This window comes from Magnolia sinica, chromosome 8 (assembly GCF_029962835.1).
Source record: "Magnolia sinica isolate HGM2019 chromosome 8, MsV1, whole genome shotgun sequence".
NCBI lineage: Eukaryota > Viridiplantae > Streptophyta > Magnoliopsida > Magnoliales > Magnoliaceae > Magnolia > Magnolia sinica.
Genome location: NC_080580.1, coordinates 55,291,101 through 55,435,279, shown reverse-complemented (window position 1 = coordinate 55,435,279; position 144,179 = coordinate 55,291,101). Strand labels below are relative to the sequence as shown.

General features: G+C 40.0%; 2 protein-coding genes across 7 annotated transcripts; both read right to left on the bottom strand.

The window, feature by feature from the left end:
* Window positions 1–39,206: 39,206 nt before the first annotated feature.
* On the bottom strand, window positions 39,207–85,476 carry LOC131253332 (protein SCO1 homolog 1, mitochondrial). 6 transcript variants are annotated; one of them, XR_009175091.1, is made up of 8 exons: window positions 85,033–85,164; window positions 83,631–83,803; window positions 67,046–67,225; window positions 64,022–64,112; window positions 51,512–51,724; window positions 45,677–45,766; window positions 45,235–45,437; window positions 39,207–39,557 (listed from the first exon to the last, which is right to left on the bottom strand). XR_009175091.1 is itself a non-coding variant. In XM_058254297.1 (8 exons), the coding sequence occupies exons 2-8, from the start codon at window positions 83,796–83,798 to the stop codon at window positions 39,449–39,451; spliced, it is 984 nt and encodes a 327-aa protein (XP_058110280.1). In that variant the 5' UTR covers window positions 83,799–83,803; window positions 85,327–85,476; the 3' UTR covers window positions 39,207–39,448. The 6 variants fall into 6 exon arrangements, 5 of the variants coding, with proteins under 5 accessions (XP_058110280.1, XP_058110281.1, XP_058110279.1 ...); XM_058254297.1 differs by lacking the exon at window positions 85,033–85,164 and adding an exon at window positions 85,327–85,476 and having other exon boundaries at window positions 45,235–45,367; XM_058254298.1 differs by lacking the exon at window positions 85,033–85,164 and adding an exon at window positions 85,192–85,331 and having other exon boundaries at window positions 45,235–45,367.
* On the bottom strand, window positions 53,851–56,913 carry LOC131253334 (uncharacterized). Its single transcript, XM_058254302.1, has 2 exons — window positions 55,887–56,913; window positions 53,851–55,803 (listed from the first exon to the last, which is right to left on the bottom strand). Exon 2 carries the CDS (start codon window positions 55,634–55,636, stop codon window positions 54,995–54,997), a length of 642 nt encoding a protein of 213 aa, XP_058110285.1. The 5' UTR covers window positions 55,637–55,803; window positions 55,887–56,913; the 3' UTR covers window positions 53,851–54,994.
* Window positions 85,477–144,179: the final 58,703 nt, after the last annotated feature.

The window sequence follows — 144,179 nt, the reverse complement described above, 5'->3', positions numbered from 1 at the left end:
TCACGTCCAAGCTCTCCAAGGTGCCTCCACGGCTACCCAAGATTATTGTACCCTTCTTCACACTCTTTCTTCTCCTTTTATAGCTAATAAGGAGGTCGGTTGGGTGTATCCTACACAGAAGCTATGCATAAAGCCATTTACGCAGCCAGAAAACCATCAGTAACGACACCACTTTCCTTGCTTTATTTTTAAAAACTTAAAGTCTCTTGTATAAGACCCATATCCTAGCCTGTACTATTCCGTAGGCTTTCGTGGTCATCCTGATCAAATTTCGGTGACCCACAAATAATTATCGACTTTTGCATGCGAACCTGAGATGTGTCCCGTATATCTAAGTCAGCTCGACCCGAGACTTGTACCAGTGCGACTGCGCCGTCGCCACGGTTCCGATGTCGCGTCTTACACGCCGATGCGGTACCCTGGCCAGGAGATGTGGGCCCGCATTTAGTTCGAGGATGAATGCCGCGCGTTGCAATCCCTAGAAAATATCACATCAATCACATCAATCAAGTACCCATCACTCACACCCATCCCCAAGGACAACCACCCCCCTTAAAGTCAACTCTCTCCCTTACACAAGTACACCCATCACCTCACTCACATCTCATCCTCTCTCTCTCTTATTTTCTTCATTTTTTTCAAGCAACCATGAGACTCCAACATCCAAGCCTCCATATGAGAAGCCATGTGTGGCCCACCTTCCTACTTTCCATCTCCACCATCCAAATTCCATCTCAACCGTCGGAATCATTTCCTTCCAGCTTTAGATCGTGTTGGCGGAAGAAGTCTAAGAGGATCTTGATGTGGGTGCATCTTTAGGGTAAATTTCTCCATTTTTATGATGTGGATGCCTCTATTCTTCTCTCTCTTTCACTTTTGTTGTGTGTGACGATGTGGCGGTGTGGCCCACCCGAATGTACCCCACTTGATGTATGTCTTATTCAACCGTCCAAACCATTTGGGCCCTACCTTAGGGAGATGGGAAAACACAAATATCAAGTTGGTCCAAATCAAGTAGGCCACGTCCATGTGGGACCCACCAGTCATGCTCCTCACACGTGGGACCCACCTTATACATGTGTTATATGCAAATCATCCAGCATCCAGGGACGCTGGACGTGGCTGAGAAGTGATGAGTGAACTGGCAGTGTTGTGTACTGACAAGTAAATTAGAATGTCAGTTTGATTTTTTTTTAAACTTTGGGTGGACCACTTAGATAAGCTCCACCTTGATGTATGGACTTAATCCAAGCCGTCCATCCTTTTCCTCAAATCATTTTAGGCATTGAGCCAAAAAATGAACCCAATCTGACTATCTGGCGGGCCATATCGTAAGAAATAGTGTTTCCTACCGTTAAAACCCACCTGATGATTCTATACACTGAAATATTCCCAATATTGGGCTTGTTTTGGTTAGTCTTGAGCCACGTGATGCAATGGTTGGGTCAGATTCTTCGGATGTGGGCCCCACCTAGTAAAATCCATAGAAAAACTAAAAAAAAAAATATATGTGAGGCAGGCATGCAGCACCTGCTGCTGCACCGCTGACCAGAGACGCAACAGCGTCTACGTGGGCGCTGGGGGGCAGAGACGCACGGCCCCAGCGGTGGGCCCCACCGTGATGCATGTGGAGCATCCACACCGTGCATTTTATGGACCCCCATTTAATCAGTGGGTCATCCTAAAATCAACCATTGGAGGAACTCAGGTGGCCCACATCGCCTGAAACAGTGGGGACTAGATGTCTACCATTAAAACCCGTTGGGTTCCACAGAAGTTTTAGATCAATTTGAAACTTGTTTTTTTCTCTCTGTCAGGGTCTGTGTGACCTTATGAACAGATTGGACGGCAGATAACGTTATGGTGGGCCCCACGTGGGACCCACTTGCGTGGAAACGGATTGGGTAGTGTACTGCACACAGCTATATATAGCTGCTGTATTGACGTCAGCACCCCTATGGGTCCGTATGATGTATGTATATTATGTCCACGCCGTCCATTCGTGGATCAGACCGATCATCTGGTGGGACCCACCACACCGTCCGTCCAGACATGGGTCTGGGCAGTGAACCATCTCATTCAAATAATAATAATAACAATAATAATAATAATAATAAAATAAATATAAAATGATATTATTATATATTGTTATATATATATAATATATATAGACAAATATCTGATGGGCCCCCTACGTGGGGCCCACCTATTGAATGGAAGTAAATTCACACCAACACGCAGCTGGTGTGATTGACGATAGCAAGTTCTGGTGGGCCACACCTTGATGTACGTAATGTAATTGCACCGTCCAGCAGGTCTGGACGGTGGGACCACCTTAATATATGTTTTGATCCATGCCGTCAGTACATGGGATGTGTGGACCCACCTTGATTAGATGTATTTTATCTTCACACCGTCCAGCACAGCAGATGGACGCACCTTGATGTATGAGGTCTGCCTTGATGAATGTGTTGTATTCACACCATCTGTCCATTTTGATGAACGTATGGCCCACCTTGATGCATGCATTCTATATTCACACCGTCCAGTAGCTACTGGATGGTGGGGCCTTCCCTATTATACGTTTATTATATGTGTTGTACAAGCATACCGTCCATATGCAGTATGAGCCAGCATGATGTATTTATTTATCCACACCACCCAATCTCTGGATGAGGGATGTGGAACCCGTGTGACATATGTATTTCATTCCATGCAGTCCATCTGTGTAAGGCCCACCTTGATGCATCCATTGTACATATGGATCCCTCATGATATATAAGTTTTATATCCATGCTGTCCAACTATTTGGATGGATGCACCAAGATGTATTTTTATCCACGTCATCCAGGGCAGGCAGCCCATTATTATATATTAGGGCCCATGGGTTGAGGCCCATTGAGATGTATTCAGGGCCCATGGGTTAAGGCCCATCGAAATGTATTTGGAGCCCGTGAGCAGAGCCCACCTCATATGTTCCATCCTAACCGTCCAGATCGTATAGGGCCAGCCTCGATGTATGTTTTATCCACACCGTCCGTGGGACGTGTGACCCACTAGATGTATGCATGCTATATCCACACTAACCATTTAGTGGGGCCCATCTGCTGCATGTATAGGGCCTACCTATTGTGCATTTGTGTGGCCAATTGGTGCAACCCACTTGATGTGTACAAGGCCCATTAGTGCGGCCCATTGATGCAAGGCCTATTGTGACATGTATTGGGCCCATGACGCGTGGCCCATTTGATGCGTATAAGACCCATGGGTAGGGCCCACATGTTATGTATTTGAAGCCCATGAGCAGGGCCCACCTGAGGTGTATATATGGGGCCCATTGATGTGGCCCACTTGTATTTGAGGCCCATGGGTCGTGGCCCATTATGATGTATTACTCGGCCCATACGTCGTGGCCCATTGTGATGTATTACTCGGCCTATACGTCGTGGCCCATTGTGATGTATACTTGGCCCATACGTCGTGGCCCATTGTGATGTATACTCGGCCCATACGTCGTGGCCCATTGAGATGTGTTTTCGACCCATTTAGTGAGGCCATTGTGATATATTCCTGCTCATATGATGAGGCCCATCGAGATGTATTTCTGGCCCATAGTGATGTGCATTAGGCCCATGTGATGCGACCCACTTGATTTATGAGACCATTGTGTGAGGTCATGGGCCTACTATATGTTTGGCCCTATGTGGGCCACTCATTGGGAGAAATATTGATTAGATGTTCACATTGATGGGCAATGACAGTTAGATGTCCACATTGTGACCTTCCCTTAGGCCTTGATCAGCCGATTGCCGATTATCGATCGAGGTCATTTACCAATTCTAATTCGTCGTGGCTGATTGCCGAATATCGATCGAGGCCGATTATCGATTTTGATTTGTCGTGGCCGATTACCGAATATCGATCGAGGCCGATTATCGATTCTGATTTGTCATGGCCGATTGCTGATTCCGATTGTCGGGGCCCAATGTGATGTATATGCGATCCATATTTAAGGCCCGACATGATGACTATTTAGCCCGTGTCTAAGGCCAATGTGATGTATATTGAGGCCTACATGATGAGGCCATTATGATGCATTTTGAGGGTCAGGCGATGGAGCCCATTGTGATGTATGTTAGGCCCATGTGAAAGGTCCAGTGTGATGTGTATTAAGCTCTTGAGCGAGGCCCATGGTGTTGTATATTTGGCCTTTGTGTGATGTCATGGGTCCACTATATGTTAGGATCTATGAGGGTCATTCCTCGGGGGCAATGTTGGTTAAATGTCCACATTACCGAGGTCGATTGTCGATGCCAGTTATTGATACTGATTATGAGTTTGTGACAGCATAGCATCATGATACATGCACATACGCATCATCTGCATATTTTATTTGTTATGAGATGTGGTTGATCATTGCATATGTCATTGAGCATGTTGTTATGAGACCCCCTGATAGGCGAAGGTTATCTCACATGAGCGCACGATATGCGCAGGTGAATGGATTGTATGACTCATGCATATTGCATTGTGTGCCCTAGCGACATCAGGGCCGTAGCCTCCACAGGTATATCGTGGATGGCCAGATGGGACACCGAAAATATTGGTTCTAGCATATGGGCGCTATAGATGTCCCTGGGTGAAAATTCCTAAACCCTCTTGGTATCAGAGGACGCCCCAACGTCGAGACCGAGTGGATAACTGAGCACCCGAGTGCGGAATACCAGGAGGCCACATCTCCCATTGTGTCATAGTCGGTTGGGAGGGGGTGTGGCCTTACCCGCTCGAGGGTAGGGGCAATACTAGGCTGAGTTTGACCAGCTCGTGAATGGGTCCACTATCGACGTGTCGGATAGGTATTGGCAGACTATTGGTCAGGCAGATAGTGAGGTTTCTTATGCTCACTTGGACTGTGCGGCTAGGAGAGCGGCAGTGCCATTTGGAGTGTACTAAACCCCGATGATCATCCCAGAGATGAACTGTATTGATATGTGGATTTAGTGAGCAGGAGTTGAATACTCATTCATGCATTCATTCATTCACTATCCACTCGGGTTGGTGGTGTGCAACTATTTGTTACGTGTGCCTTCACAATGGTCAGGATTTCGGTTGGGGCGCGCGACTAACCTGAGATCAAGAGTTTACCACATTGAGTCTGACTATCCAAATTAGGTATGGGACTAGTTTGGATAGAAGTTCCTTGTGATGGACCCCATAGCCTGTGATACTACGTACTATCATCCCGACTTCACACTCCAGCATGGTCATTCCATTCGCACCGCATATTGCATTACATTCGCGGCATATGGCATTTTGGGTTACTTGTGTTTCTGCATTTATATGGTTTAGATACGACATCTGATATTCAACTCTTTATGACTCCTCATTTATATAGTTGATATGTATCGTGTATTCTGATATTGTTCCTCATTTGTATAGTTGATCTGTATCACGTATTCTGATATTGTTCCCCATTTGTATAGTTGATCTGTACTACGTATTCTGATATTGTTTGACTCATGGACCTGTCAGTATTTTTGCTTACTCTGATAACATATGATTCATGACCTTACGCCTAATTGGACATTGTATGATTATGACATTGTGTTGAATACTTGGCACTTACCTTGTGCACACACTTACACCACCCTCTAAGCTTTCTATAAGCTTATGCACGATAGATGCGTGCAGGTGATGTTAGGTTACAACAGTGTTGAGCTTGGAGCGTGCAGCGGTCTTTTGGAGCTTGATTTTCGATTGATGTATTTTCCTTTCAGCGTTGTACTCAAATGATTATATTAGTGGATATGTGATGATGATGTTGCCTTTGTGAATTGGCTAATCTTGTGGTTATGCTTATTACAAGTTAAACATACATTGTACAAAAAAAATCCTCCTTGTAGGATCCCAGGATCGGAATCTAGCGTATGAACGCTAGGAGCCGAGAATGGGGTACTACAGAGGTTGTCGGCACCAGATTCGGCGATCGGGATTCCTGTGAATCCGATTTTCGGGTTTGGAGCGTGACATCTTGGGGCATTTTTGGACGGCCTACACAATGAACGGTTCAGATTGGCCATCCGATCACCGGTGATGGGCGACAACTGCCCAGAAAATCCAGTTTTCCCGGTATGTGCGTAAGCCTTACGCAGACTTGGTGACGTGTTCGATGGGCCTCATAGTGATGTTTTTGGATGAATCTACTCCATTCATTGGATTCCTAAAGAAATTTCAATCAGAAAGGAATAGTTTTGGTCGAGTTTTTGTGCGGTCTATGTATAAAATCAATTCGCTATCCATCTTGTGTTTTCTGGCGATCCACGTGTGTATGTTTGCATGGGGCCAAAAAAGACACCTTGGCGAGGGTACAGAGACACAATGGACGGCTCTGATCATCATAATGTATGATGAGTGTGGCCCACGAGTGAAACCCAATCAGAAGCATGTCCATCACCGGAGGGTTTTGAATTTTTTTTGAGAGATTTAGTCAGTCAACATGCATTGACCGACTTAAGGTGTAATGGTACACGGCCGGGCCTTGCGTACATTGTGTACATGCACCACACCATGGGTGGAAGATCCATTCCGACCAACCATTTTCTCACCCTATTTAAGGAGTTGAAACCGAATTTGAAGCATATCCAGATATCAAGCGGGCCCCAAATCAGGATTTTAGGGACCGATCTGTCTGTTAGGCTACTTCCACAAAGATCTAATGTCTGAAATTTGACATGTACAGTTAATTTATGGCCCTCAAGCCATACATAAAGTTTTGAGCCGAACGGATGGTGGGAACCCTGTGATCTTACATTCCAAATGATTTTTGGGCTCGTTTAACATGAGTGGCATGATTTTCTCGGATCTCTAGTGTGTAAATTCTTCGATCTAGGTCCTCTAGGGTTTCTCCCTTGCATTGGTGATTTATGAGCGTTAAATTCATGCTTTTAGTACCCTTTTTCAGTCCAAGCTCCAAAATTCACCTTGCAACACAAACATAATTAAAATAAGTCATTAAACAGTATCATGTTCATAAATTCAGGTAATAAATGGGGTCTAATATGAAATATTTGACCCTCAACACAATCCCCAACCAGTATTTTGCTAATCCTAAGCAAAATATGAGAAAAATAATTTAAAAATTACAGGACAAATTCTATAAACCCGAAAGATTTTTGAAGAACAATCCAGTCAATAGAATTCTAAGATTCTTGAATGGTGGGCATTACTTTCTCCTAGATTCAAATGCACGGTAAACTTCATAGTCAAGTTCAAGGTATTAATCCATTCATTATAAAAATTCTAAACATTGAGTTCCATGGGTATATAGTGTAACCTAAACTTATCACAATCAAAGGCTTAATTCTTTATTTTCATGATAACATTGATAATCGTAAGAGCATTCAGGATAACCATAACCTAAACCAAAACTTGCCTTACAGTTCAACTTTTTATTCTTCCAGCTTTTAATTTTTCCATCAGTAGCTTTCATGCTAAGTCAACCTTTTAAAGGTAAAGCCAAGGAGGGGAATTAAACTCTCACCTATAGGGAGCAAACCCATGGTGAAGACCATTCGCCCAATCCTTTCTGAAGACAACTATTTTTTAGCTAGTAATTAATTTTTTTTCTTTGAACATGATGGACAAATTCCGCAGGTTGGCTCCTTCCATGCCTAGTGACTACCAGGTTAACAATTCAATATCAAACTGAAGCTTTAATGTATAAGCTAGGTGTGATATGTGAAATCATGATTCAATCAATGTTTAAAACTTCTAATCATGGATTAATCATTCGAACTTAACTATGAAATCTAACAAATGGCTGAATCCAAGAGTCATAATTTAACAACATTATGTAACTTATAATTCTAAATCAAAGATGACCGTCAAAATCACTTCGAATTCACAAAAAAATCTTTAAAAAATTTAAAAAATTTCACAATTTTGCTCAAGACCAAGAAAACACTGATTCGGTAACCTAATCTCCCACCCCCAACCTAAAATTGACATTGTCCTCAATTGAAAAAGAAATAAGCATTCAATGCACATGAGACAACGATAGTAAAGGAGAAGTGATGGAAAGATAGTACCTGGACGAAAGAATCAAGAGGTTTTTCTACAAAGATCTCCGCATGAAAGTGGGTCAACACAAGAGTGAAATCAATGAAAGTAAACTATCCTAAAACAACGTAGAAAGCAAACTAACCTAATGGCATAAAGTTGACTATCCTAGAATGGCATAAAGCAAACCACCCTAGTCCTATGAAAGCAAGGAAAAAACTACTCAGTCATGCCGTAAGGTTCCTCTTTCGGCCAATATCTAGATAAATTTCTTAGTAGGTTTCTCAACAGGATCATCCAAAAGCCCTTTTTGCAATACGCTTGGATACCCTGCAACATGAAATTCCAGAGAAATCTATAGACCTCATCAAAAAATTATCGTCGCATCGCCAGAGGTATCCAAAGTATATATGATTCACCTGTGATAGAGAAAGTTTTAGAGTTAGTATTCCATGGTGAATCAGAGACTACAAGTAGATAAAGTTCAGAAAAATTCTCAAAAGATAATGTAGTCTCAATACATTCTGAAGTTTCAGACTTCAGTTCAATTTTTAGCTCCTCCTTTAATGGTAGACATTTAAGATCTGGGGAAGGAGGGGCTTCAGAATAAGGGTTCTGTAACGTCTCGAAAAAATTCGTACAAAGACCCGAGTACTACCTCAGGCAGAAATCACTCAGGACCAAATCCTTTAGAAATTAAATGAGAATTAGCTAGTGTTAAACTAGAGTACCTATGAAATTAGTACTAATCACTTTAAATATGATCTACAAGATCTAAAATATGCAGAATCATTGACGCTACTTTACCCTGAAATCTAGAATCAATCTCTAAACCCGGTTGCTCTCGGGAGCACCTTGAGACTCCGTATCGGACCTGGACCGCGCGTTGAAAGTCCAATTACTATGAAGCCATACGGTTATGACTGCTTTGTTGGACTTGACCACTACCTCAAAAATCAAGTCCTAATTATATCCAAAAATGCACAACTTGAGCCCGAAGTGAAATGTGTAAGAAACGCGAATATCTCTAGGAAATGAACTGGGACTTAAGTGAATTGAGTCATTTCACTTGCAGGCCAAATCTAAGGATTCAGATCGTTGGAATCTGACCCAATTACAACCTTGGATCAGGAAAAATTTACAACACATGTCAGTACACTTGTGACCCTGATCGAGTATCGGTGACCGTTGAACTGAAACTGGTTCGCCACGATCGATCTGTAAATCTGATCGGACTAAAAACTCAACTTGACCTAGATCTAATGTCAGGAAGCTTAATTTCGACCGCATGCAGAAAAGGGGCCTCCAGATGTGCTTCGTTGGACCGAAACGGCCAGTCTTTGGCTATAACCTAAGTATATCATGGTCCTGGGGCCATTCTCATCACTTCTGGGCCTATATAAGGGCCTAAGCCCCCCTCTCTCTCATTCCATATGAATTCCTAACCCTAGGAGAGAGAAGAGAGAGAAAAAAGAAGGAAAGAGAGAGAAAGTGAGAGAGAGAGAGTTGGCGTTTGCTTCTGGGATTCTTCCCTGATGCTCCATGTGCTTAACCGCCACATCTGTGTCGCTTTTCCGGTGATTCTGACTCCGTACTTGGGTAATAAATCCTAACCCTAACCTATTTTAGAGGTTCAAATAGAGCAAACGGCGGGATAGCTAACCTATTCCCTGTTATAGGTTGTTGTGATGCCGTAGTCAAAGACTTGGTGTACGAACTGAATTCATTATGAGTCTACCAGTGTAAGGTTGGATTATAAATGTTTAGGTTATGGTTTTCAAGGCTTTCAATGTTAGTAATGATTTATGACTGACTTGATTACTGTCACATGTGTGTAGATACGACGTTTTCCATATATTGCATGTATATGTAGATTATGTGAATTTTAATGCATTTCGTGTGCTTGTTGAAATGTTTGAATGTGTATGGAATTATGATTTATGCTTGCCATGCTCATTGACTAATAATACGTGCTTGGTGTACGCACGGTGAACCCCTTGTAAAAGGATTTGCTATAATACCTGTTATAACTACTGTATTACATGTATATGATATGTGTAGCCTAAGTGTTTGATGAAATGCCTGAATGTGAAAATGCTTGTTTAAACACTTGTAATGAGGGTGTTGAGATGAGATTTTCAACTCCTTTATTTATGGTTATAGAATCCTTCATATAACTTATTTTACTATTGTGCGAATTAAGGATAAAATGCTATTGTCTGATGCATGTGTAGTATGTGGTTTGTTGAATTGCTTAGAGTAAGATTTATATTTGATTTTAGCTTTCATATGTTGTCCTTGATTAATACCTACGCATACTGTTATTTTTATTGTGTTTGGGGCTACGATGTAGTCCAGGCAATCGGTAAGGATTTCTGAGTTTGTGGCTGAGATCATTTCGCCATGCCAGATAGGTTTGAGGAATCCAAGTCGTATGCTGCTAGTCGACAGTGGTTAGGCCACGCGGAGTGCTTACGCGTTCCATGTCGATCGGCTCGACGTATGCTCGTACCAGTCAAGCTTGTCAAGCAACCCGATTGGCCTAATGTATGTTCACCATGTATGGACGCTACTACTTGAATCTAAGGTACCAAACTCACCAGTGAAAATCCGTTTAACCTTAGTACCTTGATCCGCTAAGACTCATGAGCCGGGAATGGTGGTATGGGACACCGCGGTCGAGCTATCAGCGTACGTTGGGGTGACGAGCCTCCTCATAGTGACCAGTGAGCAACCTAGACTCGTGAGCCGAATACGGTGGTATGGGACACTGTATTCGTGCTGTCGGCATACAATTAGGTGACGAGCCTCTCATAGTGACCTCGAGCATACTTTAAACTGCGTTGAGGTGACGAGCCTCTCCGTAGTAAGCTAAAGTATAAACCAGATCTGCACTGAGGTGATGAGCCTCTCTATGGCGACTTGGAATCATTTATCGTATGTGAATGACTAGGAGTGACGACCCTAGATGGATCAATGTTTGGGTATATAATATAAAGGGAGGTACCTTAGGTTCCCAACCCTACTATATGAATAAACCTAACTAAGAATTTGAATAACACGAATCATGCATCACATTGCACGGTGCTTTGGCAAGGAAGTGCATGTTTACTGGGAGTGGTGCATGCCGCGATCGTTAGATGTTGCCGCAAGAGGGAGCGCAGGTGAGGGCATGCATCATATAACATATCATACTTACATTAACAAGAGTATGTAGGACATGAGTGTTGTATTACTTTATTATTACTGCTTGACTGAATTGATAACATGTTAACCTTTGCTTCATGATTTCACTGAGTTGATCACTCACTCCCACGTTTTAGGACGGTGTTGTACACACCAACTAGACTCTGTCTTAGCTGCAGGTGATGGTGATGCTTATGAAGCAGAGCCGGACTATTACGATGATGATGAGTTCTCCTATATGCAACTCTCTGGCGGGTCTATGTAGGCCTGTAGTTGTGTTGTCGGGGCTACAGGGTTTTGGATAGAGAACATTACACATTTTGACTTTTGTATATTTTGAATCAAACTTGTAATTATTTAACCTAGTGACGTTCATACTCTGAGGGCTTGTTATTACTTTTGCACAGTTTATATACACATCACAGTCTTCCGCTAATGCACTTTAATTTATCCTTGGAGTATGATATGTTTTTTTGGTATAATCTCATTCATGTTTAAGGCACTAATACGGATAACATTTAATCATCATTATCTATGTTGCATAAGTGATGCATTGGAACTCGGGAGTTGAGTCTATGCTCAACCCCCAATTTTTAGGGCGTTACAGGTTCTCTCGGTCAGTGATAATTACCGAGATGTTATCTTACAAGGCATTCACTATGCCTCATATCACGAGATCGTTTAAATCTGCAAAGTGTGCTAAACAATCATCTAAAGAGTTAGAAAATTCAGCTAAGAGTGACTCATTCTCCACATTGAAGTTTGTGATGATCTAACTAAGGAACCCATCGTCTTTCAAAGTGGATGGACGCATGCTCTCTTGCTCTGGCCCTGCACAGACAGATTGAAAATCAATAGGAGAAGCATTGATTTGAACACTTTATTCATTGAAGCTACTCAGTAGAGGCATTGAATCGTCAAAAGTGTACAGCTCAAATAGTGGCCTCAACTTGGTAATTTCAACTTCCAAAGTCATATCGAGCAACTCGTCCATCTCCCGAATCATATCATTATTTAATTCAGGAAAGTGATCCAAACATGTCTCATAAGAGTTAGAAGGGTCGGTTGTAAGGAGCTCATCCTCCACATTTAAATCAGGCATGTTAGATGAGTGAAATAGATCCTTATGACCGATCACTTCATGTACTTCTTGATCACTGACCTGGACCATACTTGAGATTGATTCCAGGGGAATTTGGACTGCACATTCATGATCGTCATCCTAATACCCATCATCATTTAATTCTGTGCAGTGCACAATTGGGATGGGATCACATTCCTCACATTCTATTCCTAGATTGGGTTAAGGTTCGAATAAACTAACCTCTTCATCATCATTGAAATCAAGTGTGTCATGTGAGTGAAGTGTGTCATTATCATTGTATTTGAAAGACACCCACGTCTCTTAATCGTTCCTTTAGACAGTCATCAAGATCGACTCATCAGGAAATTGAACCATATGCTCATTAATGGAATCCAACTCCTCATTCGTAATTTCAGTTTCTTCCACAAGCGAGTTATGATCACTTTCTTCACATTGTGCTTCTAGATTGGGTTAAGGCTGGTATAACCTAGCCTCTTCCTCCTCCATAAGGTGTGACTGAATTCTTTGAATTGAGAATTTGAGCAATTCACATGATTGTATGACAATTTGATTGAACTACTCTTGTGCATTCATGAGTTTCTGAAGTGAATCCTCTTGGATTGTTTCTGATTGGGTTTCAAAGGTAGAGGACCCAAGAGAATTATCACTATGATATATTGTTGGTTCATCTTCGCAGCATTGATGTTTCCACTGATTATAGTCATACTGATCATAGGTGGGAGAATATGATGGTTGGTAATACATATTATCACTCATAATATAAGCACGCATTATTTTCTTTTTATCAGATGAGTGATAATAATTCTCATTCCCATAGTTATGATAACCCCAACACTCACGTATTGTCCGTGGGGTTTAATTATTCTCCCATATATGATCTCGTAAGGACTTCTTAACCGATGGAGCATTGTACTCTGGTCAGTTCTCGATGATTGTTTCAAGAAAATTCTGAGACGTAAGTTGATTTCTATCATAATCATCATACATCCCTTCCCAGTGTCTCTTAGTTATCTCATCATACTGATGTTCCCATTCTTGCATATACATGGTGAAACCCTAATTCTGAATCTAATCCTAAAAGAAAATTTAAAAAAAAAATCCTACAGTAATATGGAAAGTAAGTAGAGGAGAAGATAGAAAGAAGTTACAAGATTGGAGTTCTATGTTAAGGTCCTGCACAAGAAAACAAAAGAAATTAGTTTCTAAAAATAAAAATCCTAAAGTTAGAAAGTTCTTAAAAAAAATTAATAATAAGTTAGTTTCTAAAAAGAAGACCTAGAATTAGAAAGTTTCCAAAATAGAAAACCTAAACCTAAAATTAGAAAGTAATATTAGTTTCTAAAATTAAAAGAAATCCTAGAATTAAAATTAGAAAAATAAAACCTAATCCTAAAGTTAGAAAACCCTAATCTTAACCTAATTCTAAAACTAGTTAATCTCAGAAAAATGTAACCATCATTTCCCAGCAACGATGCCAAAAACTTGTTCACCACCCCAAGTATAGGGTTGTGATGTAGCAATAATCTCGGTAAGACCAAGGCAGAATCCATAGGGATTGAACCTTGTACGTAACCTGAAAGTAATTAGAACTGGAACTAGGCAAAGATGTAATCTAAATCAGGAAGATTTAAGGGAATAATTGTGAATTTAATTAACTAAAATTTATAAAATTCAAAGGTGGGAAACTAGGTTTTCCAAGGATCCACTTGTAGAGATTAGGGAGATCTACGCTTGATTCAAGAACTCAACTGGAATCAAAGTCCCATCTTCATCCAGTTGGAATATAAATCATTAAAAATCACATCTAAACTTCCTTTGATCCAGTTTTTAAGAGATGAGAGGTATGAGAATTAGACTTGATTCCCTCACAGAACCATGCCCATGAGACAAGGCAAACAACAGAATTTAGCCAATCCACAACCAATCTAAGAAAGTTATGAACATTAGGAAGAATTCCATCATCCAATCATGCCCAGGAGACAATGGTGAACAACAGGGCTTCCTAACTTCATAATTGTAATAATGAAAAGAACATGCTCAAAGCTATTGCAACCTGTTGTAATTTGAGTCACAACAAACCCTTAAAAACTATGAATATTCCTTATAATTAAACCAAAATCAAAGGGAGTTCTATAAACATGAATCAAACTATAAAAAGTATCCCATTACGCTACAAGCTTCACCTCTTAGCCCTAGCTAAGAGGTTTAGCTAACCATGGATCTAATGATTATCTGAAATCTCTTAACAAATATCAATGGAAGGAAAAAACTAAAGAAGAAAGGGAAGAAGAATTCCTGGCCGTTTCCATGCTCTCTCTCTTTCCTCCTTGCCTTGTTCACGTCCAAGCTCTCCAAGGTGCCTCCATGGCTACCCAAGATTATTGATACCCTTATCCACGCTCTTTCTCCTCCTTTTATAGCCAGCAAGGAGGTCGGTTGGGTGTATCCTACGCAGAAGCTTTATTTCCAAAACCTCAACGTCCCTTGGGGCGTTTTTATACGGCCTACACAATGGAAGGTTCAAATTGGCCATCCGATCACTGGTGATGGGCCACAACTACCCGAAAATCCAGTTTTCCCGGTACATGTGTAAGCCCTACGCAGACTTGCAGATGTGTTCAATGGGCCTCACAGTGATGTTTTCGGATGAATCTACTCTGTTAATTGGATTCGTAGAGAAATTTCAGTGGCAAATTAGTAGTTTTAGTCGAGTTTTTGTGCGGTCCACTGTATAAAATCAATTCGCTGACCATCCTGCATTTTCTAGCAATCCACGTGTGTATGTCTGCATGGGGCCAAAAAGACACCTTAGTTAGGGTGTTCCACACCCCAGAGACACAATGGACGGTTCTGATCATAATAATGTATGATGGGTGTGGCCCACAAGTGAAACCCAATCAAAAGCACATCTGTCACTGGACATTTTTAAATTTTTTTGAGAGATTTAGTCAGTCAGCATGCACTGACCGACTTTAGGTGTAATGGTACATGGCCGGGCCTTGTGTACATTGTGTACACGCACCACACTGTGGGGTCCACTGTGATGTTTTTGGGAGATCCGTTTCGGCTATCCATTTTATAACCCTGTTTAAGGGTTGAGACTAAATTTGAAGCATATCCTGATATCAGACAGGCCCCAAATCAAGATTTTAGGGGCTGATCTATCCTTTTGGCCACTTTCACAAAGATCCAATGGTTGAAATTTGACTTGTATGGTTAATTTATGTCCCTTAGGCTATATATAAAGTTCGAGCCAAATGGATGGTGGGAACCCTGTGATCTTGCATTCTGGACAATTTTCAGGCCCGTTTAACATGAGTGGCATGATTTTCTCAGTTCTATGGTGTGTAAATTCTTTAATCTCTGTCCCCTGGGGTCCGTCCTTTGCCTTGGTGATTTATGAGCATTAAATCCATGCTTTTAGTACCCTTTTTCAGTCCAGGCTCCAAAATTCACCTTGCAACATAAACATGATTAAATTAGGCCGTTAAATTCAGGTAATAACCGGGGTCTAACATGCAATATTTGACCCTTAACACATACAATAATAATAATAGTAATTCTTTTCCTTTGTTTTTCTTACCTCTTCAAGCGTTTTGGTTGAGGAAACTCAATCATCCCTGCAACCAATAGTTGGTTCATTATATGGGGAGCGCATCTTCTTTCGCAAATGCATATCCCTCATGATCATCATATCATCTAGGCCATTTATCTATCGTTCTACTTGAATAACTATTTCTTCTCTCTCTTTTGTTATCTCTTGGTTTGTTTTAGGAATCTTCTATCTTTTTCCCTTTATCAGTGATATTTGCTGACATTTTGTTGAAGACTCAACATGTCATCTCCTTCAGAAAGGCCGGCATTTTTCTGGCCATAATTTCAAGAGCATGAGCTTTAGTTGCGAGGTCACAAAGAGTTCATATATCAACACTCATTAGACGAAATGTTGCCTCCAATTCCATAGAACCCAAACACATTTGAACTTGTTTGGACTCTCCCAGGAGTTGTCAGCATGACGCTCCTAGGGTCTTCCATCGGTCGATAAACTTCTCGACCGGTTCACCTTGTCTTTGTCGGACAGAAGCCAATTCGATCAGGCAAACGTCTTTATCAGACGAGAAAAATTTCATCATAAAAGCGTCTTGCATCTATCTGATCTTACTTACATATAAATTCTAGTGCTAGGGTTGAATATCATCTAAATGCCTTCCCTGTCAAAGATGACTCAAATAGTCATAAATAGTACTATGGAACTATAGAGAAATTTCCCATGGTTGTAATGAAATAGATCAAGTGTTCGTTCAATGAACCGTCTCCATTAAACTTTTAGAAGTTTAGATATTTAAAATTAGTAGAAAATTGTGTCCTCAATTTCGTGGGAATACAATATTTGAAACCAAAATTTTCCTTTATGTTCTCGTTTCCTCTCTAAGCAAACAGCTTCAACGATAACTTGTCAGATTTTGTCTTGAGTTACAGTACGAGTGGAGGAGGGTACTAACCTATGAGTTCCGACCCTTTGTGGTTGTGACCCTTCTGCTTGTTTTCTGTCATCATTTATGGCAACCATTATTAGGGGAACAGTGGCTTGAGTCACGTTGCAGGTTAGTGCCGCTAACGCCTCTCTAAGGCTTCTACATTCCTTCATCATTAGAGTTTACGTGTGTGGCATCTTGGTTAAGTGTCCATTCGTCGATAGCAGATGGGCCTGACTGGTGCCTTCCATGAAGACTGTCACTTTTTCACTCCTTGATCATTCTGACATAGAGGGAGAGGAGGAATAAGTCACCATCGGAGATGTTAGGGAGAATGAACTGTTGATTGACTCAAAACTGGTGTTTCACTATCTCGAGGAATTTAATAGTTTCAAACATAATGTTTTTAATGTTAAAGCTCACGCTGAAGTTGTTGCTGCCGGCATCAAGGGCAAAGGCCTTCTTGTCATGATAGCTTTCCCTTTCTCTTTTTGGACTTTCAGTTGTGACAGCTATTTGTCACGTTGTTACAGGTAAAGTGGAAAAATCTTGTGGGACAAAAAGTGTAATTCCGTTCCCTTTGGGATAAAACGAAGGCTGGACTAAGGTAGGATTGTGTTTTGTAGTGTTACGCGTGATCGGCCGCCTCACTTTTCTCAATGGAATTGGGCTCCTCACAGGAGGGGATCGGATTTTCGTTCTCCTAGATGTCACTATTGCCCATTCTTTATCATCTTTTTATACTATGGGTGAAGCAAAAATCACCCTTGCCATTATTCGCAACTGTCTGATCTGAACTTGTAAGTGCTTATATTTGTAGCACACATGAAGCTGTCAAATTTCATAAATAAAGATATCGATCAGATCACAAGTACATTACAGTAGTTTATGGCATCTCATGAAGATTGGCTCAAGATCGGCTCAACATCTCAAGACTTAAACGACGTCGCTCAATTTCAAAATTAAAGATCTCCATATATGCTAAACTCTAGGTGAAATGACCCTAGAAAGACCTTCGGTTTTGTGTTTTTGAAAAATGATTAAAATGGATAAAGTATAGTATATGTTCACTGAAGTTCAGCTAGCCTAACTATAAGTTCGGCCAGCCCAACTTACTTTAGCTAACCTAACTTCAGTTTCGGCCAAGTTTTCAGATTTGAAATTAAAATAAAAAATAAAATCTATTACAAATTTGGCCAACCTAACTTTAGGTTCAGCCAGCCTAACTTGAAGTTCGGCCAACCCAAGGGAAATTCGAGTCAATTTCCAGCAAAGAATTTTTAAATTTTTGAGGGAATTCGGCCAGTCGAATTTTAGATAAATCTCATCCCGCGCAATTCGATAGCCCTTGGAACATAATCATTGGAATCTGGCCAGCCGAACTTATTCTTAGGCTGACCAAATTTTCAAATCATTTAACTATAAATAGGGACCTTCTCTCATTCCATTTTACAACAAAATTCACTCAAAAACCTTCTAGAAGTAAGAGAGAAGCTCAGGTCATCATCAAGCTATTTGTGCGATATTTATAATTTTTGTTTAGCTTATTCAATTCACTTTCTCAAGTTGATCTTAATACAATTAGAGAGTAATTTATACTCTTTTTAAGAAACAAAGAATTAAATCTGCAGTATTAGAGTTTATATTCCTTGAAATACATTATATCCCTATATTCTTTCTAGTTGAGTGTATATTCCCTCCTCGATACTCAAGAAAGAAGATTGCTGCTTCAAGATTCGACCACATCTTCGACTCATCATTTGAAGATAAGTACAATTATTAATTATATTCTTTATTTATATTTTTCTGAGATAGCCCGAAAATCTCTATGGGTTGATTTGTGATAGCCTGTGAAAATCATAAAGGGGTTTTGTTATGATAGCCCATCAAAATCACAATAACTGTAAGAGGTTGTTAAGGTGAACCTGTGAAAACCATGGTATAGTGAAAGCCAAATTTACTAAGGTAGTAATTTTAGGAGTGAAGTAGGTGTGGATTTAAGCACCGAACCACTATAACCCCTTGTACCTATGTGATGATTATTTATTTCATTATTTATGGCAAATGTTATATTTATTTCATTCTTTGTAGTAAATGTTATATTTATTTCATTGTCTCTTACCAATTTGAAAGTTTAATTTCAAAGACATCATGATATAAGATTGTACTACCTAAAATACTAGGTGAAGGTTGTCCTACAAATTTTTAAAATCAAGGTTTCAATACTTTATGCGATTGAGATTATTTATTCCTCTTTATTTTGAAATATTTGGTATCGTCATATTCAACCCCCCCCCCCCCCCAAAGGAAATCACCCTTGTCATTGTTCACGATTGTCTTATCTGAACTGCGGCCAATTCAATCTTCTTCCATGCCTTTTTGGATAACATTCTAGCATCACCAATGTAATCTATAGCGAATCCATTGGGCATGAAGTAAACGATCATGTTAACTGAGAGAGAAGCCATTACGATTATACGAAGATGGGGTACCTAAGATTAAATTTTATCATCATTAATTATCACGTTTCATTCAAATTGTACTTTATTTTAGAGATGAATGGATGAATGTTCCTGTCTAGAGTCGCTATTTTGACATTTTCACTACACCTTTAACAATAAGCATTCTTCAATTGTTTCATTTTTATCATTACACACAAATATTCCAACCAAAGATTTTGGGTTCGATCCCCAATGTAGTCACCATTTTTTCGATCAGAAACACATTTTGGGGATTGAAGCATTTATGTTTTAATAATAACAAAGAAACTTAGATGAAAGAAAACTTGTCATCAATAATTTTATTAACCTAAGTTCTTATTTCATTCCTTATATTGCCCTTGATTCTAAAAGAAGATACAATTAATTATACAACATTAAATAACAATTAGAAATAATAAATTTGGTAGCATTTCGGCACCCGTGGAATATCCGTCGAAGTGACAAAAGAGTTGTGTGGGTTTGAAACCCCTTTATGCACGCTACAAAGTAGGCATAGAATTCTCTTGAGTTTGTAAATGAAATCAAATCAAGCTTTACTGCAAGTAGTTGCTTGACCGCGCAACTCATCAGGAGTTCTCCTACTTCTATTTTTCTGATTTCTTCCATCTCCCAGGATACACTGTTTGTGGTCAGTGTATAACTCCCGAGGAGGAGTTGTTGCATGGGACTTCATCAGTACCTTCCACTTGCTCAAACATGATCTCCTAAAAAAGCTCTAAGTCTTAAAAAAAGTACCCAAATGAAAGGGTAAAGGGGTATTTATAAACATCTACATGTGTGAAGCCCTGAATTCGCACAACGTTCTAAAGTTGCACGAGTAGACTAATCTTCTCTTGACTTGTATTGCAGTTGTGCGGTCATGTAACACATTAAAGTTGCACGAGCGTGCACCAACTTTTTCCATTCTTCATCACAAATATCTTGTCCTTCAATTGGTTTCTTAAGCTGTTCCTTTTATGCACCCATGTAACTCATACTAGTTGCGCAGTCACGCAACTCATATCTTTTATGAATTTTGTGCCTCAACAGGCTCACTCGGAGACTTACAAAGTTTTTCTGTAGGCTAACCAATAACTTATGTAGTCTTACACAAGGACTTATGTATACTCCTGCCAAAGGCAGTCCTATACAAGGACCTACACGTGCGCACCCGTGTTAGTGGCTCACTTAGAGACTTCAATGGTTTTTTATAGGTTTACCAATAACCTTCGATTAGTCCTACACAAGAACTAATCTATGTACACTCATGCTGGAGACAGTCCTACATAAGGACCTATTTGAGTTTGGTTTCAAACTCGATGGACTCTAAATAAAACCTTACACATTTTGAATAAGCCTTGTTAGTAGCGCCTTCTTGAGATGCTCAATCAACCTTGATGCATCTTCTCTTTTGCTCCTCCAATCTTTGATGCGAATCTTCTTCAGTTCCAACGATCAGCTACTTTGCAATAATGCACCTATGAAGATGTTAAGGTAATGGGATGGTGGTGAAATCTCTTACAATTAAGGGATAGGTGGTTCCAATTGAGGATTCGCCTTGATGGGCATTTTAGAGGATGATAGACTTGAGGATTTACCTATGAAAATAATCTCTAACATCTAAAGAATGTAAGTGAATAAGTACATATTTAAATGGAGCTTACAATGCTCATTGGAGTGATGAATCACAAGGAAGATGACTTGCATCTCTTTGGTTTAGAGTCTAAAAGCTTGGGGTAGGAGTTGCAAGCTTAAGGCCTTTAAAACACTAAAATATATATATATATATATATATATATATATATATATATATATATATCATAAATGCCAAGGTCTGAGTGCCTATTTTATAAGAAAAATGCCGCAATGGATCTATAATAGCTAGTTTTTTAGTCGGACCTAAATAGGTTCAGTTCGATCGAAAATAATTGGGTAGAGTCCAAAATGTTGCTCGACAAATTCGGATGATTTCGGTTAGAGTCGGTCTGAATTTCCAATTCAGTCAAACCAAATCAAGACGAAAAATTCTTCGGGTTGGACCAAAAAAAATTTATTTTCTGGATTGCTTGTTGGACTGATTCAACTATTTACAGTCGGACCAAACATGGTTCAGGTTGAACAAAAAATCCTTGGAATACCTCTAAAGCCAAGTTAATCTTGATCAAATTAAATCCTAAGGCTTGGGATGACGAAAATAAGGGTTTCCTATTTGATTGAATCATCTAGAGGTAGGTTGTTAGGTTGTTTTGGAACTAAAGGGGTATAGGGTTAGTATCACCAAGGCACATCAATTTACTTGTGTCTTCAAGCCTTGATGCTACAAGTCTTCGATCTTCCAATGTCTTCCAACATGAGGCTCAACTAACTTAAGACATATTAGCACACCTTATTGACAAACCGAGGCACTAACAACATCCAACATCACAGTCAAGTATAGTTTACAAAACAAGCAAAACAATCATAATAATCAAAAAAAGATATAATCTTAATTTAGTGCATGGATACATGAATGCACACCGGCTTGAGAATGCACATTCATCTGGAACTTGTGAGTAAACCCATGATGCAAAAGCATCCACAACATGATCCGAAAATCACAAATGGCACATATTGACTTCATATGAAAGCCATGAAATAATAACCTGGAGATCACAAGAGACATAAATCGACCCTACTAGTTGAGAATCACTAAGAACATACATCAGCCTCATGGTCCAAGAATCTCAAGTGACATGCAATTAGCGTCAAAGGTGCTATGAATGTATGATTAGGCCAATTCTTTTTTAATTCGGTTTACAAAGGTGTTATGAATGTATGATTAGGCTAATCCTTTTTTAATCTCAAGTGAAAAAGTTTTACTTTTTCCCAAGATCAATGTAATAATCATCATAACTCAAGTTCATCCAAGGATACCAAATAAAGAGCAATCCACGATGTATATGAACTACTATGCAATCATTCGAAAATCACGAGGGACATGCATCGACATCACCAGCCGAGAATCACTAAGAACATACATTGGCATCATGATTCGGAAATCATGTGTGACATACAACATCCTCATACGAGAGTGATAAATATAATAAGGAAAGTGTAAGAGACATACATTGACCCTAATAACTGAAAATTACTAAGGACGTACATCGGCCTCATGGTATGGAAATCTCATACAATTCAAATAGTAAATCATTAAGTTGGCAAGCCCATATCGAAGTAGGAAATCTACTATTCAAATGGGTGTATTTCCATCCATTTAACATGTCCATTTAAATATAGTGTTTCACACACTTATCCCACATGGGTTGTGTCTTGGTTAAGTCCTTGATGTGGGTAATCCCCATCACATTCCAAACGTTTAAGAATTCATTCAAACATTACATTACTTACACACAAATGCCATATTACTTCCTCTACATGAATTTCCATATCCCATTCTCGAAAAGAGTCAATACAAACATATAAGGTTTCCTACACAATCATTCTAACCGAGATGATTTCAAATCCAAATAAGAATGAATCTAAGTATATTAAACATGTGGTAACATGCAAATTAGCTAACAATTCTAAGTAGATATGTTAAATAACACGTGAACTAGATTCACATAATGATGGGTTTAAGCATCAGAGATATGAAAGAAAATAGAATTCAACATACCAGATCCTAACTAGGCTTGACTTAACTCGACTCGGTGCAACTCAATTGCAATTCCATGTGACTAGGCATTAAATTGCATGTACGCCCTTCCATCAGAACTCTTAGTTCTTTCTCTAGGGGTTTTCAACCACTACTAAACCAAATTTGACTCGGATTCAGCCCGACTCATTGAGTCAACTCAGTTGGATTGATTCCCTCCTCCCCCCCCCCCCCCCTTTCTCATTTTTTCTTTCTTTTCTATCCTTCTCTTTCTCTCTTTCTCTATTTCTCTCTCTTTCTAGTCCAATAATGGTTGTTGGATGCGATAAGCTCAACTCGACTATCTAACTTGTTAAGTCAACTGACACTCTCTCTCTCTCTCTCTCTCTCTCTCTCTCTCTCTCTCTCTCTCTCTGTGTGTGCGCGTGTGCGTGCGCGCGCGCATGTATGTGTGTGTGATCTTTCTCCTTAATATAACAGGGCTTTATAGAGCTCTCTCATCTCTTTTTGGAAGCCCAAATTAGACCTAAACAAGGACTCAAAGTCATGTTCTAGTTTTACGCAAGGAATGTTTCAACAATCGCAGTTTCGACGCTAAGTTTTGATTTGATTTTTAGATCTAATGGTTGGGTTTATTCTTAGTTAAAGAATCATAATCAAATGCAAACTAGATGGGCCTCAATGCAATAAAAATATATCTTAAATTAATGGTTGTAATAGATTCTTCGATGATGCGATATCAACGGGGAAGATGATGCTTGACAATGGCAAAATCTCATTGCTATTTATTCATTCTGTCATTAATGGATGATCTAGATTGACCTTAAAAATCTTAGTGATATGGAGATTGGAAGTACTACTGTAGTTAACATGTTGGGTTTTCAGTTTGAAAGGTGTCAGCTACCACAACTCTCCATTGCACACCATGAGAAAGTCAGGCTTTAGTTCTTTATTCCTTCGATAGATTTTATGATGCTTGAGAGCAACAGTGCTTCTCACAATATCCATGACCTAGAATACCTTCATTTATAGCTGTTTTGGAAACCTTCAACACTACAATTACGGATGGAGAAGAAGATGATTGCAGGATGTCGCTAGTTCAATGTTGATCTCGATGAATGGCTCTAAATAGCTAATATTAGCTATTTTGAACGATCTTGATCAATTTGGAATTATTTTTCTTGAGTTGTAGTTGAGTTGGGTTTTTGAAACAGGAGGAAGAAGTGGAAAGACAATCTTGTGGTGGTGGCTTTGCAGTTCACCTACTAGTAAATCTTTGACTGTTGGGATCAGTTCGGCAAAGGACTGGGATCTGTCAATCATAGTTTTCTTATATCGAAATTCATTTGGTTCGCCGAAGTACAACTTGTGTTCAAACAATTTCCATGTATTGATTGCAATTTTAATTGCATGAACACATGCACATGTTGTGCTTGTTGGCCCTAATTCACACGTGGTGATGGTCAGCAATTGGGCTATGGTTTGGCTATAGATCATTGCCTATAGTGGCCCGCAAAATGTGTGGTCTTTATTTGTAAACAGAACTAAATTCTACCAGTTACGCCTAATTGGATAGCTTAAAGCAATTTAAGTTGGAATCAATGGTCAGATCACTCTTAAATCACAAGTCAAGGTTTTACGGTGTATTTTAAGGTGTCCAAGGGTAGATGTATAGTTGAACTTTCATATCATGATTTGTTGGAGTCAAGGTGCATGATATGGGGTATACACGCGATTATCGAAACCTTTTGGTTTTGGAAATAGTAGAATTAGTAGGGTTCTTCCTGGATTTTCTGAGAACTCTGAAATAGGTCTAGGCATGGCCTGATGAGAATAGTAAATTGGTAGATTCGATGAGGATCATCTAGGGATCAAAGGATGGTCATTGTCTAGTTTTTAGGTGGGTCATCTAGCAGATATGATGAGAATTTAGATGCATAGTTGATCTTGTGTGTTGGGTATCGGGATGGACAATGCACAGTTCAATCAAGTTGGATAGGCATTTGTTAAATTTCCATTCAGATCGAAATTCTACAAATAGGTTTTTTGAAGATTTTGCAGGATATGTTTACACTGTAGAAAACTTTATAGGGTCAATAGTGTGTAGGTGACTGTTAAAATTGGACTTTAATGGTGTAAATCATTCAGTAATATACTATGGTCAAGATGTAAGGTTTAGAATTGGACACGGATTGTGTACCACCCCCACTAGGACCTAGTTAGAGACATGATGTATGTATTTTATCCACATTGTCCATCATTTGGACAAATCATATTAGGGCACGAGTCCAAAAATGAGGAGATTAAAGTCTTGAGTGGACCACACCACAAGATGCAGTGATGACAGTGATGCCCACTATTAAAAGCTTCCAAAGTCCCACCATGATCTTTATTTGCCATCTAATGTGTTTATAAGGATAGATAGACCTAGATGAAGGGAAAACATAAATATTGGCTTGATCCAAAACTTTTGTGGTCCTCATGAGGTTTTCAATGTTAGGCGTTCCATCCTCACTACTTCCTATGGTGTGGTCCACTCAAGACTTCGATCTGCCTCTTTTTTTAGCTCATGTGCTAAAATGATCTGTCCAAATGTATGGGTGGCGTGGATAAAATATATAAATCATAGTGGGCCCCATAGAGCCCCTGTTAGGCCCATCCATCTTTAACTACATCCTGGTGGCGATAGTACGTAATCCGTGCCCTTTAAAATCACGAATGATTGGTCATAGATGGCTTAAATGGATTCTTTGTTTAGATCATGATGATGTAAGGGTTTAGATTGAAATTGAATGGTTAGATAGTTTAATCTATCCATAGAGTCTCACTGGATTAATGATTTAATCAAGTATGTGATGATGTATAAGCTCGGGATGTATAGAAGTGAGTATATATATACATGTATACATAAGCAATGTCCTTAGATCGAGATTTCAATAGTAGCTTAAGAAAATACATAGGTTACAATGAAGATGAGTGGATCTGATTCTCAAATGAACATGTGTACGAGCAAATATGAACATCTCATAGTTGATTTAGTATGATTGGGTAGTCCAAAATCGAAGTGGATGATCAGATATCTTAATCTAATAATGATCGATCATTTCAAAGGTTGGTTTGATGAGCAATCAAGTATACAATGATATATGAGGGTCCGAAGCTTATTATGGTGTGTATGTGCGAGTAAAGGTGTGTACATGTGCGTCCATCTAAGCATCTCTTTTATAAAAAAAAATCTATTTAAAATACACACATGGGAGAGCACTAGCATAACTACTCATGCGCAAAAAAAAATCAGGTTATTACAGGCTTCATTCAACCATATGGGCCTTTATCTCCTCTTATACCATGTAAGGGATAAATCTAGACAGTTCCATAAACTTCGTCCTGTACCATCTAACAATTAAGTCTTCTTGTTCTAAATTTATATATTCAATAACCTTCCTATCCCAAATACTCTTCGGAAAATATTAATTATTAAACTTCTCGTAAAATCGATTCCAAGTTTATACGGTCCCCTCTGGAGCTTATTGGCTTAGTTTTCCACCAATAGTCAACCTCGTCTTCTATTATAAAAGAATCTAAAGTAACTTCTTCCTCTCTACATCCCATAACTTCAAAGATTTTCTTTATTTGGATTCTCCAGTTCTCCGGCTCTACTGAATCAGGTAGTCCTTTGAATGCAGGAAATTTATTCTCTTAAATTATTCTAACACATTTCCAGATCTCTATGTGCTACGAGCGTAAGTTCTGCATCAATCCAAGAACCTGCATCATTCCTTCTATAAGTTGGTCATTATTTGGTTGTCATGGTATTCCAGTGGGTGGTTTAATCTTTAAATCATTCTAAACTTCATGAATCCACAATCTAACTCCACTACTGTTGTTAAATCCTTCACGCAATTCTCTATTTTAAGTTTATTATAAGCTCTCAAATAAAAATAAATTAAAGCACTAAAATCTAATAAAAGTAGCCAACTAAGTATTTTTCATCCACTACTCATTTTTTATCATGAAAACAAGTAAGAGTTATCAAATATGGAGGAGCTAGAAGTCCAGTGAGATCATATTCGCCACAAGTTTGAAATAGATGTGATGGAGGCAAGTAAACAACAGTTCAATACATAACAAGATACAATTCTAAGATGCACGAATTGATTTATAACATATTAAATATGATGCCATGATGGATAAATCATCAAAGACATATAATCAAGGAAACCCCCGCTCAATAATCCCATTGATGCATGCAATGCAAGTCATCCTTGAGATGATCTTCAAGGGAATCCCCACCTGATAATCCTACCGATGCATGAAATGTAAGTCATCCTTGAGGTAACCCTCAATGGAACCCTTGCTTAAAAATCATATCGATACATATAATGCAAGCCATCCTTGAGATTATCCTCAAGGGAACCCCCACTCGATAATCCCGTCGATGAATGAAATGCAAGTCGTTCTTGAAATGATCCTCAAGGGAATACCCGCTAGATAATCTCATTGATGCATGTAACGCAAATCATCCTTGAGATGATCCTCAGTGGAACATCTATTCAATAATCCCACTAAAATATGAAATCATGCTTACCATGTACATCAAGGGAACTGCCGCTCAATAATCTCACCAAAATAAATCATCCTTATTGTGTAGGGAACCCTCACTCGATAATCTCACCAAAAGAAATCATCCTTGCCATGTAAACTAGGGAACCCCCACTCGATAATCCCACTAAAATAAATCATCATTGTCATATAGGTCAAGGGAACCCTTGCTCGATAATTCTACCGAAACAAATCATCATTGCCATGTAGACAAGGGAACCCCCACTTGATAATCTCACTGCAACAAATCATCCTTGATATGTAGACAAGGAAGCCCCCCTCAATAATCACACCGATACAAGTAGAATAAATTCAACGAATTCCATGATGAAGCAAGTAACTTAATCATCGAGCACTTCATAATTTCAATGCAAGTCAAGCAATCCAAGCAAACCAGTTTAAGACACTCACAATAATAATGCATGTACTCAAATATAAAATTTTACAAAATTTATACATGTTAGAATAGATTCACGAGTAAAGAACTTCACGAGGTACAGATGCACACGATAAATTCAAGAAAATACAACATCACATATCCAAATTCAAAGAAGATGACAAAAGACTATCATTAACGAAACTCAATGTAAGAAATAGATCAACGTAAGGAGAAAATTAAGCTGACGAATTCAAAAGAAAAGCCCCTAAGTCAAAAGGAAATAAACAAGCTATTCTCAGGCAAAAATGGCTAGAATCCAAAGCAAAAGAGCTAGACTGAGGTAAAATATTTAGACCCAAAATAATAGAATTTTATTACAAGTAATATCTAGAAACTCAATTCAATATTAAGGCGGATCCCTTACCAAGGATCACAAAACATGTAATGAAAGAATACGTGGAAGCATTGAAGCCAACATGAATTAAAATGAGAAAAATCAAATCAGGAGGATCCCTTACCTTGTTCAATGATGATATTTGAGTCCGACACAACATTGACTCAATGAATCAACTCATTGAGTCGACTTGGTGTAACTCGGCATCAATTTCCTCCCTCTTTCTCTTTCTCTTTCTTGTTTCTCTTTATTTTTCTAGACTTGGTGCAAATTCGAGTGTGATTCAACAAGTACACTCACTACAACTGATCTCTCTCTCTCTCTCTCTCTCTCTCTCTCTCTCACACACACACACAGAGGGAATTTGTTGTGGCCTTCCCTCTATCGAGAGAGGATTTTATAGAGCACTCTTAGCTCTTTCAAATGTTCTTAAACAGCTTATGCAGTGGTAGTTTGCTTCAAACGACTTCATGCTGGGAAGTTATTGTGTGTGGCTTTCATTTGTTAGTTCATGATGTTGTGCAGCACCATGCCAACAATGTAGTGAACTGAGATCCAATCTCCGGTTTCACCCATAAACGATAAATAGGAAGAAATATAAACTAGAAACAGATCAAAGCAATCCAAACAAACCACAAGACAAGATATACATGAAAAAACCCCAAACTACGATAAAAAAACCACAGATGTAAACTTTCACTATGAAGAAAAACGAAGATTACAAGGCAATATACTAACTTCTCCCTTGGAAATACAGAGAAAACCCTTTGCCCATACCTTAGAATAACTCCCTAATGTTCACCTTAACCCTAGAATAGCCCTAGGGACCCCAGTTTATAGTTTTGGCAACTTCCCTTTCGCACCCTTGCGAAAACCAACTCAAATTTTTACAGTCCACATCAAATCTGAAAACGAATCTGTGTAACCACGACCGCTCGAGCAAACTGCACGACCGGTCGAGCGGACCCCACGACCGGTCGACCATGGGCCATGACCGGTCGAGCACCTCGGAACTAAAAATTGATGCTCACTGGACTTCGAGTCGAGCCAGTCCACGACTGGTCGAGCAGACCCCATGAACGGTCAAGCAGGGGCCACGACCGGTTGTGCGACCCTCAAATGTGGCTCCATATCTCAACAATCTCCCACTTGGAGACACATCACCATAAACATTCGTCTTCTACATCCGGAGTGCACCACCTCCTAGTCTTCAAGCCTAAAGACCAATCAAAGCTGAATAGAGCTTCAGCTTCTCTCGTGTGGTTGCCTTGGTCAGCGTATCCACAGGATTCTCACTTATATGAATCTTCTCCAGAGCAATCGATCCATCTTCCAGTAACGAACGTATAAAGTGATACCTGATGGAAATATGCTTGGTCCTTGAATGAAAGGCTGAATTATTAGCCAAGTGTATTGCACTCTGACTGTCACTGTATAGCTTGCAATCAGCTTGCTTCTTACCCAACTCTTCCATGAAACCTTGCATCCACACCATCTCCTTACACGCTTCTGTAGCCACAACATATTCTACTTCTGTCGTACTGATAGATACTATCTTCTGTAATTGAGAGACCCAACTGACTAGAGCACTACCCAGAGAAAAAATGTAACTTGTAGTGCTTCTTCTGCTGTCGATATCTCCTGCCAAATCTGAATCCACATAGCCTTGTAACTTGATTTCTGATCCACCATAACACAGCCCTACATCCTTAGTACCTACCAGGTATCTAAGAATCCACTTCACAGCTTTCTAATGTTCCTTCCCAGGGTTGTTCATGAACCTGCTAACAACTCCCACTGCTTGAGCAATGTCTGGCCTCGTGCTCACCATAGCATACATGAGACTCTCAATAGCTAACGCGTATAGGACTTTAGCCATGTAGTCTTGTTCCTCCTGCGTCTTTGCTTCTTGCTCCTTAGATAGCTTGAAGTGGTTGGCTAATGGAGTGTTAACCGGCCTAGCACCTCCCATATTGAATCGATTAAGTACCTTGGCTATATACTCTACCTGTGACAAAATCAGTTTCTTATTTTTCCTGTCACGTTTTATCCTCATGCTTAGGATTTGTTTTGCAGCTCCTAAATTCTTCATGAAAAATTCTCTAGACAGTTATCTTTTGAGATTTGAGATGTCCTTCAAGCTTGAACCGACCACAAGTATATCATCAACGTACAGAAGAAGGATGATGTATGACGTATCAAACTTCTTCAAGTAACAACAGTGGTCTGCATGACATCTCCTAAAACCATTTCCTGACATAAAACTATCGAACTTCTTGTACCACTGCCTCGGGGCTTGCTTCAGGCCATATAGACTCTTCTTCAGTCTGCACACCTTGTTCTCCTTTCCTGGTGCCACGTATCCTATCGGTTGATGCATGTATATCTCTTCTTCAAGGACCCCATGAAGAAACGCTATCTTAACATCTAGCTGCTCTAGACGTAAGTCCTCTGTAGCCACTATACTCAAGACCATACGAATCGTAGACATTTTCACCATAGGTGAAAATATTTCAGTGAAATCGATACCTGCATTTTGTTGAAAACCTTTCACAACCAATCTAGCCTTGTACCATTTCGAACCATCGCGCTCCTCCTTTAGTCTGTAAACCCACTTGTTATGAAGAGCTTTCTTACCCTTGGGTAGAGTGACTAGCTCTCATGTATGATTAGACTCAAGAGAGTCTATCTCATCATCCATGGCCTGCTCTCACTTAACCCGTGTATCTGACTGTAATGCCTTTTCAAAAGACTCTGACTCACCATTATCTGTCAACAGTAGATAATGTAAGAAGGGTGAGTATCGGACCGTGGGTCTCCTCTCCCGAGTAGACTTCCTCACAACCGGTGTCTGTGGCTCTGCCTCATAATGCTCCTGTGCATGATCATCTTGTGGCGTTGTAACACTCGTATCCGGTAACTCTTCCAACTCTATGAATTCCTTTTCCTCAGCCTTATTTTCCTGTACACTGTCCTTATACATCACTTTTTCATTGAAGACAATGTCCTTGCTTCTAATGATTTTCCTGTTTTCTGCATTCCAAAACTTATAGCCAAAATCATGCTGCCCGTAGCCTATAAACGTGCACCTCCCAGACTTCGCATCCAGCTTGTTTCTGTGCTCTGCATCAATGTGAACATATGAAGTGTAACCGAACACTCTGAGATGTGCAAGGTTCACTTCTTTTCTAGTCCACACTTCTTCTGGTAGCCCACCATCCAATGGTGCTGAGGGACTTCTATTAATGAGTATGCGGCAGTATTTACAGCATCTACCCAAAAGGTCTTGGGCAACCCTGCATGTAATCTCATGCTCCTGGCGTACTCAATGATGGTCCTGTTAATGCGCTCAGCTATACCATTCTACTGCGGTGTCCCTAGAATCATTTTTTGATGTTTGATTCCACTTGCTGCACAATACTCCTCAAATCTCTTATCAAAATACTCTTCCCCATTATCAGATCTGAGACATTTTATTGTTTTACCTGTCTCGTTTTCTAACATAACTTTCCACTTCTTAAATATATCAGATTTGTGCTTTAAGAAATAGACCCACAGTTTTCTACTGGCATCATCAATAAAAGAAACAAAATAACGTGAGCCACCAAGAGATAATACCTATGTCGGTCCCCACACATCAATGTGTACAAGCTCCAACAAATGCGTCTTTAGAGCGCGTCCTGTTTTCTTGAAGCTTACCCTCTTCTACTTGTCATACACGCAGTCCTCGCAGAATTTCAAGTCAATAAACTTCAGGCCTAGTAGCTTCCCTTTTGACAATAGCACTTTCATCCCTTTTTCACTCGTATGTCCCAATCTCTGATGCCATAACTGCCCATTCACTCCAGTTGATGCAACTGTGAGTGAACTATATAATCCTGAAGTCACGTATAAAGTACCTTCTTTCTTGCCTCGAGATATCACCAAGGCACCTTTTGTGATCTTCCAGGAATCATTGGTGAATGTCGTCACATAACCGGTATCGGTCAACTGCCCCACTGAGATCAAATTCTTTCTCAAACTCAGTACATGTCTGACATCCTTCAATTTAAAAGCCATTTCATCTTTCTAATTTATATGAACGTCTTCCTTTCCAATAATATTGCACGGCTCATCCTCACCCAGGTAGACTCTCCTAAAGTCACCTGACACATAATCACACAAAACTTCCTTACACGAAGTAGCATGAAACGAAGCACCCGAAGTTATAATCTAAGATTCATTCCTCGCATCAAGAGACAAGATCAACGCCTCTATGTCACTCTTCTCAGTTAGATTCACTGAATCCTTCCCGCGTTGAGAGCTTCCTTCTTATATCTTAAGCGTCCTGGAATCACGTTTCATGTGACCCTTCTTGCCGCAATGCCAACACCCGTCTTTGTCTTTTGGTCCCTTGGACTTCTTCCTTGACTTAGAATGCCCGTGTTTATTGTCTCCTTTATTCAGCGATCTTCCTCTTCCTTTAACGTTTAGAGCATTCTCTGAAACTCCTGATACCTTTCTTCTAGATTCTTCGCTGAGAATTAGACCGACCACATCATCAAATTTCAGTTTTGTCGACCCTAAAGAATTGCTCACAGCAATCACCAAACCATCCCAACTGCCTGGCAAACTGGATAAGATCAATAACACCATGACCTCATCCTCAAAAATAATGCCAACGGATTCTAACTGGCTCATGACTGTATTGAACTCGTTTAGATGTTCAGCCACGCTCCCACCATCTGATATCTTCATGTTGAATAGTTGTTTCATAAGATGAACCTTGTTGGACGCTGAGGGTTTTTCATGCATGGTGGCTAGGGCTTCCATTAATTCTTTTGTAGTTTTCACCTTGGATATATTGAAGGCGATGCTCTTAGACAAAGAGAGTCGAATCGTTCCTAAAGCCTTCCTATCCAGTAAAAACCATTCATCATCTGTCATCTTTTCTGGTTTCTTCTCTTTTCCTCCTAGAGGAATATAGAGGTCCTTCTGATACAGATAATCCTTCATCTGCATTTTCTAGAAGGCAAAGTTTGAACCATTAAACTTGTCAATTCTAGTTTTCCTTTCTTCCGTTATCGCTCCCAATAGAACTAAATCAATAGCTCTAATACCAGTTGTTGCGCAGCACCACGCCAACAACGCTATGAACCGAAATCCAATCTCCGGTCTCACCCACAATTAATAAACAGGAAGAAATATAAACTAAAAACAGATCAAAGCAATCCAAACAAACCACAAGACAAGATATACATGGAAAAATCCCAAATTATGGTAAAAAAAACTATGGATGCAAACTTCCACTATGAAGAAAAATGAAGATTACAAAGCAATATACTGACATCTTCCTTGGAAATACAGAGAAAACCCTTTGCTCACACCTTAGAATAACTCCTCAATATTCACCTTAACCCTAGAATAGCCTTAGGGACCCCAATTTATAGTTTTAGCAACTTCCCTTTCGCACCCTTGCGAAAACCGACTCAAATTTCCGCAGTCCGCATCAAATCCAAAAACGAATCTATATAACCACGACCGGTCGAGCGGACCCCACGACCGGTCGAGCATGGGCCATGACCGGTCAAGCACCTCAGAACCAAAAATTGATCCTCACTGGATTTCGAGTCGAGCCAGTCCACGACTGGTCGAGTAGACCCCACGACCGGTCGAGAAGGGGCCACGACCGGTCGTGCGACCCCCAGATGTGGCTCCACATCTCAACACACGATTCATTACTCTACTCGTTGGGATTTAATCTCAGTTTTTGAAGATTGGTTCTAGTATATTTATCAAATTGGCTGCCTCACAATAATCGATTCGAATTCAAAATCATCAGGTTCTACAGTAGTGTTTAGTTTAGCTTGAAGAGGAGTTACTTTAATGAAAAGTATGAAATTGGTACATATTATTTTGATCTGAGGCTATTAGACGGTCTAGATTGAGGCTAGGGAGCTTGTGGGCCCCATCTTTTGAAGGTCCCAGGAGGTTTGGCCGGTAGTTTTAGCATTTACAAGATTTCCTCCGCTACCGCAACTGCCAAGAGAAACGGTGAGGAAGACACTCTCGAACCCAATTTTCTTAGATTGTGTATGGCTTCTAGATCCTTATGGCGTAGCTTAGACGGTCTGGATTGATTCTGGATCCTTTCACCAAGTTTTCGAATGATTCCCATGTGGACACAATGAACGGTGAAATTGTTTCGTTTGACGATTCAATCTCTTGTCTTCCTAGCATGCGCTGAAGATGAATGGTTGTGATCACTCTGACAAATGGGTTGGCCCTGTTGAAATGGCTCCGATGAATTCGTAGATGGGTCAGGGTCCAAACTAGGAAATCGAAAGAAATTTTCAAACACCGTTCTTACACGTGTTGGTGGATTTTATTGGTGTTTCTTCCATACACTCGTTGCGCATCTGGCTCTATCTCATACATGAAAATGGTTGCTAGATGATCATAAGTCATGACCTATAGTGACCCACTCAATGTGCATATTAGATTGCGACAAATGTAACCAATCATTTTTACTTTGATTAAATAGTTTGATGGGGTTAAATCAAAATTCAACAGTTGGATTGATTGTAAAGTCTTAGGTCGTGGGGTCCCAAGGGGTTTTCTTGGGTTTCTAGGTATAGATGTATGGTTAGCCTCCCAGATGAATGGTCAGATCACGATATTTTGAGCGAGGTTACATGGTGTAAGCTGTACATGCGACTACAATACACTTTTGGGTGTAGAAATTGTAGGACTCCTTTGAATGGTTTGGGATTTTCAAAAGTAGGTCCATACGTGTCCCAATGTGAATAGTAAATCGGTGGATTCATCGAAGATCGTCTATAGATTGCACTGATGGTCTCTGGTTGATTTTCAAGCGAGCCATCTAACAATATGTTGAGAAATTCGATGGATGATTAATCATGTGAATTGGGTCTCAATATTAACTGTGTACGGTCCAATTGGGTTGACTAGTCTATGGTTAAATTTGCATCGCGATCAGACTCCATTAATTAGGTTTTCTGAATAACGGTGTCTTGTAGGAACATGTAACGATTGAAAGCTTTAGACGATCCATGGCACATATGTAACTATTAGATTTGGACTTTAACGGTGTAAGACATTCCTTAACATATCGGGATTAAGATGAAAGGTTTGGAATCAATGATGATTAGATGTAAATAGCTTAAATCAGACCATTTGTCAACTTCATGATGATGTGATGGTCTAGATTAAAATCCAACAGTTTGATAGCTTATCTTGTCTATAAGAAGTATTCCCAACATTTGAATTGATAATCGATCACACGAGTTATAAGATATAAGCTTAAGATGTAAGGAAGTATATATAGATAAAAGTACACATAAGTAAGCTCCTTAAATCTTGATTTCAACAATAAGTAAAGCTTTTATATGCGTGGTTAACAAAATGAACAGATCTAATCCTAGAATGGATGTGTTTATGAGTAGATATAAGATCTCGTAGTTGGTTTATTATGATCGAGTGGTCCAAAAGCGATGTGGATGATCGGATATCCTTAAATCTCGTATATATATATCTATATACATCTATATATAGATATATATTAGCTAAAACACACATTTGAAAGAGCACTCGTGTATCTAATCGTGTGAGATAAAATTTTAAGGTATTACACTATCATATTGATCCATAGTTGACTCTGATACCTAATGTTAATTAACTAGTGGAATTAACGGATCATCTATACATCAATAATTGAGTTAATCAAACTTGAATCTTAAACGCATACGTGGGAAAACATTCTCCGATGTCGTCCAGAGGTGACTTATTTTCCGCACCTCACACCCTTTATAAAAACATTTCGATGGGACAAGAATTTTCTGTTTATATAGGTGAGGGGACCAAAACATGTATTTATACAAAAAGACAGAGAAAGAAGCTTACCCATAACACTTCTCCCCTTTGAAGTTTACACACCGTAAGTTTTCAATTTGTCTAAATAACCGCGTATAGGGACCATAGTCCAAGCATTCCGCCTCCAATCTATTTGTATTGATCACAACTGTAGTGGGGCCCACCGAATCACTCAATATGAATAATCCAATGATCAAATCATGTGTGGCCTACATAATGGATGTCTTACAGTTCAGACCATTGTCACTAAACCCTGCAATGGATACAAAACTTTGCTTCAAAAATCTCCTCCATAGCAGAATCCCATCCATCTATTTGTGTTCTACAAGTGAATTTCAAAGATACACATTCAATTAAAGAATCCCCATGATCAGTGATTAGGATCTTATAATCTGGCTTCTTCTTTTTGTGGCATGGTCCAACTGGAGCCCAACACAACAATGATATGTATGATTAAGCCATGGCCCCACCTGTATAAACTGAAAACCTGAGTACTTAATCCTTGGGTGATTTCTTGTTCTAAATGGAAGGGAGACGAAGAATGACTGCTTGTATCATTCTCAACACGTCAACGTGGAAAGTTTGAAAAATCTCAGTCATTCTACAGGTGGGTCCTATCATGTATGCAGTGACCCACTTGCATGTGTTAAGCATGCTGCAGCGTTCATTCTGAGCCAGGATCGAAATATCATTAATCAATGTTTTGGCCACACTTGCATGATTCAACATTTGATGAAGGGAACATTTCTTATAGTATCTTGGGCGAGTCATGTGGAACCCAGTCCTAAGATATTGCGGCACAAAAAGCATGCCGCCCACTCATCTAGGTGGTCACTGATTTGACACGTGTACCACATTAGCATGCGTATACTTAGTTAAAGAGAGATGCTCTCCAAGTTGCATTGGGACACTTAGATTGTCCCATTCATTGATCCCGGATTGTTTATTAGGTCCACCACACATTCCAAGGGCTACCATGCCAATATCACACTAATCTAACAAGTGTCGTCCAGTGATTGATGGCCTTTAGATGGACGGTCAAGATTGTTTACACAAAATTAGGACCAGTCAACAATTTGATCCATATGTTTGTTGGGGGCACCATAAAATTGGTTTTGATCCTAGGGGCTTGTTTGGTAGCAGCAAAAGGACCACCATATGTCCTGATCTTGTTTAGCCCAGGCCACTGCTTCCCTAGTCAGGCATGTCCAATGTTTGTTGGAACCTGTTTGATGCGAGAGCAACAACGCTTGACTGATATGTTGGTCTTATTTTCTCCTTTAAAACACTTGGAGCTATGTGAGGCCTTATCAGGCTACCACTCCATCCATCAGCCTTCTCCCTCAGAGGAACAGCAATTAAAAAAAAAAAAAACCATTGCACCATACAATAGGAAAATTTTATGTAAAACTCTAAGAGCACTAGAGCATTTCTCATAGTTAAAATCCTTAACTAATCCACTGGATCACTAGAAAGATACTAAAATTTAAAAATAATAATAATAAAAAATAAAATACCAAAAGACACTAAAATTGAAAAAGCAAAGTGTTTTAATGTGGGCAGCCATGTCAAAAATGGTCTCTAGCTTACAAATATTTGATATGCTCATTTTGATTTACATCTCAAGACTAAGTGAAATGCCTTTTCTTATTACCGACTGAAAGTGAAGAAAATTATTGAGAAAAGAACATAAAAAAGGAACCAAAAAATGGAAAAAATTCATAAATGTGGATGCTTGAAGGAGAATAACGGTAATATTGGCACCAGCAATCACAGCGAAAAATCTCATTCTTGGCAATTTCTCTGCTCGAAAATTTCTCAGGATATTTTCAAAGGTCTAGATGATGATGATGAAGCAAATTGGGCCCATTGAAAGGGTTAGGAGCGTCCGAACAGTGTGATTCTTGCACCATGGCTTGCTCGATGGATCAGAGCAACAACAGATTACCCCATATGCCATTTGAAAGGTTCGAGGATGTTGCTAACATAACCCTGAACATGGGGTCATTAGCAAAACTGATGTTGATATAACAAATTCCTTCAAGTTTTTCACTCTCTTTTGAGTTAATGTCACCACAAGAACATTATATTTTAAAATCTGCCAATATTCTGAAAATATTGCTATAATATCACCTGTATCTTCAGCAATATCATCACAGGATTTTTAAAATAAAAATCTCCGCGATATTGTCTCACTGCCTGCAAAACAGGTTTGTTTTGGGAGGTCCCCTACAATTGGCCTTGACATATTGTAGGCGTTATGTTTGAACATTCCGGGACCTTACCGTCAACGGTGCAGAAATTTATTTATTTATTTTTAACTCCAATGGCTTTGCCTTAAATTACCAAGGTGCTCTTCCAATTGTTTAAAAACCCCTTTTTCATATTCTTTTACGCTGCGTGGTTTGGTTGTTTCGAATAAATGGGGGTATTCTTTTAAGAGCTAATTCCCCTTCACCAGGCAATTTTGCTTAGGCATGGTAGACATGAGAGAGAGAGAGAGAGAAAGAGAGAGAGAGAATCCTCTCATTTCTGTACATGTGGAACCATGGTTCAGTGATGCAGACCAGTGGTCTGTCTAGGAAACAGCCGATGTACCTTGCCTCAAATTGAACAATCCCAACCTTTCAATTTTTGTCCTTCAAATACAGTCAAGAAGAGAAATGCAGCAACAGCCCACAAACAACTGAGAAGAGGTCCAAAACAGCATTCCTACTCCCTTTTGTCCCCTTCCACGAATTGCTTGGCAGCGGGAATGAGACATGGAGAGAGGGGGTCAAAGATTGGCAGGTAGGATCTTCCAATCTGCAATATCGAGGTTGAGATCAAGATAGAGAGAGAGAGAGAGAGAGAGAGAGAGAGAGGATCTTCCCAATCTACGAGATTCTGGGGGCATGGTCCATGATAGTGTGGCACAAAGGACCAAAGGTCTGGATCACTAACCATGGCTTGCACCTGTACCAAAGTACATATACGCAGGCAGGTCAACAACTATAATTCTTTCAACTAATTGAGTGCCCATTGCTTATCAATGATGACCACTTTACTGGTCTAAATCTATCAACTATTTTGCTTCAAATATTTTCACACTTCTGAATATATCTCCAAAAATTAAGGGTCCCCCCCTTTATCGTTGCTACAAATAGCATGAACGGAACTGATGAAACTAACCACTGGTGCAAAACTGATTATTAAAAAGAAGTTTGGAAAAATAAATTTGTGGGCAAGGACTAAGCACAAAATCACGCTCTCTTTTTTTTTCTTTACTTTCTGTGTTGTTTTACCTCTTTGATTATGCCCTCGGCAAGTGCATCAACATCATAGTTCTTCCCAAAAAATTTCACAAACTCCATGTTGGGGTCCATCAAGTACCTGAAAATTCATTAGCAGATAGCATCGTCAGATAGGATTAAGATTTTTAAAATAGCAATAATCACACTGAGCAGAACGACTGTTGGCACAAGCAGCCTGCTTATGCTATTTCAAGAAATTGAGCACAATTGCAATATGGAGCTGGTTTGGGGAATTTCTTCATTGTTGTATATTGTGCAGAATGGGATTTTTGCATTCCCAACAAAAACACATTGTTAAATTCAATTAGGCAACCATTTGAAGTCATAATTCCCATTTGTGCCCTAGTCCAAACGCCACCTTAATAAAGAAAGCTGTCATCCAGATGTAGCAGATTGCATGCTTCCGTATTTGATTGGGGATGTAAGGATATGTTAAACCACAGAGAGAAATATTCTTGCAATGGGTCATGGCATCAAAAGAGGAGAAGAAAGCCCAGATAGCAGACTAATTTAGAGATATGTGCAGAATACTTCATCATCGTCATGATTTTTATGTTTCTACTCAATACATTTCGATCAGGAGTCTGTGCATTGTTTGCAGATACATAAAATAACAACTTGCATACAACAGTGGGTCAGACATCAAACAGTGTATGGCATAGGAGAACATGTAAACAACATTCAGAAGATTTTAGATATTCTTTATTCATTTTTTCCCTTTAATTGTAAACAACCAAGCTCACCAGAAGCATGTAACTGGTTAACGTAGGAAACAAGATTGGTCACCAAAGCACAGCTACAAATCACACAGGTATAATAATGCACTGTAGGGCCAGTATAGAGACGGGCAGCATAGCCTAGGCATTTGCAGAGTCGAAAAATGCACTACATCCCTTCTTTTCCCATTAAAACAAAGACATTACAAATTTCACATTTTCTAAAAAAATTATGTCAAGCACATTCGTATTTCTCTATAATTCTAGCTGCCAGACTAACTGTAACAGTGTTTGTTGCCAGCACCGAGTCTCCATAATCTTGAAAGAAAATTCATCTCACACAAACATATGAGACAGGATCTAGTTCTAATGACTTGTTCGCGTCAAGTTCAAAATTGTGCATGGAACTCCCAAATCTGAGTAAGATAACAAATTCTTTTTGTTGGTAACAGATAACAGATTATTTGTCGAATTACATTTGCCATTGTGGGTGAACAGACCTTTTCATGTATAATCAGTGTTACCTGGATACTTCTACTCTTTAGGATTTTTCTGTGCCAACACTTGGGAACACTTGGACACTCCTGACCATGACACCACTGCAAAATTTGTATGGACAGTATCCTAGCAATGTCATAAAAAAATGCCGCTTGTTCGACACTTTTAAGTGAGGTGTCCAACCAATTTTCTACATAAACATTTCATTTCACCTTCTTTGACTTTTTATTTTTTTTTCCTTTTTCCTCTATTATTTAAATTTCTTGTCATATTGAAGGTCTCTCACTCTTAACCCCCGAGCATGCTTCCATTCTTTTGTTATTGAAGAAAAAATTACATATAAGGACTTGCACTCCCTATATATCTCTGTTCATTTTCCATTATCGTACCATAAACCCTATGACAAAAAAAAAAAAAAAGTAAAAAAACTATGTTGTTCATTTCGTTTGGGTTCTAATATTTTAAAATGGGTGATGTTCATAAAAACTTCTAGTTCTTGATATGATTATCCATGATTTTTTTTGTTTCGTTAATCAATTATTTGTTAGCTTAAACTACTAGAAACTTTTCTATGCGAACCATGTGAATATTCTATCTAATTTCCTTCACCTTTAATGTTTCATTGTTTTATTTAATTTTATTATTTATTAAAATTATTATTTATTTGTTTACGGATGTGTCCCGGTGCCAAGATTTTTGAAGTTTGGGGTGTGGGACACCTTAGGACACTTTGGCACTTGTCACCCGTGCCATGTGTCTAGGTAACATTGGGTCAATGTGTTCCCTAGCGGTAATGATGGGCATAACGATACCCACCATTAAGGATATGTTGAATCGGTGTAACGGGCGATACGCCCCTATATCGGTCAAATTTTTTTCTTTGCTCCAAAAAATTCAGAAAAATATGCAGAAAATACGAAAAATTATAAATATTTTTAAATATGCATTCATTTTAATTTTGAACATGTTTATGGTAGTGTAACGGTCTAGTCTTTGGTAAGAATGCTATATCGGGTTGTATGATAGATTTATGAATATACAGGACCTAGGGATTTATGTCATATTATATAATTCATATACCTAACAAATTAATATCATTTCTTCCATAAATCTTAAGAAAAAATTAAAATTAAAATCGGGTAAATAGTGTTGTTGATTTGGGGCTAATTTGGGGGACCATTTGATGCCCCAAATCAGCCTCAAATTCATGCAATCTATTGGCATTAATCCCACTAATGGATTAGTGGACATTTATTGGACAATAAAGAATGAAAAATATCAAATGGTCCTATTTCAAAAAAAAAAAAAAACGTCTACAAATTAATGATGAAAATCATTCAAACAAATTTAATTTTGGGATTCTGACTTAGCAACAATGGTCCCAAATTTTCAATTAGTTAATTTTAAGTTGATATATGCCTCGTGTACAAATTTTGAGGGCCATGTACATGGGGTCCACTTGATGTATGCATTATATATCCATGTCATCCATTTGTTTTGCCAACTCATTTTAGGGCACGGTCTAAAAATGAGGCAGCTCTAGATCTCAAGTGGACCACTAGCGGGTGAGGTGGGCCACATTGATATATTTGTATATCCATGTTGTCAATTTGTTCTGCCAACTCATTTTAAGGCATGGTCCAAAATTTCAGATAGATCTATACCTCAAGTGGACCATAAGTGAGTGGCGCCTTAAATGTGGGGCCCACCTCAATGCATTTGTTGTATATCCATGCGGTCTATCCATTTTGCCAACTTCTTTTAGGGCATGGTCCAAAAAATAAAGCAGCTGATGTTGTTGCAACAACAACCCAAGAAGGAGAAGATCTGAAGAAGAGGAAGAAGCAGAACAAAAAGGTTTGTTGGCCCCCCCCCCCCCCCCCCCCCCCTCTCTTTCTTCTTTAGGTTTGTTGTGCCTAACAAGCCGTTATGCCCCGTAACCAGAGCTAGGCAGAATCCGAACCGATCCTAACCGAAGGCCAGGATCGGGTCGGTTTGAGTAGGCCCACTCGGATCCAAACGTACATCGAGTCGAGTTCGGATCAGTGGCCAATCCGGACCGATCCGATCCGATCGGGTACAATATAAATAATATTTACTTTTTTTACTACCCGTCTCACCCAAACGAAGCCCTAATCCCTCCCTTCTCCTTCTCTACCCGAACAAGTGGCGCCACACCCACCCATCTCTCCTCCTTTCTCTCCCTCTTTCTCTCCCGATTTCCCTCCTCTCCTCTCTCCTTCTTTCTCTCCCAATTTCCCACATCTCCTCCTTTCTTTCCCTCTCTCCCGACCTTGATTCAACCCAGTCCGAATCGACTAGACAGACTCAACTCGATCCGACTCGATTCGGTTTCCCAAACCGAGTCGGACTCAATTCGGGTCAGGCCAGCAAGGATTCGGATCGGATCGAGTCAGCCCTGCTGGACTCGATCCCGGATCGGATCAAGTTCGGGTCAGGGTCTTAAAAAATCGGATCAAGTCGAGTTGGACCCAATCCGGTCCGACTCGACTCAATGCCCACCTCTACCAGTAACGGCCATTACCATCCAAAAAAATTGGGGGTCCCCATTTCGGACCCGTATCGTGTAACAGCTCCAACTGTTACCGTTATGGCCGATACGTAACTGTTTTTGCACACCCTGCAATGGGTATAATGTTCCAGTTCCAGCAACCTATTTTCTTTATCATGCATAGTGAAATGTCTGAATAATTGCACAACAAACCTCTCAAATGAAAATTAGAGAGAGAGAGAGAGAGAGAGAGAGAGAGAGAGAGAGAGTTCTCCTCCCCCTTCAAAAAAAAAAAAAAACAACTGTTCATTTATTTTACCCAAGCATGAAATGGGCTTTGATTTCCTCTAGGATAGTGTGTGTCCTATACACACTAAAATATAAGTCTACAAGTATGGCAAAGATGAGGTATAGCCAGCATTGATTGCAACCCATTAATATCTTCCTTTTAAAATACCACCAATAGGCTTCATCATTTTCTTTGCTAGATGACAAGTTGGATTTAGCCCAGCTCATAAATAGTAGTCCACTCTATATCCTAGAGAACATGTAGCTCTAGATATCTACAAAATGCCAAGGCGTATCACTTATCTTTCGTCCAATTACCTGAGTTGGGTGCACATTTTTACAGATCAGAGTGCCACAGGTCTCCATGTGCATCTTCATATTTACTTGTTTGATGCAAGGTAGAAACTGAGCTAGCATCCGTGTTCTTTTCCAGAATTCACATCAGCCCATGTCATCATAGAAACTATAGGAGCACTGTCATGCAAGCTTATATGACTGGCTCAAACCCCCATAAGGAAACTAATAGCAATTGCATAAACAGGAGTTAGAATGCCTAGTTGCAGGCACCAGGTCCAAAGCCATAGGCTCAAGTGTAGATCTGAACTAAATCTAAAACCTCTATTTTTTTTCTCCAGTCATCGTAGATAATACCATGAGATCAACTTTAGATTGTGTGTGCCAGTTGTACAGCACTTAAGCAAGCAAGCAGTGCACATGCAACACAAGGAAAATCTCACATCTTGAATCATCTGAATCCTTTGGTTTGAGTGAGTGGGATTGTGACAAATCCAAGTGGGGTTCTGTTCAAAATCTATGATGAATCATTTAGTTTGAAAGCACCTTCCAGGCTGAGTCTTAATGTTGTCGGGCATTACAAATTTGAAATACAGAATGGCAATGATGGCCATTTCTATTATACCTTGAAAACCATGCTCATGACAGAAAGAAGTATTGGCAGATGAAGCATGCACACATACAATAGCATCATCTCTTGAAAATAAATAAATAAAATTGGCATCAATGCACACTGATGATGTATGTGATCTGTTGTTATGGCACAAATAGGGTGATTTCAAATAACATTATATTATAATGTTGATCACATCATCCAATGGCCCAGCAGTTGGCACATCTCTTTTGGAATTTAAAGTGCTTCATTTGCAACTGCCATGAGGGGTACTTTTACTATTTTGGTGCCTGTTTAGGTACTATTTCAGAATTCGTTTTGTGTGGGACATTAAGGGTTTTTTGGAATTTCTAATGTTCACTTGACTTGGGGTTAGTAGTTGGCACTTGAGTCTTTTTGGAGAAATGAAGAGTTTTTGCTGGAATTTATTCCCTTGGATTCATTTTCTGGGCTTGTAAGCTTGTAGAGGCATGTGCTCCAAGCAATCAAATCTAATAAACTCATAGAGACTTGTGCTCCAAGCAATCAAACCTGGTGAGCTTGTAGAGAACCGTGATCCAAAGTAATCGACCTTTTCATTGCTATCGACAGGAGGTTTTAATGAAGGTTAGTGGCTGTTTACACTCATGCAGGTCTTTTGTCCTGGTACCTTTCAAACTCCTGGTTCTAGAGAAGGATCTATCGCCCTCTAAAGACTGGTTGACATCACATACAATATCATCAATGTATGTTCACAGCAACAAATACTAAAACCTGAAATGTACAGGATGGAAGTGGACATAGATAGCACCAACTTGGTTATAATTTCCATCAGACATTAATTGGTAACACGTACATGACAATCGAGTGATCAACCAGGTAATCTGATCCTTCTTCTTCGGTCTTCATGTAATAAACGCGATAAGCACGAGCAACTTGTCGTATCTCATCCACATTACCAGTCAACCCAACTAAATTTGGGTGAAATTCTGCAACAGAAAACAAAATTAAACAATTGATCTGCATTACCGGTCAACCCAACTAAATTTGGGTGAAATTCTGCAATAGAAAACAAAATTAAACAACTGATTTGAAGGCATAAAGCAGAAGGTACACATCAATGATGAAGTATACAATCATGAACTCTAGCTGCCCAAGATCTTATCAGTTATATTTATTTTATTTTATTTTATTCGTTTTGTGTGTGTGCGTGTGTTAAGAAATGAGTGCAAATTCCGTGGTGTTTGAATAAAGTGGATATTGAATGTGTTCTCCACAAAGTTAATAGAAGGACACACCTTTGACGTATTCACGAACTTGCTCCACAGTATCCCTCTCAGGATCCACTGAGATGAAAACAGGCACGATTCCAATCCCCGCCGCTGCCCCTGCAGGCAGTGAGAATGTGAAAAATAATAATAATTAATTAATAAAAACTCGAGAGTCTGGTCCTCATATGATACCTTTAGATCTTTAAAGCACATATATAGCCTAAAATAGAAGAACCCAATACAGAGGACCCATAGATTGCAGTTGTCTCTCTTAAGATTCACTACTGACTTGCAATAATTGCATGATTACTCTAAACATGTCACCTTGCTTGGTTCCCGCCATCTTAGGACTGAAAGATGTCCCATTACATGTTCACTTCAAATTTTGTTCCATGTTTAGGATGGGGGATTTGACCTCTTATGCTGTCAAATCACCGATTATACCTAGACGGATTTAGGGACTGGTTGGGGTCAATTAGGGACTGGGTTATCGGCTGGATTTAGATGCAGTTTGGGAACTGTTTTGTGGACTGTAAAGAGATTGGAACAGAGGTTAATGATTGGGTGGACTAAGACACAATGGTCTGATTGTTGGTTATACTTTGCTGAGATGGAGAGACAAGACAGGAGATGGGTCAGGATTTTAAGTGTGGACTGTGGCTGCAGTTAGGTATTTTCATGTGAATCGGAGCTGTGGATGGAGGATTTACAGTTGTTTCAAGCTTACGGTTGGATATGGGGTTAAATTAAGGCTGCAGTTCAGTGTTTTCAAAAGAAAATAATAATAATAATAATAATAATAATAATAATAAGGCTGCAGTTCAGCCTTGAAATACTTTTTAGGGCTTGCTGCAGTCTGAGGTTGGAGGTATTGAGTCTACAGTTTTGAGTTTCTGGGTTGTTGAAGTGTCAGGATCACTGAGTGGATGCTCTTTGAGGGCTACATTGGGTTAGTGTGTGGATGATAATGGAAAATGGGCTACAGTTAGCATTGCAGGCTGAATAGCGACTGATATTTTGGGTCCCAGTTCTAAATAGGGATTAAGGTGTGCTCACAGGTTGAAAGTAGGCTACAGCAGAGGATTGATTCAGACACTGCGTATAGAGTTGGAATTGAGGTACGAGCATTGAATAAGGGCCGCGTTTGGGTTTTAGGGACTTAGGATTAAGGGTTTGGGACCGTTGGGTTTATTGGTGGTAAATAAGCTGTGTTATGGGTTTTTGGGGTATATTGAGACTAGGATTTGCAGAGACAAGATAGGACTGCGGTAAGGTTATGGTTGGAGAAAAGGGTTGGGCCTGGGGGTTAAAGGGTAAATAAGGTTAGGGTTAAGGGTTGAGAGTGGTACTGTTAGAGTGGACTTAAAGCAAAGGCTACACTGGGGTTTTGAGTAAAAGGGACGAGTAGAAGTGGAAAAAATATTTAAAATTTTCCAAATTCCCAAGGAGTACTTGTGCTTGTACCAAAATTAGAATAGTAAAGAGAGATCGGGCCTGAATTGAAAAGAAATCACTACTTGATGATAAATACCAGATTTGTGAATGAAAATCACTTCTATGATCTCAACGCAATTGCTGATCTTCAAAAAATGGGAAAGGAGAGGGCTGTTGAATGAGATTTCAACAATTTCTAGGGCATCACACAACTAGGAAGGGAAGAACAAGAGCATCACACCACTTGTTTATGAAGCATCACGCTCCCCATTACCAACTGATGATAGGTTTTTAGAAAAATAGAGCTCCTAATCATAAAATAATAATAATAACCATGTCTCTATGCCCAAATGTAGGCTGTAGCTCTTGCACATATTAATTTTCCTAAATAAATAAAATAAAATTGCAACTATTATTATTTTTAATGAATAGCAAACTTATTACAACAAGGAGAGGAAGAACCAAACGCTGCACACATCCAGCAGACAAAAGCCATGAACACCACACCAAGGTATCTCGTTCAGTATCGGTTGGCGTAATGGTGCCCTCCGATACCGATACGGATACGGGGGCGTAACGGCGATACGGGGGGCGTAACACCCCATAACGGCGATACGGGGGCATAATGGTGCAAATTTTATTTTTATTTTTTTTGCCAAAAAAAAATATGAAAAAATATGGATTAAATCCGGAATATTCTAAGCATTCCAAATATGCATTCATTTATAAATTGGAACATGTTTATGGGGTGTAACGGTCCACTCTTTGGTGAGAAGTTGTATCGGACTGTCTGATGAATTTATGAACCAGATAACCTGAATTTGACTACAAAATTCATATATTTAATTTTCTAAATATATAATTTATACACTTAAAACAATTTGATATCATTTCTCCCAATAGTTCTTTTTAAAAAATGAAATTAAATTCAAGTAGATGGCGTTGCCAATTTGGGGCTGACTTGGAGGACCAATCCATGTCCCAAATCAGCCTCAAATTCATGCAATTTATTGGCATTATCCCACTTATGAATTGGTGGACATTTATTGGATAGTGAATCATGAAAAAAATCAAAAGACCCTATTTTAAAAAATAAGCGTCCACAAATTAACAATTAAAATTATTCAAACAATTTGATTTTGGCATTGTGAGTTAGCAACTACAGTTCATAATTTAATTGGTAAATTTTAAGTTAATACATGTCTCGTGTACAATTTTTTAAGTGCCCGAATTAGGCGGGACTCGGATTGTGAAGTGTAGCACACGAGTGTCAAAGTTTTTTGGGCCCCACCGTGATAAATGTGTTATATCCACACCGTCCATCCATTTTGCCAAATAATTTTAGGGCATGAGCCCAAAAATGAGGCAGATCCAAAGCTCGAATTAGGCAAGACTCGAATTGTGAAGTGTAGCACACAAGTGTCTTATTTCAAAAAACAATTGGAAAAAATAAAAAAAGGTAAATCCAGATCTCAAGTGGACGGCTAGTGGGCCAAGTGGGCCACCTCGATGTATTCGTATATCAATGCCATCAATCTATTTTGCCAATTCATTTTAAGGCATGATCCAAAAATTCAGGTAGATCTAAATCTTCGGTGGACCATTAGTGAGTATTCCTTTAAAAGTGGGGCCTACCTCAATGCATTTGTTGTATATCCATGTGGGCCATCCTTTTTGCCAACTTATTTTAGAGCCTGGTCCAAAAAATGAGGCTGATCCAAATCTTAGGTGAACCGCAAAATAAGGATTTAATTCCCACCATTAAAAATTTCTTAAGACATTTTTTTTATTTTTTGATCAAGCTACTATTTGTGTTATCCCTTCATCAAGGTCAAAGTTTATGTGACCTTATCAACAGGTTCGATGGAAAATAAACATTATAGTGGACGGCATGGATATACTACACAAAAATTAAGGCGGGCCCATGTAACAAAACTATGGGGTCCTTACTTTTAGTCCGGTGGTAGACTCTCAGGATTTTCAACACCTGGTTGAGGGTTCGAGTACCCATAGGTGGTGAAATTCCACTACGGCGTGAGTGTGTGGTGGTGTGAGTGTGTGGTGGCGTGAGTGTGTGGTGGTGTGTGTGTGTGTAAAAAAAACAAAAAAACAAAACTGTGCAAGTGCACTGTTCAGCGTGCACCGCAAAACACGTTAAAAAACAGACTTAAAGTGCGTGGCTGTTTCTGTAAAACAGCCACGCAGTCCACTCCGTTTTCGATACTGAAATGAATAAGAAGAGAGAGAGAGAGAGAGAGAGAGAGAGAGGGAAACCGAAAAGAAAGAGGGAAAGAAGAGAGAGAGAGAGAGAGAGAGAGAGAGAGAGAGAGAAGAAGAAGAAGAAGAAGAGGAAGAATGGCCGGGCCGCGGCCGCAGCAGTTCGAGAAGAAGAAGAAGAAGAAGAGGGAGAAGAAGAAAAAAAAGAAGAAGAAAAAAAAAGGGTATGTTTTTTTTTTCCTATTTTCTTTAGGCCCATAACGGCCGTTACGGCCCGTAATGGTCGTTACAGCCCCGTAACAGCCGTTACGGTCACAAAATCCGGGGGGGGTGCCCGTTTCGACCCCGTGTCGCGTAACGGTGTCGGTCGTTACCGTTACATATCGGCCGATACGGCCGTATCGTAACGGATACGGGACACCCTACGCCGCACAGCAATACAAAAGAATGAAGGTAGGATCCTGCCCTGCCACCCGTGCACCTCATGTAATCAGCCGATTAGTATTGCCCATTATAACGAGACTTGCCTTGGCACCCTCTTTTAGCTAAATTGTCAGCCTCCTCATTTTCTACCCAAGCAACAAGGGAGAAGCCCATGCCACTGCTTTTTTAGAACCTCCCTCAACAACGAGAGGGAGAAAATTGAAATCACTAACTAGCTTAACAGCCCTTAACTTTACCACTGCCTCTGAGAAATTAGAGTTCTTCCCACCCACCCCCAACACACACACACACACACACAAGTTTGGGACTGCCAAACCTCTACACGTCAAATTATGGATAGTTACGATTTTCTCTAGACACACTGTCCAAGAGAAAGCCCTCACTTTCAAAGGAATCGCCAGTTCCCACACTCTCAATGGAGGTAACGATGGGGGCCACCTGCCACTGGACGTAGAATTCGCTAGCAATCTAACTAAAAATCTCCTGTCAGTTCGTCCAAATCTGCCTATCCAAGCCCTATTTGAAATGAAAACAGATTCCAAGATACCGTGAAGATGAGATACTCTCAATCTCAGATTCTTTAATGTTACAATGGAATCCGATGTCATTGCAACTATTAATCAATAAAAAGTTTAATAAATTAAAAAGGAAACTAAATATAAAAAGGAAATAAGCTCAACCCAATAAGTAAAGGGGACTAGTTAGGACCCCACAGTTAAATTGTCTGGTTTTTCTTGTGTATGCAACAGGTCAATCAAACAACCATATAGGTCCTCTGTTGGATTTGTGGGACCATGGTCAATCAGACAACCAATTGGACCATATGATTGGAACTGTGGGTCCCACTGTCCAGCAGGACAGCCCTATGACCAAAGATCATGGATCAGCTAGCAGGTGGACCCACCCATATCCTACATGTATAAATGTGTGATATATGTCCTTGATGCATCAAGGTGCTTCTTAACAAAAGACATCCATAAGAGAAATAAATGCCCTTCATGGTCTGGCCATGCAGAAAGTTCGGAAGACTCAAAAGCCATTCAAGTTTTCCAATGCGAGTGACTCACTAATTTGATCAGATGAGCACCTCAAGTTGGCCATAACTCCTTGAAGACCATTCAGCTTATGAGGAAAAAGATAAACAAAATAAAATAAAGATATCCCAGTGGATTTCAGAACTAAGAGAGGAAAATAGAGATGGATAGTGTTTTATGTCGCCCTTTCTAACCTACAGAACTATCTTCAATTTGCAGTCCTAGGCTCCCAACTTAAAAAGGCATTTTCGTACCCCTGCTACAGTTCCTTACAATAGTGACCAAGCGTTCTATTCTGCATCATTCCATTTTTTCCCTTTTTCTCATTCACTTATTCTTTTACCCAATGAGTGGTTGGATTTGATTCATCCATTTTACATGCACCGTACACCTAATGAATGGACCAGCCTGATTTCTGTACCCTGTCATCTAAGTGTTGGAGCTCAAATGATGCATTAATGCAAGGGCATTTTCACACTGGGCTCGAGTGGAGTAGCCCGTGGGATGTGGGGAGACACTCGGGGTGGGTGACCCATGTGATTTGGGGCTCACGGGGGAAATCTCGTGTTCGAGACTCCTCACCAGGGGTGATTAATGCGCATTTCACACCGGACTCGAGTGGGGTAGCTCGTGGGATGCGGGGAGAGCAATTATGTGAAAAGAGTTCAGTAGCAAGCCCATCCATACCTTAAACAAAGAATAGTTTCAGTACCGTGAAATGTTGGCAACTTACTTATTTTGTCAACTGCAGCAGCAAGCTTTTGCAGTTCATCTGGACAAATATCAGGACAGTGAGTGAAGCCAAAATATATCAGGGTCCACTTTCCCAGAAAATCTTTATCAGTAACAGATCTCCCATCATGGTTCACAAGCTTAAATGGGCCACCAATAGCAGCTTTTCCCACTGATGGTCCCTGCTTTACTGCTGTTGAGGCAGTGTTTAGTTCTGCAAACATTACAAATACAATATCACTGAACATAAAGAGAGAAATCCAAACATGAGGACAGAATTACAATCCAAATATAAGGACAGGAGTAATCTTATTGAACATGAACAAAACTCTCTGAATGGGAACTGACAACCAGTAGGTGAAAATTTAGACATTCCAAAAGTAGAAAGGTGCGGAACCTTTAAGAGGATAGAGAAAAGGCGAGGATTCATATATTAACAACAGAAAATAAATTCGTTAACATAGCCAATCCATGTCTCAATGTGGCATAAAAAAATGTAGAACTGGAGATGTATAACATACAAAATGTAGAACTAGAGACGTATAACATACAAAAGGGAAACGCTTATGCTTTCAACTGGTGAACTAACGCTCTTAGTGTGCTCACATGCTTTTAGACATGTGGACAGCCAACTCATCAATCTGGAATGTCCATTAGGTTCACCCAACCTTTCATGGGCCGCCAAGAAAAACTCGTATTGATCGAGGATGATAACCTTCCAAACATTGGTCTCTCTTTTTATAAATGTTGGTTTTGCAAGCCACTAATGGGATGGCTCTCCAAGCCATCAAAAGTGAGCCGAACCCAATGGCCAATCCAGATCAATGATCTGACCATCCACATGTCTAAAAGCACCATGCACAATAAAAATCTCAGCATGCCCAGGGTCATCTGAAGTAGGGCGCTATACGAAATATAATTGGTATAGACAGTGTTGTACCGGAAAACAAAATGGTCTCTCTGCAATTGGTCCTTACTGGAAAAACAATGGATCACCACTCCCTGCCACAAATCCATGAAAGCCAAGCTTCACCACCCATCACTTGTGCTGCAAAATTCAATCATTTACCTTTTTTTAAGATTTTAATCTTATTTTGTCTTGTTTAAGGGTTGTTCCTCACCATATTGTATAATAGATAAGATGACAGGGCTTCTTGTTGATCCATGATCCATCATTTAAACCATACTGGAGATATCATGGGCCTCTATATCCACCACATGAATGGCTATAAACTTGTGAACACAATTGCTATAGTTTAACAAACTGCAAATGGAAGCGGTATGGATTCAGGTGTGAGAGCAAGAAAGCATCTTTTTTTGTCATAATGTTTTTTTAATGACGACAAGGTGCCCCCACCCCTTTAAGGCGAGACTATTCCCTGCGGATGCACGCAACCACCTGCCAACCACGTGCATCAGGTAATCCACAGGGAAGGGACTCGAACTCGTGTCCATGGGGAGCAAACCCACGATTTTTCATAATGTTAGAAAACACAAACAGCTAGGATGAGGGAATGGGATTAGTTGCCATCTGTCCAACAGAGACTGCCAAACCATCTGACACGTCATCCCTAGCTGGATTTGTGAAAGGGATGCGTGAAGAAGCTTCTCCCATATCATTCTCTAGTGTTTTCTACCACCCAATTAGGCCTTGTAGACAGAGAAATTACAATGTTGCAAATCCAAGTAAGGTCAATAGTCATACATTTATACTTGTGAGCAAGTGCCAACATGGCATGGATGTGCAAAATCAGGCAGTTCATCATATGGGCCCATCACGTGTTGTTCAAAAAATTAGACAGGTCCATTCATCAAGGCAACATGTATATGCCATATGTGAATGGCTGGTGGATCATTTTAACCATCCATTTTCTTTGAACATGCATAACCCACATGAGAAACAGGCAATTTCTTAGCAGGATGTAGTCAAAGATCTCTGAATAAATTCTCCAAAATTCACAGAAATGCACCACATTGGCACATGTGGCCACAAAATGGTTATGTGAGGAGAAATGTGAATTGTGAAAAGAATACTCCGCAGGGGCCTTTCACGGAAAATTGGTCCATTTTCCCATACAAGGTAGGAAAATGATAAAAGAACGAGCAAAGAGGATGGCTGGAAGGGAGCTTTCTTGTAATCCACCTCCCACGGCGTAGGAGCAAAGGAGGGGAAAGCGGGTCAGGACCACCTATGTGGTGCACCCATGTTTGAATTATCTTCGATATTATCGTTATCTCTAGCTTGGCGATACCAATAACACTGGTAGCAATACCGATAACACCGGTAGCGATACCGATAACATAGGTAGCAATGTTCGAAATACAGTATCGTAGTATGTATCGCACCCTTGGGATACAGATACGTATCGGTTATCGCACGGGATATATCGTTTGTATCGCATAATTTATCGCACTTTTTGGGAAACATGGGGAAACATTGGGGAAATGGTTGAATTTTTTAATGAAACTTTGGGGATTGTTAAAAAAGTCCTTAATACACACTTTTAAATCATAACATCTCAAAAAAAAAAAAAAAAAGATGCACATAATAAATTTCCTTTGTATAGGGTCCTAAGCTATGCAATGTTTAACTGAACTAATGCAACTATATTTAAATTGAATGCATGATATTTATAAATATATCATAGTCATGTATGAAAACACAACCAATTCATTGAAAAGCAAAAGAAGAACTGAAGAAGTAAAATTTGAGAAATATACATATCAATGATGGGGATTAGTCGTGGTCTAGACCCCACATAGAGTTGCGCGGTGGCTCGTAATCATCTCCATCTCGACGAGGCTAGGCATACTACTGTTGCTCCACAAATCGATAATATTGTGCCCAGGTCATAGTAGAGTGGTACCAGTTAAGATACTCCGTGACATAACGCTGGTCCTCATCCTCTCCGAACTGAATCAATACGCCCATCCGTGGGTACTGCATAATCATCACAGTCTGTAACTGATATGGATCTGAGAAGGGCATATATGAAGCTCCTTGGTATTCATATTGTTTGCCATATCCATATTGCTGCTCATGTCCCTGCCCATATGCAAAAGTGAACTCCTGACCATGGTTGAAAAATGATGTGTTGTAACTGCTGGAGTCACTCGTTACATATCCACTAAGTCCATATCCATGCTCATACTGTGGCACAGAACTCGAGCTACTCTCCTTTGTTTGTGATCCAGATTCATGTTAGGGCCTGTAACTCGAGCTCCCCTCCCTCGTCCATGATCCAAATCTAGAGCCACCTCGCCTGCCACAAACGCTTGTGTCCCTCATGCATTTTGCCAACAGCTCCTCCTCAAAATATGAAAGTTTATGAGTCTGCTTTTTCTGCAATAGCTTTTGACGCATGTATATTTTATTGTAAACAAGACGAGGTCGTGGTTCTCCTGGACGAGAACCATGGTCAGGGTCCTGTGTGGAATGATCGAAATTCTCCTCCCCGGTGAAAAGGCTAAGAGGCCTCTTATCCTAACTCCCACCCGCGTCGCTATCATCATCATCATCAGCATCCTTACTGTCATCAAAGTCATCGTCACCCTTATCACCGCCATCATCATCACCAGACTCATTCCCCGCATCACTCTTTGACTTAGTCTCGGTGTTAGACAATGTCTCCCCGCCACTTGTCCCGCGTGATAGTGACTGCCACGGGCTGCCCTTCGAACTCATCGTCAATGGGTTGAATGCCTTATCAGGAGACCTCTGCTGCTCCACATGTGCATCAACATCAATCCCTTGTGTCTCTGCTTCCGCCGCAACATGTGGCTCTAGTCGCCCATCCGAGGTATCCAAATCATCTGACCTAACCCACTGGTAAACTGGGTCATCCACCGCATCCTCAGCATATGCATGTTGTCCGACCGTCATCAGGTCCAATGAGTCTTCCCGCACTTTTCTTCTACCTTCCATGCGGAGCAACCTCTCTCGTAACTTCATATTGTAGTGACAATACACTAGCTTCTGAAGCCTCTCATAACCTAGTCTATTACGTTTATTTGTGTGGATGAGAGAAAATGTACTCCAATTCCTTTCACAGGGTGACGAGGACACCGTCTGTGCAAGCACACGGACAGCCAGTCGTTGTAAAACCTCACAGTCAGTCCCGTACATGGACCACCATTCGCTTGCATTTCATAAGATTCTTTCATTATCTTAGATTTTCCAAAATAATATAAAAGTTTAGTTTACCGTAGTAACTCACATGCCATCATGGTGTTCCTTGACTTCACCGCAGGGTGGCACCCATACATTCTAACCGCGTCGCGGAATTTAACAATCTGTTGATGGCATATAGCAATCAGAATTAGTATTAAATGGTTGAGATGAAGATAAGGAGAATGTAAGTGCGGAACATATTTACCTCACTACCAAAGGTGCCTTTCCCCGAACAGTCGGGGAATAAGTGATTATACACCTCATGTACAGCCCTCTTTAATGAATTATCTTCGAAGAGATTCTGGCTGTAGTGGTATTTGGGATTCAGGAAATACGCTGAAAACCAAAATATACACATCAGTACAACCCTCATTTATTATTGCATAAGAAAAAAAAAATCCATATAGGTACCTGATGTAGTGGGTGAGAAAGCGTCCTTTCCCAACGGTTGTCTATTATTACATGCACCCACTTGTATGCATTAGGAGCTTTAACCATGATGGTCTCTTTCATCAGCTGTATGGACGGATACAGCGACCCCATCGACGGATTTGTCTCATTGTCCACCATCCTCAACACTACATAAATGGGCTCTAGAATACCCACAACACCACGCACGCGATCCCAGAATGAATTTCTCAACACCAGCTCCTCGATTCTATAAGTTACTTTCGTCAACCTCTTTTTCCATTCTTCGTAACCATGAGAGGCGAAAAGCTCTCGTAACCCTTGCTGTGTTTGAGAAGGCTACTTAAGGCGATATAATTTGTGGCGAACCGTGTCACCCCGGGGCGCACTACATCCCCACTACACCTCTCACGCATCGCGGCTAATAACCAGGTGTGGTTGTATACGAAGTTTGTGATGAGTCGTGCATCAATAATTACAGTCTTCACCGACAGCCTATCCCCGATCGCCTCCAGCATGAGATCGATGCAATGGGCTGCGCAGGGGGTCCAAGACATATGATACTTATTCTGAATATCCTTTCCCGCCTTGACAAATGCAGTCCCATTGTCCGTAACAAACTGCACAATGTTTTTCCTCCCAACATCTTGCATGACGTTGTGCATTAGTTTGTAAATGTAGTTAGAATTTTTAATCTTACTACTCGCATCTATACACTTTAAGAACATTGCCCGTCCCCTGGAATAGACCATAAAATTTATGATCGACATCTTCGTCGGTCCGGTCCAACCCTCACACATGACGGTGCAACCGTACATCTCCCATGACTGCTTATATGAATCGACGTATGTCCTGCATGTTCATCATCCAAGTACTTCCCCATGATTTGTAAGGGTGTGGGCGGCTGCACACCCTCACCCCCACACTGCACTTCACTTATCAAATTTTTGAAGTGCGGGCTTGCTACGGCATTCGCGGGGATTTAATCGTATATAAAAAACTTTGCTATAAATTTTCAAACTTTCTTCCTCACATCCCATCCACTAAACATCTCCTTTATTATCTTTTATGTCCCTTCTGCCTCTTTATACATCCTCGAATTTGAAGGTAGATCCAGCACCCGCATGCTACTACTCCTGGTCATGCCCCATATTCCTCCCCGCCTACTACCCTCCCTTGATCCACCCCTAACACTCCCCCCTACTCCACTCCCCCCACCATGCTCATGGATAGACCCCTCTGCTCCACTCCCCCCACCACGCTCGTGGATAGACCCCTCAAATCTAGGCCTACTCGTGTCCCACCTCCTATCCTGATCCCGCATGGACTCTTGAACTGTGCGTCTGTATTCGGGATCATCATCGCCATCGAGATCCACTACATCATCCTCACCTACATATGGTGGCCACCCCAACTCCTCCCTAATCTCTCTCTCCTGTGCATGTCGTTCATCTTTTGTCTTCACTTTTTTTTTCAATATGGTCCTCATCTCTTCTTGCACATCCTGTGGGCACTTAGGGCAATCCACAACATTGCAATACCCTCCCGCTAAATGCTCATTTAAGCGGGTTACCCCACCACTCCTCGATATATGGCCACATAAATTACAAATACTCCCGAATGGATTATCGGGAATGGGCTGACCGTACCTCCACCCTATATCGAGTTGTCTCCCTCCTCTTCCTCCCGACATATTTTATCTGTAAAATAATATTATGTTAATACTTGTTAGGGCCCACCATGGTGCATGTGTTGTATATCCAGGCCACCCATCCATTTTGTCAGATTATTTTAAGGAATGGTCCAAAAAATGAGAATTATCCATGCCACTCATGGAAAATAGATGGATGGTGTGGATAAAACACATACATCATGGGGGGGCCATAGAGCACCATCCAATAGGCAATAAACAATTAAAGACAAAAACATATGCAATATATAGTACGACACCAAAATTTTAGTCTCGTGTGTGGTCTCATCTAGATCTTTGCGACCTTACCAATGGGTTTAGTGATCTTTGCCACACGTACAATTGTTCATGCATGCAACAGTTTACCACATGTAAAGTGTGCCAGATACCCCAAACATGGATGATGCACACACACAGAGTTAAGTGAATCATAAATGCAGAATGGTCTGGATCATTGAACCATGGGTCCAAACAATTGGATGGATGATGCTAGATCCACACAAATAATTTCATTAGTCCATACAATGGTTGGATTTTACCTGAAGAAAACCCAATTTCCCACCAGATTTAAGCCCATCCATTGCATTAATTTGATGGATTGACGGTGTGGATAAGACATACATATCTGTTGTGGGCCCATGGAGTTTACTCAGTACATATATATCTATGGTGGGCCCATGGATTGATATTTGTTTTTTCACTTCATACAGGTGTATATGACCATATCAACAGGTCGGATGGAAAATAAACGACATGGTGGACCCCTAATAAGGTTTCAATGGTAGGTGTCCTTAGCACCGCTTCTTCCAATGGTGTGGTCCACTTGAACCTTGGATCTAGCTTATTTTCGATCCAATATTTTAAAATTATATGAAAAAATAGATGAACGGTGTGGAAAAAAGTCGTACATGATGGTGGCCCCTCAGTGGCCCTCGGAGCCTCCGCCTATCCAGAGCTTGAAACACGCGGGGGTAGGTAGTAATCCGCGCGGAAGCGGATTGCATACAGAGCAACTCAGTACCTAAGCGTACTAAGTAAACGCTGTGGGGCTGACCGTCATTAATGCATTTTATCCACTCCATCCATCCATTTTAACAGATAATTTTAGAGCTTTAGCCCAAAAATTAAGTCTATCAAAATCCCAAGTGGACCACACCAACGGAAACAGTGTGAATTGAATTTCTACTGTTGAAAAGTTCATGGGGGCCACGGAAGTTTTAGATCAAGATCATATTTGTGTTTTCCATTCATCCATGTCTGATTGATCTTATTAACAGGTTGGATGACAAATAAACATCACTGTGGGCCTTAGAAAGGTTTCAACGGTGGAAATTAATAGTTCCACTGTTTCCTGTGGTATGGTCCACTTAAGCTGTGGATATGCTTCAATTTTGGGCTCAACACCTAAAATGATTTGTAAAAACGGATGGACAGCGTGGATAAACCACGTGCATTCACGGGCCCAACAGAGTTTACTCAGTACGATAAGAGCATACTAAGTAACTCAGTACGCAATCCGATTTCAATCCGGGCCCCTCATTAACGAGGCACAAGTGACGTCACCAAGTTATGTGGGTCCCACCATGATGTATTTTTTGTATCCACACCGTCCATCCATTTTAAGAGATCATTTTAGGGCATGAGCGAAAAAATGAGTCAGATCCAGAGCTCGAGTGGACCCCACCACAGAAAACAGCGGTGAGAGTGACGCCCACCATTAAAAACTTATTGAGGGCCACAAGAGTTTTTTATCAAGAAGATATTTGTGTTTTCCCTTAGTCCATATCTTCCTGGACTTATGAACAAATTAGATCACAAATAAACATTATGACGGTTCTAAGAAGGTTTCGAGTTTCAACGGTGGGCGGACTGTCCTAGTTGTTTTCTGTGGTGGGGTCCACTTGAGCTTTGGATCAGCCTCGTTCTTCAGTTGATGCACTAAAATGATCTATACAAATGGATGGATGGTGTGGATACAACACATACATCATGGTGGGGCCCACGGTCAAGGTCACACTCACATTGCTCTCGTCCGTGTGCAACGGACTGAGAGCGGATTAGTTGTTACCCGAGAACAACTCAGTGGGTGTTACCCTAACCGTGTGGGGCCCATCTTGATATATTTTTTTTATATATCCATGCCATCCATCTGTTTTTCCATCCCATTTTAGGACGTGATACCAAACCATAAGATCCAAATCTCAGATGGACCATACCAAACCCTAACAGTGGGTGTCACTCTCTCCACTTTTTTCTGTGGTGGGGTCCACTACAGATTTACATCTGCCTCATTGTTTGTGTCATGCCCTAAAATAATATTTCCAAATGAATGGACGGTGTGGATACGACACATACATTACCGTGGGACCCACAGAACTTGGTGACATCACTTAAGTGAATGAAATTGTGTAGTAACTCACTACGCTTACCGTACCGAGTAAACTCAGTGAGGTCCACCATGATTTATGTATTTTATCCGATCCGTCCATCCATTTTACTAGATAATTTCAGGGCTTTAGCCCAAAAATAAAGCATATACAATGTTCAAATGGGCCACACCGTAGAAAACAGTTGAATTGAACATCTACCGTTGAAAATTTCTTAAGGGCCACAGAAGTCTTGGATGATTGGATCAAGCTTATATTCGTATTTTCCCTTCATCCACGTCTGTATGATCTTATTAATGGTTTGGATGACCAATAAACATCACTGCAGGGCCAAGAAAGGTTTCAACGGTGGAAATTAGTATCACCACTGTTTCTTGTGGTATGATCCACCTGTTATTTGAATATGCCTAAATTTTGGGATCAACCCCTTAAATTAGATGGGAAGACGGATGGACGGCGTGGATAGACCACATACATTCAAGGTGGGCCCAACTGAGTTTACTCAGTACGATAAGAGCGTACTAAGTAACTCAGTACGCAATCCGATTCCCATTTTCCCCCATCCGCGTCCCTCTCCTTCACGTTCCCTCTCCTTCATGAACGCAAAAGTTCCGCAAGGGTTCCAAAGTGACGGTTCGGCGATGATTCTCGTTCTGGAATGAAGGGGTTCCTCAATCCGGCCCAATTTCTCGCCGGAATCTCCAAGAAATCCCCACAGATACTCTCCAATCAGCGAAGAAAGAGGAAAATTGAAGAAAATAGAGAGAATCATCGAAGAAAGAGGGAAATCGAACTTACCTATCAATTGATGGAATGGCCCACCTCCAATCACCAATCTTCGCTACAGCCTACAGGTACTCTCCGATCTCTCTTCTTTTTATTTCTAATTCTTTTTTTTAATTCTCCACAAACCCGCATTGGCTTTTTATGGTCGTTGTGGGTTGTTGGCTATAGTGGAACTCGTGAGTCCTCTGCAATAAACCCGTGAGCGTCCGGCCGTCCGTGAGTGCGTCTGTCGATATCCGAAAATAATGGGTGAAGAAATAGTGCGATATCGACGATACATCGTGCGATATATACGATATATCATGCGATATCTAGATTTTGGGTATTTTTTAAACTTTCGAGGGTTATCGCGCGGGTTTCATCTCGCTAGGGGGCGATAATGATAATATCGGCCGATAATATTGATATTTCGAACACTAACCGATAGTATTGGAAATTCCAGGCATTAGCAATGTATTACTAAGTTTCGCCTACATATCAATATCACCAATATTTTCAATTGTGTAAATTCCAGGTGTCGCTTGAATTGCCATTGTATCGATATCGCTGATATTTTCGACTGTGTAAATTCTAGGTGACGCTTGTATCACAAATGTATCGGCGATATTTCAATAATATCACCAATGTAGATATATCACAGAAAGTTAGTTTATTAAAAAAAAAAAAATCTATTCCATTTTTTATGAGCTCATTATTGTATGTAGTTTTCAATTTGTAGTTGTTAATATTGGTAATATCTCCATATTATCGTTATCGCAACATGCTCGATGTCAAGACCACAATCCTTTGTTTCCTTTCCAGTTGTTGATGATTTCTTGGCAAAATATCGTGAGTTGTTGATATTTTGCAATATCGATGGATGTTTGGATGGAAGTTTGGATAGATGATTGGATGGTTAGATGGGATTGATGGGATGGTTAGACTATTTCTTATGACGACACATGCTTTTAACCCCCATTAAATGGGAACTAATTGTGTATACATTCTTTTTGCAAATTTTTTATTCCTAAATATGCAAATGTGTATTTTAGCATCTCCTGAAGTTTCATTAAAAATTCTACCATTTTCCCATGTTTTTCTGCATTTCCGGTTATCAACAATATTATCGGCGAAATCGTTATTGTTTCCATATCCCCAACCAACGAAACTTGTAGCGATACCGATACTTCGAACACTGGGTGGACCCTACCATGGATGAAGCACATTTCAAAAACCATCCTAATCAAACAATCCCAGCCATTGTTACTGAAGACAATGGCATTTATCTTTTGTGCCAACTCAATTCCATGATATATGCAGCCATTTAAAGCTATCGCAGTACACGTCCATGGTAAGATGAGCATCAATCCCACCCATGACAGAAGGTTTTATATTCTCCCACACCATAATGATTCAAACTTCATCATCATCTAAGCCTTATCTCAACTACTAGGGGTAGGCTACAAGAATAATGTTCTACCATTCCACTCTATGAAAACCTTATCCTTAGTTAAGCCATAGGTCATCAAGTCATTTCTTACTACCTCCCCCTCACATCCTTTTGGGCCTTTCCCTTGCACTTTTATAGAATTTGAATCAACTCAATCCTTCTAGCCGACATAGTTTTTAGTCTCAGTCGCACATGGCGAAACCATTTAAGTCTACTTTCCCTCAACTTACTACCTATTGTTGCTGCACCTAAGTTCCCTCTAATGCATTCATTTCTAATTCCATCATTCCTCATCTTGCCACTCATCCATCTCAACATCCTCATTTTAGCTACGCATCCCATAAACATGTTGTTCTTAACTGCCCAACAATCTCTCCCATAAAGCATGGCTGGTCTAATAGTCATTCTAAAAAATCACCCCTTAAGTCTGATTGGTACACAACAATCACATGAAACTCCAAAGGCACATCTCCACTTTTTCCGCCGAGCTTGAATTCTATGACTAGTTGAGTACCATCCTTCTCAATCTCTCCACTCTCATGAATTATTGACCCAAGATACCAAAAATGGACATTTTGGGGTTTTGTTTTTTTTTTTTAAAGGTGAAACTACCAGGAATTGAACCCTAGATCACTCACACGCACTAAACTGTCTCTGCCAGCTCATCTACGAGCAGGAGACATTTTGGGGTACTTCTTGGTTAGCAATCTTAATTAAATCCTCATTTCCACACCTATTGTTACTAAAACTGCATTCCATATATTCTGTTTTAGTCCGACAGATTTTAAATCCTTTAGTTCTAAAGCATCCCTCCATAGTTCTAGCTTTGTTCCCCTCCCTCATCTTGTCAATTAAAATAATGTCACTGAACAACATACACCATAGGACCTCTTCTTGTAAATGCCTCATTAACTCGTCCATAATCAATGCAAAAAAGAAACAGGCTAAATGTCAACGCTTGGTATTTAGCCTATAGGAATGGGGAACTCATCCGTCCCTCCACTAGTAGTCCTTAAATTTGTTACCGCTCCCTCATACATATCCTTAATCATGTCGATATATCCACTTGAAACTCCTTACCTTCCCAGCACTCACCATATTAACTCTATAGGGACCCTATCACATGCTTTTTCAATGTCAATAAAGACCATGTGGAGATACATTCGTCTCATCTCTCAAAGTTTCATATATGGATCATAAGTTCAATCCCACAATAGTTACCACATCATTGTCTCCTTTGTTCTTATAAATAGGCACCGGGGTACGGAGAAAATAATCTGAAATAAGTTGAAGATTTCGCATGCAGATTCACAATATCAAATAAAAAAAAGTGTATTATCAAAGATGACTAAGACATAAAACTAGCTCTAGCATGTCACAAGAAATAGGTAGAGATGTTCATCTTATCAAGAATAAACCAGTTGGCAAGGATTTTAAGTCATAATATAACATTTCTATTTTTGAAAGGAAACGGAACTTTGGGAACTAAGGAAAAAAGAACAATTGGAGAAATCATGGAATCTCTTCCACAACCAAACAAAGTCTATAATTTTCTCAAGAATAAACTAGTTGGCAAGGTTTCTTTTTCAATGTATCAAACAAAGTATATCTATCTATTCCTACTCACCGTAGTAATCTACCTTCAATGTGTCGTTTCTTCTCATTATCATAATAAAAGATCAGTCCTGCTCCGGTCAAGATCAGCAACAAAAGGCTCAACCATGTGACAGGCTGCATGTCAACTCAAGATGAATCTGTCAAAAATAGTGATTCCCAAGGAGGACATGAAAAATGATAGGTGAACTAAGATAAAAATATATGTAATAGAATTGGAACAGCCACTAGCAACAGGATGCATGCTTCTTTCATAAGAAACAAATCCACTGGGTTGGTTACATGAACTTTGCTAAGCCCACACGCGTGTGCAATAAAGCTCATGTAAATGCCACACGTGCCAGCATGGCACGATAGGTCCATCATCCAATCCATCCATCAGAACGGCATCACTATACGTATGACCCAGCCCAAGAATCAGGTTGATCCACTGGTTAGGTGGGCCACAGTTTGCAACAAGAAAAAGAAAAAGAAAAAAAAAAAAAAACTTAAGTTTTTCCAACCCATCAACTTGTTTCAAATATTGGGGCCCACAAGCTGATTGGACCAAATTTTACTTTTGGGAAAACACATACAAGGTCAGACCAACCCAGTGTATGGCTTATATCTTGCATGTGTGTGCCATGCAGGCATGTACACGAGCTTATAGCATATGCGTGCACTTAGCAAAGTCCGGTTACAAATGGCAAAGAAATGGAAAACCAGAACCTTTTCAGAAATGATAAGAAAAGACAAATAGATGAACACAGATCTCAAGTGGAGACAAAAACAAGTAGAAGGAAAGCTATTTAATCCCCACTGCATGATAAGATTAAATACTGTTGATGCAATTTCCCAGTGGACCCTCCTTAAACCCTTCGACACCTGCACAAAAGAGACAAAAGAAGAAAGGAAAACCCTAGCTAATGCAAGGGCCCCTCCGATGCCAAAGTCAAGGATCTAGGTCTTTGTGGAAATGGTCCAAGAGAAGAGTCACCGGTCTTTTTTGAGTTTATGAGTTGTGTACCTTTCACCGTCTAGGGCCTACCCTATTTATACAAGAGGGAAGATCACATCGTCGGAAGATCTTCTCTATTAGAAGGAAGATCACACCGTTGGAGATCTTCCCCATTTGGGACTCCTGATATGCCGAGGATCCTCCTTAGATCATAGATGTCTGATATCTCCGGGATCCTGACCTTATCTCCCGAGATCTTCGGGAGAGATTTTCGGGCCGTTCGTTTTGGATAAGACCAGACATTAGTCGGAGACCAATAAGCTCATCCGACCCTTAGGCAAGACTGGATAATAGATAAGCCTCGGAGGTAGGAGGTAGTACTGAGTTACCAGTAGGTCAGTATTACCTCAATGTTGAGTAGCTCTTAGCTTCCTTTGCCGAGCCTATCAACTCTTATTAAGTTGTTGTTCTGGAAAGTTCGTCGAGGGTCATGCCGACCTATGGTTAGGCCGACCTATCTTATGGTCATGTCGACCTATGGTCGTGCCGACCTATGATGATGGCGACCTATCTTATGGTCGGCCCTTCCCTGCCAGTAGTTCTCTTTCAGGTATTTTGGCCCATTGGTTCATGCTGATTGTCGGTTCGACCTCTTTTCGTGGACCGCCCTATTTTTCCCATAACAAATACCATCTACTAGTAAATGATTTTATCCCCCCAGGGAGGCCATCCACCAGTAATTCTTCTTGCCAGCCCCACACCGAAAATGAATTAATTGTGAATAGGAACATCTTCTTCTTCTTACATGAATAGCTATATATTTTGAATGGTTCTTCATGGTTTTTGAGGATTATTTTGAAACAAAGGAACCATATAATCTTCAACAAGATTTGATTTTGATGAAGTCAAATCTTCAACAAGATTTGACTCATGTGGTGATGTTCGAGAGAAGATTTTTGGGGATTTAGCTTTTGAAGAACAAATAGAAGTTGGGTATCGAGAGCCAAAAGAGGATTGAGGGGTCGGGGAAGAGGAGATCAATTGCTTGGAAAGAAATGGTGATGGGTGCAATCAAGCTGAATTTTGTAGGTAGTTCAGTCTATAAACTGGTTCGGAGGGCACTGCTGGAGTTTTTAGAGAGAATCTTAGGGATATTAAACCAGCACTTTTGGATCTTTGGTCCAAATGGGATGAGAGATTTGAAACAGATGACAAAAGCATTCATAAAAGGTTTTGAGAATTTTCAGCACATTTCTATCCGGACAGCCTTTCTATGAAGGAGACTTCATCAATGACAATTTTTAGGCCACAAAGATATTCAAGCCCTTGGAGATTAGCATGTGTGCGATCAATGAAATCTTGGATATCACCATTAAGCTAGAGGTGGAGTTTCAACATGTTTTTCAGGAGCCGAAAAGTGTCATTGATTGTCTTGCAGTTGCAACAAGGGGATGTCTAGAGTAAAATTATGCATTGGACAACTATTCCATTTGCATATAGATTGTATATAGCTTTTTATGATAAAAAGAAAAAAGAGTCGTCGTTTATAATAATAACAAAAAGAAGCCACTTTGACCCCCATTTGAAGGTTCTACCTCAGCTCCGTGTTGATTTCAACTTGAATACATTGTGCAGCAACATTATAGTTTCCGCATAGAGATCATTGCAAGGACCGTAATTTGATGGATAAAGCCAGACATTAACTGGTAAACCTTTTGGAGGCGACTTGGCTCTGCAATTCAATAAATTATTTATATGATATCCATGCCTTCCGCTAACTTCTCCAAACAATTAATTTAGTTTAAAGGATTCTTACAATTCTTCCTTCCAGTGAAGGAAAATTATTAAACGCTAGAACTCCAATACGGTTGTTTTTTTTTTTTTTTTGTGGATAAAGTCATACAGCTTCTATTCATCAAAAAGAATGATATGCTTGTGGGTAGTGAGTTAAAATTGAAATGCAGTAATCAGACAGGATCAGGCTTATATAAAAATATCATACATTTTTTAATTGATTTGATTTTTATTTTGAACTTATGCTTATATTGACATGCAATAATCAGAGGGAATCAAGCTTAGTGGTTCATCTAAGACGAAGCAGGTAGTGAGTTACCCCTCTTCGAATAGGCTTCCCAGCAGGATCAGTTTGATGCGATTCCTCTGCCTTCTCCCCTTCCTTAGAAGCAACTTCGACAGGTTTCTTTGCAGCAAGCTCTTCAGGATTCATGCTACTGGTAGATAGATATTTATAAGATAGTGTTGAAGCATGGCTTACATAATCTAGAGGGATCACCTGCAGAACAACAGAAAAAAATTTTAAAAGTAAGATAGCCGGAGTGGCAAGACAGTTTGTTCAGCAGCCAATTGATTGTGTAAAGACACGTGATCTAAAACGGATCATGTCACGATCTGTTTAAAATCATTTTTTATGAATCATTGCTTCCAATATTATTACCTAAAATTGATGCATGCACCATCGTCTATTTCCCAAAGTTGATCATACCCAATAAGACCATTCACTGTGTCAATGCTGCATCAGATTTATGTACAATGAGTCTCACCCAGAGCATAAAACGGATTAAATCTCATCCAATACGCCACAGATACTTGGATGGGCAGTGCTGAGTACATGATAGATGTAACGAGTATACAAAATTACAATGTTGGCATTTTTTTTCTTCTTTTCTTTTCTTCTTCTTCTTCTTCTTCTTCTTCTTTGAAAGGGAAAGATTTTATTGAACAAAGAAGGTCAAAGTGGCCAAAACAATTACAGAGCCAACCCAAAAATCAGAAGGAAGAGGACAATCGCCAAGAGCTTTCGAGTTCGAGAACCAGTTATGTAAATCCAATTTTGCCCTCTTAAACTACCCCGCTATAGTTACGGCAGCACCCGTTACTGCTCTCCCCATAAGGCCCAAATGCCGGCCAATAATGACAACCTCCATATCCTCTCTCTCTTTCCAATCCCGTCCCCAAGCCAAGAGGAGAAAGCCCTAAATCAAATTCGGCATCACCCATGACACGCCGAAGATTCCCAAGAACCTTGCCCAAAGCTCTCTAGCAAAAGGGGCAAAGAATGAAGAGGTGGTCAACTGACTCCTCATTCTGCATATACAACGGGCAGACATTGGTAATCATCATCCTCCTCTTCTAAAGATCATCAACCGTAAGCACCTTATTCCTACCCACCAACGACGACAATGTTGCTACCTTGGGAGGGGCCCCATAGAACCGAATGAAAGAATTGTGCACCTTTTCCTTTCTTGAAGAAGTCCTTATAGAGAATGCTACTGTATTGTGTATGTGGTTCGTAGCGACCCTTTTAGTGTAAGTGCATGTGCACACTGTCCTCTTCTCCTACGGTGTACTATATGCTCTATTATAAAAAAGTATTGTGTGTTTGAGCAAGCAAGCCAAACACAACATCTTTCCCAAACTCTCCTCCTCCTTCTCACTCAATCTTCTCCTCTTTACTTCACATTATTATTATCAAATCATTCTCTACTTGGTATCAAAGCATAGATCCAGGCGTTCCGCATCCAAAAGATTGAGAGGCGACACGTCACCTTGCTGACGTCAGCAGTAGTACGGCAGGCGTCAACATTGTACGGACGCATGGACTCCGTTTGAGCTAAAAGTTTAGGGGTTTGATAGATCTTGATTTTAGAAGATTTGTCATGATTTTTTTAAAAAATTTTAGACCTCCTTTCGTGACATTTTGGGCGAAATAGAGAAATTCAAAAATCGGACCCATCTTCCGTTTTTCTTCAATCTACCTCAAATCGGTAAGTTTTTCTTTAGTTTTTTTGCTCAAGATGGACCGAAATCTTCCTCCCGAGCTACCTATGGAGGATTGTTTACTTAAGATCAATGTTTGAGAGGTTTTTAACCTCAAACAGACGTGCGGCTTGGCCCTTTTTGATTGAGTTTCATGTTAATTTGGACGGTTGCTATTTGTTTGAGGTTTATCTCTTATTATCTTGAAGGATTGAGTGAGATAGAGTTGTTTGAATCAATCCTTCTTGGCGTAGGGCCTCTCTTGGCATAGGTTTATCTCTCTTGGACTCTCCTATGGCTGACAAAGGGCCCTCATCTCTTGGCACAGGGTCTCTTGAATCCAACCCCTTACAAATTACCCCCACTATGTTGAATGGTGACAACTATCTTCAATGGGCACAATCTGTAAAAGTGTTCTTATGAGCCCGTGACAAGTTGTCGTATATTTTGGATGATCCCCCAGGCTCTACAGATGTTGCCTACAATTCTTGGACAAAGGAGAATTATCAAGTTATTGCATGGTTGTTGAATAGTATGGATTCCTCGATTAGCCACTCAGTGATATTTTTATCCTCGGCTAAAGGCATTTGGGATACGCTTCATGATATGTTCTCGGAATCTCAGAATTTTTCACGGGTATTCCAGCTTATTCAAGAAATTGGTCGGTTCCAACAAAACTCCAGATCATTAAAAGATTACTATTCGACGCTTCGGGGTATGTGGGATGAGTTGGATATGTATCAGCCTCTTCCTTCCAAATGTAAAAAGGATCATGAACATGCCCATAAGCAGCGGGATGATACTCGTATCATGCAATTCCTAGCTGGGTTGAATTCTGATTATCTTCATGTTCGAGATCAGATTGTTATGCAGGATCCTCTTCCTCCATTGACGACAGTCTATGCCATTTGTCAGCGTGCTACTGTCTCTACTCTTCCTTCTCATTCATTTGTGTCACCCGAGCGCTCAGCACATCTTGCTGGCGATCAGTCCTCTCTTGGCCTCCAGGTACCATCATTGAGTTCATGGCACATTTCTGGTTTTGGTGGTCGTGGTAGAGGCCGCGAGAGAGATCGCAGTCGTGGCGGCCGTAGTCTTCGTGGTCGTGGTGGACGTGGATGAGGATGTGATGGTTCTCGCATTTGTTCACATTGCGGTGGAACTAATCACACCGTTGATTATTGCTGACAGATACATGGTCATCCTACATATGTCGCAGCTTCTGTTGCATCCACAGTTGCTCCCGAGACAGTCTTCCACCTCGACCGCTGAGCAGTCTACTTCAGGGGAGTCTCTTCTCATTTCTTGGGCTGCATATGATGCCCTTATGCGGCTTCACATTCGTGATATTCCTGAGCCATCTTACGAAGCTCGGCCCAGTCAGGTACTGCTCTTCTTGCGCCATCCTCTCTTACCTCCTGAGTCATAGACTCCGGAGCTTCCTCCCATATGACTGGTAAGTCTCAATTCTTTTCCTCTTATTCTCCTTCTCCTTACACTCAGTATGTCACAGTCGCTGATGGAACCCAAACTCCCATCTCTGGTATTGGTTTCATCCCTCTTTCTTCTTCCTCTCTGTCCTCAGTCTTGCATGTGCCTCGTTTTCCGTTAAACTTATTGTCTGTTAGCTCTCTTACTAAATCATTAAATTATTCCATTACCTTATTCCCTTCTTATTGTTTGTTTCAGGACCTACAGACGAAGAGAGTGATTGGTGGGGGGCATGAGCGAGGAGGCGTTTATCTTCTCGATGAAACACCCCTTGCCGCTTCTAGTACCCTTTCTCTAGATCGAGAGTCCATGACTCGGTGGCACTGCCGCTTAGGCCACCCATCAATAGCTAGATTGAGAATTTTGTTTCCCTCTTTATCTGTCACTAAACCGTTATGTTGTGATATTTGTGAATTTTCTAAACATCATCGTGCTACGTTTCCTCCTAGCTCTTCTGGGAGGAAATCAAAACCTTTTGTTCTGGTTCACTCGGATGTCTGGAGACCAGCTCCGGTTGCCTCCACTTTTACATTTAGATATTTTGTTACCTTTATTGATGATTATTCACGCATGACTTGGATTTATCTTTTGAAATCTAAAAGTGAAGTGTTTGATGCGTTTAAAGTGTTTTATCATGAAGTGTGCACTCAATTTCAATGTTCCACCAAAACCCTCCATTCCGATAATGGAGGGGAATGCATGTCTACTGCCTTTCTGTCCTTCTTGTAGGAACATGGTATTTTGTCTAGGACAGAGTGTGCTCGCACACCTCAACAAAATGGTATTGCAAAACGAAAGAATCGTCATCTTCTTGAAGTTGCCCGCACCCTTCTACTTGGTATGCATCTACCTAAACATTTTTGGGGTGATGCTCTTCTAACTGCTACTTTTCTTATTAATCGTATGCCCTCACCTATCCTGTCTTACAAATCTTCATTTACTATATTGTATCCTCATGATAATCCATTTCCTCTACCACCTAAAGTTTTTGGTTGCACATGCTTTGTTCAAATTTTGGATGGAAGTAATGATAAACTTAGCCACAAGGCAATTAAATGTTATCTTTCTAGGGTATACTCGGAGTCAGAAAGGGTATAAATGTTTTGACTCATTGACTCGCAAGAAATATGTCTCTGCCGATGTAACCTTCTTTGAGGATATTTCTTTTTTCTCAGCTCCAGGCCGATCCCTCTATGATCCTCTTGTGAGTCAGGGGGAGTATGACTCTTATCCTCTTCCTCTTTCCACTAGTGATCATGGCGAAACTCCTCTCCCCTCCATTCAGCATCTGGTTGATGATTTGGGTGAGCCTAAGCCTCTGTGGGTGTATCATCATCGAGATAAATCTTCACACGCTCAGCCATCCACCCTTCCGCTCACTATGGATGTTGGCTCAGGTGACTCTCCTACCTCGAGTTTAGATCTCTCCATTGCCTTGCGCAAAGGGTCACGATCTTGTACTCAACACCCCATTGGTAATTTCGTTTCATATGATCATCTTTCACCGTCTTTTCAATTGTTTGCAGCTTCTCTTTCATCACAGACTATTCCTCGGTCTCTCTCACATGCTCTTCAAAGTCCTGACTGGACGAAGGCGATAATAGAAGAAATGTCTGCTCTTGAGAAGAATCATACTTGGGACTTTGTGCCACTTCCTTCAAGTCATAAACCTGCTGGATGTCGTTGGGTTTACATGATCAAGTTTCTTCCAGACGGCTCCATTGATCGTTATAAAGCCCGTCTTGTTGCTAAGGGTCACACAGAGACTCGTGGTGTGGATTACATTGAGACATTCTCTCTGATGGCTAAGCTTAATTCGATTCGCGTTGTGATCTCCTTGGCCGTTTATTTATCGTGGCCCTTGTTTCAACTTGATGTTAAGAATGCATTTCTCCATGGGGACCTTGCAAAGGAAGTTTACATGCATCAACCTCCTGGCTTTGTTGCTTCTCACAACCCTGCGCTTGTATGTCGGTTGAAGAAGGCTCTTTATGGTCTCAAACAATCCCCACGTGCATGGTTCGAAAAATTCAATCAAGCTCTCTTGGAGTTCGGCTTTGTTCGTAGTTATGCCGATCATTCTCTCTTTATATGTCGTCGATCGACAGGCATCACGGTTCTCATTGTCTATGTGGATGATAGAGTTTTGTCCGGTAGTGATTCTATTGGAATGAAGGAGGTCAAAGAATTTTTGAAGACCAAGTTTGATATCAAGGATCTTAGTCCTCTTCGCTACTTCCTCGGAATTGAAGTTAGTCGCTCAACATCCAGATTGGTGTTGTCACAACGAAAAAATGCACTCGATCTTCTCATGGAGACCGGCATGTTAGGGTGCAAGCCTGCTACCACTCCCATGGATACTTCGCAGAAGCTTCAACCAGATGATGGTGCTCTCCTTACTGATCCCGGGATGTATCGACGTCTTATAGGCTGGCTTATTTACCTGACTATTACTCACCCAGATCTCTCATTTGCAGTGGGTGTTATTGGCCAATTCATGCAAGCTCCCCGTACTTCCCATCTCATGGCTGTCTATCGCATACTTCGGTATCTAAAATCAGCCCCGGGTCTTGTCCTCCGCTTTCAGTTGCATGGTCATCTTCATCTTTCTGGCTATTCCGATGTTGATTGTGCGAGTAGTACTTATGATCGCCGCTCTATATCTGGCTTTTGTACCTTCCTAAGTGGGAATCTTATAACATGGAAGAGCAAAAAGCAACCGGTCGTTGCCCGATCCTCGGCTGAAGTAGAATATCGTGCTATGGCTCATGCGACATGTGAGCTCATGTGGCTTCGCAACCTTCTTGAAGAACTTGGCTATCCTCCTTCGGATCCTGTTCCTCTTCACCATGACAACCAAGCAGCCATCCATATTTTAGTAACCCGATTTTCCACGAGCGAACCAAGCATATTGAGGTCGACTGTCACTTTATTCGGGAGAAAATAGCTTCTAAGGAAATCGTCACTCCTTCTGTTTGATCTGGGGATCAACTTGTTGATGTCCTTACAAAGTCCTTGAGTCGATATGTTCTTCATCGTGTTCGTGACAAGTTGGGCATGTTCAACAACCATGCTCCAACTTGAGGGGGAGTATAGAGAATGCTAGTGTATTGTGTATGTGGTTAATATTTGTGTATGTGGTTAGTAGTGACCCTTTTAGTGAAAGTACATGTGCACACTTTACTCTTCTCTTGCAGTGTACTATATGCTCTATTATAATAAAATATTGTGTTAGGGCAAGCAAGCCAAACACATCTTTCCCAAACTCTCCTCCACCTCACTCAATCTTCTCCTCTTTTCTTCACATTATTATCATCAAATCATTCTCTACTGTCCCAAGGGTCAAACTGTAAAAGGACCAGTGTTCAAAATATCGGTATCACGTTATGCATTGCACACTTGGGATATGGATATGTATCGGTTATCGCGTGGGATATATCGATTGTATTGCGTAATGTATCGCTATTGTTGGAAACATTGGGAAAATTGTCGAATTTTTCAATGAAACTTCAGTAATTGTTAAAAAAGACATCAATACATTACAAAAAACAAGTGCACATAATAGGTTTTCTTTGTATGGGATCCTTTTTTTTCTTATTTCTTTTTTTTTACACACGGACTCACACCCCACACACACCCACGCACTCACACCACAGTAGTTTTTCACCACAATGGGTACTCGAACCCATGACATTGTGTTGAAACTCTTATGAGTCTACCATTGAGGCATGAGTAAGGACCCAAAATCTATTCATATATTATCCAACTGAATTAATACAAGTATATTGAAAGTCTATTCATATAATTCATAAATGTAAGAAGACGTGTGGAAACACAAGCAATACATTCAAAAGCAAAAGAAGAATTACTAAATCAGGTTACATACATGTTTGATTTTATGTTTGGACAGGAAGATTGCAACCGATTTGCAAGAAATTAGGAAATTTTGATTTTTTTTCAAATTTCCGCAACTCAGCCCATCTCCAAATCTCGAAATCGAAGTTCCCAAAGCATGAAAAATCATGAATTTGCCACAATTTGACACCGATTTAACATTATTTACAGGTAAAAAAGGATCGAAAATCGAAAATGCTCACCAAATCGAACACGTGGGATATTTCCCACTAGTTGTGTGTTTTGTATCGCATGGGTGGGATACAAGATATATCATGGGATATATCGGCCGATTTCGCCGATACTTAAAACACTAGAAAGGACTGGACTGAAAATTATCCGAACTTTTCTTTGATATAAACCACCAAATCTAAAGCCGTCACAAAAGGATTAATACCGAGAAGCCGCTTCAACAAGCCAATGAACTCGACCTCTTCCTCTTCCAGAATATTCCGCGCTGCTAACAAATCATTGTCTATCACTTGTACCACCACCACCATTGTAATTGTGTATACTCTTTACATCTATCATGCATGTTCATGCACAAGATTGATCATCTGCAAGTCGAAGAATATATGGAAATCCCTAAAGGCAAAAAAATGGATCGTAGTTATAGGTGGTCATTTCTCATGTGTGCTTATCTACTTGTCAAATCACTGCAACCTAAATCACCAAACCCCTTACATTTTCCGTTCCCACTTAGGCAATCCAGATTTATTCAGTTACATGCACATCTCTCTCTCTCTCTCTCTCTCTCTCTCTCTCTCTCTCTCTCTCTCTCTCTCTCTCTCATGCATCTTCTTCCCAAGTAGTTGTTTCTAAATGGTATCAGAGCATTGATCCGCTTCGCTCTCCAATTCGTGTACATCCTATCCCATTCCCAATCATCTCTTACACTTCCTCGGTTGTTGTTTTGATTGAGTACAGAGTCTTTAATCATCTTCTTTTTTTAACAGAGCCAGTTGCGTTCTGCAATACCGGCAACCATTAATGGTGTAAGATGACATGCATCTCTTTCATCTCTCTTCTTGGATCAGTTGGGTCCAAAACAATTTTCCAAGGCCATTGTTGAAAGATCATGATCTGTTCGTGGTGATCAAACCATTGCCTCTACACATCTCCATTCTGCTTCATCAAAGAATCTGATCGTGATCATTGGCCCGTCTTCGAATCCGCATCGGCAGCAAAGGATTGTCGGGTCAAATTCATCTTCATCGTTGCTACATTTGTTGTTACAATCATTGCCTATTGACAATTGAATATCTACAGTTGTTTGCGGTTTTCCTATCATCCAGACCATTGGAGTTTTGCCTATTTAATCGTCATTCTCACTGGAGAAAGACATTGTGCACAGGCCCATCTCAATCACTATTTGATCAACCTATTGTTTGATTTGCATCATGATCATCTGTTGCTTCAAGAATCTCGCCCTCGGATTCGTTATCGAATCTTCCATTCGTCAATGGGCCATTGCTACTGTATTTGATGGACATCGCCACCGTTGAATTGTTGTGATCAATTGTGGTTTGTGGGCCCCATCATCATTCTGTAATTGTTGATCAATATGCCAATTGTTGTGATCAGCAATCAGTGATCTACCTTAGGCCATCATAGTTTTGGGTCATTGCTATTGTGGGCTATCCTGGTGAAACGTTGCTAATTATCGAACGTTGTCTGTGGACCTTCGTTGTGGGCCCAAATCTACCAGATCTCTCGATCACCATTCTAATCAGATTTGCATGTCATCAAAAAAAATTGGGTTATCTCTATGGGCCTAGATTTATGTCAGGCCCAATTCGCTATTTGGTGGGCCCGATCTCTAATAGGCCCAACTCACTGTCTATAGTAGGTGTGTTACTCATCATAAAATGACCATAACACAAACATTATGGACCTCATATCGTTGTGGGTTTGGCCTGTTAAAAATCTAGAAGTATTGTGACTTGACTCTCGTTTGCGCCACTACAGTTGATTGCTCCTACTTTAAAAGGCAAGTTCGAGTAATTCTTTCCTCTACTTTCCCAATTGATGATACAAAAAACACGTGCTAAAGTTTCTCACCACAAACAACACCTGCACCTACATATCCTTTTGGAACTTTGTGGTGTTTAACCTATTTCGCCGCCATAGATTCCAAAAGCAATGTCAGAATAAATTGTCTGCAGATCGCTTCTGTTAAACAGCAAGTGTTGAAAATTATTTACCATGGGCCCGTTCGGTACATATTTTCCTCCTCTCAAAAGAACAATTAACACACTTGACAACAACTGGCCCTTCTAAGGAATCTAAAACTTATTCCCAATATAAAAATAAAAATAAAAGATGATTGTTAGGTCATGAGTTGGCTCTTCCATAGTATGGAAGAGAAGTTCATCAAAATGTAATGTACAGAGAAAATGCCAAAGATGTTTGGTACACGCTTCAACAGTTGTACTCTAATGAGAAAAATATAAAATGATTGTATGACATTTTTAAAGATATCCAAACCATGCAACAAGGGAAGAACCTTCACGAGCATTGTGCCTACTTTAAGGGGCTCATTGATGAATGGAAAATGCATCTTCCATTCACAATAGATATTGCTCAACAACAAAGATAGCGGGAAGAAATTAGTGTGGCCCTCTTTCTAGTTATTGTTCGACCCTATCTAGATCCGGTTAAGCTCAACTCCTCGAGAGTGAATGTGTTTCCACTTTGTTAGATGTCTTCGCCCGTGTACGAGCATCGCCACCTTCTACAGCATCTACACCTCATGGAATCAATGAAAATGCTTCCATCATCACCACTAGGGGGGATCCTCGTAAAGGCCAAGACAACTTACATGGTGGACATTCAGGGGGAAGAGGACATAGCCAACCTAGTAGGCAACAACGTTTTTGTGTTTATTGCAAAAAGCCAATCACACCGTTGATAGATGTTGGGACCTGCTTTGAAAGACTAGAAGAAATTCAACCCCACATCCCAATCCTACTATTTATACTGGCAATAACTCTACTAGTGGAAATCCTTCAATCACAGGAGACTCGATTACAATTTCCCAAGTTGATCTTGAGAGGTTGCTGAATCAAAACAACTCCACAGAATCTCTTCCTTCCTCATCCACCTCTCTTGTTAAACCTCTCTTGTTAAACCCCGCTTGTTAACTCAATTAACACATTAGTTGCATCCTCTGGTTCGCCACCATGGATGACCGACTCTAGGGTCATAAATCACATGACAGGTTATTCATCCTAATTTTTCTCATTGAATACTACTCTTCTTGTCCACATGTCTCTCTTGCCAATGGCTCTCTAACTCTTATAGAAAGAAAAGGAGTCATCTCACCTAGCCCAAATTTCATTCTTTGATCTTATATGTCCCTAAGTTCTCCTTTAGTCTCCTATCCATCAATAAGTTAACGAAACACTTAAATTGCTCCATAACCTTTCTCGCTGTCTTTCAGGCTCTTAACACAAAGGAGACGATTGGTGGCAAGCGAGAGCCGGATGGACTCTACCACCTCGACTCAGACAAACATAAAGCATCTCTTAATGTGTGAGACATCACCCCTCTGCAATAGCATGCTCGATTCAACCATCCTTCATTGGAGTAACTTAGAATATTGGTTCTTGCTTTATCACATTTTAAAAAATTTAGCTTGTGAGACTTGTCAATTGGCCAAACATTGTCGCACTTCTTATATAAATCAATCTATAAATTGTAGTCATGCACCTTTCTCTTTAGTTCATTCTAATGTTTGCGGTCCCCTTCATGTCCTGAACATGCATAACTTTAGCTATTTTGTTACTTCTTTTAATAAATTTTCGTGTATGACATGGGTGTTTATACTATATGATCAATATGAAGTGTTTTCCATGCTTAAATTATTTCATGTTGAACTGAAGAACCAATTCAATGGTGAAATTAAGTGTTTACGATATGATAGTACCTTAGAACATTCATCAACCTCCTTCTGCAAGTACCTTGCATTAGCAGGGATTACCCATCAAAGACCATGTCTATATGCCTAAACATAATGGAGTCACAGAGAATTTTTTAAAAAAAAAAAAAAACTGTCATCTTCTTGAGGTAGACAGGTCCCTTCCTACACACAAGCAGGTTCCCAAAAGATTTTGGAGTTATGTTGTCCTCACTACTTGCCATTTAATTAATCAACAACCCTCCAGTATTCTTCATGGTCAAAACCCCTTCTCAATGTTGTTCCCTGATGTTTCTCCCTTTCCCTTGCATGTCTGTGTGTTTGGTTGCACCGCCTTTGTCCAACGACATGATCCCACATCAGACAAACTCAAACCCCACGCCACCAAATGTGTTTTCCTTGGTTACTCTTACACACAAAAGGGCTACCCAGTGCTATGATTCAATCTCCAAATGACTTCATACAAGTGTTGATGTCACTTTCTCTAAAGATCCACCCCCTCTCATGAGGGGGAGATAGCTCATGATGCCTTCCAACCATCTCCAAAACCATTGGATAGTTTGCCTCTTCTATCCTCTTCCCCTGCTCCGACATCTTTTGATGAAGAGAAATGATCAAATAGCTCAAATGTGCCACCAACGACCTCCTCCATTGAGATCCCATCCTCGTCTCGACCACACCACGACATTGATCTTCACATCGCCCTTCGCACCACTCTTGTACCTTACATCCAATTTCACACACAGTTTCTTATCATCACCTTGCTATGCATATGCTTTATCCATGTCACATGATGTCGTTCCCACTTCACACCATGATGCACTTGCTCATCCTGGGTGGCAAAGCCCATTGAAGAAGAAATGTCCGCCTTTAGTCATATTGGCGCATGGACCTTGGTGGTCCCTTCACCACCCAAGAAAAAAACAATTGGCATCGATAGGTCTACACAATCAAATACCATCCTGACGGATCCATTAGCTAATATCTTCACCAAGCCACTGCCACAATCACAAGGATCGTTCGTTAGTAACAAGCTGGGCATGCATATCCCTAACAATTTGACATCAATTCCACTTGTAAATTTTAAGAAATTTGAAATTAAATCCAAATGAATAGTGTTGCAAATTTGGAGCCAATTTGGGGGACCACTCAATGCCCCAAATTGGTAACAAATTCATGCAATCTATTGACACTCATCCCACTAACATAATTGGCCAAAAATTATGCTTATTTCATCATTTGACTACTAGACCAATGGACATTTATTTGACATTGAAGAATGAAAAATATCGAATGGTCCTATTTCAAAGAAAAATGTCCACAAAACAACGGTTAGATATGTGGGCCATAAGCTCACATGATATTAAATTAATTTCTTGTGAGGAAGGGTGGCCCACTACAATAGATTGCCACTAGGCCCTCGAGTGTTGCCCTTACATTGCATTCTTGCATGGGCCTGGCACACCCCCATAATAAATAAATAAATAATATCAATGGTTAGGTCATTCAAACAATTTGATTTTGAGAATGTGATTTAGCAACGGCGAGTCCCATAATTTCATAGAATTTTATTTAATATATGCCACATGTACAATTTTGTGAGTGCAAGTGTATCAAGTGTTATAAGCCTACAGAGTATCGTATAAAGGAAAAAGGAGAAGGTACCACGTGAAACCGATGGTAACACAAGGTACAATGCACCTATCAAATAACTTTCAACCGGTTAAGTGCATGTGAAATCCAACCTTTACAATAGATTGGCCCCAAAATGAGGGTCGCCTAGTTCAAAAATCATCAATGCCTGCTCATCAGGTGGGCCACACCATAGAGAAAAAAATTTATCCATTGATAAATAGCAAAATACAAGTGTGGTCCACTCAATTAGTGGATTTATCTAAGTTTTACCAAAAGTGATCCTCATGATGGGGCCAACCTATTGGATGGATTAGATCTCTCGCACATTAAAGGTTGGAATTTATCCATTGACGAACTGGGACTTATAGTCGAACCAATTGGACCGAAGTTCCTTTTAAAAACTTGGATATAAAGAGACCACGTATGGCCATTGCTTTTCAAAAGAAGAGAGGGAGGAAGGGAGGGATAGGGAGAGAGAGAGAGAGAGAGAGAGAGAGAGAGAGAGAGAAGTCTAACTGTTCAAAAAGAAGAAGAGTCAGGGGGGGAGACGTGCAAAGGAGAAGGAGAAGAAGAAAGGTTGGTTTTTTTCTCTCTTTTCTTATTTTTTTAGAAGTTTTTATGGTTTTTTTTCTAGAAATGGGTTTTTTGTGGACCCGTTTCACCGTTACTATGGATCCTAACGGTCCTTTTTTCAAGGTGGCCCATTATGCCCCTGTATCATGTAACAGGTCATGCTATTGTCGTTACGTAACAGCCATTACATAACCGATTTGGCATACCTTGTCCTTGACCGACCATCTCTCTTTTGACTTTTAGAGCCAAAATAACACTATTTCTAAATTGTACAACCTTTTAACTCAACTTTATGTTCCAAGCGAGGGGGGAAATCCTTAAAAGTCAGATTGTGTCATTGTGATTTAGGATGTCCCTAATGTCAGCCCAAGAATCCAAGAGAGATCGAAACATCGCTATAATTTTATGATTCTCTGTCCAAACTCAACCTACATTTTGCAAATTAATGATATTCTATTCCATCTTCCTAATATGGTCCTTAATGGAGCACTCAATTGGCCTTCTATGTACATCAAATGTCATCTACATCACTCTAGTTTTAGCATCCTATATTTTAGCACAAGATTTAATCACGGCATCCCACGTTTCCTTGGTAATCACATAAATATTGTATGTGGGGATTGCTTCTTTGTGCATGGACCTAAGAAGGATGTTTCTACCAGTTTTGTTATGTTTCTTCCGTTTCTTGTATATCTAATGTGCAATCTTTAGTTTCTTCATTGCAACACCATCATCCTTTAGCCTAGGTTCACTTCTAGCAGTCTCTAATATGTATAACACGTCCTCTTCATCTAAAAGAATCTTAACCGATCCAGGCCAATCATCGAAGTTGTTCTCATCAAATTTCTCTCCTTTATGCCAATCATCAAAGTTGTTCTCATCAAATTTCTCTCCTTTACACCAATCATCGAAGTTGGTCTCATCAAATTTCTCTCCTTTACGGCAATTATCGAAGTTGTTCCCATCAAATTTCTCTCCTTTTAAAAGATTGACAACGACTGATTTGAATGCCATTATTTATCACCACAACAGGTGAGAGACAGTCCTGTATTAGTAGCTAATCGAGAAAAATATTAAAGAGTTTTCATTAATTAGGAACTATTGACACAAGGGCAAATACGACCATTGTCAGTCCAAACCAAAAGTTTCACTTATCTGATTACACGTGGCAGAAGTGATCAAAGTTGAAAAGACAACAAATGAATCCCTATGTAGCAATAGTCAGGTGATACCCACAATAAATTAGGGTATCAATAAATTAAATGCAATGTTCAATTGCTTGCTTATGCAGACATGGTTCTTACAGATTATACTCTCGGAGTCTACACACTTACATATATTAACTAGTGGTTCATTAACCAACTTTAATAATAATGGCCCTTGCGTAAAAGAGTCATGCCGCATAGCAGGTAAGTTCACAACAATATGATATATGCGCAACAGTATACATGCGTGTGACGACACAGTAGTGTGATAGTGCAACTCGAGCACCTTTTTAAGTCATGCACAGTAAATTTATATGCTCCACAACATACAAGTGTTACATCATCGTGGGCTAGTGTCACGCAATGGCAAACGCTTGTAATGATTATACTAGTGCAACCCAGTTATCGAGCCAATGAGATCTCGACAACCAGATCGCAAATAAATGGACAAGAGTACACCCACAAAAATATTTGAGTAGAGAGAAAGCGAACTTTATTGATATTAAACTTCTTTTCTTACAATACATAGGAAACACTAACACTAAGAAAATATTGGCACGACTACCTCATACACCACCACCCCTTTTATAGATGTGAAATGGATCTTTAATGAAACCCCCCTAATCAATCTAATTGATTTAAATCAATTTAAAAATCTCCCTACGATGGCAACAAGCCTAATAATGGTAAAAGCAAATCTAGGAAATAATCCTCAAAATCTTCAATCACATCTTCAAATCAACCCCATATTATCAATCACATCCCCCCTCCCTAGCACAAACATATCTTCAATCGCATCCCCTCATTTCTTCCATAAATAGTAAATTGTAGTTCTTGATATTTGAACCTAAATCTATAAATAAATGGTACAAAATAAGCACAAGTTGAGCCCTACAGTGGGTCGTGGGCCTACATCATCATCCACTACGTAATTCCCATGCATTGCGACCTATGCAAGGCAATAAACAATCACATCAAAATCCATTTTCCCTGCTTCCTTTCGTCAAAATAACATCAATCAATACTCTGATAACATTGTCGAGAGCATGCGAACAGCATAGAACGTTGTATTTTGCGTTATTACGAATCAAGCGATGCGATAACACGATGACCAAATTAAGGAGCCAAAACACGAAATTCGGCAGCTCGCTAAAGTCAAGGACATAAATGGGAAGATGAGCATGTTCACTTACCCAGTTCGATGACAACAATGGTTGCCAGTGAATGCTATTCCGATCAACACAAGTGGGCCCCACCTTTCACTCTTCTCCTCTTCCTCTCTCCTCCGTTGCACACACAAGCACTACCTCTCTCTCTCTCTCCCATCACATGCACATCACTCACACCAGCAAGCCTCTCTCTATCTCTACATGGAAGATATGAGACGAAGAGAGGTAGAGGCAGTGACGGTGGAGGGTAGGCAGCCTTTTTTGCTTTCCACATGTGGGTGGACCCCACTAGTGGTTGTCCCCACGCATGTCCAACAGCTTTGTGTCAAATTTATGTTATAAACAAATATTTATCATTTATTTGTTTTCCATTTTATCTTATTAATTTATTCTAATTTGTATCCTTTCTTAATTTTTCAACCGAAAAGTCCACATCATATTGCCTCATATGTATGGTACGCCTAGGCATCGTATTTCTAAGGTTTTAATCCTGATCTCACAAAATGATGCTGGCACTAAATCACTAGAAAATACAAGTATAAATTCATTAAAGGTATGCTCGGCACTAGATCACTAGATCGTATAAATTCATTAAAAGAAATCACTAGACCATTGAAGTTTAAACTCATTAAAAGCATACAGGAACTATGGGTGATAAACTTCACACAAATCACGAGTGGGCTCAAAACAGCTCTGAGTAGAAAGGGCAGGGAAACTGAAGCCCGCTTAATGAAGTACAGACTTCCAACCCACCACAAGATAAGGCCGATTCATTTCACTAAAAAGAGGAACAAATCCCAGCTGAGCAGACTCCCAGATACACGTGAATACAGCAATTGTGATAGCAAAGTCAGCACGCTAAACTCTTAAACAGTTATCACTATCTATGGACTGCAAAATCCTTAACGGTATAGGAACGAAACTAGCAACTATAAAATAAAATCAGACACCAAATTCTTAACCATCCAACTATCTAATCAGTCAAGTAATAACTGATGAAATGCTCAATCAACAAATGAAAAGCAGATTACCAACCAATGAACAAACAGGCCTGAACCCAGATTGGGGAATGCCAGAAACTGCATGCGTCATCCAGTCAATTGACGGTGATTGCTTTGTTGGTCTCCACAAGTGCTGGGTATAAGAGCAAAGGCTGCGATAGAAGTGGCGACGACAGGCATTCCTCAATATGCCGGATGCCATGGCTACTGCTCAAAACAAAATCCCCAATTCAGTTAAGTTCATTGATTAAAAATAGGGAACTGATTATACCCATCTTTTTTATAGACACACCCTTTTCCTACTTCTGGTAATACACAGTACAACTCCGTACTATTTTGTGGGGTCATTAGAGTAGGAAATAAAAAAGGTCCATCCATAAGAGTGATTTTTAAACAGCAGCCTTCTAAGAAATATTTATTGCTCATTTTCTTTTGTTGAGGAAGAATTTGTTCTATTGTTTGAGATTTAGCTTCCCATACTCATAGCATACACGTACAGTATCCACATAACTCATCTGGTGGACCCAGTCATGGGCCCACAGCACAGCATCCAAAAGATCAAAATGATTGGTTGTTCCTACCAACCTGATCCAAGGACTTTTGCAATAAGAATGTGGGCTGTTGATCAGACCTTATTCAACCTCCATTTGAAATCTTCAAAAGAATCCACTGAACAGAAGGTTCCAGTTGAATATGGACTGTTGATCACCTTATACAACCACCCTCTGAAATTCTCAAAAGAATCCTCCGACCAGAAGGTCAGGATTATCATAACCATATGTTTGTTTAGGAACAGCCCGTCCATGTAGGGACACCCTGATGACTGGCCTGGATCAAGTGTGCTGAATATTTAAGTGGAAGAGAGAGAGAGAGAGAGAGAGAGAGAGCTTTTGAACACCCGAGTCTTCTCTTTCTTTTCTTTTAATTTTTCTTCTTCTTTTTTTTCATGAGTGGCGAAGCAACAGAGGAATGATTACAACATCCGAGCCATATAAAAGTTAAGCCCCATGATGAATATCACCAGCAGCAAAAGGTGGGCCAGTCCAAGCATCAGGCGTGCAGCGCATATCAGTTTAATCAGACTGTTGGCAGGTGCTATGTGGGGCTCACCTCTTGCACGACTCAGATTCCATGGACGTTTCAAACACTGACACGTTGGGACCTTGAGCTAGCTTACAACCGGTAGTAGGTGATCATTGCTCAATGCAGAAATGCATACAGAGGATATCGAGAAGAAAATTCATTGAGGAAAAAAAAATGACGTGAAATTTTCTCGAAATTCGCATTTCAACCAAGATCTTCATCGGAATGCGGGAAATCTATGGCAAGTACAAACGAAACAGGAGGAGATAAAGGTTCCTCCATCCTCAGCCGTCCGATTTTGATCGAGAGAGAGAGAGAGAGAGAGAGAGAGAGAGAGAGAGAGAGAGAGAGACCTGTCATCAGTAATGATAAATCTGAGGGCAATGGGCTTCGCTCAAATCGGAGACGATGGAAATGTAAATGATGTTTCTTTGGACGCCTGTAAGTTGGGTAAAATGTAAGTGACTTACAGGGAAGTCACTTACAGGTGGTGTTTGGGAGAGGAAATTCACCTGTAAGTCACTTAAAAGGCAAATCTTCCAGGAAACTGCAGGGGGCTGAGGTGAGAAGTCACTACCCTGTGACTCAAAGGACCAACGTTCGGATTTTGAAAAGAGAGAAAGGGGGGAAACGCACTAGCAACTTACGTCTCTGCAATCGGCTCTCTCAATCTCTCTCTGCAATTGACGCGCGCCTCTCTCCGGTTGCTAGGGTTACAGGCTTTTCTTCTTTTCTTTTTCTTTCTTGCTTTTGAATCGGGCCGATTCGGTGGGAAGCGGATTGGCTGGTGTACCTCACACCAGCTATACAGCTGCTGGATTGGCGTCAGCAAGTGTTACGTGGGTCTGATCATGAGGTATGTGTTATATCCAAACCGCCCATCTATTTTGCGAGCTCGTCCTAGGGCTTGTGACGAAAAATAAGACAGATCTAACTATCAACTGGACCACAGTTCAAAAAAGAAGTGGAGGATTGAACTTCTACTATTGAAACCGTTTTTGGGGTTACAGAAGTTTTAGATCAATATCAAATTTGTTTTTCCTCTTCGTTTAGAGACCTCGGCTTAGGGCTCCGGCCAAACAATGAGGCAAATCCAATTCTCAAGTGCGTCACACCACATAGGTAACTGTGGTGATTGAATGTCCAATATTAGAGACTGCACAAGGCTTATCGTTATTTATTGGATTTTTTATATATATATAATTTAGTTGGGGTTATGTGTATGATTGCGTTTATTTGCCATCCAACCGGCTGATAAGTTCACACATGTTCACACATACACGAACGTAGGGAAACATAAATATAGGCTTGATCCAACCTGTCCTTGACCCACAATAAATTCTATTAATGGGCATTCAATTACCGTTGTTTCTTGTGGTGTTGCCCATATGAGATTTGGATTTATTTTTTTTTGTCACGCCTCATAATAAACTGATGAAACATACATCAAGGTGAGTCCCACGATTCAGTTCATCATGGTGGACCATTGCTCTTATATTTTAAATTTTTTATTTAACTATTGCCTATTAAGGTGGATCTTTTTTATTTTATTAAACTACCTTGTGTGCGGTCTCGGAAGTTATACAATGATCATGTTGTATTAAGGGGTTGTTTGGCACCATGGATTTGGGGAGATTTGAGGGGATTTCAAATCCCCTTGTTTTTTGGCACCATAAAGTCAGAGGGGGTTCCAAATCCCCTCAAAGAGGGGTTTGAAATCCATGGTGAGGGCTTGGATTGCATCTAAAATCCTTATAAGAGTTGCATGTGTAACATGTATGTCATTGGACTATTATTCTATTGGGCATGTGGCCAACTAATGATGTCCCAAAACAATTAGATAATCAATTACATCACTATAATTAGTTTAATATGGTGATCAACACCGTCCAAACATTATCCATGTAAATCAATGGTTAAAATCATTGGTTAGTCACTCGAACATGATTTTGTGTTTGTGGCCCATCTAATACTTTGAATTTCATCATTTTTGGGCAAATCATATATTTCAACGGACTTATTTTCAACCACTGTGTTAAACATTACATACGTTCACTAATTAGAAAATATTAAAGTTGAGTTAGTAATTAAATTCAAGCCCCTGTAAATATACCGTGCATAGCTACTTTTGGATTAAAGTTGATTCCCAATCCAGGGTGCCAAACATAATAGGAAGATTTCAAATCCAAGGGGTTTTCAAATCCAAGGGATTCCAAAACCACGTTCCCAAACGGGCCCTGAGGCTTTCAAGTTTGGCATCGAGTAGAGCTGTACACAAGCCGAGTTAGCTCGATTAGCTCGCTCGATTTGACTCAGTTCGAAACTGAGTTCGAGCCGAGTTGAGCTTGCCTGAGCTCGACTCGACTCATATCGAACCCTGACTCGAATCGAACCAGTTCGATGACTCGATTATTTTGATATATCTATTGCTCAGCAAGTGTTTGATGAAATGACTCAATGGAGTGTCGACTGGTGTCAAGGAAGGTGTGGATATGAAACAAATACCCTTATATTTTGATTTTTATATTGCCTACTAAGTGTTTGATGAAATACCTGTGAATGATGTTGTTGTTTTACATTCCGTGAGAAATTGAAGGTGCAGTTCATGTGTTTGAGAAAATATCGTAGAGGCTCGAACTTGGCTCGAATTAGCCCAAACTACTGACTAAACCGAGCTGAGCAAGCCAGTCAGGCACAAGGACCGAGCCGAGTTCGAGCTAGGTTAGCTAGTGGCCGAGCCGAGTCCATTTGTGCCAAGGTCGACTCGGTTCAACTCGTGTACAACTCTAACATTGAGTGAGAAAGCCAAGTTGCTTCTAATAATTTGAATCATATGCAATCTAGCTCTATAAATGAGTTTGTTATTAACATCTGCTTTTGGAGTTCTGACCGATACAATGTCTTCAATAGCCTTGAAAGAATCCATAGTCTCTTCATGGGATGTTTCTTTGATATGTTGCACTTCTTTTTAATAGTTGTTTTTCTTGTTGTAAATCCAATAAAGAACCCAATCATCTAGCTACAACAAAAAGATTTCTCGATAAGCCCAATTAAAAATTTTCCATAGTTTCATACCAATTCTTATATTATAGGTATTTTGAATCCATGGACCCACTTTTATGGCCAACTTGATTATTGGTTTAGCTTAAGAATTGACTTAAATATTTATCTACATGAGCCTAACAAAATTGTATATTTGGTGCCTCTTTTTTTTTCTTTTTTTTTTTTTAAAATGTAATCATAACATTTTTGAATGATTCCCAATGATAAACTTAGTTCGATGTGAATATATAACTTCTTACTTGTAAGTAAATTACAGGTTACCCAAATACAAAGACCAACTTACCTGTAAGTGACTTACAACTTACATCCAAATAGGATTACTTATAAGTGACTTACCTATAAGTCATTTACAACTTAAAGAACTTACAAGCATCCAAACATGCCCTTAAGACGACAAAGAAATGGAAGGGTTTTAGGGAGAGAGCATGTTCATGGTCGAGGGACCACTCCGAATGGTAGCCCATGGTCTCCGCCACGTTATATGGGGCTCACGCATGTGCTTGCAACTTGTAAGGGAGGCAGATTCACAGACGTGGCTTCTCCGAATTCACCGAGGTCGATGGATGATTCCTTGCCATCACCATGGTTTATGTGTCTTACATCGAGGTTGTCCATCCGTTTTGATAGGTCATTGTAGGGCATGAACCCAAAAATGAAACAGATTCAAATCTCAAGCGGAACACACGATAGGAAACAGTGGTGATTGACCATTAAAAACTTCTTGTGAGTGACAAAAGTTTTGGATCAATATGATATTTGTGTGGTTCCTCCGTCTAGGTCTTTGTGACCTTATCAAAGGGTGGGATGGCAAATAAAATTTCATGCGATGCATGAAGATTTTAATGGTGGGAATTCAATTGTCGCAATTTCTATTGTGTGGCTAGCCTAATTTTGAATATGCTTCATTTTTTGGATCATGCCTTGAAATAAGATTTCAAAAGAACAAAGGGAATGGTTGTAAGGTACACACATTATAGTGGCTCCACTATCAAGGACCCGCCATGAGATGTGAATTGGCTAGTGACCCCAGCCATAGCTCCTAGACTGGTGTTACCTGCTAGTGAGATAACATTTGTGCATCAGAAACAGTCTCATCATGTCTATCGAAGTAAGTGAGTTCGTGTAAAGAGAGTCTTACAAACGGCGTTAGAGTCCGTTTTTCTCGAGTATTTGCTTAAAAGGAGAAATACTATTTGAATTCCCTATCTCTCACAAATTCAACAAGAACTAGTCTTATCTCTACCATGTCTCACAGCTTGCTAGCCCTAACGCACGAATAGAAGCTCAAATCCAAAGTATCTCTCAAGCAAACCATAGGAGCCCTCTATTGTTTAAGAGAAACACAAATCCTCCACGTTAAGTTTGTTTGATTGATTCTCTCTCTCTTAATCTTATTTACAACCACTCGGGGATTTTTTTAATCTTCAAATGTGGATTTGGTGATTTTTTAGCTTCGGATATGGATTTTAGGATTTATGGATTGTTCAGCTTCGAGTGTAGATTATAGGATTTGGGGATTTTTTTAAACTTGAATGTGGAACTCCATGACTAGTGTGGGGAATTTAGCATCTTCTTTTTTTCTTTTTTTCTTTTCTTTTTTGTTTCAATTTGGATGTTGGAGAAGGGCTACTCAAAGTGGCACCTGTCACACCCCAAACTCGGGAATCGGACTCACAAAATTTCTAGTCGCCGAATCCAGTACTGATAGCCTCTGTAGTACCCCATTCTCAGCTAATGTTGGGTTCCATAGGTGAGACCCATTCTGATGTTTATATTGAATCTGCCCCGTCCACCGACTTCTCTGTATCATTTTAGGCCATGGGCCGAAAGATGAGACAAATTCAAGTCTCTAGTGGGCTGCAGTGAGTGAAATGAATCATTGCTGTTGAAATCTTCCAAGGCCCAATGTGGAGCTATAACGCTCCGGATTTCGAGGGTTGAGCAAAGCTTAACTCCCGAGATCCAACACATCACTTATGCAATATGGATAATGATGTTTAAATGTTGTTCATATCAATGCATTAAACATGAGTGGGATTATACTAAAATACCATATCATACTCCAGAGATAAATAAGATTTAACAAGCGGAAGACTGAAACACATATATAAGTATGTAAGGGTGTCGCAACGTCCAAAGTATGAGTATGATACCGGGCTGAATATAAGCATATATTGTTTCAAAATTTACAAAATATCAAAATTTACATGTCCAAGTAATCCATGTATCTCTGTAATCCCATCGAATCAATACAAGGTCTACGTAAATCCGCCTGATAGCTAAATATAGGAGAATTCCTCCTCCTCATCCATGAAGTCCATTTCAACTACATAGACTCCGTCATCACCTACATCTATAACAGAGTCTGGTTGGTGTTTTAAAACACCGTCCCAGGGTGGGAGTGAGTGATCAACTCAGTGGTACTATAAGGCAAAGGTTAACATGTTATCAATTCAATCAAGTAGTGATGATAAAGCAATACAATAATCACTTCCTAGTTACTCTTATTAATGCAGGGATAGTATGCAATAATGATGCATGCCCTTGCACAAAGCTCCCTCAAAAGCGACTCCAACAACCAATTCGCACATGACAAACTTGAAAAGGCCAAGCTATACGTCCTAGAGGGGGGGGGGAGGGGGGGGGGGGGTGAATAGGACTATGCCAAATTAAAATGATAACAACAGAAATTAAAAAATTAAAGGAAAGATAGCACTATAATCAATTCACAATACTGAAATGTAAAACAACCTCAAATGTATGAGTATTGAGAGATTGGTACAAATGTTGTTCTAATAACAACCTTACACCAAAAACCAAGGTTTATGGTAGGACAACCTGATTCCTAAAAAGGTCTTTGTATCAAAAACTCAAACTTGATACAAAGGAATAAATAAATAAATAAATAGCAAGGAAATGAAATTTAAGTTATTACAACATTCCCCACAATGCTTGAAATGTAAAGGATTACAACATTCATATCCACAAATATATTCCACAAGATTAAATGATAAAAGATATAGAAATTAAACCACACATCCAAACACAAAGAATTATAGTGGTTCACCTGCGTGTACACTAACTGTTCAACAACAGCCACACAGCTACTCCACTCCTAATATCCTCTCACAGTGGATATTAGCATTCACTATGAAAATAGTTTTTTCTCAAGTTCACCTAAAACCCTCACAATTGTGTCTTTCAAGTGGGCTTACACAATTCAAAAACCCCACTATCGGAGTTTTCTGGCACTCCTCAGATAACAAAAAAAAAAATGAGATTTTTCTAGCTTAATCTTAAAAGAAACCAACACAATGGAAATTACAATAATGTAAAATACCTGGATTTCTCCTTTTATTGCAGCCCGGAAGAACCAAGACGGAGTAGAAGTTTGAATAGAAGTTCAATGTCCAATACTCACTTATGAAATGGTTCTAGCTTCTAATTGATTTTAAATTAAATCAAGTTGGGCTAGCTCTATTTGATTTTGATTCCAAGAAGTAAAATATCACAATTCCTCTTTCAAATCAGATTGGAATGCAGAAACAAAATCAAATATACAAAGCTAATAAAAAGAGAATATTAAATATGCACAGTCTAGCTTAAGAAGATCACAAACTTATCTCTCAGAGTGATGCCTTTATTTTACTTGAATTGGATATCAAACTCTGAAAATCGTGCTCTATTTATAGTTGCAGAAATTACATCTACGACTGGTCCTGTGGACACTACGACTGATCGTAGGACGAACTAATTTTTGAAATTTTGAGCGCGATCGGATAAAACCGTTCCACGACTGGTCATAGGACCTTCACGACCAGTCGTGACCTATCCACGACTGGTCGTGAGGAGCCAGGAATAGTTGCTGGAGTTTAGTCGTAGCTGCTGGACTGGTTGTGAACGAGTCATGCACTGTTCACACATCTGTCGAGCAAACCCCAAGACTAGTCGTGGCTTAACAAAAAGTTCTGAAAATTTGCAACAACTTAGGACTGGTCATGGAATTTCTTGGACTGGTCGAGCTAGTGCTAGGACTAGTCGAACAGAGTCCACGACTAGTCTAAGAATAAACCAAAACGCTTATAAAATAAGCAATTGACTTATGTATCCAAAATGACCTACGCTAAGGTCAATCTAAAATCTTTCATACCTTAAACATGAAGTATGAACAATGAACCTTCTTTTCTTCAGATGATGGATGATCTTTGAAGTTCATGAAGCTTGATATTGCGACACTTAATGAAGCTTGAACTTGAGATTTTTGGAAGCTTGAATTTGTAGTTCTTGAGTTGTACTTCACCATGAGTCTTGAACAAGATCTCGTCTTTCGATGCAACTTTAAAACTTTGAAGCTTTCAGAAGAGAACAATGTACTTGATCTTGCAGTTCTTGAAGTAGATCTTTGTTCTTGACTTGAAGCATTGTCCTTGTATATGTGATGCATTGCCTTGAACGTATATACCAATGTGCTACACAAGACACAGATTAAGGTTTTGACACTACAAAATTTGATAATCAAAGGAGCATGAAACCATAGCACTTACAAAACTTCCTAAAGATACAACTTCCTCACCAAAGCACATGCAATGCGGTGCATGGTTGTGTTAGTCAAGTACTTAATTAGGCTTATTCATACACCAGATTTAGGAAGCTAAGGTACCTCCCTTTACATCATTAACCCAAATAGAGATCCATTTGGGGTCGTCAATCCTAATTAACCACATACGATAGGCAAGTTGTAGGGTATCACCCTTAATGAAAAGCAGTGGATAGGCAAATTCAAAAACAGTTTATACTCGAGGTCACCATGAGGAGACTTGTCACCTCAGCGTAGGCCGATAACTCGAATACAGTGTCCCATGCCACCATATTTGGCTCACTAGTTTGGGTTGCTTACTGGTCACTATGGGGAGGCTCCTCACCCCAGCATAGGCCAACAGCTCGACCACGGTGTCCCATACCACCATGCCCAGCTCATGAGTCTTAGCGGATCATGGCACCATGGTTGAAATGGGCTTTTACATTGATAAGTGGTACCTTAGATTCAAGCAATGATATCTATACATGGTAAACACACAATAGGCCAATCGGTTTATTAGACAAGTTCGATTGGTACGAGTGCATGCCGAATTAATCGACATGGAACGTGTAAGCACTCTCCGTGGCCTAACCACTATCGATAATTGTCGTACGACCCGGATTCACCGAACGTATCAAATATGGCGAGACTAGTTCAGCCACTCAAACGGGAATTGTTACCAACTGCCTGGACTACGCTGCAGTCCGAATCTTACTCAGATGCAGCATGTAAATACATGTGAAAATCATATTAGCATTTGACAAACATTTAAATCAATATCTCATTTGAGCATTTCATCAAATATATTGAACATGTTACCAAACATTATATTTCATCTATAAATCGTGTAAACGAAATTAAGATTTCGTGAAGGAACTATACATATGGATAAGGTAAGAGAGAATCCTATCTCAATACCCTTATTAGATACAATCCATCAACAATTTCTCATTCAGACATTTTATCAAACACTTAGACTACACATTACTAAATACATAGACTAGATTAGTTACGACATAAACTATAGCAATTCATTACACAAAAAGATCGTGATACATACGACAAGCATGAATCCTGAATTTGTAGTCATGACAAGCACAAATCACAATTTCATATTCATTCAAACATTTCAACAAACACATGGAATGCATCTCATATTCAACATAGTTCACAAATGTATGATTTATCGAAAACATCGTAACTAAGATCATATGGCAGCAATTAAGTCAAACATAAATCATTGCTGACATTGAAAGCCTTGAAAACCATAACCTAAACGTTTATAGTCTGCACCTTTCGTCGGAATACTCATTTTGAACATGGTTCGAATCCTACGTTCCTAAAAAGGGAATGGCAGGTACCTAAATCGCGAAATAGGTCAGCTAGTTTACCAATTACTCAATTCGGCTTTCTAAATCAAGATTAGGGCTAAGATTTCTTACCCAAATCGTAGTTGGAACGGATCAGTTAGTTAGATGTAAAGGCGATTCAGTGCGTGGAGTAGCAGGAAAGAATCACTGCAGCAAACTCCAAAGATTTCCCCTCACTCCCTACTCTTTTCTCTTCCTTTCTCTCTTCTCTCTCCTAGGGTTAGAGAAAATTCGTATGGGATAGGAATGGGGTGGTTTAAGGGCTTTATATAGGCCCAAAACTGGTGCAAATGGCCCCAGGACCATGGTATACTTAATTTATAACCAAAGGGTGCCTGTTTCGGGCAAATGGGGCTCATATGGAGGTCCACTACTCTCTTACTTTATAGGGTAAGTTCCCTGACGATGGATCTATGCCAGGATGTGGTTTTAACACGATTGGATAGGCCGATCGACCGTGAAGGACCTGTATCAGATTAACGGTCGTTGTCACTCGATCAGGGCCACAAGTATACAGATATGTGCAAGGAAATTTTCCTGATCCATGGGTGAAGTTCGGTCAGAAATCGACGGTCTAAAATCTTCAATTTCGCGCATAAGCGAATGACCCAATTTACTTGAGTTTCATTACGTTTTCTAAAGATATTTGTGTTTCTCACACACTTTGCTTAGGGCTCAAGTTGTATGTTTCTGGATACTATTTGGGCTCGGTTCCTATGATGGTTGTCAAGCCCAATAAGACGGTCATAACCCTATAGTTTCGCGATCATCGGACTTTCGACTTGCGGTCCAGGTCCAATACGAAGTTTCAATGTGCTCTCGAGAGCAACAAGCTTTTGGGGTTTCTCCTAAGTTTTTAAGTAGTGTTGAGTCAGTGATTTTGATGGTTTTGGGTCTTGCCGTTTGTATAAATAGTGGTTCAAGCTAATCCATCGATTAATTCAGTTTAGTGCTTAATTAATTTTTGCCTAAATTCTACAGAATATGGTCCTTAGGGATTTCTGCCTGAGGTGGTACTTAGCCTTCATACGAATTTTTTCAAGACGTTACAGGAGTCCATGTTTGTCCAAATTAACCCACATAGCCTAGATAGGGCTGATGGTAATTATGGACTTGTCAAGATTTGCATATTGCTTTGCATCCTTGGCACATGACATTTGGCCTACTATGTCTTTGCATCGCATAGCCTGGATAAGGCTGATGGTATTTATGGACTTGTCAGGATTTGCATATTGCATTGCATCCTTAGAATATGACATTTGGCATACTATGTCTTTGCATTGCATAAGCTGGATAAGGCTGATGGTATTTATGGACTTGTCAGGATTTGCATGTTGCATTGCATCATCAACGTATGACATTTGGCCTACTATGTATTTACATCGCATAGCTTGGATAGGTTTGATGGTATTTATGGACTTGTCAATTTAGTTTTTCATCATTTCCGCTTACTCTGACATTTGTATGCTTGGCATATGCATTGCGCATACACGCATGCACTCTCTAAGCTTCGTAATAAGCTTATGCACATTCGTTATGTGCAGGTTATGCTAGACCGCAGCAGCATTGAGGCAGGAGCATGTGCCTGATCTTTTGAAATTTTGTTATATCATGTATTTTCCTTTCAGCACTGTACTCAAAGATTATATTGGTGGATATATGATAATGATGTTTTGTAACTTGGGTACACTTGTGGTTATGCTCCTTTAATAATAATAATAATAATAAATTTACTTTAAAAATCCTCCACATAGGATCGTAAGATCGAAACCTGGTGCATGGGATCTGGGAACCGAGAATGGGGTACTACGGAGGGTGTCAACACCGGATTCGGTGATCGAAAATTTTGTGAGTCCGGTTCTCGAGTTTGGGGCGTGACAGCACCCACCCGATGGGTAGCCCATATCTTGTACACGTGTGCCCTTTTGTCGTGTTTTGGCAAATTGAACACTCACACACACACACACACTACAAATATGTTTTCAATATTCCTACAATGAATGACACATGTTTTGTTGATCTAGTTGCAATTGGGTTCTCCTTATCAGGGAATCTATAAGACATTTACTTCTAATTCATGTTCTTTATAACAGTTGATATGCCAAAGTTTTAAAAGAAAAGAAAAAAAAAAGATGCACTGCACAAGATTTCTTAGCAAAAAAGAAGAAGAAGAAGAAGCTGGCACCAAAAAAACCACAAGGAGTTTGTATATAAAAAAAGATAAATTATCGTATAATGGTGAGCAATCTAAATGTGCCATTGTGAGAACTAAATTTACATACAAGGAGCTCACAACTAAAATAAACAAAATTATGAAGAAAACATTTAAGGAATATGATGTTATAATGAAAGTTGTGTATACAATGTAGGGTCGCGAATCACTCCCTTCACACATTATCAGAGTCCAATAAGATGTCTTAGCATATATGTTTTTCTCTAATCAAAACCCTAATTTTCAGATACCATTATATATAAAGAAAGTGAGGTCTACAACTGTTGTCAAAGAACCCATGTTCGCAAATCTGAATGAGCAGCTGAAATGGAGAGCTTGCGATGCCTAGAGGGAGGGTGAATAGGACAATGCCAAATAATCGAAATAAGAGCTGAATATGTAAATGATATAAAAATCTCAGTTGCTTGAATATTGAAACCTTGATTCTAAATAATTCATTGGACAACCTTCACCTAAAATTTTAAGCAGGACAACCTTATTTTACGAATGTTTTCAAAATCAAAACTTCAAACTAGCAAGAGTAAATTAAAGAATTACAACATTCACCACATAACTGAAATAATTAAATACATCCAATCCACCAAAAATAAAAATAAGGCATTCACCACATGGCACAAATAATTATAGTGGTTCGGTGCTTTAAAAGCAAACACACCTACTCTACTCCCAAAATTACTTCCCTCGTAATTTTGGCTTTCACTATAAAAAGGTTTTCACAAGGTCACCTTAATAACCTAATACAGTTCCTTGTGATTTTCACGGGCTATTACAATAAAAACCCAAATTGAGATTTTCACAGGCTATCTCAAACAAAACTTCGACTGAGATTTTCACAGGAAATCTCAGAAAAACCTAAACAGAGTTTTAGAAGGTATACTTGTCTTCAACCATAGAAGATACAGCAGAAGCTTGTAGTAAAATGACCTCTTTCTTGAATGTAGATGGTGTCGTGTTCAATCAAATAGAAAGAATCTAGGGTTATATAGATTTTAATTCTATTAAACCCAAATGCTATTTAATTCAATTATCGTAGATCTCAAAGAGGAGTATAGTTTACTCTCTTAGACTAAACTTAAAAGATCCAAGACTAAAGGGAATTAAATAAGCTATTTAAATAAATTATAAATACCAATTAATAGCTTGTCAATGACTTGAGCTTTTCTCTCCCTTACATAAGAGTTTTGATAATTAAATTGTGTAATTTGGAATGAGAGGAATCCTCAATTTATAGGCAAAGAAGTTAGGACTTCGACTAGCCTGAGATAGGCTTCAACTAGGTTGAGTTCAGCGGATTCTATTCATCAAATTTTAAATTGCACGGGATAAGAATTATCCAAAATTTAGCTGACCTGAGGTTAAGTTCGGCTAGACAGCTCGATTTGGCTAGTCGAATTTACCCTTCGGCTGGCCGAATTTTCGTGAATTCCAAAAGTTGATGTTGCTAGAATTTCACCATAACTTTCTCGAGCTAGCCGAATTTCAAACTCGGGCTAGCCGAACCAAAACTCGAGCTAGCCAAATTTTCAACAAAAGTTGTTATTTTCTTCGAGCTTGAAGTTGGGCTGACCGAGGATGCTTAGGCTGGCCGAATTACAGGAAAAAACAAATGTAAAAAGCCATAATTAAACATTTTTTAAAGCACTTAGTCTTAAGGACTTTTTAGGGTTTATACCACCTGAGATATATCAAATATCTGATTAATTTTGGCTTAAACTTTGTCTCGGACTTCATCTTGAATTTGAGCTTGATATTTTCTTGAACATAGATTGATTTTGAGCTTGATCTTCTCTTAAACATAAACTGATATTGTGTTTGATCTTCTCTTATACATATATCGATCTTGAGCTTGATCTTCTTTGAAGTAGTTTTGTCTTACAAAATTTGACAACTTATTTGTGCTCAACATCCTAGCACTTGCAGCAACACATAACAATGGATATTGATTTATGGATGAGATTTGTATTTGCCCCATCTTCGGTTAATGTAGATATCCCCGACCCATCAACTATTGCTCTGAGACATGATTAAAGGATCAACAGTTGTGAGTGACCATCTTTTCACTCGTTCGATAGTAAAGACTATACAGATATCTTTGAGTAATCATTCAATGCACCAAGACATGATTCAAGGGTTGACAATTGTGAGCAACCATCTTTTGGTTGTTGGATAGTGAAGACTGTATAGATATCTCCAAGCCATCAACCAATGCACCAAGACATCATTCAAGGGTTGACAGCTATGGGCGGCCATCCTTTTACTTGTTAATTAGTGAATATTGTAAGATATCTTTGACCCATAAACCAACGCACCAAGACATGATCTAAGGGTTGACAATTGTGACTATCAGGCCCATGTCCTAGTGTCCGTTCCATTTCGTAGGGTTCCGCGGTCCTCCCGGTCAAATTTTGGCGACCCTCGACCCATAGATCGCAATTGCACGTGACCTTAAGTCATACCCTGTAAACCCGAGTTGACTCAACCCGAGACCTGCGCCATTACGACTGCGCCGTCACCGCAATTCTGACATTACATCTCGTGCACCGATTCGACGTCTAGATCATGAGATATGGGCTGCGCATGATCATGGCCGTGGACCGCACGTTGCGGGACCCACCTATCCCATGACACACTTCCCTAGGTCATTATGAGGGTGACATCACCCCTACACCTAGCCACCCTACCTACCCTACCATAGCCACCCTAGTCCCTAGCCCATAAATGATTATTTTTCTTTCCCATGACCAAGCCCCTTATAAGTTATGATGACCCTACCATCATCATTGCCTAGAAACTACCTCTCTCTCTCTCTCTCTTATCTCTCCCTCTCTCTTTCTCCTTCTTCATTTCTTCCATTAGCAACCTCCAACTGTCCCAAGCTCCGTAAAATTCCAGCAACCTCAAGCTCCCTAATCCCCCATATCTAACCCTCCTAACTTCATCTCAACCCTTCAATCTCACCCCTTGGAGCATTGGAAGCCATTGGTGGAAGAAAGGACAAGAAGATTTGAAGGTGGGTGCCCCTTAGAGCTAGATTTCACTTTCTACCTTTGATTTCTTTCTTTTATTTGTATGGGAACTTGAAGGTCCCACCAATCCATGGTGGAGATCCTCCATGAACCCCTTGATGTGGCCCTTGGACCATCTTCTTGCATGCATGAGTCATGAAGGGTCCATTCTCCATGGACCCTACCATGATAGGTTTTTCTCTAATCCATGCCTTCTAGGGTCATCTAGACCCCTCAATTGCATGGTGGGGATGACATCCCACCACAGATTTTTATACATTATGATGAGCACATGTATGTGATGTATGATGATCATGATGTATGATTTGAAGCTTTTGAGGGGCCCATAGTGGCGGGGTCCCCTCCCTTTGGTCGGTCTTCCTCCTTCTCTCTCTCTCTCTCTCTTCTCTCTCTCTCTTTCTCATTTCCTTTGATGGTGAGGATGTGTTTGGTCCACCTAATGTTGCGTGAATGGGACATCCACACTGTCCAGATTTTTTTTGGACATTCAAAATTTCTGGGCTGTCTTACTGTCCACTGCTGGACAGGTCTGGATGAAGGGGACCATAAATATTAGCTTTATTCAAAGCCACTGGTGGGTCCCAGGCATGTGGACCCACCTCGTGCATATGTTACAATCTGGACCGTCCATCAGCTGGATGCTCCCAACCTCGTGCATATGTTACAATCTGGACCGTTCATCAGCTGGATGCTGCCATTGACGTCAGCAAGTTCTGTGGGTCCATCATGAGGTATGTTTTAAACCCATATCGTCCAGCCATTTGGCACGTGTGGGGCCCACCCCACATGTGCTGCATGTGTGGGATGGGACCTACCTTGATGTATCTATTGAATATCCAAACCGTCTGTCCATTTAGAGACGGTGGGGCCCACTGCTGTCCGACGTTAGAAATTTGTGTGGCCCCATCACAATGTATGTGTTGTATCACTGTCCATCCAGGACGTGGCCCACCCCACACGTGTGGGTGGGACTCACCTTGGTGTATTTGTTTTATACACACTGTCTATTTGGACGGTGGCCCCACTGCTGACTGACGTCAGCAAGTTATGTGGGCTACCATGATGTATGTTGTGTAGCCACGCCGTCCATCTGTCGCGAACATGGGCCCACCCCACACGTGTGACACGTGTGGGGGTGGGACCTACCTTGATGTATTTGTTCTATATCCACGTCGTCCACCTGTCCTGAACGGTGGTGTGGACCCTACTGTAATGTATGTGTTTATACACACCGTTCATCCATTTCAGCTCATGTGGGGCCCACCCCACACGTGTTGCACATGTGGGATGGGACTCACCTTGAGGCATGTATTGTATATCTACGTTGTCCATTTTACGGCATGTCGTGATACATGTATTGTATACCCATGCTGTCCATTTGTGCAGCCCGCCGTGATACATGTTTTGTATATCTATGTCGTTCGTTTGTGTGGCGCGCCATGATGTATAATTCTGACTGCCCATCCGTTTTTCCTGGGTTATGGGCTGCCCCATTAGGCCCACCTTGTGATGCAATAGGCCCACCTTGATGTATGTATTGCAAGCTGTCTATTCATCCCTTATGCTTAGCCCATAGGCCCTTGTGTGAGGCCCAAAAGGATGCATTTGTGGCACTTATGTGAGGCCCAATCTGATGTGTATGAGGCCCATGAGTGAGGCCCAATGAGATGTATATGAGGCCCGTATAATGAGGCCCAATGTGATATATATGTAGCCCATGTCTGAGGCCCGAAATGAAGTATATGGGCCCATGAGTGAAGCCCAATGTGATGCATATTAGACCCATGAGGGAGGCTCATTGTGATGTATATTAAGCCCTTGTGTGAGGCCATGGGCCCACTATATGTTTTGCTCTATGTGGGTCATTCCTAGGAAGCAATGTTAGTTAAATGTCCACATTGATGGCCAATAATGGTTAAATGTCCACATTGTAACCTTCCCTCAGGCCTTGTTAGGCCCATTCTCATTATTCTCTTAGTGGGTTGACCCAAATCGATGGGCCCCATTGATATTGTATGACCCATCTATTCTTTTAGGCTAACCCAAAATGTTGGGCCCCCATTGCTTATAGGATTGTATGTAGGCCACATAGGCCCAACCTTGATATGAGGAGAGTTCATCCTCGCCATAGACAGAGGAATCGGTGCTATCAGAATTGGTATATCCACAGTCGAGGAATGACCCCCCATGTTATGGATCTGTTGTCCATCTATGGATCCCGCCTTGCATTTAGGCCAATTATCAAGGCCGATTATCGATGCCAATTATGAGTATGTGACAGCACAACATCATGATACACGTCTATACGCATCATTTGCATGCTTGATATGAGATGTGGTTGATCATTGCATATGACATTGGGCAGGTTATTCACGGGACTCCCTGATAGGCGGAGTTGTCCCACATGAGCGCACGATATGCACAGGATTGATGCATGACTGGACTGTGTGACTCATGCATCTTGTATTATGTGATTATGATTACTGTATGCCCTAGTGGCATCAGGGCTGTATCCTCCACAGATATAGCGTGGATGACAGGATACTAAAAATACTGTTTAAGCAGGGGGGTGCGTAGGATGTCCCATGGTGAAAGTCCCCAAACCCTTATGGTATCATGAATGATGCTTCGATGCCTAGACTGAGTGGATGTATGAGTGTATGAGGGCTGAATACCAGGAGATCGCATCTCCCACTGTGTCGTGGTCGGTTGGAAGGGGGTGTAGCCTTACTCGCCCGAGGGTAGGGGCAATGCTAGGCTGAGTCTAACTAGCTCATAAATGAGTCCGCTACCGACATGCCAGGTAGATATTGGCTAATTGCTAGTCACGAGGGAAGCGGGGTCTCTTCCGCTTGCACAGTTGAGCGTCTAGTGTAGGGCGACAATGTGGTGTAAGTGTATTAGACCCCGGTGATATCCCAGAGATGAGTTGTATAATTATGTGGATTCTGATGAGGATTGGTATGCTTGAGTGGCATCTCGCATCGCATGGTCTTAGTATAGCCGATAACATTCATGTCTTGCATCGCATCATAGCCTTGGTATGACCGTAGCATTCATGCCTTGCATCGTATAGCCTTGGTACGGCTAATAGTATTCATAGATTCGTCAGCATATTCCGCATCACTTTGACATTGCATTCCAAGCACACTTATATTACATATACACTTACACCACCCTCTAAGCTTTCTATAAGCTTATACACGATTGATGCGTACAGGTGATGTTAGGCCGTAACTGAGCAGGAGTAGGAGCGTACCGTGGAGCTTCAGGAGTTTTTGGTTATTATTATTATTGTATTTCCCTTTATGCGCCTTGTACTCAAAAGTTTTTTATTATAGTGGATTTTGTGATGACATTCTTGTAGTTATTGTTCATGGGTTATGCTATGGTTATGCTTATTATGAAACAATCTTATGCTGAAAATCCTCCTTGTAGGATCGCATGATCGGAACCTGGCATATGGGTGTCGGGAGCCGAGAATGGGGTGCAATAGAGGCTTTCGGTGCCGGATTCGGCAATCCAAAACTTTGTGAGCTCGGTTTCCGAGTTTGGGGCGTGAAAGTGAGCCACTATCTTTTCGCTTGTTGGATAGTGAAGAGTGTATAAATGTTCTCGGGCCATCTATTGATGTACCAAGACATGATCTAAGGGTAAACAATTGTCTGACGACATTAGCCTTAACCTGAATTTTAGCTTACCGATCAGTGAAGAATATGCACATATTCCCATTTCATCAACTCAACTAAGTCATACTCTATTGGATGTCATAATTGCGTAATCCATGATATTGTCATAAGATATATGTGCAGATCATAATGCATTTATTAATGCGAATTTTGTGAGATATTATGATATAGTCGACGATCCTAATAAAATAGTCATCGGACGTATGTTTAAGGACAAGAATTGACTAAAGGATATTATGAGTAAGTTTGCGATATGAAACCACTTTCAATACAAGGTATTGAAATCAAACAATAAAAAATATACTATTAAATGTCTTATAGAAAATTACAATAGGAGGGTACATGCATTGAGACTAAATAACTCTCGAGTCTTTAATATAAAGACATACATATCCAAAAATACATGTAACATATCTTATGGGGGGAGAATAACTTATAAAAAGAGGCATGGAGACATCGTCACTAATGAAATTGTAAGTGATGAGGGCATCACATCACGTACACCTTTGCGTACATATTAGAGGAGGAGGTAGGCTGCACCGATTTCCTTATGACTAAGCCAGCACCCATGATCGTGCTGAAGACCCCATGTGCATGTGTGAGCATCTGGAAGACCCCACACTGGGAAGATTCACATGGGCTGCTTTATGGAGTGATTCATACCATTGGATTGAAGGGATGTGACGATTAGGCCATTGGATCACGTGATTGTGTCATTCATCGTGGATCATCCACATTAGTTTCTCTTAAATTTTATCAACTTATAAGATTTAGTTTTGTTTGTGTTATATTTGAACACTATTATGAGTATTTTTAGTTGATTTTAATTAAACTATTGCTATTTTCATCAAAATTCACAAAATATGGTGTTTATTGTAATTTTTGAACTTTCTTAGAGCTGTAAAAGAGGGTGGGCATGTGACCCTCTCCTTCATTGGATATTGTGAAAAAAATAAGAAGAGAAATTTATTGTTTTATTCTTATTTTTCTATCTTCATGAGATTTGAAGATACTTTCATGTGATTTGGAATGGAGATTGGTGTGAGACTAATCTTCATCAACGGAGGTGTGAGTTCTCCATCTATCCCTACATCACCATCTCTTTTTCCTTCCATCAAAGTATTTTCTTTAAGTTCTTCGATTCTCCTATCTTAAGCATTTATATTCTCATAAACTCATATTTCATTTACCTATCTACAATCTTAAACCCTAAGAGACCTAACCCATTCATCCCACGCCACACATGTGAACATTCCGGGTTGACTGTACGGCCACACCTTGTCCTTTTTAGCTTACTTTCACCATTAAATAAAGAATCACTTTCCTCTATACCAAAACCCTAACCCTAAATCTAAAAATCATTTTTTTAAAGAATTTTCCAATTTCCTAAAACCTTAATTTCACCCTAGGTTGTATGAGATATTCTACTTCGAAATAGACTATATCTTGTGCTAATTAGATGTCCCTACATCCATTAGATCATAGTCTCCTTTTATTTAACGATCTTGTGTAACGATGTGGTAACTTAGGTTAGCATTATACATGATGTTATTTTGGTCTTCATGGTATCAGTGATGATTATGGCAAGGTTTGTGTTTTTTTGTTAATTATCTTAATTTTGCTGCTACATCTCACATGATAGTTAGTTCATGCATCGGTCGTACATTAGTAAGCTAAACAATGAGTTTGGCGTTGGCCATATAAAGTCAGGTCTAATATGCGAGCCAATTGACATTATGCGTGAAATGTCCGAGAAATACGAAGCTAAAATCAATTATATGAGAAGCATAAGGTAAGGAGATTACAGTAGCTGAGGTTATTGGATCGTATGAAGAATCATTTGTTGTACTCCCTGCCTGTCTTCATGAGCTAATAAAGGCAAACAACTAGATTGTAATGAATTTGTAAATAAGCAATAAAACGAAAAGGTTTAGGAAACGTTTTATCACATTCGGATAATCCATCAAAATCTTTTGGTGATTCTTAAAAATATTTTAGGTGTTAAGAAAGAAGTCTTCATGACATCGAAGTTGGGTGGAGACAATCACATTCTCCCAATAGCTTACAAGATTGAAAAATCAGAGAACAATAGTAGTTGAAACTGGTTCCTTCTCATTCTGCATGCAACAATTGAATTTATCCCGAAGCTCATTGTTATATGAGATCATAATAAATGATTGATCAGTGAAGTAAAGCGGTCTTTCCTCATGCAACTCATCGCTATTATAGGTACCATGTGTCCTTAAATATAATGTTAGCATTTAGGACAATTCATTGTAGATGTATTTTTAACTAGTTACAACACTTGAGCAAGCTAGATTTGAGGAGGTTATGCACTATATAGAACTAATCAACCCATCTCATATATATGAAAATGACGGGCATTTTCAATCTTTATGCCCAAAAGATACAACATCATAATCACGAATATATATAAGAATGCAAACACATTATTAAAAGTGTAACACCCTGTATTTTGCAATGCTCGGGTGTTACCATTAAAACCAACTTAGCATAACATATGTGGGAACACACATAACATCCGTCAGATCTTCATAGATCGTGAAAATAACCTGTGTGGCCCACTTACAAATTTAAAAATGATCTAATCTTTCTCATCAAACCCTACAGTAAATAAAAGGCGTTGGTCAAGATGCAGACCATGATAAATAATTTAGAAAAATAATAAAGATAATAACAATGATGGTAATTGATCATTTGATAACAAAAAACCAAGAGATGATAGTCCTAATAACCTATAGAGTTGCCCACAACACAAATTATATATAAACACACACACACACACACATATATTTATATATAAATATACATGTAATAATAATGAAATAAAATAAAATTAATATGTGGATGGTAGGACATACAAAGGGTCCATTGGAACCTTCTGACCATTGATGGTCAGATTAGGATTGATTTGACCGTCGGATCGATAAAATCGGCACCCAAGGGCCTTGATTCAGTTAGCACGGCCCACCTAAGATATTGATCTGCCTGAATTCCCGTCAGAGGACCTGATTAGGACCTCCCAGAGTGAATGAACGAAGTGGATTCCACGTACCTCCACGATGGACCCCACAATCCCTCTTAAGAGTGCATGTGCACCAGTGGTGCACCGAACTATACCATGGGTCAAAGTCAGATTTGACCGACGATTTCCCCAAAGAGAAAGCCTCTCCCCCTTTTCCCGCCCCCTGTTCCTTTAAAAAACAAATGGACAGGCGTCCGTATTTGTGACTGTGGGCCACAAACTGGGGCCCACGTCCGTGATCCAAGCCATCCATCTGGTTTGGACAGTCCCTCTGACCAAATCTCATCTAACCTCGCACCCTAGAACTCGAGTGTATGCACACAATTTTCAGTGTAACCCGGTCCCACAAACATATTATTTCCAAAAGAGGAAACCTGTCTCCGTGCGACAGGTTGATGATCCGCGTGAAGGGCATCTGTCTTGATATGGATCATCCAAGCAGATGATATCTTGGCCGTCCATCTGCTTGGGGCGTTTCAAACGAAACTGTAGACGATTTTAGTTTTTGCCCACCGTATTTGAAGACGGTTTCAAGCAAGCTAAATCCCCACCGTCTAGTTTTCATCCAACTGCTTTAAGAGTTAGGTTTTGGCCATAAGCAAGGAGTGAAAATGACTCTCTCCTAGCTCCTACAAAAACCCAAAGAGAACCAAGGCCGTAGCCTCCTTCGTTCGAACCCACTGACCAAATCCCTTCAAAGCTTCAATGAAGCTCATCTACAAGCTTCCTAAGGTCCAAACGGACCGTCCAAAAGAGGCGGATGGGAGGAAGAAGCACCCTCTCCAAATGCGCCATTAATGGCAGGTTGTCTTCTTCACCGTGCAAAAACGAGTCACGGCTGGGAGTGTGCATCTGGGCACTTTTAGTCCAGCTTTTCCTAGCCAAGGGATTGTTGAAAGTCCAGTAGAGGGAAAAAGAAGAGAAGAGGACGAAGAAAGAGAGAGAGAGAAGCTGAGTTGTGGGTCGGATTGCTGGGCAGACCGAGTTAGGTTCTGATCGGGTTCGCCCTAGCTGAATAGGCACTCTGGCCATGAAGTTAGGGCTGGTTTGCTGTGTTGGGCAAGCTGAATCACGTCCACACAGTGCTGATGGGTTTCAACATGGAATGAGGGGAAGAAATAAGGGTGGAGAGGCTAGGGGTGGCGCAACTATAACGTTGCAGACCTACTGCCGAGTTGCTGGCACATTCGGACTCGGTCCGGGCCTGTCCGAGTTCATCAGCTTGCTGCCCATCCTCTGATTCATTCAAGAGCTGGTCTGAGAGTCTAGCAATGAAAAAAAAGGGGGGAAAGAAAGAAGTAAAGAAAGAAAGAAAGAGAAAGGAAGAAAGAGGGAGTGAGCACGAGTTGGGCTGCATACATTCACTGCTGAGTCAACTGGACTCAACTCGGCTAAGTCATCGGGTCTGATTTAGTCCAGACTCTTGTTGGGCATTTCTAGCAGTGGACGCAGAAGAAAAGAAAGGAAAGAGAGGGAGTTTAGCCGCCACATTGCGTTAGGGCTTGTTGTCGGGTCATGTGGACTTAACACATTGAGTTTGAGTTGGGTTTGGATCACCAGCTAGGTAGCTAGACGATTAGAGAAGAAGAGAGAAGAAGGGAAAGAAGAATGTGGAGGTGAGTTGTTGTTGCATTTGGATCGAGTTATGAGGCGAGGTTCGTCTCCAAGCCACATCAAAACACACCAACTCAAGCTGTTGGATCGACTAACGTAAGTGAACTTCCCTCCTAAAAGTAGATTATCTTGGTTTATTATTACCATTTGTATTACCATGATTATCGTGATTATTAAACATGGTTAGCCACTAACGAATTTCTCATAGTAGTATTAGTTACTATAAATGAAACTCAATTATTAGGCATTAGAATTCTACTCACCATTCCTAAAATTTATCATTAATAGTAGGGGCGTATTAATTCTACCATCATAATAATTATTATTACCATAATGAGCTAATATTAATTATACCATTAATGGTAGTAATTATGTTATAATTATTAAATTTACATGGTGGCTAATTTTACATTAACTAACATTCAAATCCTAAAATCTAACCTAGACTTCAAGCTTAGGTTGAAATCCTAAACCTGAGTGGTCAAAACTCTAGGTCAATATCCTAAACATAGATAGTGTGCTAGGTTTGGATCTAGTTATAGGATTTCATAATTTATGATAGATCACAGTATCTATTATCATGAGTATATTCATCATTTATAGTAATGATTATTATCATTAGGGAATATTATCATTTTCCTTATGAGACTAGTGTAATTCTTGTAATATGATGATTATCATTAGTCGTTATCATTTTACTGATAGTAAATGTTCTATTTTTATTTCCTCTACTATTTAATAGATTATTAGTCATTATAAGAACATTAAATGTCACATATATATATGTAAATATAAACTTGTGAATTGTCATTTAATGGATTAATACTCATATTGCAAGTGTTAATTGACCCATGGTATGGTAATAATAGTAATAATAACTTGGGATTCAAATCATAGAATTTGAGCATTTAACTAAACTTTAAGATAAAACCCTAACCCTACATAAAAACCCTAAAAATAAATAACTAAAACCCTAGGCTATAACCTTAAATCTAGATGGTACATAGAACTTGGATCTAATTATACAAGTTCATGATTTCTAGTAGGATTTAATCCTAAGGGCACACGTACTTCCTAGCAAGTTAGTGGCGATCCGATCTATAAGGTGATGATTCTTCCCCTTCAGCTTTCCATTTTTCCATTAGCTTAAGTTATAGTTTTATTCTAATTTATAATTGATATCTCCATTTCATAGTCATATGTGTTAATTGTTGGAAGTGAATTGTTACATTGCATGCTTAATATTTATCCTGCATACTTATTCATGCTGGTAGATTATTTGTGGATTGCTTATGAAGCTTAAACTGGTACATCAGTGGAAAACCCCCCACCTATAAATGTACACCCATACTTGGGATGTAACCCGACTGGTTGTGATTGTAATGGACCTTCGACTTAGTGGTTATTGAATGGTGGTTTAAATTGACTATTGATGTGGGCCTACCATCCAGGGTTGTTGTGTCCAATGGTTTTCAAGGATGGTCTTTTATCGCATGGTTTTCATACTCATCTTATGTAGCCTATTTTGATAATTGCCCTATGTGGTTTTCTTTGATATCGCTTTATACGGCTTTGTTCTAGTATTTTTCCTATATGGGTTCGATGTTTTATACCTTATAACCATGCGATGGTAAGCCCCATATACTGTAATATGATTGGCCATTAGTCGATGGGTTTCTATTAAACATCTTAAGGTAGTAGTCTCATTAACCGGGGATGGTGGTCATGAGACACTATGTCCGAGCAATCGGCCTACTCTGGGCTTTGAGTTCCCCGTAGTGACCTTTGAGCTTATTAAACTTGCTAATTGTAAATGGATTAATAATGGTTTGACTAATCATGCATTCATGACACAAACCAGCATCTATTGATATCGTATGTGATGTATGTATTTGTTTGACTGGATGATTTTTCTAGGTCGATGATTGCATAGGTGACGAGCCCAATGTCCGCACGGATGAGCATCCCCGGGGCGATGATTACATACTTCACGCATCCATATATCTAATAAGATCTGCATCGTGTATTGTTTTATATGCTTTACTTTATAACTATGCTTACCTAATGCGGCGGTGTGTAATCTTGAGGGAAATTTACACTGAGTTGGCCATTCATCCATCAAATAAATATAACCGTACAGGTAGCACGGGTGGCTTAAGTGATTTTCAGGTTCAGGCTGATGAGGAGCCGGTTTCAAGTGCCAGGGTTGCATGACTGTATCTAACTTGAGAAGCTGAGGGGTCTTGCGACTCAAATTTACTTGCATTCTACTATTTCTCATGTATTGGATCATGTAATTCTTGTATTTGTTAATTTTGGAGACATTGGTTTGTATAAGTCATTATGGGCAACCTCTTGTATATTCTAAATAAAATTTAAAATTTTTTCTTTTTGTTTACTTGTTTACTCTACGCTTATCTGCTTACTCTGATGAAAAGAAAAAAAATATATACTCGAATTTGACCATCCTTTAAGGTTAACACTCGAATTTTTGGAAAACAAGTCATATACTCGGATCTTGAAAGTCGGGGCGTTACAAAAAGACAATGAAAATTCATGATACAATTTGAAACAAAATACAATACTTATTCCTCCTCAAAAATATAAAATGAATCAAGATTCTCGGGAAGTTTGATCATATGGGCCGAGAAACTACTGAAAAAAAATTATTCTGTGACATGAAGAATAGAATGTACAATTAATTATGTAGTAAGTTTCATATAAAAGTGGGGAGATTTTAGTATTCGACTAAGAGTTGTGTCATATACATGTGATGAGTTTCGTATAATGTTTTTGCTCTGTAATTATGAACTCGACCGTTATGACTATTGTTCTCAATTCTACATATTGAAAAATTACTAACGGATCTAAAATAATCGATTTACATAGTCTCTGACAATAGCCAATAAGACATGTCAGCCAAAGTTAAAGTGATATATGAAATAATCCATTCCCTTAATAAATAAAACCTTGTGGAATACAGAAAAATATTAGAATTACATCTCAAAAATAAGTTAGACCTACTACAAGATAATGAAAGTATAAAAAAATGGGTCACAATCGAGTTAAGTGCACGTTTATACCCATCGTTAAGGAAGATTAATATTGGTTATTTAATACATAAAGAATATATGTCTAAAGTATCATGTGACCAGTGAATTTCTTTATAAGCTTATCGTGTGATGTGGATGTTATGAATGTATGTACGTGATAGCAATGACCATCAATATACTTGTTGAGACTCATCTGCAGTTGCATGCATTGGGCCCATGAGTTGTGTGTATGGAAGCTTAACGGAGCTATGGAATGAAGGCTATCGCCTAAAAGGAGGATGATTAAGACGAAATGAAATTTTAGACAATTAAAACATAATTTCCTAAACTAAACTAATGTGCAAATTAAACTAAGTATGGTAATTAACTCTAAGCCTTCCAAGCCATTAGAGGGTCTAATCATATAGACTGCAAATCATTTTCATATGATGAAACTAGTTTATAAACATGATATTGTACATGTGTGTGGGATGTGTTACCTATCAACTCTTAATATTCATCTAATCGTACATATATATAATTAAACATCTAATCACATAAGCATAATTAAACAAGTGCTCAAAGACAATTCCAAACACAAGCATATATAGTGGTTCAGTTTCCTTACTCCACTTTCGGTGGACACACTCAACCCATGAGTTTACCGAATTTCACTATCGTAGGTTTTAAATAAGGTTCACCTCCAACCTTTACAATCATACACAAGGATCAACTCTTGTAAGAAACTTAAGTGATTTTCTATAGGCTTGCCACAAACCTCAATCCTATAAAGTGTACACTCCCGCCAGAATCTCACGCAAGAGGCTTTGGTTGGCTTTTTATCGGCTAACCAACAACCTTAGTCCTACTCCAAGGACATACGTTTACTTCCGTTGGAGGCTCCATCGCAAACTAACACGTACACACTCATGTCTGGTGGCCTACACAAATACTTGATATAGGTCATGCATAAAAACTTAGTCATGTTTTGCAATTCAAATTCTTAAACTCAATCTTACACAAGGAATGAGTGTACTGGACTCACTTAACGACACTTGTCGAATTGAGCCCCGTTGATACGTCGTCTTGGGTTGCTTAATCGATGCTCTTTCATACTTTAATTAGCTCCCCTTTGCTCCTCCGATCATGATGCAAATGTGTTGTCAGTGCTTCAACTCCAAGATCAAACACCTTGTATGTGATGCTTATTTCAGTAACCAAGGTGATGGGAGATTGGGTAGAATCTCCTACAGCTAATGAGAAGTTGTAATGCTTAGGGGATTCACCTGGATGGGTGTTCCAGATGGTTTATATAAGGATTTAACCATTGGTTCAAGTCTATTCTCTATAACAAAGTGGAGAATAAGTTCATCTTCATCGGTGAGGATGGAATCCTCTTTCAAGTGATAAATCAAAAGAAAGATAACTTAGATTTCATGGACTAAGAGTTTGGGATAAGGGATATGATTATGAAATCATATAAGTTTTCACTGCACTAAAAACCATGAAAATGCTTAAGGCCCATATGCATTATACATAGGAACCCAGTTCCAACGGTAAAAAAACAGGTGGAAAATGACTAATTCGATTGATCGAGCTCCCTTTCGATGGGATCGAATGTTGGATCGATGACATTGATAAATTTTAAAATTTTAGCAATTCGTTGCTAGACATTTCTAGACACCTTCGATCGATTGAGCTCGATCAATGGAGACCAATTGAAGATCAGTTGATGGGATTGATGATCGCTAGATGAGATCGAACTCCACACAAAAATTATTATTTTGGGCATAAGATTTTTGTAGCAACTTTATACCAATTTTAGCCCTACATTTCATGTTTCAATTGAGCTTATAAGGCTAAGGAATTATAAACAAGGTTTACCTATTACACCATGATCATCTAGAGGTTCAAGGGATTTTCTGGGTCAATTGTTAGGGTCACCAAGGCACATAATTTACTTGTTCTTTACTTATTGATGCTCATGCCCTCTAGTGTCTTTGGTCTTTAGCTTCCAAGAGCTTAACCAACTACTCGACACATTGACTCATACGATTGACAAACAAAATGCACAAATCATTGCACTAATATTGTCCATTATCAATATCATACAAATGTACAAACATACATAAAATTATATCATTTTCATTACATCATACACCAAACATTCAATCATCTAAGGGATTGCATTCACTAGTCACATTCAATCATATAAGGGATTGCAATCACTAGTCACATACAAAAATATATGTGTTCAAAAGAATCACACAAATGAATTACATTTCTATCTAAACATATTGTTTCATTTTCTTAGAAACAATGTTCTTGTTATAGATTTAGAGGCCATCTCCTTTCTCTTCATCGTGATTGGAACATCCATCCAAGTTCCTAGTTCCTTTACTTCTTTTACATATTTTTTGTCCATATATTTTTCTTTTTGGGTTCAACAATTCTCCGCACTTGATACTTCGTATAACATTGAAGATAATCGAACGAAATGGTTTTTCTTAAGTAAGGATTTCATCTTACAAGGTAACATATTTAGTAAAAAATGAAGAAAAAAAGGCATACAAAGTAAAAAATTATAAATGCACAGATAAGTATATATTTGAATCTTACATAACTACTTTCAGTCAATTTTCTAGTACATAAGAAGTTAATAAATTTCATAAAGTATATCCCATAATCAAGCCCGTTAATTTGTTTTGAAGTACCTTTCATCATTTCAACATTTTATCTAAATTTCCAGTATGAATTCCCATTATTAATGATATGAAATAGCTAACAAAGTCCCTCGACAATGTCCTAACGAATGTATCATATTTTCTTTCTCATTCATTATGTAAATTTTCAACCAACAAAAGCTCTATTCTCTTCGAGTAGAGGGCATACAAGAACCAATGTTATGCATGTGCACCATGCGTTAAATAAGAAATATATCTACATGATACATAAGAAAATGATAACTAATTACATATTAGTGTTCACAGACCCAAAGGGCAGGGCTATGATGTAGTAATAAGTAATAACTGGGTGACACTGAGGTCGTACCCACAAGGACTTGCTATTGTGTGATTTCTGAAATACGTCAGAACTATAACTTGAATATAAACTATCTATTAAATTTTTGTTTAAAGAGTAACTGTGGAAGAAACTATCATAATTAAAATACTAGAGCGCCAATGATCCACTTATAGCTTCCTTAATGATAAATTACTTGATTCAATTGGATCACACAAACTAGAATTGAAGTCCTATCATATCCAGTCAGATAAAAGAGTAATTAAATCATCAAGTATAATTTTAGAACATAATTGAATTTTCATTCAATTGGTTCCCTTATAAAGCATCAACAATTTGATCTCAGGGAATTCAAAGTATTTATCGTGCCCAAAGTTAATGATAGATCAATGAATTTTACATATCAATCCCTTACAAAATAGATATGAATATATTATTACATTTCTTAAGCATCCAATGTGCCTGGAGTTAACAATGAATCCAAATAAACTGAAGATATATCTTCATTCAAACCAAATATCAATGAATTGTTCAATAATCAAATTTAATAATTTGAATGAAAGTAAACAAAACATTAAAAAGAACTAAAAGCTTCACATCTTAGCTAAAACTAAGAGATTAGCCAACCATAGATATGATTAAACTAAAACTCAAACAGAAAAACATAAAAACTAACTAACCGAAGGTTTGGAGAAGAGAGAGGAGTTATTGAAGCTCCATAATTCATTGTTGTACTCTTATCATAATTCGTATATAAAAAAGCAATAAACATCCATTTTATATAGCTTTAATTCGCACCGACTTCAAATCGACTTTGAATTTATGCACTTGATTTGATGTCACATCGATGCATCGCACACCCATCGAATGATTTGATTAAAAACAAAAAGCTGTCCAACAAAGAATTTTTGAATTTAGGAATTTTGTCAATGGCATCGAACACTCATTTGATGGCACCGAGTAGTGCATGAATATGTCCAGCAACAAAATCAAGAATTTTATGATTTTTGCGATGAGATCGAGGGTGGCTTCGATGGCACCGATACTTACTTCGATGGCATCGAAGGTATTATCGATGGTATCGAAGTGTCGATATATGCTGCTCCGATTTTATGTACTTTGAAACTTTAGTTTTCTTCCTTCCTTGCTTGGTTTCTTTGGATCTTTAATTATTGGATTCTTCACTCTTAACCTCCATGAATCCAATCATTCACTGGGTAATTCTTTAAGCATTAAATCCTCACTTTAAGCGTCATTTTCATCTTTACTCTCCAAATCACCTCGCAATAAAAAACATGCGTAATTAGATCAATTAAGCACATTTATGTTCATAAAACCAATGCATAACAAGGGAAAAAATGTACAATATTTCACACTTAACACACTTCCAGCAAACATTTTGTTAGTCTCGAGCAAAACATGCAGAAATTAATCTCTAAAAATCCAAATTTCAAACCTTTGTAAAAAAAAACAACATTATGTGCAGTCCTATACATACGAGTAAAATTCAGTGGTATAAGAATGAAATATCAATCAATCTAGAACCTAAAATCACTGGTAAACAATTAAACTAAGTTCTCCTTAAACAATTAATCAATAAAATGCATACAAACATAAAGTTCCTAATGTGCTTAGTGGCTTCCAACTTATAATCCATAAGAGTTAACCTTCTTTTCATAATGTTAAACATAATCATTACCTCAAAGTGGACAAATCAACACAAGTCACTGACTCCGAATCTATCTCATTTTCACTTATTTTTTCAGTTTTTCAAATTTATATCGATGACTTGACACTATTTATTATTCTTTTCATTATTTTACATTAATTTCTCATTAAAACAAATACCATAAGTAGCCATTTTCGATTTCAACTATTTTTTAGCTAGTCATTTTCTTTTTTTGGCACTCATAAGTAGCCATTTCTCATTAAAAGACATACCATAAGTAGCCATTTTCGATTTCAACTATTTTTTAGCTAGTCATTTTCTTTTTTGGCACATCATAAGTAGCCATTAGTTTCTCATTAAAACACATACCTACAGCATGTTATCAAACATATACTGAGATAATTGGCCTTAATTGACAAATCATATATATAAAGTAGGAACCAAACGACAGGCCCTGCTAGAAATATAGAGATCTATGTGATGTGGCCCACGTTAGACTAGCATCGGCTCCTCATGTAGTCTATAAGGCACGAGTAAAATACATACACCAATGTGGGGTCCATTGGGAGTGACCTAGATAGATACCCACATGTACAACATATGTCCCACTAGGCTACCAATCTATTTAGGTACATAGCCCACTGATGATATCTCAAAACAATCAGATTATCAACAACATCTCCATAATTACTTTATTAGGATGATTTGCACCGTTTGAACATTTCTGACATAAATCGACGGATATAGATCGAAGGTTAGTCACCAGGATGTGATCCTATTCTTATGTCCATTTAAGTCTTAAGAATTCATCATTTCAGCCAAGGTATATGCTTCAATAGATTTAATATAGTCAGTGTTAACACTACTCACCCACTAATTAAGGATTTAAATCGATTTAATTTCAAACATTTACAAGTATATTATGCATATCATTTTAAGATTATAGGAAATTTGAATCCAATATGCCAAACATAACCAAAATCCAATGGATCCTGAATCCAGGGATTTCCATGTCCAAAGGATATCATAACCAGGGATTCCTAAGTCCAAGGGATCCCAAGTTCAAAAGGTTTCTACCCCCACAATTTCCTGTGGTGCGGCCCACCTAAGATTTGGATTGGCATAAACTTTGGGCCCCTTGCACAACATTATCTGAAGAAAATGATGAACGCTATAAATGGCACCTAAACATCAAGGTAAGTCCTATGAGTGGGGCCCAAGTGCGGCCAAAATGGGCAGCCCTCCCTGCCCATTGATTCCATTGGTGCAGCCCACCTAAGGGCGTGTTTGGCCGGATGAATCCCATGGGATTAGGAGGGATGGGATGGTAAAATCCTGGGATATGCCAAATGAACCAAACAGACCCAGTGAACTTTTCTCGGGATATAGCAAACCCAAGGACCTTAAACCAATCCACTGACATCACCATCATTACCTTAAAATTGATCCCATCCCTCCTAATCCCGTTCAATCGTGCCTGGGGCATGTTTTGTTGGACGGATTGGGATGGTAAAATCTTGGGATATGCCAGGCGTGCCAAACAGATGGGGTGAACTTGTCTCGAGATATAGCAATCCCATGGATCTTAAACCAATCCACTAACACCACCATCATTACCTTAAAATCCATCCCATCCCTCTAATCCTATGGGATCTGTCCAGCCAAACAGGCCCTAAGATTTGGATCACCCTCAATTTTCGATCTATGGCCTAACATGATCTATCAAAATCGATAAACGGTGTGGATGAAACATATACATCATGGATGGTCCCACGAGTGGGCCCCACTCCACGCCAGTGGTTGGGTGTTCGCCCGCCCATAGGGCACTGGTGGCATATTATATATATACACACACACACACACACACACACACACACACACACACACACACACACACACACACACACACACATATATATATATATATATATATAGACACACACACGCATGTTTTGTTCATTTTTGTCACACCATCAAATAGGGCCCCACTTGAATAATACACTTTGTTCACCATGTAGGTCAGCTTGATCGGGGCTAATGAGCTCTGATTTGGACTGCTTTGGAAGAACATGGACTCTACACTGGGCATTGGAAGATTTTAATAGTAGGAGTTTGTTTCCCTCAGTGTGGCCCACTTGAGACTCAAATCTGTCTCTTTTTTTGGCCCATGGCCTAAAATGATCTTAAGAAGTCGGTGGATGGCTCCGATTAAATATATATATATCAAGATGGGTCCTGCTTGTGAGACCCATGCTTGGCCAAGATAAGTTAATGACTAGCATGCATGGCTACTTTTTGAATTATTATATGTATGTTTTTTTCTGATACACTGTCAAGGTGGGCCCCATGTGGATGATCTACTCTATCCATCGTCTTAGCCAGATTGAACGGTGCCCAATAGGCCTTGACTTGGGATGGTTTGGATGATCAAGGACCGCACGAAAAGCCTCAGAAGGTTTCAACAACGGGACTTTATTTCGCTTAGTGCGGTCCACTCAATTCTCGGATCCACCTAATTTTTCGGCCCATCGCCTAAAATAATATGGAGAAACTAGTGGATGACATAGATTAAATATATACATCAAGGTGGGGCCCACGATTGCGACGCCCCCACCTCTGGTTTGACTGAGTGAGGGGATGCTCCCAGCTCCCCCGCCGTCGCCTCTGGTACAGTCCACCTGATGGTTAGATCAGCTTGATTTTTGGGCTCCACGGCTAATATGAGTTGAGAAACAAATGGGTGGTGTGGATCTACGAAATACATCACAGTGGGTAGCACAAGTGGGAACCCACTATCCCATTCACATAGCGTCAACCCATGATCATCACGATGTGGCCCACCTAAGATTTGGCTCGCCTTCATTTCTGGGCCCAACGTAAAAAATGAGATGTAATTTCGGATGGACAGTGAATATGGGACAAGCATCTTGGTAGGGTCCACTCAAGTGGAGGCCCCACTCTCCATTTGTATTAATGGAGTCTAAACGCTGGATAGTTGGAACGTATCACGCTGAGAACGGATAGGTGGTTCTAGACATATTTTTGCGTAATTTGTTTTTAAAAGAATGGGCAAGTAGGTGGGATCCAAGTGAGAAATCTAGGTCATCCACCGGGTGAGCCAAGTCATGGTGTGCCCAAAAACCTTTACCTAAGCCAAAATTTATATATTTCCTTCATCAATATATATGTGATCTAATCAACAGGTTATATGGAAAATAAACATCATGGTGGGCCACACAAGGTGGTCCATGTTGTGATAGCATGCGGGGGACGCTCTCCAATAGCATGGCCCACTTGTGGGCCCCACAACATCATAACTAAAAGAAAGGAAGGAAAGGAAAACAAGGGAAGAAGATTCGGCCAATATGGGGTCCACCACACACAATTATCATGTACACCAAGTGGATTCCACCACTGTGGGCCCACGAAAAATGAAAGAAAGCAGGGAAAAATGGAGAGTTTGTCCTCCCTTACACTCACAACAATAGATGAACGGTTAGATCGGCTCGTATCAACGATCAGACGGTTCGGATGGAGAGGCTCCTCCCCTAAACTCCTCTAACCTTCCCTCAAGCTCTAATATCTCTTAATCCCTCTTTTAAAAGGATTTCTTTCTCTCAAGCAGTCTTTCTTCTCTCTCTAATTTTCTCTAATCCTTTCTCTCTCTCTATAATATCTTCTTTCTCTATCTCTAATATTTTTTCTCTATTTTATTCTCACTCTCATTTGCTAGGAAAATTTGGAGAAATAAGAGGGGTTTGAGAGCTTTTATGGTAGAAATTTTTGGGTAAATAGGGAATTATGAAAGGAGAGATGGGTAAAATGGGGAGAAAAAGAAGGAAATAATGATGGCTAAGCATGGGTTACATGAGTAAGGCATGGGCTTGTTTGAGTAATAGAGAGAGAGCGATATAAGTGATGGATGGGTTAATTAATGGATTGATGGATTTAACAACATTGGTATTTATGCAAGTAGGGCCCGCGCTACGCGTACGTTACGCGGTCCACCTCGGATTACTCTAAAAACTATAACTTATAATCTAAGTATCGCAAGATGGCATGTTGCGCAATGTTGGAATCGCGATGCTTGCGCAGTCGCTAGGGTACAAGTCTCGGAGTGTTGCAGTATTAAAATAGGGCCGCGATCAAAACTCGCTGATCTAGTCCATCTGGAATGTGCCTACAATGAAAATGAAGTGAATGGTTGGCCTCATAAGGTTACAGGTCTTATACATTGAATAGGTTCAACTCCAATGTCATGTTCCCAAAAGTTAGTTTTATAATCCTATTCCTGTAATTGATTATGGCGTTTGATGAAGCTAAGAATGCTCATCCAAGGATAATAGGAATTTGAGTGCTTATACTAACGACGGGTTGTGTATCCAAGATAATAAAATCCACATGGTACTATAATTTATCAACTTAGACAAGCTGTATGTGCTTATATTTATAACACACATAAGTTGTCAAAATTCCTAAACAAAGATACCGATCAAATCGCAAGCACACTACAATAGTCTATGACATCTCGTAAAGATCAGCTCGACATCTTAAGACTTAAACGACATCTCTCAATTTCAATATTAAAAATCTCTGTATATGCTAACCACCAGGTGAAATGATCCTATAAAGGCCTTAGGTTAAGTGCTTTCGAAAAATGATTAAAATGCGTAAATTGCAGTGTAAGTTCACTAAAGTTCACCCATCCCAACTTACTTCAGTGAACCTAACTTCCGTTTTGGGCAAGTTTTCATATTTCAAAAATTGAAAAATCTTTTACAAATTCAGCCAACCCAACTTTGGGTTCGTCCAGCCCAAGGAAAGTTCGGGTCAGTTTCCTGAAAAGAATTCTCAGATTCTCGAGGGAATTCGTCCAGCTAAATTTTTTTTTATTTATCTTATATCACGGAATCCGATAGCCGTTGGAACGGATTCGCTGGGATCCGGCCTACCGAACTTAATGTTAGGCTGACCGAATTTCCAAATCCTTCGGCTATAAATAGGGACATTCTCTCATTCTATTTTATAACAAAATTCACTCAAAAATCTTTTACAAATAAGAGAGAAGCTCGCGTTCTCCTCAAGCTATTTATGCGGTATCTATTTTTTATTTAGCTTATTCAATTTCCTTTCTCAAGTTGATTTTAAATGCAATTAGAGAGTAATCTATATTCTACTTGAAAAATAGATAATTAAATCTACAACATTATGGTTTATATTCCTTGAAATACATTAGATCCCTATATTCTTTCTGTTTGAGCATATACTGCCTCTTCGTCACTCAAGAAAGAAGATCGCCACTTTAAGCTTCTACTACATCTTTGAATTGTCATTTGAAGATAAGTACAAATTATCAATTATATTCTTTTATTTGAGTTTTTCTGAGATAACCCGAAAATCTCTGTGGGTTGATTTGTAATAGCCCGTGGAAATCACAAAATGAGTTTTGTTGTGATAGCCCGTGAAAATCACAAAATGAGTTTTGTAGTGATAGCCCGTGAAAATCACATGAACTATAAGAGGTTGTTAAAGTGAACCTGTGAAAACCTTGGTATAGTGAAAGCTAAAATTACGAGCGTAGTAATTTTGAGAGTGGAGTAGGTGTAAGTTAAAGCGCTGAACCACTATAATCCCTTGTGTCTAGTGGTGTTTGATTATTTCATTATTTGTGGTTAACGTTATATTTATTTATTATCTCTTGCTAGTTTGAAAGTTTGATTTCAAATACATCGTGATGTAAGGTGTCCTACCTAACATACTAAGTGAAGGTTGTCTTGCAAATTATTTAGAATCATGGTTTCAATACTTTGTGTGATTTAGATAATTTATTCTGCTTTATTTTGAAGAATTTAGTAATGTACTATTTACCCCCTCTAAGACGATGATAGGTCATCTTTCACAAGCACATCCTCTATCATTCCTCTTGTTATATGAACCGAACGGTCAACAAGTTGAAGTGTGGTCCTACTGGGTTTTAATTCACCTAGACCAAACTGTTCGCAGACCGAGTATGAAATTAAATTCACACTCACCTCCAATTCAAGTAGTGCATGTTCAATTCAATGATTCCCAATCACACAATAGATGGTTGGGCTATTAGGATCTTTATATTTTTGGGGCACATATTGTTTAAGGATGACACTCACTTTTTCTGGCAAAAATATTTTATTTTGAATGTTTTGTCATCTCTTGGCCGTGCACAAATATTTTAGGAACTTGGCATATGACGGGATTTGTTTGATGGAATCCAACAGAAGGATGTTAATTTTAACCTTTTTAGGCACCTCCAAAATATCTCAAGTGTTTGACGGATGTTTTGGTAAAATCAACATTTGAGGAAATGGTGCAAGCGACTTGTACTCTTTTTTCCATTTCTTTCTCATGTGAAGCATCGTTAAACCCATCATCCTTATTCGATTCCTTTGAGTCCTCAGGCTTCTCATCCCTCGTTGGTATGCATTTATCAATAGTTTTCCCACTTCTAAAAGTAGTTATGGATTTAGCTTGCTCCACATGCTGATTCGAAGAGCTCGGGTCACTTATCTCACATTGTGGTTACAAGTTAGGTAGAGATTGGGCTGAAAAATTCCATTTATCTCTAACTATACGTGACTCCAAACTTTGAATGGACCTGTTAAGGTCTTGGAATGCTTGTAAGGTGTTCTTATTAAATAACTTTTGATTTTGTACGTGTTTTTGAAATGGATCCTATTATGGGTAAAAATGGACTTACCAAGGAAAAGAGGTTAGCTCGAACATCCATGCCCATAACATGGTCAACTAGTGCCGAGCATGACTAAGGAGCTCCTTAATGGCCAGAAAGCAGTCATCCACTGGTTGTAAGCATGCCCATTCCTCGGAAGTCGACCCCACCAAAAGATGAAGTATCTTCGCTTTCATCAGACACCGAGCTCTTACACAGTCCCATACATTTCCGAGCTGCTACTCGAATCATTTCTTAGTAAGAGCCCACAAAGCATGGCTCACTATAGAGCAAGACTCTGAACTGCTACAATGGGGGGAGCCTTGCACCATATGATAAGATGAAGAGAATGGCCATCCCGATTTCGCATGCATTCTACTAAGGAAGGGAGCTTAGTCTCAGTGCTCCAATACAACGTCCAAGGGCAAGTCGGCAAATCGGTGACCTGCTCAACGACTAGGGAAAATTTGACCATGACTTACCAGGGAATCTAGGTCGGCAAATGACTCCTTGAGACGACTATGTAGGCCACCTCAGATACTCGGCCTCGGCCTCCTACTACATGTTTCTTCTGATCCCAACAACTCAGATCCTATCAGAAAGATCTGTCCAAGATATCAGCCGAATATGTTGGAAGATAACTGCAACACGGATCTGTCTAAGATCTCAACCGAAGATCTCAGAAGATCACCATGACACTCTCGAGATATAATTCCCTCTACAATACGTACTTACTAATCAGGGGATTGCCATTTACGCTACTACCCCTTTCAGATATAAATAAGAGCATCTCCAATGGTGAAAGGTACGCAAAACTTAAATCATAAATTGTACCTAGAAACCCTACGTTCTACTAGACCTAGCTTGTGTGTCTGACTTTGGTATCAAGGGTCCCCTACAATAGACAGGGTCTTCATCTTCATCTTCTCTTGCAGGTATTAAGTGGTATAAGGAGAACGTCCAGATTTCTATATCAATAGTTTGGCGCCGTCTATAGGAACGATATTGAAAGTTATTCCAATCATCTACAGTGATTTAGCAATGGCGAAAGGGAGAAAGAAAGCCTAGACTACTGCTGCTGCACCCAGTCCTGCGCTGTCATAACAGTCTGTGGACCATCGGGACTTAACTTCCCAACTTCAGGCTGATTCTGCACTCGAGCAGTCCCGGAATGGGGGAGGTCGGCTTGTCTCTCTGGAGCATCAAGTTGAAGCACTAACTAACAACACCGATTAGATAAGGCGGATGATAGGCGACATAACCGTCCTCCCGACCATGGGGCCGGGGAAGTTGTTACTCGGGCAGCCACTGAAATTTATGCACCATCTCAAGCACCCACCAGCTCCCAGAAGAACAAACGGGCCTATAAAGCATCGAGACGTGCACCCTCCCATGCTTTGGGCACTACCGCGCTGGATGCTTTTGACCTACGTCATGAGTTGGAGAAGAAGAGGCGTGGTAAGGCTCCCGAAACAGTGGTTGCACTCAAGACAGTGGCCGAGAACGAGGACCCCTAGGAGACCGAGCTCAATGATCTACGAGGTCATATCAACGACATACGGTAGGCCTATCGTGCATATGCTCCGACCTCGAAAAAAACTATGTTGGAGGAAACTGAGTCATTATTCACCAATGATATCATGCAAGCTCAGCTACCGCCCAGATTCAGGATTCCCCATATTACTCCTTATTCCAGGTCCACCGACCCGGCCGAACAACTATAACATTTCAGGGCATGGATGGAGCTTCATTGTGGCGCGACTATGGTGATGTGCCGAGCATTCTCCTTAACTCTATTAGGAGCAGCTCGAAAGTAGTTTTAGCAATTGAAACTGCAATCCATCAGCTCATTCTCACAACTTAGCAAAGCCTTCATTACCAATTTCATTGGAGGAAAAGAAAGGCTAAAGCCAACAACTCACCTCCTCACCATCACTCGGAAGGAGAATGAGTTATTAAAGTACTATATCAAACGCTTTAACCTGGAAGCGATGCAAGTGGAGGGCTATTCAGATCAGTTTGCCATAGCCATTATGATGGCTAACCTAAAGGAGGGGAGATTCTTCTTCTCGCTCGGCAAGAATCCACTGACGACATTGGCCGATCTCCTCAACCGAGCTCAGAAGTACTCTAATGTCGAAGGGCTTTTTAGCTTGCGAAAAGCCACCGGGAATGGAGGAAGGTTGACTAGGGAGAAACGACCTACGGAGGAGCAAGCATTTGCTCATGGTAATAAGTGTAGGAGGGACGATGATCCGACCAGGCGTTAACGTCCGAGCAAACGACTTGAGAGCAGATTCTGCTCCTACACTCCCCTCAATGTTATGCTCGAGCAGGTCCTCATGGAAGTTTAAAATAAATGACTCCTTAAATGGCCGAAACAGTTGAGGACTGATGCCGATAAGCGGGATAAGTGAAAGTACTGCCATTTCTACCACAACTACGACCATTCCACCAGTAATTGCTTCGACCTTAAAGAAGAAATCGAAGCCCTCATCTGCAACAGATATTTAAGAGAGTGTCATGCCCCAAACTCAAAAATCGGGCTTACAAAATTCCCGGCCATCGAATCTAATGCCGACATCCTCCTTGGTACCCCATTCTCGGTTCCCAACTCCCATTCGCTAGGTTTCGATCCTGGGATCCTACAAGGAGGATATTTAGGGTGATTTTTTTGTAAAGGAGCATAACCATAAGTGTACCCAAATCACAAAAACATCATCACCACATATCCACTAATATAATTTTTGAGTACAATGCTAAAAATAGAAATATATGATATAACAAAACTCCAAAAGGTCATGCACATGCTCTTGTTTCAATGTTGTCGTGGTCTAACATAACCTGCACGTAACAAATGTGCGTAAGCTTACTACAAAGCTTAGAGAATGCGTGCGTGTGTGTGTGAGCAATGCATGTGCCAAGCATACGAATGTCAGAGGGAGCATAATGATGGAGGCCAGACTGGCAAGTCCATAAATACCATCACCCCTATTCAGGCTATGTGATGCAAAGACATACCAGGTTAAATGTCATATGTTGAGGATGCAATGTAATATGCAAATCCTGGCAAGTCTATAAATACCATCAGCCCTATCCATGCAATACGATGAAAGACATGCTAGTCCAAAGTCATATGCTGAGGATGGAATGCAATATGCAAATCCTGATGTCTAATCCACATCTCAGTATAGTTCTTATCTAGAATCATTGGGGTCTAATACACTCTGACACTGGTCTGCCACCCCATCACGCGCATGACACAGCGAGTGAAAGAGACCTCACAATCCGCCTCATCAGTAGTATGTCAATCCACACCCGACTCGCTCATAGTGGACCCATTTCACGAGTTGGTCAGACCCAACCTAGCATATAGCCCCCTTCACCAGGGCGGATAAGGTCACACCCCCTTCCAATCAACCACTATACAGTGAGAGTCGCGGCCTACTAGTATTTGACACTTGGGAGCTCATGTTATCCACTCGGTCTCGAAATTGGAGCATCATGTTGGCCCATAGGCCCATACATGCCTTGTAAACGTAACCAAATTTCTGATGTTCATACTCAAGCTGCCAACCATGATAATCCTGTAGTGGCCAAACCCTGATGTCGTTAGGGTGTGAACGTAAATGCATCATGTAATGCGTTAATGCATGAGACCATCATCCGAGTCATGCAACCATGTAATGCAAGTCGTGCACACATGCAAGGCGGCCCCATCTTTCATGGGTCCCCTGAAAATGCCTAATGTTGTAAAGTCATCAATGCGGTCTTACCACGCATAGGCAAGCAAAAAATCATGAATTAGCCATCATCCAAATCATGCACATATGACACGAATGAGATATGATAACATACAATCATAACCACTATACATGGGGTGTGTAATACCACATCAAGCATAAAGCAAGGCTAAATCAATATAAAGCAGTGTTAACTCGAATGTAAAAGCAATGCTACATCTAACATAAAATAGTGTCGCATCAATATAAAGAAAGCACAATATCAACATAATTAAGGGAAGTTTTATAGCAATCATAAGCATAAACATCGTATAAATCACTAAGTACTACATAAATTATCAAGGAAGTGTTGTACCAACATACATGTCAAATATCACACCACATAATAATGGAAATTCATCATTCATAAAGGGTGGAACCTACTTAGAAACCAAGTTTATCGAGGCCCATAGGGCTATACTTAGTGGTTTTACAAGCTAAGGGCCCACTTAACAAGGCTGCACCTAAGCAGCCAAAACATACAACTATCAGCATGCAGATGGGATAACAAATTGTAGGATCCACAAACAATCATAGTGGATCCTACAACTATCCCTCAGCAAGGCCCAAGAGGGCAACCCACAACCAACCAAACACAGGCCTATGATGGGCTCAATACATGCAATGTGTGGAACCCAAACGGTAGTTCAATGGTGGAAATAGGACACAAACCACATGGTTGGCCCATGGTATGACCACTACATATAAATCCAAGCAAACCTAATGGTCCACCACAACATGAACAATAAGGCAGCTTATGGTGTGGGTGTCAGGCCCATGTCCTAGTATTCGTTCCATTCCATAGGATCCCGCGGTCCTCTTAGTCAAATTTTGGCAACCCGCGACCTTTTGATTTCATTGGCGCACAACCCTGAGTCCCATCCTGTAAACCCGAGTCGACTCAACCCGAGACCTGCACCATTATGACCGCGCCATCACCGCAGTTTCGACGCCACGTCTCATGTGCCAATCCGATGTCTAGATCATGAGATGTGGGCCGCGCATGATCATGGTTGTGGACCGCATGTTGCAGGACCCACCTAACCCATGACACATTTACTTAGGTCATTATGAGGATGACATCAATCCTACACCTAGCCACCTACCTACCCTAGCTACCCTACTCCATATCCCCATGCCTCTCTTACAACTAATAATTACCCTAGCCACCTCTCTTCCCCAAACCAATCATACCTACCTATGAGAGAGAGCCTACCTAGCTACTCTCTCTCTCTCTCTTATCTCTCTCCCTCCCATTCTCTCTCACTCCCTCCATTGCTAGAGCTTGGGACTCCAAGCAACCAAAAAATTTCCAGCCACTTCCTCTCCCTAATCCTCCCAAATCTAACCATCAAGACTTCATCTCAACCATTGACCTTTCTCCCTTGAAGCATTGGAAGCCATTGGCGGTAGTAAAAGTCCAAGATTTGAAGGTGGGTGCTTCCAGGACTTATTTCTTTCATGTACTTTCTTGGATCTTTACCTTTTTTTGCTTAGGGCAAGTGGGACCCACCAATCAATGGTGGAGATCCCATCTTGGTCCCTAGATGTGGCCTAAGACCCATCACATCAGACTATGGCGGTAGTAAAAGTCCAAGATTTGAAGGTGGGACCATTCTCCATGGATTTCACCATGAAGTTCCTTTGATATATAACTTGATATGGCCACCTAAGCCCTGATTTTTGGCAAAAATGGGATTTCCACCCTTGATATTTTTATGATTGTGGGCCCACACATGGATGGGACCCAATTGATGTATATGTGGTAGATCCATGGGAGGAGCTCATAGTGGTGGAGCTCCTCCCACCACCGACCATTCTCTCTCCCTCTCCCTCTCTCCATTTTTTTGTTTGTGGCCCACCTTGATGTCCTAGGATAAACACAGATGTCAGCTTGATTTTAAGCTAGTGGGTCACACACGTGGACCCCACCCTGATGAACTTTATACCCACACCCTTCATAAGTAATCCTATTTTTGTACCTGGACAACAACTTCTAAAAATCGTATAAACTCAATCATGTAAAGATCGGGATTGAAACTTGGGAATGTTATGAATCACAATATGAGCTAACGCTGGACCAAATTTTGTAGCCATCCAATGGTCCAATCATCCATGACATCAATTTTACTTGGCTGCTGTCCAACAACACATACAAGATTCCGATTTACCTAAAACAGACCCATTTTTAACTCCTTTAATGAAAGTATTAGAAATATATGTTCCATTCGATTCATAAAAAATTGAGCTAGCTTTCCAACAGTATATAATAAGCCTCAATCAAAGTTCGGACGGCTGAGATCTTGGCCTTAAACGAAAGATGTATTTGGGAGTTTATTATGACCATTCTTGTTTGGGCCATTCCGTAATTCCAACGGTCGGATGTATTTGATATTTGCTCTTAACTTACTTGAAATAGTTAATAATCATATGTATGGTCCCTATGATCATATTCTTTCATGATAAAATTTAGAAAATTCTGGACCGATAGATACTTCTGTAAGGATAAATCTTAAACTTTCTCTGTGTGGTCCAGATGGATCCAAGGCTCTGTATAGTTGAAAACCTATAAACGGTCTGAATAACTTGTTCCCAAACCATCCATTGGATCAGATCTTCTAATAGAGAGTCTGATTATAGAGATTTCATCAATATATATTTCATGTGCTACTTGATGAATATGTTGGATCCATGTTATACCTAACAATTATCCTCTCATTGACCCACTTGGGTGTGGGATCACTTGTGATCTATACATTTTAAAATAGACACCTATGTACATTGTTGTGTGTTCCTTACCTATACTTCACTAGTGTGTGGGCCCCACTTGCCATTGGATCTATTTCATTCCCTTACACTTTCTATTTGCTGAAAATTTTCTAAGTACTTAACTGTATTGTATGTACACCTATTTGACACCTTGCAGTGGACCCCACACCCTGTAGTTAAGGGTCCCACTTTAGGAATGTTTAATCACTATATAAGTGAGCTGGGATGTCCCACCTTTTTGTCAAGAATGATTCCCTAAGTGTTTGGAAATTGGGCCCTAAGTTGTGACAAGCCCCATTTCTAAAAACTGTCTGATTATTTGTGTTTTGTACCAACTTTGGGCCTCTGTAGTGGACCACACGCTGGAGGTTTGAGTAGGCCACTACTTGGAACCTCTAACCTACACTAATGAATAGATAAATAATATTTTAATTGGGTCAAATCAGACCTCACCTGATCAGGGAGTGGATCCCAAAATGGGGCCAGCTGGTATGGTTGTTCAGAAAATTATGTAGAAAATTAAAGTGCATATGTTTAGCCCTATACCAAATATCACGTGTGCACAACCAGTTGGTCCCAACTTATAATTTTTGAAGTGCATATATAGTACAACCAAGGGCACTTGGCGGCACACTGAAATGTGGTTCCTTGTGATCATGAGATATACTTAAAACTGAGCTAAAACTAATTCCGCACTATATTTCCTGCACGGTTTCTCCAAGTACCCATGTTTAGGCCATCACCGTAAGTTGTACTCACCCAACCAATGAGGCCCGCCTTATAATTTGTAAAGCCCATACATAGAGTTACCAGGTGGTTAGTTTCTTTCACCATATATAGGCCCCACGTGATCAAGAATCTGAGTCTAAAATGACCTAGAACCAACCTTGCGCCAATAGTCTATTTTACATATAATTTATGTGAGGCCTATTATGATGTACATGAGGCCCATGTGATGAAGTCCATAGTGATGTATATGAGACCCTTATGTGAGGCCCATGTGATGAGGCCCAATGTGGTGTATATGAGGTCCATGTTATGAGGCCCAATGTGATGTATGTGAGGCCAATGTGATGTATGTGAGGCCCGTGTGATGAGGCCATTGTGATGTATGTGAGGCCAATGTGATGAGGCCCACCATGATGCCTATGAGGCCCTTGTGTGAGGCCCATTGTGAAGTATGGCCTATTGCATTGTATATATGAGGCCCAATTGTGATGTATGATTCCACCATGATGTTGTGATGATGCTTATGATGTCCATGCATTTTCCTAGTTAGTACAAAGACCATGGATCCCTTTATAGGATAGGTTCTAATGGGCCAAGCCTTGGGAGCAATGGTGGTTAAATGTCCACATTGTAAGAGCAATGATGGTTAAATGTCCACATTGTAACCTCCCTAGGGCCCATTGTTAGGCCCATTCTCATCTTCTCTTAGTGGGCTAACCCAAATTGTTGGGCCCCGATAATGGATTATGCTTCCACCATGCCTTGTAGAGCCCGCCTTGTGCTTATTGGGCCCTTAGGAAGCCCAAAATTACCACGTGATGGAACGGGCGAGAAAGCCCACTCCTTGTTCTTAGGCCCAATCCTGATATGAGTAGGCCATCTAGGCCCATTCTTGATATGTGTAGGCCATCTAGGCCCATCCTTGATATGAGGAGAGTACATTGTTACCGTACATAAAAGAATATGTGGTATCAGATTTGGTATATCCACTGTTAAGGACCGATCCTCATGTTATGGATTAGATTTGTTGTCCCTTCTATGGACCGCACCATATATATAGGCCGATTATTGATTACGACTATGTTAATATACGCACTGAGTATGTGTAAGCATAACATTATGATTGCATAAGGCCATTGTGATTGTACGCGGCCCATTGTGATTATAAGAGGCCCATTGTGATTATATGGGGTTCATTGTGATTATATGAGGCCCATTGCGATTATATGAGGTTCATTGTGATTATATGAGGCCCATTGCGATTATATGAGGTTCATTTGATTACACGAGGCCCATCGTGATTGTATGAGGCCCATTGTGTGATTGCATGAGGCCCATCGTGATTGTATGAGGCCCATTGTGTGATTGTATGAGGCCCATTGTGATTGTATGAGACTCATTATGATTATATGAGACCCAGTGAGATGGTATGAGGCCCATTGTGATTGTATGAGGCTCATTATGATTGTATGAGACCCATTGAGATGGCATGAGGCCCATTGTGATTGTATCAGGCCCATTGTAATTGTATAAGGCTCATTATGATTGTATGAGACCCAATTATGATATATGAGGCCCATTATATGTGCGAGGCCCTTTATATGTGTAAGGCCCAATTGTGATGTGTAAGGCCCACCATGTGTCGGTGACTAAGTGCACACCACCCATTCACTTATACGGGCCATGGGCCATCTTATACTGGCCCACCATGTTGTATGTGATTATGATCATGCTTAGTATACTTCATGATGCATGCTCATATGCATCATCTGCATGCTTGTTATGAGGAGTGATTGAGTATAGCATGTGCCATTGGGCTGATTGTTTATAGGACTCTCTGAGAGGTGGAGTTGCCCCTCATGAGCGCACGGTATGCACAGGTTTGATGCATGACTGGATGATATGACACATGCATCTTGCATTTTGTGATATGACCACCATACGCATTAGCGATATCAGGGCCGTGGTCTCCACATGCATATCGTGGATGGCCAGATGGGACACCAGAAATGTTTGGTTCTAGCATATGGGCACGTTGGATGTCTGTGGGTGAAAGTCCCTAAACCCCCATGGCTAGGGGATGCTCCAACGTCGAGACCGAGTGGATGTATGAGCGCACGAGGGCCGTATAGCACTAGGCCGCGTCTCCCACTGTGTCGTGTTCAGTTGGAAGGGGGTGTGACCTTACCTGCCTGAGTGAGGGGGCAATGTCTATGTTGAGTTTGACTAGCTTGAGGAATGGGTCCGTTATTGATGAGCCAGACCAGATATTGGCAGACGAATAGTGAGGTCTCTTCCACTTACGCAGTTGTGCGCTCGGATAAGGGCAGCAAGCTGGCATAGAGTGTACTAGACCCCGGTGATATCTAGAGAGGAACTATACTGATATGTGGACTTGCTAAGTAGGAGTTTCGTACTCATCATTTGACTCATTCATTCATTCATTTACTATCCACTTGGACTGGTGATGCACAACTAAATCATTATGTGTACCTTCACAATGGCCAGGGCGCGCGACCAAACTGAGATAAGGAGTTCACCACATTGAGTCTAGCTATTTAAATTTAGGTATGGGATTGGTTTGGATAGAAGTCCCTTGTGATGGACCCCATAGCAAGTAATACTACGTACTATCATCCCAACTTCACACTCCAGCTTGGTCATTTCTTTCGCACCGCATATTGCATTGCATCCCTAGTACATGGCATTTGGTTTAGCACGACCCCGCATTGCATACTCTGATATTGTATGACTCATGGACTTGTCAGTATTTCTACTTACTCTGATATTATATGACTCATGGACTTGTCAGTATTTCTGCTTACTCTGATATCGTATGTGTCACGCCCCAAACCCGGGGACGGACAGCATCCGTGATGCCCTGAATTCGGCACTCGACTTCCATACGCCAAGTCCCGAGTTTGGCGCACCACAAAGAAGATTTATGACTGATTTTTTTTTAGTATATACATATAATAATACCTGAGCATGAAGATTCATGATTAAGGTACCAAGCAACTCTCTCCATTATAAATCCTGATGGTTACAAGTACAATGCTTCTAAAAGGTACACAACGTCAACATTGCCAAATCGAAAAATAGATGTAATGCATCAAGAAAGCAAAGTCTTCCAAGCTACTCCAGCCCTGAAAAAAATGGGAAATAGGAGGCTTAGGCAAAAAGCCTAGTGAATACACACGTGTGTACAGTGTGTCCTACATGAAAGCAAGATAAATATGCTACAAGGAAATCATACCATAACCATAACCATATTACATGCATCCGTAATCACATCATCATCATCATATTATTATGCCATAATTATACAATATCGCAAATACTGACAAGTCCATGAGTCATACGATATCAAAGTACGCAATATAAATCAGTTATGCAAATGAGGAGTTATAAAGAGCTAAATATCAGATGTCGAGGATGCAATACAATATACAATTCCGGATGAGTTCACGAATACCGTCAGCCGTATCTAAATACTGAGACATAGTAACTTGAAATGCTAAAGTTACTAATGCAATGCAATATGTGGTGCGAATGAAATAACTATGTTAGAGTGAAGTCGGGATGATAGTACGTAGTTTCGCAGACTATGGGGTTTATCACAAAGGACTTCTATCCAAATAAGTCCCATACCTAATTTAGATAGTCAGACTCAATGTGGTAAACTGCTGATCTCAGGTTAGTCGCGCGCCCCAATCGAAATCCTGGCCATTGCGAAGGTACACGTAATAAATAGTTGCGCGCCACCAGCCCGAGTGGATCGTGAATGAATGATGAATGAGTATGCAACTCCTGCTCAATAAGTCCACATATCAGTTCAGTTTATCTCTGGGATCATCATCGGGGTTTAGTACAGTCTAAATGGCACCGTCTCTCTCCTAGCAGCATAGTCCAAGTGAGCGTAAGAAACCTCACTATCCGCCTGGCTAATAGTCTGTCAATACCTATCCGGCATGTCGATAGCGGACCCATTCACGAGCTGGTCAAACTCAGCCTAGTAATGCCCCCTACCCTCGGGTGAATAAGGCCACACCCCCTCCCAGCCGACCACGACACAGTGGGAGACGCGGCCTCCTGGTATTCGGCACTAGGGTGCTCATGTATCCACTCGGTCTCGACGTTGGGGCATCTCCTGGCCTCGGATGTTTAGGGATTTTCACCCAGGGACATCTATGGTACCCGTATGCTAGAACCAAATATTTTTAGTGTCCCATCTCGCCATCCACGATATGCCTGTGGAGGCTACGACCCTGATGTCGTTAGGGCACACAATGCAAGATGCATGAGTCATACAATCCAGTCATGCATCAATCCTGTGCATACCGTACACTCATGTGAGATAACCTCCACCTATTAGGGAGTCTCATAGCAACATGCTCAATGACATATGCAATGATCAACCACATCTCATAATAAACATACAGATGATGCGTATGGGCATGTATCATTATGTTATGCTATCATGTACTCATAATCGGCATCGTCAATTGGAATCGGTGAGAATGGGCCTAACAAGGCCTGAGGGAAGGTCACAATGTGGACATTCAACCATCATTGCCCGTCAATGTGGACATTTAACCAACATTACTCCCAAGGAGTGACCCACATAAACATCAATAAATACATCATGGCGAAATCACACATCACATCGGTCCTCATATACATCGCTTTGGGTCTCACACAAGGGCCGCACATTCATCGCATTGGGCCTCACTCATGGGCCGCATATACATCACATTGAGCCGTATCATATGTGCACTACACATCGTAACGGGCCTCGGCTCATGGACCATGAATACACCACATCAGGCTTCACAACCCATGGGCTTCAAATACACAAGAGGTGAGCCCTACACATGGGCCTCAAATACATTACAATGAGCCACAACCTATGGGCCTAAAATATATCTCAATGAGCCACGCCCATGAGTCTCAAATACATCACATTGGGCTTCGCCCATGGGCCTCGAATACATTGCAAGTGGCCTTAAATCTATTTCACAGGTAGACCACATACCTGGGCCTAATACACATCACTATGGGTCGCATCACATGGGCCGAAAATACATCACAATGAGCTTCATCATATGGGCCGGAAATATATCTCAATGGGCCTTGCTCATAGGCCACGAATACATGGCTACACCAATTATGATAAGTCTTATACTACAACCACTTCACACGTCACATAGTTAATGACTCATATTTGGTGTTGCATGGTTAAAAGCCAAGAGCCACATTTCATCGTACCATTTATGATTTAGAGATCACAGTGTATAGAATCCAGGACCTTAATAGCATTAGCTTGGGTAATATAAATCTACATCACATTCGGTTAGTGTACAACTTAGTTATATGTGATTCAACTGGCGGTATCTATATCGATAAGTACAAACTACGTCGTTGAATGGTCATCAATGCCACTTGATTTCATACGGTTAGGTGGCCTTGTACGATTTCACATTCATACAATTAGATGACTACATATACTACATATACTCCACCATTGCTTATGATTAGGTGGCTATATATACATCAAATACCTACATGATTAATGGACCAAACAGGTATATCACACCCTTACACCACTAGAATCTACATATTTGTTATAATTAAACATGTTTAAGAGTTTAAACACAAGTCACATGATCCTATTACTTAGGACCATACTCTAACCAAAGTGTCAAGTGATCAAGGGCTGTCCACAACCAACCCATTAAAGGGATTATTCATCATTACTTCAAAAATTACAATACTAGTTCGTAATATGTTCAACACATGGAGATTACCAACCCTTGTCGAAGAGGCCCAATGGTTGGCCCAAACAAGGCTACCACTGATGGGCCCACATGGCGTTCACTCAAAATGAGCCTTAACATTCTTGGGCCCACACATCAATGGAATTTACAATGAGTTCTATGTGGTGGAGCTCATGGGATTTTCCTATGAGGTTAAGTCGTGTGTAACCCACTTAAGACTTATGTCTGCTTTGATTGTAGTCCAAATCTTAAAATGATATGAAGAAGTGGATGGTCTGCATGGATTAAATAGATACACCATGGTGGCCTTAAGTTGGATTCAATAGTTAAGTCCTTATTCTCACAGCCTTGTATTGTGTGGTCCAATTCAGGTTGGATTGGCTGATCTTTGGGACAATGCCCTAAAGGAGACCTGGTACATGGGCTAGATGGGTTGAATATCTAATACATCATCAGGATGGCCCATAATAAATTTTTTGTGATGAGAGTTCAATTTACATTATTTCATAATGAACGGCTATCTAATCATTGGATGGGCCTGAGTCTTGGTAACATACCGTCAAAAGGGTTGATAAAATAGATAAACAGTGAGGCTCTTAAATATATATATAATGTCATAGCCATGGTAGATTAAGTGACATAACACTTACATCAAAGTGGGCCATAACATACACAAGTTGAGAGAGTTACCCTCCATTAAATATTCATAATCATTTGTTGGGCCTACAGAGATGTGGTTTGTAAATCCGGCCCATCCATTATGTGTGTCCCACTTGGTTGAGGGGTCAGACTAAGTTTTAAATACATCCAAATTTCAAGTGGACCTAACAAGTGATTTTACATGCTCGAGCTTCGAGTTGTACGAATGGTTCAAGGAGATTAAAGTTACATTGGCCCTAAAGTGATGTATTTATTATACCTACACCTTTCATTTATTTTTAGAGATCATTTTAGAAAATTATCTAAAAATGAATCATAAAGATTATCTGGACCTCACCTCAATTAGCAGTGAGGATAATGATTTCGCTGTTAAACCATTCACAGGGCCCTCCATATTGTTTATTTTCTGTTCAATTTATTCATAAGGTCACAAAGACCTGAATTAAGGGGAAATACAAATTTCATATTGGTCCAAAACTTCTGACCCAAAAGGGTTCCAATGGTAGATGTTTAATCCTTGCTGCTTTTGTAGTGTGGCCCACTTGATAGTCAGATCTATCTTATTTTTCTCCTCAAACCTTAAGACAAGCTCACTAAATGGATGGATGGTTTAGATATAACATATACCACATGATCGGACTCATGAAAATTGTTGATTTATTCGGCTTCATAAATTTATTTTTATTTTTATTTTTTGATGGTGTGGGCCACCTGAGTTCCATGTACGGCTGAATTTTGAGGGTGACCTATTTTTAAAGGGGACCCATCAAATGCACAGTGCTGATGTTCGACATACATCAAGGTGGGGCCTGTGGTGGGACCCACTTTCTTCCAACGTCAGTAGCAGACGCTGCTTGCTGCAGCGTCAGACGCTGGCAGCAGTGCTTTTTTTTTGTTTTTTATATATAGGGCCCACAACAGGACGATCCAGTCCATCTATTGTGTGTGTCCCACGTGGTGGAGCATTCAGTCCAAGTTTCAAATGCATAAAAATTTCAATTGAGCCCCAGCAAGTACTTTTATATGTTTTAGCATGTCTTCACATGATTTTTGATGGTGTGGCCTACCAGAGAACTGGGTTGGCTTCATTTTTCGGCTCAACGCTTAAAATGAACTGAAAAATTGAATGGATGGTGTGGATTTAATACATACATCATGAGTGGGGCCCACTGTGGACCCACACTTCTTCCCTTCTTTTTCTTTCAAACGGCGGCAGGCGTCTAGACGCTTGCCTTCTTTTCTTCTGCTTTTTTTTTTCTTGTGGTGTGCATGCACGTGTGCATGTGTGAGTGTGTGGCTAACAAAATTGCCATACTTGGACAGTTTGGATGGCCACAAAATTCTGGTGGGGCCCACTATCAATGGGTCCCACATAAAGCCTATAATAATTTATTATTTATTATTATTATTATTTTCATGCATCCATACCATTAATCACATCATTATCATCATATCATCACAAGTATTAATTTTATTATTATTTTTTATATGTACTCTCTTATGTATCCACACCATTGATCACATCATTATCCTCAAATCATTTCCACTAATAATCATACAAATAATTTAAAAAAACAAACAAACCAAGAGTGGAGTGGGTGTACTCACCTTGATGAATTAGATGGATGGTTGAGATGTAATTAATGGTTGAGATAGATGGAAGGGATGGGATTGATGGAGTTGATGGCCCACCAAGATCACTCCTCTCTCTCTCTCTCTCTCTCTCTCTCTCCTATGGAAAATGGTGAAATGTTAAGGGATGAAGGGATATTTATAAAGAAATGGATAAAATATGGTTAAGTTAGGCTAATGTGATTATTCTTAGCTTATGCTAGGATTATGGTAATTAATTCATGCTTTGTAATTAATGTTGGATCAAAGGAGTATGGGATGGCATGGTGTGATGATGTCATGCATGAGGTGTGACATGGAGGAGAGTTGACTTTTCATGCACATGAGAGATGAGAGGTATAAGTGAGTGACATCACACACATGGGTAGAGATTCTCTCACCCATGTGTGGCATGTGCATGTGTGTATACATGTGTTGTGCATATGTGTGGAGTGGAGTACATGACGCTATGCGCACATGATACACTAATTATTCTTCACGGCGTATCTCACTAACGGAGTATCATACCGACGCACGGGTGGTACCTCCACGATCGCGGCGATGGGGTAGTCGATATGAGATAGGTTTCGAGGTCTTGGGGTTCTGGTTAGTTGGGTGTGTACTATGAACGGTCAATCCAGGTCTAGCTAAGGGCATCGATCATCATGCACATATGCATGAAAAATTGTACCGAATGGACCAGGTGTTACAGTATGATTCATGAACTTTCCAGTATTCCCTACATTGTATGATTTATGGACTTGTATTGTATACTTGACACTTGCATTGAGCACACACGTACACCACCCTCTAAGCTTTCTATAAGCTTATGCATGATAGATGCGTGCAAGTGACGTTAGGACGCAGTTGAGCTAAGGCAGGAGCCTGAGGTAGAGCTTCTGGAGTTTTGATACCTATCTTGTATTTTTCCTTCTGCATTGTACTCAAATGCTTTGATTATAGTGGATATGTGGTGATGTTATTTTGTGACTTCATTATGCTTATGGTTATGCTTTAAAAAATGAATTCATGTTTAAAATCCTCCTTATAGGATCCCAGGATCAGAACTTAGTATATGGGTGCCGGGAGCTGAGAATGGGGTACTACGGAGGTTGTCGGTGCCAGATTTGGTGATTGAAAATTTTGTGAGCCCGATTTTTGAGTTTGGGGCATGACAGTGGGCATCATTTATTCACTAAAGAGGACCCACGATTAAGTCAGATTGCAAATAAAATCACCATGGGCTCCACAAATCTAATACGGATATAACTAGGTGAGATCCACTTGAATCTATTCCTAATGGGCCCGCATGATCCTACATAGGTGGGCCTATAGTTGAAAGGCCCACTCATAGTGAGCCATGTGGGAACATAAAGAGTCCAAGATGGGTGCCGGTCGTAGCTTCTAATTACAGCCTAAGCATGCTCATAACAAACTAAAAAGGCGCGACATGTGGGTTCACTAACAATCGTGGTGAGTCTCTTAAATGACACTTGGGGAGTATAATGCCCTAAAGCCGGGCCCACAAGGTGACCTATTAGAATCTTAAATATGCCCTATAAATGGGCTAGCAATGAAAGAATGTGGTGAATGTAACATGCATAAACTTTGGTGGGGGCTACCGAGGGCCACGCCTATCATGGGTTGTCAAGTGGATGGATAGCCCGACTACGCAATACATGCACCGGGTCGAGGTCCACGGTGGGTACTACTAAGGGTGTGGGTCGCAATTAAACTTTATAGTGGTTCATAGGAATGTCCTAATGGAGACATCAAATGGCCGTATTTTCTTTAGTCCGACCGGCTTGAGGGTTTGATCAACCTCATCTATGGGCTTATGACCTAAATTGATATGGAAAACATATATACGGTATGGATAAAATAGACACATCATGGCGGGTCATGAATAAAGTATAGACATCACGGTGGGTCCTAGGAAGGTCTCAATGGTAGACACCATTGTCCCTTTGTTCCTTGAGGTGTGACCCACCTGAGATATGGATTGGCCTCATTTTTGGGCCCCATCCTAAAATAAACTGGAGGGACAGATGGGTGGCTTGGATCAAAAAAATACATTGGGGTGGCCCCACAAGGTGAGCCCTGCTGGACAGTGTGTGCAGTGGGTCCCCTTGTGTGGCCCCCAAATGCTTTGAATCAAGCTAATAATTGTATCTTCCCTACCTCCTGGCCAGACTTGGCTAGGGTAAAGGTCATGTGTTGCCTGTGCCACCATTAAATGGCATACAATCCGCACGTTGGGCCACATAAAGGTTGCAACGGTGGATATGATTGTCCCCACTATTTCTAGTGGTGTGGCCCTATCTCATCATGTGTGGGCCCCACTCCACACCCCGAGTGGGCCTCCGCCCACCGAAGACACTGACTGGAGGTCTTAATTTCCTTTGTTATATGTGTGTGTGTGTGTGTGTGTGTGTGTGTGTGTGTTTGGTTTTGGTCACACCATAAAAGGGCCCCCCCCCCCCCCCCTCCCCCAACAGGATGATATACTCCATTCACCACATAGTCCAGCTCGAGCAGAGCCTAATGGTCCTGACTGAGACTAGTTTGCATAAACGGGGACCCTGCACCAGGCCTTGAAAGGTTTCAACAACAGGATTTTCTTTTCCTCCGTGTGGCCAACTTGAGACTCGAATCTATCTCACCTTTCGGCCCATGTCTTAAAATGATTTAGAGAAGTCGGTGGATGGATCAGATTAGATTATACATCAAGATGGGTCCCACATATGAGATCAAATTTTTTCCAAGAATGGTTCTAAAATTGCTATGTTGGAAACCCTAAGCTTAGTCAAATTTTGGTGTGTCAAACCAATTCGAGTTTGTGTCATGCTTATGTATCAAGCTTGTGCTTTGATTTGCTTTGAATCTTCGACTATTGTGTTGAATCAATCTTGCCGATATCTACGACGAACTTGCCAAGATCTCCAAGCTGAAGAAAGTGTATGAGTCTCAAGTGTTGGTTGAAGACTCAACTTTCAAGAACCCAATCGCAATTTGCGTTTCAAGTTCTGTAACCGGAAACGTCCAAGAACTAAAGTCCTAATTGAAGACTAAGTTCGATATGTTGAGTTCAAGCTTCGAATATCGCAAGAATTAAAGTTGCCGATGTGATCAATAGTTTGATGGTTCACACATTCTATCTCACAAGGTATGAATTACCTAAATTGACCTTAGGGCATGTTACATTCATTTCGTACTTAGTATCGGTCATTTCATAGGTTAATAGGTTGTTTTTTCGACTAGCCCTAGCACTGGCTCGACCAGTCCTAGAATTTTCTTGACAAGTCCAGGATTTGTTACAATTTTTCAGAATTTCTTTGTTAGTCCTCGACCAATCCTGGAAACTGCTCAACCAGTCGAGTGAACAGTGCTTGACCGGTCGTGCAGGGCTTGACTCAAATTATAGTAAGCATTCTGGACCCACTCGATCAGTCGTGTGTAGTCTACAACCAGTCGAGCAAGCCACTCGACCAGTCATGGGACCCACAAGGCCAGTCGAGCACTTGTCAAATCTTATCGTGCTAGAATTTTTAAAAATCTGTTGGACCTAAGCCAGTCGAGTGAATAGATTTTTCACCTATAAATAGTACTCGAATTTCAGAGTTTTCTATTCAATTCTAATTATTTTTAAGCAATCACTTTGAGTTAATTTTATGTTCATTCTAAGCTATTTTGTACATATTTTAGATTCTTTATAAGTAACTCTTGTTATTTGATTTTAGATCTCTATTCCAATCTGATTTTGAAAAGGGACATTTGATTTACCCTTTATTGAGATCGAAATCAAATCAAGTTAGCCCATATTGATTTAAATTAAAAATCATCTAAACCTAGAACCCCATACACTTGTGGGACTGAACGTTAAACATCTACGTCGTCATCAAGTTGGTTCTACCGGGTTACTTTAGAATCTTCATACAGATAAGTGTTTCCTCTTTTGCAATTCCATTTTATTTGGTTTATAAGATAAGCCAGAAAATCTCATTTAGTTTTTTCTGAGATCAGCCAGAAAATCTCAGAGTGTGGGGTTGTGATTGTGTGAGCCCACTTAAAATACAATTGTGAAGCTTTTAGGTGAACCTTGAAAAACCTATTTGATTAGTGAACGCTAATATCCCGAGGGAGTAGATATTAGGAGTGGAGTAGATGTGTGGTTGTTTTCAGACAGTTTGTGTACACACATGAACCACTATAATTCTCTGATGTTTGGTGGATGTTTGATTTATTTTTTTATCATTTTGTGGTTTAAGATCGTGGGATGTATTTGTGGATGTAAATGTTGTAATCTTTGTTTTTCAAGCATTGTGTGGTGAATGTTGTAATAGATTAGTTCTTATTTCTTTCACCTCCACTTAAGTTTGAGTTTTTGATACTCACCCACATTCTAGTAAGGTTGTCCTGCCATAAACCATAGGCTTTTGGTGTCAGGTTGTCCTTAGAACCAAGTTTGTATCAACCTCTCAATACTTGATTTTAGAGGTTGCTTTCTATTGTGCTATCAACTGCTTATTAAGTCTTTAATTCTGCACTTTAATTTTAAATTTGGCATTGTCCTATTCACCCCCCCTCTAGGACATTTAGCTCGGCCTTTTGAAGTGGTATCAAAGCCTAATAGCTCATTTTATTTTTATTACTTGGATTAAATTCTTGAGTTAATCAATCTGATCTTTTTAAGATGTTAAATTTTGATAGCCTCTCAATCACTAAGCCTCCACCATTTGATGGCCCCAATTATGCTTATTGGAAAGCCAGAATGAGAATCTTTTTAAAGTGGATGGATGAGAGCGTGTGGTAACCCACAATGACCAATTGGACCCCTCCTACCACTGAAGTTACTGGTACTGATGGATCTAAAACTGTAAAAGTTTCACCTTATTTTTCTTAGACCTCTCTTCAAAAAAGTGAGAGTAGTGTCAATGTAAAGGCTTTAAATGCTATTACTTGCGCACTATCACCGGATGAATTCAAGAGAATTATATCCTGTGATATTGCAAAGCAAGCCTGGGATATTTTGGAAATGACACACGAGGGTATAACAAATGTCAAGAAAACTAAAGTTCAAATCCTTACAACTAAATTTGAGGAAATACGTATGGAAGAAAGTGAAACTTTCATGGACTTCTATATAAGATTGAATGACATTGTCAACTTTATATGGGGTCTTGGTGATAGGATCCCAAAAAGTAAAGTCTGTGCAAAGATACTGCACTCGTTACCTGATCGGTTCAATTCAAAAGTGACCGCGATCCAACAACTTCATGATACAGATAATATGAGGGTAGAAGAGTTAGTTGGGTCTCTTCAAACCTATGAGTTAAATTTTAAGGCCCCCAAAGGTAAGTTAATCACCCTCAAGTCTTCTAAAATTATTTCTCATTAAAATACTAATAATTCTGATTTAGAAACTTCTGAAGATGACATGACTCTTTTAGACAAAAAAGTTTTACAAGATTTTCAAGAGTAAAAAGAGGGTTGATTTGCAAAAGCCTATTGAAAAGAAAAGATCTAGATCTAAAAATTGGAAATCTCTAAAAGACAGCCAATGCTACAACTGCCATGAATATGGGTATCTAGCAAACAAATGTCCTAAGAAGGACAAGTCTAAAAAGAAAGGTAAGTTGGCTACATGGGATGAATCTTCCTGCCCTGAAGTCTCTTCTGAGTCAGAAGATTTGAAACCGAGTCGGCTAATAATGTCAAAGCCCTAATGACCCTAGCCAAGTTCACTTTCTTAGATAATGATGATTCAACCAGTGAAGAAAATCTATGTAGTGACCATGAAAATGAAGAAAACCTTCAAGATGCTTATGATGCCCTATACAGGGAAAGTTGCAAAATAGCTGTAAAGTTAAAAGTTCAGAAAGAAAAGTTTTCAAAACTAAAAGAGAATTTTGATAATCTAGTCATAGAAAAATCACACTTTTCAGATTGCTTTGGAAAAACTAAGTGCGATTTCGATTTCAAAACGTCCCAAGTTGAAAACGTAAAATCGGAAAATGAAAAGCTAAAACTATAAGTCTCTTCACTTTTGAGTTTGAAGGACACATGGAGGTATGCCCAAGGTGATCCTAAATTAGAAAAACTTTTATCGGGATCCAGAAAATGTGGCGATCGATCTGGATTAGGCTATGATAAAAGTATTCCTCCCAAATATAAGAATACTCTACCTAAATTTGTTAAAGGGAAGTCTTTTAACCCAAAAGGGAAAAGTCTGAATCAAAATAATTCTAAAAATACTAAAACTTTTCAGACTTTAAAACCTAAAAGCAACCATATCAATTATAAAAATTAGATCGTTATCCTTTAGCTGAGAAAATTGTACACTTGCTTAAGGAGCTCTTAAAATCTAACTCAGTGGGTAGGACTTATAACAACTATAAACATAAAAAGACCAACTATGCTCCTAAATCCAAAATTGTAATGAAATGGGTCCCCAAGGTTGCTTGTCTGGTTGCCCACACTGCTTTCAAGGTTTCGTGTCATTCAAAGTGGTACCTAGATAGTGGTTGCTCCAGACATATGACAGGTGACAAAGGTCTGTTCACTAGTCTTAAAGACATGACTGATGGTTCAGTCACATTTGGTGATGGTAGCAACTGCAGAATTGTTAGCCAAGGTACGGTTCAACTCTTTAACCTCCCTTTATTTGAGAATTCTATATGTATAAGGTTTAAAACATAATCTATTGAGCATCTCTCAAATATGCGATAATAATCATAGTGTAAAATTTACCAACCAAGGGTGTGAAATTTTAAATAAGAATGGTTCTGTAATATTAACTGGTCGCAGAACTTATGAAAACTGCTACATAGCCAGTGATTCAAGCTCATCTAAGTTATCGTGTTACATAGTCCAAACCGATGAGAGCGAATTATGGCATAAGCGCCCAGGACATGTACATTAGCACAACTTCTATAAATTAAGAAAAAGTGAATTGGTAAGAGGTCAACCCAAAATAAAGAAAGTGGATTAAATATGTGGCGAGTGCCAGATTGATAAACAAATTAGGAGTGCTCACAAAAAGGTGAACTCCAATGCCACATCTAAACCACTCGAACTTCTCCACATGGATCTCATTGGACCAACTACAACGGAGAGTAGAGGTGGTA

What these genes read in the sequence shown, in the direction of transcription:
- LOC131253332 (XM_058254296.1), bottom strand. An exon ending in GAAGAAACGACACATTGAAG is followed by an intron (nt 51,725 to 64,021) that starts GTAGATTACTAC and finishes TAATGTTTGCAG; the next exon opens with AACTAAACACTGCCTCAACA. An exon ending in AGTTCGTGAATACGTCAAAG is followed by an intron (nt 45,368 to 45,676) that starts GTGTGTCCTTCT and finishes TTTCTGTTGCAG; the next exon opens with AATTTCACCCAAATTTAGTT.
- LOC131253334 (XM_058254302.1), bottom strand. Translation starts at nt 55,636, where the DNA reads ATGTACGGGACTGACTGTGAGGTTTTACAACGACTGGCTGTCCGTGTG.